Here is a 144,179-nt window from a genome sequence, read left to right as displayed (position 1 = left end):
TAGAAACACTGAAAGTAAAGGAGGAAAACACTACTACATAACTTTTGTAGATAATTATTCAAGATATACAAAATTTTATCTCCTAAGAACTAAAGATGAAGCTGAAAACTTCTTTCTTATTTATAAGGAAGAAGTTGAAAATCAGTTAGATAGGAGAATCAAACGGGTTAGATCTGATAGAGGTGGTGAATATGAATCTAATTTCTTAAAAGATATTTGTGAAAAGAATGGCATAATTCATGAAACATCAGCCCCCTATTTTCCTCAACAAAATGGTATAGCAGAAAGGAAAAATAGAACTTTAAAATAGATGATGAATTCTTTACTAATAAGTTCCGGGTTATCTGATAACATGTGGGGGGAGGCCATTCTATCGGCAACTCATATCCTGAACCGAGTTCCTCATAAGAAATTAGATTCTACTCCATATGAATTATGGAAAGGATACGCTCCTAATTTACAATACCTGAAAGTGTGGGGGTGTCTGGCTAAAGTGGGCTTGCCAGACTTTAAGAAGTCCACCATCGGACCTAAAACCGTTGATGCAGTGTTTATAGGGTATGCTACGAATAGTGCTGCATACAGATTCATGCTTTTACAAGATTATTCTATTTGTGAGTCAAGAGATGTTGTTTTCTTTGAAAATACTTTTCCTTTAAAGGAACCGAGAATAAATATTGAAACACAAATAGAATATATTCCATCAACTTCTTCTAGTAATCCTGCTAGGTCTTCTGAACAAATTGATTTTGAACCTAGAAGAAGTAAAAGGCAAAGAGTTGAAACCTCTTTTGGACCAGACTTTATTACTTCCTTTATTTCTGAGATAAATGATTTAGACTTCATTTCAGATCCTATAGATCAAATTTTTCTATTAGATGAGGATCCTAAAACTTTTGAAGAAGCTATAAGATCTATCGATGCTAGTTTTTGGAAAAGCGCTGTTAATGATGAACTAGAATCGATAATGTCTAATCATACTTGGGAATTAGTTGACTTTCCTAAGGGATTCAAACCAATCTCCAACAAATGGGCCCTCCGGAAGAAACTAAGGCCAGATGGTTCGATTCAGCGATACAAGGCAAGGTTAGTCATCAAAGGGTTCACTCAAAGGTTTGGTTTAGACTACTTTGATACATACTCTCCCGTTACAAAAATCTCAATGATTCGTGCATTATTTGCACTAGCCTCTATTCATAAGTTGCAGGTACATCAAATGGATGTTAAGACTGCTTTCTTGAATGGGGATCTAGATGAGGAGATTTACATGGAGCAGCCACTAGGTTTTGAGGCACCTGTTATGGAAGGCAAAGTCTGTAGACTCAAAAAGTCACTCTATGGACTTAAGCAGGCTCCTAAACAGTGGTATGAGAAATTTCATAAAACTATTCTTAGTTTTGGTTTTGTTGTGAATGGTTCGGATGCTTGTGTGTATTCGAAGATGTTTGAAACTAAATGTGTTATCATAAGCCTTTATGTTGATGACATGTTCATTTTCATTTTTAACATTGAGTCCATTAACAAAGTTAAAAATTTCTTGTCTACTAAGTTTGAGATGACAGATTTGGGAGAAGTAGATGTAATCTTAGGAGTTAAAGTTACCAAAACTGAGAAGGGATTTTCTTTATGTCAAGCACATTATATATAGAAAGTGCTAAAGAAATTTGACAGTTTTGATGTCGTCCATGTTCGAACTCCTTATGACCCTAGCATACAGCTAGTTAAGAATAAAGGAAGTAGTGTTTCCCAAACTGAATATGCTAAATTAATCGGAAGCTTAATGTTCTTAATGAACTATACTCGGCCTGATATTGCTTATGCTGTGAGTAGACTAAGTAGATATACTCATAATCCGAGTGGTGAGCACTGGATTGCACTTAAACGCTTACTGAAGTATCTTAAGGGTACTGTGGATTGGAAACTTGAGTTTGTTGGCTTTCCTGCGGTACTGGAAGGATATTGTGATGCCAACTGGGTTTCTGATAATGATGAGGTAAGCTCTATGAGCGGGTATGTTTTTACTTTGGGTAGAGCAGCAATCTCGTGGAAATCATCAAAGCAGACTTGTATTGCTCGTTCTACCATGGAGTCAGAGTTTATAGCTCTTGACCTAGCTGGGCAAGAAGCCGAGTGGCTCAGAAACTTGTTTGCAGATATTCCGTTGTGGAGAAGACCAACTCCTCCAGTTACATTGTTGTGTGATTCACAAGCTGTGATATGTGTGGCTAAGAACCAAGCTTACAATGGTAAGAAAAGACATATTCGCATAAGACATGAATCAGTTAGACACTTGATAAAGAATGGAGTGCTCTCTTTAGAGTAAGTGAAGTCGGAAAGGAACCTAGCAGATCCATTTACCAAAGGGTTAAGTCGGAAGCTGGTCCTAGATTCGTCGAGAGGGATGGGTCTAAAGCCCATTGGTTGAGGAATTCATGGTGGATACCCAACTTAGTTATCTAAGTTCCATGTGGTCAAACAAAACCATGGAAAGACTCATAGTGCACATTCCTACTGCCTATCCCTATGATGAATAATGTGCATGCCCAGGATGAGCTTAATTGCTCTTAATAAATTCATAGCCCAGGCTTTGGGTGGTCTTAGTGAGAAAGACTTGATGAATTTACCGATTTTGGCTGAATATCTATTCTTAATAAGTTCATAACCCAGAGTAAGTGGGTAGGAAATGATGAACTTACCGACAGAAAGGTTGAGTTTGTTAAACTCTTAATAAATTCAAATCCAAGTATTTGGATGCTTCTAGTGAGAAGGACTTATTGAATTTACCGATAAATGAGGTTGAATATTTATTCTTAATGACTTCTTAGCCCAGTGTTTGGGTGGTTCATTTATAATGAACTTGAAAAAAGTCACCATACCCTTTGTGAGGTTGAGCTATTATAAAAGCTCTTAATTATTTTATATCCCATTTTAAAGGGTGGTTTATGTGGAGATAAACTTGATGAAATAACCTATGTAAGTGAGAAGGTTTAGCCGCCTTCTATGAAAAATGTTGGGCCATTTTTCTAGCACACTTACTAGAATCCTGAGGTAAGATGGCCAAATATATACTTTTGTATATATATATCTTACACATCGAGGACTCAGGTGGATGAAGAGGTTAGTTGTGTGTTATGAGTTTACCCTGATCTTAGAAAGTTCCAGACTAGTTTCACTTATCTAAGAGAAGGATTGCTCATCATCACTATGTACTAGTTCCAGATATTTTCACTAGTGCTTAAGCAACTAATCTCGCTATTGCTCTTCTGGAAAGCTTGTTTTAAAGTTTCAGAAGATTTCTTTCGTATTAGTGGGGGAATGTTGGTAATGCTCAATCCCACATAGTGTTGGAAACACTATTGGGAATGGTATTTAAGGCTTGACATTCCACTTCCTTGTTGAGTGATAGAGAACAAGGGGGCTCTCGCGCACCGCCGTCGCCGTCCGTCCGTCTCGTCTCGGCTCAGCACGGCACGGCTCGGCTTGGCTCGGCTCATGGTCGTGGTTGTGGTCGAGGTCGAGGTCGAGGTCGTGGTCGTGGTCGTGGTCGTGGTAATACGTGTCTTCGACACGTCTGCGCGGATACTATCTTTTTAGAGAAAATTCTTGAGGAATTTCTCTTTGAAAGAAACAAATGGAAAATGTGAAAGATATCAATTGATATTTATAGGCTGCTGAGGACTGTTTGAATTTCAAATAATAACAGTTGAATTATTTTTTATCAAAAATTAAACAGTTTATTCCTAAATTAAATCAGAAACGTTAAGATGTACCTGGACTGATTTACAGCTTTGTACATAGGAGACAAGCTGTTAATATCAGGAGTTACAGGAGTTATTTGATTTAATTCCAGGGGTTACATGATATAATTTCGGGAGTTATAACAGCTGAATAATGATACAATGAACCTGGACTATTTCTTATTCAGGTTCATCTAGACGTTTCAGCTGTTACAAATAAGAATTTAATCCTGAAATTTTATAGACGATTTTAACCCTATTTCTAGCCTATAAATAGAGAGCTATATTCAGCTTCTCAATTCATTCAAAAACATTTACAATTCACTTACAAAGTGTTTTCTAAAGTTCTCTCTGTGAGTTCTCTCTGAGTGCTTTCCGATCAGAAGTACAATACCACCAGCAGTCCACTCCGGTTTTGGGTGTACGGAATTCGGAACGACCGTGTTAACCTCGGGGGACAGTCTGCCTACTGCATCGATTACACACATCGGGGCGAATTCGTTTCTAAGGCAGTGGTTCTTACCACGACACGGTTTACGAATTTGTTCTTCTTTATTACTGTTTATATTTCCAGTCAGTGCTAACGGTGTAGTTTTGCAGTTCATATATCCAATAGGGGGGCCCTTATTCCTGGAACCATTCTGCCTTTTTAGAGTCTCAGCTTCAGGTATATATCTATCTAGGCACTGGTTTTTGGAAAAATTTTCTTTAAAAATGCATTTCCTTTGCCTTGTGTGTGCATATAAATACACTGTGGTTTACAGAAACTAGGTGGTCAAGAGGGACTGGCTGATTATTTCGATGTCATTACTGGTACTAGTACTGGTGGGCTCGTGACTGCCATGTTAACCTCACCAAACCCCAATAAGAGCAATCGTCCTCTTTTTGCTTCCAAAGACATCATGATTTCTATTGAAAAGTCAATTAGGCAGCCGGCGGCTGATTTTGATTTTTCAAAATTTGATTTTTCAAAATTAGAGAAATTGTATAAAGAATATTTTTTAAAATGGATGAAAATGAATAATTGATGTCAATTTATGCTTAAATGGATGAAATTGTATATGTTCAAAATCTTTATTAATTATTGACAATGTATATATACCCTGCAGACGCAAGTGTTTGAACTCGTGACCTATAAGAAGAATAACACTTCTTTTAACTACTGAGTACCTCTTGAATTTAGAAACTATAATTTCTTTTAACAATGGTAATTGGATTTTATTAATAATGGATTGAATTAAAAGTATAACGCATCAAAATATAGAGAAAATTTGGAGACAATAGTCACCAAAATACTCATACAATAAGATTAGTGCCACCACCGACTAAATAAAAATAAAAAAGAAAGACAAAGAACGACAAAAATATTGAAAAAAAGCGACTAGTTTTTTCCCCTTGAAAACTATAATTCTTAAACACTAGTAAAAGAGTATCACCTCATTAAATTTTGAATACATAAATATTACCATATACTCATCAATATCTAACAACCTCCCATTTAAGATAATCTTAATATAAATTAAATTAATAATTAAGAAAATTATGCATTAGTATAACTCAAAGCATAGTTGAAAGCTTCAAACTTGACTAGAGAATTGAAAAGCCTAAAAAATCCATGACATGTATTCCTCAAGAGCATCAAACGTGACAAAAGCTTCTTCGTCATGTTTCCAGTACAACTCTCTTGTGAATTAGTTAATATTCTCAAATCTAACAAAACAAAACTCTCATCTTTCATCAAAATGGAAAGCATCCCACAAGACAACAAAGCTATTTCAAGTCCAAAATCACCCCTTCAGCCTCGCACTTATGGGAACTTAATAACTGTTCTCAGTATTGATGGAGGTGGAGTTGGGGGGCTTATTCCCGGAACCATTCTTGCCTTTTTAGAGTCTCAGCTTCAGGTATATATCTATCTAGGCACTCGTATTTGGAAATTTTTGATTTAAAAATGTATTTCCTTTGCCTTGTGTGTGCATATAAATACACTGCGGTTTACAGAAACTAGATGGTGAAGAAGCTAGACTGGCTGATTATTTCGATGTGATTAGTGGGACTAGTACTGGTGGGCTCGTGACCGCCATGCTAACTTCCCCAAGCCCCAGTGAGGGCAATCGTCCTCTTTTTGCTGCCAAAGACATCAATGATTTCTACCTTCAACACTCCCCCAAAATCTTCCCCCAAGATGAGTAATTTATATCAATGATTTCCTAGTTTCAAATGAAAAATCTTACTGATTCTGATCATGTTTGTGATTATATAACAGCTCACTGTTTGCACCAGTTAAAAAATTGTTTGCACCAGTTACAAAATTGTTCAAATCTCTGTCTGGTCCGAAATATGATGGCGAATATCTTCACAATATTGTGAGGGAAAAGTTGGGAGAGACCAGATTGGACCAAACATTGACGAAGGTCGTCATCCCGACATTTGACATCAAGATACTTCAACCAACAATCTTCTCCTCCTACGATGATTCCCAGAATGTTTTGCTTTCTGATATCTGCATAGGAACTTCGGCTGCGCCAACATATCTACCGGCACATCATTTTGAAACCAAAGATTCAACTGGCCAAGTCAAAGAATTCCATCTTATTGATGGTGGAGTTGCTTCAAATAATCCCGTATGTGTTTATGCTTCTAATTCTTGGTGTTTCAATTCTCTCAAAGAGATGTTTACTTACTAATCAAACGTGTCGTACAGACTTTGGTAGCCATGAGCGAAGTGGCTAAAGCAATCGCTCGCAAGAGCTCCGATTACGACCGTATAGAACCGAACGACTATGCTCGTTTCCAGGTGTTATCTTTGGGGACTGGTTCGCAAAAGTTGGAAGAGAAGTACGAAGCGCACAAGGCAGCAAAATGGGGTCTGTTGTAATGGCTGGACTATGAAAATTCAACTCCATTGATTGATGTGTTCATGCAAGCAAGCAGTGACATGGTTGATTTTCATCTCGCTACCGTTTTCGGAGCGCTTCACTGCGAGGACAGTCATCTCCGTATTCAAGATGATACACTGTCTGGAGAGCTGGCATCCATTGATATTTCTACTGAAGAAAACTTGGAGAATCTTGTGAAAATTGGGGAACAATTGTTGAACAAACCCGTTTCCAGGGTGGATTTGGGGACTGGGAAATTCGAGCCAGCTGATCAGGGTACAAATCAAGAGGCTCTCATCAGGTATTATATATATACATATTCTTCATTCAGGAATATGGTAATTAATGTTTCATATTGAATTTTTTATTACTTTTGCTTCTAAAAATTTGCTGATTAGCTCACTTGCTTTCGGAGGAGAAGCGGCTTCGGGAAATGAGATCACCCAAGGAAGTTTGAAAGAAAAAGAAGATAAATGATAATTTGGATCGAAAGTTTAAAAACCCAGCAATATAGTTGATTTTAGTACATGATAAATTCTAATATTATTATTTATTTTCGAAATTATATTACATTTTTCCTTTGAATAATGTATATGTGGGTACCAGATAATTGCAATACATTTGTTATCCATTAACTTCATTATCTAATTTAGTAAGCAATAAATTGAATAGAGTATGTCAAATAAGTAATTTTATTTTATTAGATTGTCAATTTCTCAGATAATGGTATGGGAAAAAAATTCGTGAGATAATGTTGTTGGGGAATTAATTACTCAGATGGGGTGTTTGCTACAGTTCGGACGTAGGTCGCTAGGTGCTCCAGGCAATCAAGGAGATCGCCAAGCATTTCCTTTGAGCTGTGGTGAGTTGCTGAAACTTTGCATGGGTCATGCACGTAGGGGTAGATCGCCATGCATGCTCAGCGACCTGTAGGTCGCTATGCACGCCCGATGACCAAGCCTTCACGCCTGCTCGCATGCTCCCACTGTCCCCTGCATACAGCTATAATAGCTGCATTATTGCAGCATGATTCACGCCTGTGTCACGCCCCCAGAACTTCGACGCCTCACACCGTCGGAATATCAGAGTCAAGGTCTGACGGGTCGTGTGGCCTTATACGCTTTAGACGCTCCTCGGTCTTCTCGGGGACTAAGTAAGCCTTACCCAAGCTAAGTGAGTGTGCAAACTGACAAAGGTTGGAACCAAGCCCTCAAGGGTTCGGATTGCGAAAGCTTTAAAACACCAACGTGGCTACTCGGAGCCACAAGGTCGGACTATCGTGTGGAAGTGCTAACACGAAGGTGGCTACTCCTGGCCACCAAGATAGGCAACAAGAACAAAGAACTAAAGAACTCAGAAAGATAGAGCAAATGCCTCAGAGCTTTATTACTCTCTCACAAAGAGAAGAATGGAATTGGGTGATTACAAATGAGGAGGAGAGCTCTCTATTTATAGGGGAGCTCCCTCTCAATCGATGGCTAAGATCGTTTTATATGAAGGGCTAGGATTGATTCCCACCTAACCCAATCCCTTAAATCAAGGAAATCCCACCTAACATTATCCCTCTAGAATCCTCCAAGGAACGGGCCAGATCTGATGGTTCTGGGCAAGCCCAATAGTCTGTATAATTCTCTTACAGATATTTGCTCACATGTCTCGGTTCGAATCCACGAGCCTCGACAACACTGCCCCCATCGCCCTCGTCGCTCCTCTCGGACGCCTCGGAATAGATCCTTCACGGACTTGTTAAGCATTCTCCAAGAATTGGCTAAGTCTGGTGGTCACTGTAAGCCCGATTCTCAGTATTGAACCTCTTGGTCGGACGCTTACACCAATGTCTCAGTATTGAACCTCGACGATCCTGGGCAACACCATCTCTGAAACTCTTCAGTGCCTTGGCTTGTCGCGGTTCTCCCATACGAACTGCTTTCCTTGGCTTTTGCCTCATGTAACTTTCCCAATCTTTCACGCCATAGTTCACATCAACTTGGTTGCCTTTCGACGCCTCCGCTTGCTCATGTCCCCCCATAAGGACTCGGCCTCCCATATTGGATGTGCTTGCTTCGGCTCTTGCCACTAAGTGATGAAATAGGCTAACACGCCCACAAGTGCATCTCTTCCGTAGGAACTCTTTCCTACAAGTCTTGATTTGCCTCGGTTTGGACCCTATTGTCCCTTACGGCAAAGTCTTGGATCCCATCCAAACTTTGTTTCATCCGCGTTAAGAGTTAGGTCTTCCCGACCTACACTCACTTAAAATTGCAAATCAAGCTCACAAGAACACAAGAATAGTGTTGAGATGTACCTTTCCCTCTGATTAGTTGGCATTTACTCAAAATTTTTGCATCAGCCCTTCTTGCTCAATGAATTCTGACACTCCCGCATTGAACCCTTGTCATTGGAGTTCTTTGCGCCATCATGCATCGGCACTTTCTCACGGCAAAGTCCGATGCCCCTCCACCCTTCTAACACAAAGATTGGAGTTCGCTTTCCACCTCATAAATGGGTGGTGTCTCCTGCACTTGGCTTCTAATCGCCTTGGCAGAAACATATCGTATTGCGCCAAGTCTTAACGCCCCCTGGATCCTTGGTTCGTCCTCTTCTCTGGACAACTCGATCCTGGGCTCATCCCTTACCTTGGATGACTCGGCTCCCCTCGGGTAATCTTGCAACACCTCGGGCACCTTAAGTTTACGCCCCCTGGTTTGCTCGGCTCTCACCCTCGGCTTAGCATCTTCGGTACTTGAACTTGTGCCAAGACTGCGCACATCATCTCCAGACTCACCGTCTGGTTCATCATTGAGTGGATCTTCTCTACCACTCGAGGAACAACCTTCCTCATCATCCGACTTGCCTTCATTTTGGAATCTCCTGCCGCTACCCTCGGCTTTGGGCTTTGCTTTGAAGTCTTCTTCTTGACTCCAAATTCTTTGATGGACTCGGCGGTTGTCAAGGCTTTAGACAGCCCCTTGACTTCCCTTCGCTCCAATACTTTCTTTGCCCACAGCTTCAATCCGAACATGAAGGTGAAGAACCCTTCTTCGTCAGTCAAATTTGGGACTTTGAGCATGAGTCTTCTGAATCGGCTCACATACTCCTTGAGTGTCCCTTTATGCCTAAGGCACCTCTGCTTGGACCACGCCTCCATCCTGGCATATTGTGAGCGAACCTGCTCACTTTGCACCCTCGGCTTGACGGCTTTATTGGTTGCTATCGCACCGGGTCTTTCCTTGTGCTCGACTACTTTGACACCCGCAGTCTTGTCACGTCGCAATCTTGGGCGGACTACATGACAGCTTGTAGTCGCTCCACGCTTGCCCCTTGATTCAGCTACTTTGGAACATGTAGCCTCATCAAGTCTTGCCCCTGACTTGATCGCTTGAACACTTGCAATCACATTGGGCTTTCGTCTAGGCTTGGCAGTCTCAACATCAATAGCCTTGCCTTGTCTTGCTCCTTGCTTGGCCGCGTTGATCCCATCAATTGGACCAAGTCTTTCCCTTGACTTGGCAGCTTGAACTCTTCTGCCTCCGCCAATGCTTGCTACTCCTCCTTCTCCCATCCTCTCCATGATGGTTGCAAGGCGACGCTTCTCGGGACATCCTCTAATCAAGTGAGGACCATCACAGAAGTAGCACTTGAGCTTTTCCTTGCTCGCCTTCTTCTTTTCCCCAGACTTGACCTTGTCGTTCTTACCCGATGGCTTTCCTTGGCCGCGAACAGTCGATGGCTCAACTTGGCCGCTCGAAGAGCTTTCTCAACCATCTCCCCGCTGTACCATTTCCCGGTCTCCCCCATTGTTGCCACTATTCCTGGGCATGGGCCTGGACGACACATTGCTACTTGGCTTGACATCAGCAAGCTCAGTTAGCATTCTGGCTACAGCTATGGCTCCCCGAAAGTCTCTGGGCATCACCTTGCTCTTCCCCGAGCATCACCCCTGGTCTAAGTCCTTCCAAGAAGGTCTTGAGCGCACCCCATTCACTCATTGCTCCCTTGCATATGAGTAGCTCCCTCTTGAGCTCATCCACCTCGCTTCTCAAACCCGCTACCTCAGCTTCTTGGGCATTTCTCCCTCGAACCATCTCCAACTCGTCGAGAACTCGTTGCGTCTCGACCTTGAATCTCCCTCCATGGACTCTAATCGATCAAGGCGGGACTCCACAACACCCTGGGTAAGCTTGGCCTCATCTTCGGCTTTCTCAAGTCTCTCGACCCTTTGTTCCAACGAAGTTGAAACTTGTTCCATCTTGAAGAGCCTCCTTGCGTGGTCACCAAAACCATCCATCAAGTAAGCCCATTTCTCGTCGATTGTGAGTTCATATCCTTGTTCCTCGTGAAGACTCTCCTCGTCTTCATGAGAGAATGTGTCTCGCTTGGACATGCCTTCGGCGTCACCCTTGAGCCTCTCTACCTCGAGAACCGGCTCCCTTTGGTGTGCTATAATTGCCTCGAGCATTCCTTGCGAACTTGTCACGGCATCCTCATGCTTGGACACCGATGATGCTCTTGAGCCCCTCGGACTCTCGTCTTGTTTCCCACCATGGCACTCTTTGCCTTTGCGTGCGGAAACTCCTCTTTTCTTGTGCCCCATTCAATTATCAAAGTAAATTGATTGAAAGTAAGTAAAACAAACTTACCCGATTCGCACCTTCCACCAAAACACGGTTGAAACGATCGTTGCTTGCCCACAACGACTTGCTCTGATACCACTTGTCACGCCCCTAGAACTTCGACGCCTCACACCGTCGGAATATCAAAGTCAAGGTCTGACGGGTCGTGCGGCCTTAGACGCTCCTCGGTCTTCTTGACGACTAAGTAAGCCTTACCCAAGCTAAGTGAGTGTGCAAACTCACAAAGGTTGGAACCAAGCCCTCAAGGCTTCAGAATGCGGAAGCTTTAAAACACCAACGTGGCTACTCGGAACCACAAGGTCGGACTATCGTGTGGAAGTGCTAACACGAAGGTGGCTACTCCTGGCCACCAAGATAGGTAACAAGAACAAAGAACTAAAGAACTCATAAAGATAGAGCAAATGCCTCAGAGCTTTATTACTCTCTCACAAAGAGAAGAATGGAATTGGGTGATTACAAATGAGGAGGAGCGCTCTCTATTTATAGGGGAGCTCCCTCTCAATCGATGGCTAAGATCGTTTTACATGAAGGGCTAGGATTGATTCCCACCTAACCCAATCCCTTAAATCAAGGAAATCCCACCTAACATTATTCCTCTAGAATCCTCCAAGGAACGGGCCAGATCTGATGGTTTTGGGCAAGCCCAATAGTCTGTATAATTCTCTTACAGATATCTGTTCACATGTCTCGGTTCGAATCCACGAGCCTCGACAACACTGCCCCCATCGCCCTCGTCGCTCCTCTCGGACGCCTCAAAATAGATCCTTCACGGACTTGTTAAGCATTCTCCAAGAATTGGCTAAGTCTGGTGGTCACGGTAAGCCCGATTCTCAGTATTGAACCTCTTGGTCGGACGCTTACACCTCTTGGTCGGACGCTTACACAAAATTCGTGAGATAATGTTGTTGGGGAATTAATTACTCAGATGGGGTGTTTGCTACAGTTCGGACGTAGGTCGCTAGGTGCTCCGGGCGATCAAGGAGATTGCCAAGCATTTCCTTTGAGCTGTGGTGAGTTGCTGAAACTTTGCATGGGTCATGCACGTAGGGGTAGATCGCCATGCATGCTCAGCGACCTGTAGGTCGCTATGCACGCCCGATGACTAAGCCTTCACGCCTGCTCACATGCTCCCACTGTCCCCTGCATGCAGTTATAATAGCTGCATTATTGTAGCATGATTCACGCCTGCATGCAACAATAATTGTTGCATTATTGTAGCCTTCAATGCTCAAATAATTGTTGCAATGAACCGGGTGAGTTATATATTAGATATAGGGGGTTAACTCATGGAGCAGAGATAGAAAGAAAAGGAGAAGATAGAAAGAAAAGGAGAAGATAAAAGGAAATGAAGAAGAAGAAAGACATATAACTTCCTAACCTTCATCGTGAGGTAATTTTTAATATTTAAATTAGTTTATTATATGAAATTATTAGATTGTTAGTTTAGGGTAAAACAAAATTTTAGTTAATTAGTTTGTTAGTATAAATTATTAGTTTGTTAGTATAAATTATTAGTTTGTTAGTTTAAGTTATATTATATTAGTTTGTTAGTTTAAGTTATATATTATATTATATAAAAAATTAGTTAATTAGTTTCTTAGTTTAAGTTATATTATATGTAAAATATTATTTAATTAGTTTGTTAGTGCGTTTAAACGTATATCAGGTTGTTTGTTGAAGTTGAAGTTATATTATAAAAAAGTTAATTAGTGCTTAATTAGTTTGTTAGTTTGTTATTTTAACTAAGTTATATTATAATAAAAAATAGTTTATTAGTTTAAGTTATATTATAATATATTAGATTATATAAAATTAATTTGTTTAATTTATTGTTGTTTAAAGAAATATTTGTTTACACCTATATGGCATTAGTCCACAACTTTTGCCAGCGGGTAATTTGTTCTTTTTTGTTGTTGTGTATGAGTAAATTAGTTAGTTAGTTAGTTTATATTATATTATACAAAATTAATTTGTTTAATTTATTCCCGCTTAATTTTTTTAAAAAAATATTTATTGTTGTTTAAAAAAATAATTTGTTTAATTTATATTAGATTATGTGTAAATTAGTAAGGAGTAAAAATTGAATCGAATAAATTATGTAAAAATTTGTTTGATATTTAAAAAAATCAAAAATATTATCAAACTAATCACTATTATTAGTAATCATTACTCAGTGATTAGTATCAAATCCAAATCATTAAATATTTATAATAAATAATTATTAGTAATCATTACTAAATCATTAAATATCAAATCATTAGATTAATAAAAATAAATATTAAATTATTAGTAGTAATATTAGTATATTATATTTATTTATTTAATGATTTATGAAATTATCTTATCTAATTTTTTAATCTAAATTTATATTTTTTTATTTGTAGAGAAAATGAGCAACAACGTTTTCACGATTGTCCACTATAATGGACATATTATGGAAAATGAGGTCGGAGTTGTTTTTCAGTCTGAAAAACCAACAAATATGATGTTCAAAAGAGACATCACATTTGTAGAAATGAAGCAGAAGATGGAAAGAAAATTTCGAGCTGCAGTTGATGGTTTGAGGTACAGGTTTATGATATGTCCCAACCCGGTCATATATGTTGCAGTACCACTTGAAGAAGATAATGATATTGGAACCACAATTAGATTATATGAGTCAACCATATAGCAGTTAATGAGTTATTTGTTGATGTGCGTAACATATGTGATGTTCCTAGGTCATCAAGAAATGTGTCTCGAAATCCATCTAAAATGGCTTTCGATTGTGAGTTTGAGGACCCGACATACAGGTTCCCAAACAGTTTTATGGCACTATTGGAAAGTGGAAATGAAGTCGGAGGGACATCCGCAGCAGCAGAGTATGAGACGATAAACATACACCATTCAAAATTGACAGTTGATATTGATGTTTAAAATTGATGGGAGAAATTCATGATGATTCAAGCGAAGATGAAGAAACCAAAGAACCCGTTTTGAGCGACGATGATAATTTTTTCGGTGGAGGTGCAATTAAATTGGCTATTGATGAAGTTCCGACACCGTATAAAGCTACTCCTCACATGTACGAGATAGATTATGATGCAATGAGGGCACTTGAATTCCCAGACATGCCACATTTACCTCCGTACCAAATGATTGAATCATTCGAAAATTCTGGTGAATTTTCAGTTGGGGTGCAATTTAGAGGAAAAAATAAAGCTACACTGGCGATTAAAGAGTATTGCATCAAATGCCATATTGATGTCCATGTTGCAGAGTCCAACCAGAAAGCCCTATACGCGAAGTGTGTTAAATATGGCCCAGAGTGCAAGTGGAAGATCAGAGTGTCGAAAATTCAAAGGCACGAGCTTGGGTCATCATAAGTTACAATGGTCCTCACACATGTTTGCGAAACTCCATCGAACAAGACAACAGACTATTGGACTCCGATGTAATATGCGAATACGTGAAAGCAATAGTTGAAAAGGATCCAAGGATCTCTTGTTCAGTGTTAGCTGAATCTATTCAAAGCCAATTTGGATATCAAGTAAAATAAGGCATGGTGTGGAATGTAACGTATAGAGATTGGTATACATCGTACAATAAGCTACCAAATTTGCTACAAGCAATGAAGTGATTTATCCCAGGAACCATAGTGAAGTCTCAAACCATGCTCGCATATGACGAAGAAGGTCAACTTGTGCCAGAGAAGAAAATATTTCATAGACTCTTTTGGGCATTCAAGTTATGTATTGAAGGATTTCCATTTTGCAAACGTATGATCCAAGTAGATGGTACGTGGTTGTATGGTTAATATAGGCATGTACTCTTGCTGGTAGTTGCACAAGATGGTGAGCAAAATATCTTCCCAATTGCATTCGCCATTGTTGAGGGAGAGACAACAGAGGCTTGGGATTTCTTTCTGACCAATCTACGTCAATATGTCGTTCGAGACGACTTGATATCCGATAGAGGAACGGCTATTTTGGCGGCAATTGAACGACAAGAAAGTCGTTGGATACCTCCGCATGTATATCCGGCATTTTGTATCCGTTATATTGGTAAGAATAGTATCGACCAGTTTCATAACGCACACATTTGTAGCGAGATAGTAAGCATGGGTAAGTTTTATTTTCAATATTTGTGCATTTTTTATGTGTTTTTTTAATTGAGGTTTAACACAATATATTATGAAACAAGATACAAACTACGCTGACCAAATTTTCATAAGAGATTGGAGAATTTGAAGATATTTTATGATGATCAGCTTGTTTGGAAGTGGGCTTCAAAAATACCGCGGGAAAAATAGTCTCAATCATACGATGAAGGTCGGCGATACGGACATATGACCAAAAACCTTGCTGAGGCCATTAATTCAGTACTAAAAGGTATACGTCATCTCCCAATAGCGAGTGTGGTGAAAGAGGCATACTTTAGGTTGGCTAAGGGTTGACCGATAAAGGAAAGGAAATTGAGTGTCTCATAAATAGAGGTAAAACTTAGGCTCTTGCAGTGCAGGAAGCAATAGAAGAAAATGAGTGATTGGCAACATCAATGGTTGTTCATAATTTTGACTGAGTTGGTCATACTTTTGTAGAATTCCAAAGGGTCGACTTGAGTCCAGTTGTATTCATACCAGTATGGATTTCCATGCTAGAGTGAGAGAGGTAACCAAAGAGATGCGGATTATGTAGGGGTGAAGGTCATTCAAAAAATAAATGTCCTAATTTACCAAGATATAGGCATTATTAGTAATCATATATGTATTTTTATGTATTTATATATTTGATTTTGTAATAATGAACCTATTTTTGCAAGGAAATTTATGTAATTTTTTTCTTAAATTATTAAATCTTCGAATTGAAGTTGAATTTATGTTTTATAACTAATAATTATTAAATCGAATTTATGTTTTTTAATAATATTTAAGTTCATTTTTAATTGAATTATTTATATTTTATTTATATTTTATCTTATTATTATTTATAAATAGTCGAATTTATTCAATTTAATATAATATGAATCGAATTATTGCACCAAAACATGTGGCTTCATTCAACAATTATTTATGATCTATCACATCCGCCTTCCTAAAATAAAGGGCCACAAACATTGTTTCATTCAGCAATTACTTCTGATCTATCACATCCGACTACTTAAAATAAAGGAAACATTGTTTCATTCAACAATAACAACTTAGAGAGAAAGAAGAAAGAAATCGACAAGAACAACTTAGCTTTCAACAAGAAAAAGAAAGACTTTAACTTCAATTGGAACAACTTAGCTTTCAACTTAGATTTCAACTTAGCTTTCTAGCCGTAGTTGAGCATTAAAGGCTCACATGTAACAAGTACTGGTGGGCTCGTGACCGCCATGCTAACTTCCCCAAGCCCCCGTGAGGGCAATCGTCCTCTTTTTGCTGCTAAATACATCAATGATTTCTACCTTCAACACTGCCCCAAAATCTTCCCCCAAGATGGGTAATTTATATCATTGATTTCCAAGTTTCAAATGAAAAATCTTACTGATTCTGATCCTGTTTGAGATTATATAACAGCTCACTGTTTGCACCAGTTAAAAACTTGTTTGCGCCAGTTACAAAATTGTTCAAATCTCTGTCTGGTCCGAAATATGATGGCGAATATCTTCACAATATCGTGAGGGAAAAGTTGGGAGAGACCAGATTGGACCAAACATTGACGAAGGTCGTCATCCCGACATTTGACATCAAGATACTTCAACCAACAATCTCCTCCTCCTACGATGATTCCCAGAATGTTTTGCTTTCTGATATCTGCATAGGAACTTCGGCTGCGCCAACATATCTACCGGCACATCATTTTGAAACCAAAGATTCAACTGGCCAAGTCAAAGAATTCCATCTTATTGATGGTGGAGGTTCTTCAAATAATCCCGTATGTGTTTATGCTTCTAATTCTTGGTGTTTCAATTCTCACAAAGAGATGTTTACTTACTAATCAAACGTGTCGTACAGACTTTGGTAGCCATGAGCGAAGTGGCTAAAGCAATCGCTCGCAAGAGCTCCGATTACGACCGTATAGAACCGAACGACTACGCTCGTTTCCTGGTGTTATCTTTGGGGACTGGTTCGCAGAAGTTGGAAGAGAAGTACGAAGCGCACAAGGCAGCAAAATGGGGTCTGTTGGCATGGCTGAACTATGAAAATTCAGCTCCATTGATTGATGTGTTCATGCAAGCAAGCAGTGACATGGTTGCTTTTCATCTCGCTACCGTTTTCGGAGCGCTTCACTGCGAGGACAGTTATCTCCGTATTCAAGATGATACACTGTCTGGAAAGCTGGCATCCATTGATATTTTTACTGAAGAAAACTTGGAGAATCTTGTGAAAATTGGGGAACAATTGTTGAACAAACCCGTTTCCAGGGTGGATTTGGGGACTGGGAAATTCTAGCCAGCTGATCAGGGTACAAATCAAGAGGCTCTCATCAGGTATTATATATATACATATTCTTCATTCAGGAATATGGTAATTAATGTTTCATATTGAATTTTTATTATTTTTACTTCTAAAAATATGCAGATTATCTCACGTGCTTTCGGAGGAGAAGGTGCTTCGGGAAATGAGATCACCCAAGGAAGTTTGAAAGAAGAAGAAGATGAATGATAATTTGGATCGAAAGTTTAAAAACCCAGCAATATAGTTGATTTTAGTACATGATAATTTCTAATATTATTATTTATTTTCGAAATTATTTTACATTTTTCCTTTGAATAATGTATATGTGGGTACCAGACATTTGTGATCCGTTAACTTCATTATCTAATTTAGTGAGCAATAAATTGAACACAGTATGTCAAATAAGTAATTTATTTGATTAGATTGTCAAAATTTCTCCAATAATGGTATGGGAAAAATATTTGTGAGATAATGTTGTTGGAGAATTAATGCTTAGATAGGGTGTTTGCTACAGTTCGGACGTAGGTCGCAGGGACTCCGGGCAACCAAGGAGATCGCCAACCAGTCCCTGCGAGCTGTGGTGAGTTGCTGAAGCTTTGCATGAGCCATGCACATAAGGGTAGGTCGCCATGCAAGCCCAACGACCAAGCCTTCACACCTGCTCGCCTACTCCCACTGTCCCCTGCATGTAGCTATAATAGTTGCATTATTACAGAATGATTCACGCCTGCATGCAACAATAATTGCTGCATTATTGCAGCCTTCAACACTCAAATAATTGTTGCAATAAACCAGGTGAGTTATATATTGGATATGGGGGGTTAACGCATGGAGCAGAAGAAAGAAAGAAAGAAAGAAAGAAAGGGAGAAGATAGAAAGGAAAGGATGAAGAAGAAAGGGAGATAAGTTCCAAACCTTCATCATGAGGTAATTTTTAATATTTAAATTAGTTTATTATATGAAATTATTAGTTTGTTAGTTTAGGGTTTAGGATAAACAAAATTTTAGTTAATTAGTTTGTTAGTATAAATTTTTAGTTTTTTAGTTTAAGTTATATTATATTAGTTTGTTAGTTTAAGTTATATATTATATTATATAAAAAATTAGTTAATTAGTTTCTTAGTTTAAGTTATATTATATGTAAAAAAATTATGTAATTAGTTTGTTGGTGTGTTTAAACATATATTAGGTTGTTTGTTGAAGTTGAAGTTATATTATAAAAATGTTAATTAGTGCTTAATTAGTTTGTTATTTTAACTAAGTTATATCATAATAAAGAAATAGTTTATTAGTTTAAGTTATATTATAATATATTAGATTATAAAATAATTTGTTTAATTTATTGTTGTTTAAAGAAATATTTTGTTTATACCTACAGGCATTATTCCACAACTTTTGCCCACATACAAATTGATTCGAAAAAAGAAAAAAGAAAGGAAAAGAAAGGAAAGGAAGAAGGCATAAATACACGAGTACTTTGTTATTTTTTGTTGTTGTATATGTGTAAATTAGTTAGTTAGTTAGTTTATATTAAATTATATAAAATTAATTTGTTTAATTTATTCCCGTTTAAAAATATTTTGTTTAAAAATATTTATTGTTGTTTAAAAAAATATTTTTTTTAATTTATATTAGATTATGTGTAAATTAGTAAGGAGTAAAAATTGAATCGAATATAATCTTAAAATTTATAAAAATTAATTAACAAATTTGTTTGATATTTAAAAAAAATAAAAATATTATCAAACTAATCACTATTATTACTAATCTTTACTAAATGATTAGTACCAAATCCATATCATTAAATATTTATAATAAATAATTATTAATAATAATTACTAAATCATATCATTACTAAATAATTAAATATCAAATCATTAGATTAATAATAATTATTAAATCATTATTAGTAATATTCTTATATAATATATATTTATTTAATGATTTATGAAATTATCTTATCTAATTTTTTAATCTAAATTTCTATATATTTTTATTTGTAGAGAAAATGAGCAACATTTTTTTTACGATTGTCCATTATAATGGACAGATTATGGAAAATGAGGTCGGAGTTGTTTCTCAGTCTGAAAAACTAATAAATATGATGTTCAAAAGAGACATCACATTTGTAGAAATGAAGTAGAAGATTGAAAGAAAAATTCGAGCTGCAGTTGATGGTTTGAGAAAAATTACAATTATGTCACGAAATAAGAAAATAAAAATATTATTTTCACATTTTTAAAATGTTGGAAAATAATATTTAATGGTTTAATTCCATGTTTAATTTGGACCGTTGGATTAAGGTGACTAAATTATAATTTTTGGAAATTGCAAGGGAAAAACGGTAAAGTGGAAAATTATTTGTTCATCTTTGACTATTGAAAGATGATAAGGCTGATATTTCTTTGATTTTGTAAATGATAAGGATAAGTATATAGGTTTTATGGTAATTATGAATTTTCATTAAGGGTAAATTGGTAATTTATCATATAATGAATTTTAAATTCATTATATGATAAAGAAAGATGAAGAATTATCAAGGACATTTCTTCATTTATGCAGATTGGACGTGGGATAGCTTCCAAGGCAAGAAAATATTTTATTTCCAATTTTTGAGCCAATTCATTTGGAATTGGAGTTATGCTGTGAAATAGGAAAGTGATCTACGCAAAAACGCTATTATTTTGTACCAATATTTATTTCTAATCTTGTTGGATTTCAAAAATCCTAAATCTAAGGGTTTATGTTCATGAAAGGGTTCATGAAATTGATGATGAATCTTGATGGTTTTTGAAGTTGTAGATTCATTTTCAAGCTTGATTTATGGTTATAACATGTTTAATATTCCTATAAATAATTCTTTAAAATTCGGTCAAAAGAGGAAATTGTAGAACTTTGTGTTCTGATGAGAGTTGATTAGATATTTATTTTAAAGATGTTAGAAGGTTGATTGAAAGTTGATTTCATGCTTGAATCGAATCAAAATAAAGCAAAATCATGAAAACATAGTTTTAAAGAATAAAGCATTCGAATATAATGTATTTGAGTGAGAAAAATTATGGAAAAATTATATAAGGTCTGGAAATATGTAGAAAGTATTCTACAAGCCTTAGAAAAATTTAGGGACCATTTTGTAATTTTTGAAAAGTTGGGAGACCAATTCGACAACTTTGGAAAAGTTGTGAATAGTTGTATATCTGTTTAATAATTGATGTACTACACTGGAAAATGCTGGAATTTTTTGTATTAAGAATCTAAGTGATAAAATGGTGAATGACCATTTTGAGTAAATTGGAAAAGTTGGTTCCAATGTTAAAAGGAATTATTAAGAGTTATGTATTTTGATAGAAAATGAGTTTCAAGTATATTATGGAGTTATTTCGGGATATGTTTATATTAGTACAATACTAACATATGTATCATTATGAATTTGTGATTTATACAGATCATGGTTGATTTGCGATTGAAACAAGTCAAGTATAGAAAGGGTTTATTGTGGAAAAAGTTAGGCATATATTTTGAAAGATATAAAGTGTCAAGGTGAGTGAAATACATGCATGAAATTATACATGGATGTTTTATACATCATCAGGAAGACTTGCGATAAGTCAACCTTGTTTATTGCAGCATAATATTATGTCATTTTTATAAATTGACATGACATTGATATGTCAAAGTATAATTATAATGCATTTATTATAGAAAATGTGATAATTTACCATGAATATTATTCCGGGTATGAATTGCCCAATGTTAAATGATATTGATATACTTTGCCATGGATGGATCAAATAAAATAAACTACATACCCAAGTAGGTTATTGAGGATCAGTGGTATTAATGGCATGCCATAGAGTCTAGCAGCTGCATATTAGGTAGCACTATAGTGTCTAGAGAAGGCACATAGTGCAGGCCTCAAAGTGTCTAATGAAGAAACAATACAAAACACTACGGTGTACAAGGTGGGTAAAACCCGACCTCAGCACTTTGGTGCAATATTTGACTCATATACTGGGTTCCTCATACAATTATATTTTGGATTATAGTTTATTGGTTAATAAATGGTAATCATGCAAATAAGCTTACGAGCTTATGGAATATGGCAAGTATATTGGTAAAATAAGTTTACGAGCTTATGGAATAAATGATAAGCATATTGGTAAAATAAGCTTACGAGCTTATGGAATAAATGATAAGTATATTGGTAAAATAAGCTTATGAGCTTATGGAGTAAATGATAAGTATATTGGTAAAATAAGCTTACGAGCTTATGGAATAAATGATAAGTATATTGGTAAAATAAGCTTACGAGCTTATGGAATAAATGGTAAGTATATTGGTAAAATAAGTTTACGAGCTTATGGAGTAAATGGTAAGTATATTGGTAAAATAAGCTTATGAGCTTATGGAGTAAATGGTAAAATAAGCTTATGAGCTTATGGAATAAATGGTAAGTATATTGGTAAAATAAGCTTACAAGCTTATGGGATAAATGGTAAGTATAATGGTAAAATATGGGATATGTTGGTAAAATGATCTTATGGCATTTTGAATTTGACATTGAAATTCATGCATGAATTGTATTGCACTGTTTATTGTTTTAATTGCCTCACTAAGTATATACTTAGCGTGTGATGGTTTTCACGCGTAGGTAAAAAGCCAGTAGTGGAATAAAGAGTTCAAAGTGACATCAAGCATCGAGGTGTATATTTTAATATCAGTAAGACATCCTTTGATGGAATTTGACTTAGATAGTGGCATGTAATTAATAATGTTCAATTTGTTTTGTTGAACAAATTTGGAAACAAAATGGTAACTTTATAGTGAAGAAAAGTTAAGTTTTTATATATATTTTGCTAAAATCACTGTAGCCCTTACTGTAGCAAATATTGTAGCAGTAAACAGGACCAACGTTAAAAAATTTCAGAATGCTACAGGGGTACTGATACCCTCACTATTCACTATTCACTATTCATGATACTATTCATAATAAAGAAATCTTTTGAATTAAATTTGTTATAACGAAACATAATTCATATGATATGATATTTTTATAATATCAGTTACTATTTTAAGAAAATAAATTTTAAATCGCTTTTGAATTGGAAAATGGTTTTAGAAATTCAGGTGACATCTATAATCTGTATAAGTATAATTATGCGGCTTATGGGTGTTACAGAGGTCAACCAAAGAGATGCGATTATATAGGGGTGAAGGTCATTCAAAAAACAAATGTCCTAATTTACCAAGATATAGGCCTCATTATTAATCATATATGTATTTCTATGTATTTATATATTTGATTTTGTAATAATGAACCTATTTTTGCAAGGAAATTTATGTAATTTTTGTTCTTAAATTATTAAATCATCGAATTGAAGTTGAATTTATGTTTTATAATTAATAATTATTAAATCGAATTTTGTTTTTTTAATAATATTTAAGTTCATTTTTAATTGAATTATTTATATTTTATTTTTATATTATCTTATTATAATTTTAAATAGTCGAATTTATTCAATTTAATATAATTTAAATCGAATTATTGCATCAAAACATGTGGCTTTCATTCAACAATTGTTTATGATATATTACATCCGACTCCTAAAATAAAGGGCCACAAACATTGTTTCATTCAATAATTATTTCTGATCTATCATATTCGACTACCTAAAATAAAAGAAACATTGTTTCATTCAACAAGAACAACTTAGCGAGAAAGAAGAAAGAAATCGACAATAACAACTTAGCTTTCAACAAGAAAGAAGAAAGACTTTAACTTCAATTGGAACAGCTTAGCTTTCTAGCCGTAGTTGAGCATTAAAGGCTCATATGAGACTAGTACTGGTGGGCTCGTGACCGCCATACTAACTTCCCCAAGCCCCAGCGAGGGAAATCGTCCTCTTTTGCTACCAAAGACATCAATGATTTCTACCTTCAACACTGCCCCAAAATCTTCCCCCAAGATGGGTAATTTATATCAATGATTTCCTAGTTTCAAATGAAAAATGTTACTGATTCTGATCCTATTTGTGATTATATAACAACTCACTGTTTGCACCAATTAAAAATTGTTTGCACCAGTTACAAAATTGTTCAAATCTCTGTCTGGTCCAAAATATGATGGCGAATATCTTCACAATATCGTGAGGGAAAATTTGGGAGAGACCAGATTGGACCAAACATTGACGAAGGTCGTCATCCCGACATTTGACATCAAGATATTTCAACCAACAATCTTCTTCTCCTACGATGATTCCCAGAATGTTTTGCTTTCTGATATCTGCATAGGACTTTGGCTACGCCAACATATCTACCAGCATATCATTTTGAAACCAAAGGTTCAACTGGCCAAGTCAAAAATTCCATCTTATTGATGGTGGAGTTGCTTCAAATAATCCCTTATGTGTTTATGCTTCTAATTCTTGGTGTTTCAATTCTCACAATGAGATGTTTACTTACTAATCAATCGTGTCGTACAGACTTTGGTAGCCATGAGAGAAGTGGCTAAAGCAATCGCTCGCAAGAGCTCCGATTATGACCGTATAGAACCGAATGACTATGCTTGTTTCCAGGTGTTATCTTTGGGGACTGGTTCGCAGAAGTTGGAAGAGAAGTAAGAAGTGCACAAGGCAGCAAAATGGGGTCTGTTGGCATGGCTGAACTATGAAAATTCAACTGCATTGATTAATGTGTTCATGCAAGCAAGCAGTGACATGGTTGATTTTTATCTCGCTATCGTTTTCGGAGTGCTTCACTGCGAGGAAAATTATCTCCGTATTCAAGATGATACACTGTCTGGAGAGCTGGCATTGATTGATATTTCTACTAAAGAAAACTTGGAGAATCTTGTGAAAATTGGGGAACAATTGTTGAACAAACCCGTTTCCAGGGTGGATTTGAGTTTTAAAAAGGAAACCGACGGAAAAGGGTGCTACTTTAATCAGGGTAGAAGTTGTTGAGTTCGCATAACCATCCCAGTCCTCCAAGAGGACGAGAAAGTCTCAGGGGTTTTGTAGGGACTCAGCAGGCCATTATAGTAGATCAATACAGAGTTCGAGCAGGGGTGGGAGTAGGTCCAGTCGCGTAGGATGCCATTGTATCAGTGGCAAGTTTTGGGGGATCATCAAGAGTGCCTTCTCAGCCGATATGTTCCCTTTATGGTAGGAGGCATCAAGGAGTTTACCGCTAAGGAAACAAAGGTTGTTATCATTATGGTTCCTCATAGCACTTTATCTGAGATTGCCTAGAAGCTCAGGGTGTAGACCAAACGTCGACTCGATCAGTTCAGAGGGGAAGAGGATTTGAGAGAGAAGAGAGTTCTTCATCTGGTCAAGCTAGTAGGGATGCAACTCAATCTGGGGCTAGTGTGGAGCCTAAAGTCGCCTCCCGTCTGTATGCGATTGAGCTAAGGATGATTGTGATGCAACCGATGAGATCTCATGTACCCTTACCCTATTTTCCTATTCTTCTAATCGTCATAGTCAACCCAGATCTACCCATTCCTCTATTCATCATGACCTAGTTTAGAAGAGAGAGTTTTAGTAGATGATCTTAAGATAGGGGTTCGAGTGTCTAGCCCTTTAGGATTAGATGTTCAAGTGGACAAGGTCCATCACAGATGCCTAGTAGAGATTCAGGGTGAAATCTTTCTCTAGGTATATTTTGGGACGAAATTTCTTATTAGTAGGGGAGAGTTGTAATACTTTGAATCCCAGGTCAATAATTCAAATTAACTCGAGACCCAGTCGAACCCATTTGATCTTCTAAATCTGTTTGGACCAATTTTTGAGGTATTGGGATCAAATTTGGCCCAAGAGTTAAAGGCAATTGATGTATTTTAACCGAGATAAAAGGAGAAAGACCAAAAGAGCAATTTAACCATTGTTTGTTTTAAAAGATCAAACCTCTTTATTTTATGTGTATTTTGCGTGAACCCAAGCTTACAAAAACACTTATCTTGTTTTCTAATTTTCTCTATTTTTTTTTTCCTTTTCAAGGGTGTGTTAAAGGATCAAGCTTTTTGAATTCTAATCCTAGTTTGAATCAACCAAGGTAAGAACCTTATATCCATCCCTCAAGCTTTTATTCAAGCCCCTAATCTTAAGTTTTGGTTATGTTTTTAAAATGGGGTTTTAAGAGGTTTAAGGGAGTTAAGAGATTTAAGTTTGTTATTAAAAATTTGAGATGGTTAGAGTATTCCTAACTTAGTTTCAAGTCCAATACAAGTTAGTAATCATTTTCTTACCTTTGTTTAGCTTAGGAAGTGAGAGAAAGTTCTAAGGCAAGGAGGAAACTAAAGGTGCCTCCTAGTTGATTTGAGAGAGGTTTAGCAGCAAAAGTAATCAGGTAACACACTCAAAACTTCCTCATAGAAATTGTGGGTCCTTAGAAATGTTTTAAGCTAGAGAGTTGTGTTATGAAGCTTAGGGATGCTTTTCATGGTAGATTTTATCTTTGATGTTATTAGCATGTATTACAACTTTATTTATGACCCCTATGATCACATAAAACATTAATAATCATTGGAAAACCTCAAGGTATATAAATTGGGGAGTTTGAGGGGTAATTTTGTGCCAAAATAGGGCATTGTTAAGAGTGAGTATCGATACTGTAAGAAGTAGTATCAATAATGTTCTTGTTAAGGACATAATATGAGATACCCTTACAGGAGTATAGATACTGAGGGTTCAGTATCGAGAACGGGGTGCTTGGTATCGATACCAGTTTTCTAGAATACCATTTTGATATCGGTACTCTAGGGGAGTATCGATACCTAGGGTTGAATATCGATACTTTCCACAGGAGTATCGATACTTCTCCTTTGTTTTTAAGATGAAATAGATAGAGGGTATCGATACCCTTAAGAGAGTACTGATACTAAAGGGATGGTATCGATACCGAGAGGCTTGTATCGATACCCAGGTATGTTTTTTGGCATGAAATTCAGTGACTTTAAGATGAGATGAGGTTTTCCAAAATCTTTATAATTACTCTCAAATAAAACTACAAGTGAGAACAATAATAATTTTTAATTTAAGGGTGTCAAATGTATAGAATCAGTTCGGGATTGTGCAAGGCACTTTAAGCTGACTAACTCGGGCCAAGGCCTGACACTTGCAAGGGGTGGGTTAGTTGAGGGTATTGACCGATGCAGAGATTCCAGGCACCATCCTCGGTAGACTAGAGGGGTGTGTGAGCTCCGAGATGCGAACCCTCAGCCGCACCATGATGTCTACCATAGAGTAGAGAGTGAGTATAAAATTATTTTCACTAATGCAGTAGACTTGATAGCTTGAGCATTTTAGTGATACTCTTTTAGTATGATCTAGTTATTAGTGTGGTACTGAGCTAGTTAGCTCATCGTTTGGAATTTTTTTACGCATATTAGGTGGAGTGTTAGAGGAGACTTTGAGTGACCAAGGTCCATATCAGGTGCATATCAGAGTACGTCTCAAACTTTTGAAGGGCATGTATATTTAAGACCCATTTGTATTGAGTCTTAACTTTAATGTAAAAGTTGGCCTGTAATTTTTTTTATGTAAATACTTGTTTTGGGTGTTCCCAGATGTAAAGTTCAATTATTTTTATGATTTTTTTCTTAATTAAAATGAATTAAATGGTCGTTTTAACTTAAAAGAAATGATGAATTTTTTATTAATTAAATGGTTTAAATGGTCGTTTCGAGTTAAAAGAAATATTTGACTATGGAGGCGACACCTTCTTTTTCTGTCATGGTGGGTAATGGCGAATGATTGGCTTGCAATGGAATAGTTAAAAAAGTTCCATTGGAAGCTATATGTCGATACGTAAAAGGATCGAGCAGACATATTAGAAAAAAACATAATAAAGTCTATTTCAGTAGGAAGATTTGAGAAAAGAATATCAAGAGCAGGTCCAGAAAAATTCAAGACTGAAAAGATCTTATGAGTATTGGAAAGATGAAACCAACAACCTGAAACTAAATTTGAAGGACATGATGATAGGATAAAGGCTTCCCAAAGGCAGTTATCAGAAAGTCAACACCAGAACAAGTTGGAGACCAAGATAACTGATTTGGAAAGATCCCTTCAAAAACAGTAGGAACATGATGACAAAACTATACCTGAATTGGAGGTCATCGTGGATAAGTTCAAGAAGCAGGCAAATGAGCTCCAAATAGTTCCTTTTGATGGAGGACTTCAATGGCATTTTCATTGGGAACAGGCTCAGCAAAGAGTGAAGGCTAGAGATGCAGTCATTCAAGACTTCTTAGAGCAGGTACAGAAAGTGGCACGCCACTTGCATGGTTTGGCAAGAGAAGTCAGGGTGGTTTGACAAGGTATTCAACAAGTGACAGAAGAAGAAGAAGACTTGTCAACCTATTAAAAGTCATTTGGAGTCTAGAGGATCTAGCTAGAATGTACCTTTGAATTTTTTTGGTCTCTTAGAAGTAACATTTTTGTCCCAATAAAGACTATTTAAAATAACAGACACATTTTGGATCAATGGCTCAAAAATTTCATGCATCATGCATTTTTTCATATTATTTGCATTTTTTTCATTTCTTTAAATTCAAATTAACTAATAGAAAACGTATCAAAAAAAGGAACAAACACTGGACACACCTCATCAAGAACTGACATACCTCATCCCCACAATACCCTACAAAGAAAAAGAAGATGGAAGAAAAGTTTGCTCAACTTGGAGAAAACATGCTGAGACTGCAAAAGGAGCTTAAGGAGAGAATAAGTCAAAATCAATAAAATACCCTGGATTCTATCACTAGGAACCAAGATTCATTGGTTGACCAGATTGTTGCAAGGTTTTCTAGCCTAATTAAATGAATACTCCTAGGACATGGGTTTCTGAAGGGGTGGTTGTACCATCTACTCAATAGTTGGTTATTTCACCTGGAATATTTCTAGGACATCAAGGGGATTCATCTTCTACAAAAGCACATGCCTCTGTAACCAACCCTCAAAATCATCTAGATGATTGCCAGGACTTCAAGGGGATACTAGCAACTGCAGATATCACATCCGGCTAACCTAACCCTCGTAAGTGTTAGCCCTCGCGCCCAAATTAGCCATCAAAGTACCTCGCACACATACTGTGGTGTATCCACATAAGGACATCACCTATGCTAACCCACCCCTCGTAAGTTTTAAGGCCTCAGCACATAGTTAGCTGCAGAAATGTCTTGCACACTTGCTTCAAATGTTCTCGAATATCCTATACCATTAGACGATCATCACTGCCTAAACTGGACTGATGCGACTATACATGTATACCTAAGGCCTAGAGGCCACATGAAACTGACATTGCTAACTGACTACTCGTGAGTGTTCGGGCCTCGTTCCCTCACTAGCTGAAGTGCCTCACACACTGACAATGCCCCACTAAGGAAACTAAGGAAACCTAGGTATACACTAGCATAACTGGATTCATTAAAAGGAGGCTATCCTCTCACGAGATGATACCTTTCTCATTCTTTACCTAGAACGTTACGCGAAGGCTTATAGGTCTGTTACTATTGTTATTTAATACACTGGTCCATTATAGTCACTCACTACTTATGGGTATTTTAATCACTTTCTAGCACTAGCAAAGTCTATGCATTCTTGGGGTTTAACAATTATTTTTATGGTTGTTGTACCATCTGCTAGACTGATATCCGACTCAGGTTCAACACTGGGTAGCAATACTCTGATCGCCCTCTTTGAACTTCCTTTCAATACCCTCAAATTGAAAGGACAATTTACACCTACAAGGTTCACTGACGTTCTCGAAGCCCACGCTTTTTGTTATTTCTGAATCTGATTGGCTCATTGTACCACTGGTCAGTACATTTCCCTGCCATAATCCCTGTTCTCAACTATCCATATACATGCTCGACTAAAAATATTTCAGCTTATTTCACTTAGTATTGTTGCATCCATTGTAACTCACCTTTAAACATATTCATTAACACTTATTCTAGTGTTTTACACATAATTGATCCCATTTATGATCATACTATGGGTCTAGGGCCTCCAGGGAAATATTTTAGGCCTTTTTTGACATTTTGGGCATGGGTTTTGAAACCACTTTAGGGTGCTTTCGTAACTATAGTGAAAATTTGTATGGACAAGGGGTTTCAAAATCAGCTAGGGGGTTTCAAAAATTCTGTAGTAGATTGCCCTATTTCATATGAGAAAGCTTATGTAGGGTATTTAGGGTCATCTAGAACTATAAAAACACTAGTGTTCTTTAACAAAAATATCATCTCTGGCAAGAACAAAGATAAACCCTAATATACACAATTACTCAAATCTTTAACAAGCATTATGGTTTATGAAAATCATGATAGCACAAAGAATTAGAAATACACTACCTTAGTGTTTGAATCCCGAAATGAAGCTTATTTAGTTAGCAAAAACCCTCTCCAGTGTCTTGGATGAAAACCCCCCAATTCTCTTGTAACAAAAGAACCCAAAGCTTAAAATCACTAAAACAATGTTGTTGGAGGGATTAGAAAAAAAATTAAAGCTTAAAAGAAGTAGTAAATGGCTCAAGGGACTTACCTTTGACTTATGGAACTTGGAGACGAAGAAGAGAGGAAAATGAGAAGGAAATAAGAAATAAAGAAAATAAGAAGATGAATAGAAATATAAAGCCTCCATTTTTTTAAATATGTGGTAATAGAACATTTGGTCCTTCGTCATCCCTCTACTATTTTAAAACCTCATTTTTACTACTAATCGGGCCTGATTCAAGCCCAATTAAGCCAAATGACTTAAATTATGAAATAAATTGGGTCCTCTTGCCTCTCGAGCGAACCCGAAACTACTAGCCCATAATTTAGGGTGTTACAACTCTCCCCTTCTTAAAAGAAATTTCGTCCTCAAAATTTACTCAGTCCAAACAAGGACACCTCCCTAGGTCAAGCACTTAGGACCCTCGAAATATCTAACTCATATCAAAGTTGATCCCCGAGAAATAAGTTCTCAAAACTTGGCCTCAAATACTCACAACTGATCTATGACTCTTTTTTTCCTTAGGGTGTTATTTGCTTCGAACCTTAAGTTACAACCTTTGCGAAGTGGAAAACTGTCGAGTCTTACTCTAGTTTTCCTAACACTGAATACTTAGAACATTTAACAAGAAAAACACTACTCCACGACTCGAATACTATCAACAAAAACCTCCTCTGTCTAACCTTTTTTAATCGAGTTAACTCATTGTATAACCTGATAACCTCCATTATCTACAGAACATAGGAAATTTTGAGATCTTACGACACTTGTCAAACTGTTTCAATATCATCTATTGGAGATATGAAAAAAATTCTTTATTTCCTAACATCGATATCTAAATGTCTACTACGTCATTGTGATTTAATACTCATCTATGCCCAAGATTTTTCTCACTTTCCTGGTAGTTTACATAAGCTCTACTCATCTAATCGCACATTTAAGGTACTCACAACTTAAAATTGGTCACTTTCCCCATGAAACAACGACATATTTCTCTCCTGAAAGCACGCCTCACAAACAGAGATCTCTCATAACCATTCTTTGACATAAGGGTTCTGAGGCTCTACGTCTTACATTCACTATCACTTACCACCATTGAGCTGTGCAATAACGACTAATGCTAGTCAAACGATGCTTAATACATTTGATCTCCTTTAGTCTGAAGTACCGAAATCCATGATACTATGCAATGCTACCTACTGTTGTGTGTTGTATATGGCTCATACTCATATATCAACACAAAGACATCACTGACGAGGATTAGCTCACTTAGTGATTCACTTATTATTTGTGCATGAATGCACACTGAAGAAACCAAAGGGTTCTCTGATCCTCGAGACTCGTAACTCAATATCCTAAATGTAGTGCCTTTAGTACTTAGGGTGGAATTTCGAAACTACTGCATCAGAACATACACCCTACTAACTTACTCCTCGTTGGCCATTGCGTCCAGTTAGCACCTGAAGTGCCTTGGCACTAATTGAGATACATCATGATATTTCTGGATAGGAGACTTGGGTATTGTTAATGCTCTTGCGAAGATCCTTATTTTTAATGTTAAACGTGGAATTTATAGCTTGGTATGGGTCGGTTAGACGAACCCTTCCAACTTGTTGCACGAAAATCCTTATGGTTTTATATCTAAATTAGAAAACCCACACATATATCCCCTATATAACACAAAAGGGTGGAAGATTATGCCTCTTTACATTTTCTTAGAGTTGACCTTTCACTCAGCTAGGAACAACCACTCATTCTCCCATCTCTAAACCCTCCATCTAGACACTCACATACTCACGCTCGGATTCTATATATGAATACTCTTCCTACTTATATCACTTAACACCACCAAATATTGTATGCTCTTACGCCTGCTGAAGCCAGATGAAAAACTAAGATAATTGAAAACATACTGACATCAACATCCTGACCCTATAATTTTAAACTGATAGGTAAGATCACGCATTATCAAACTAGGAATGGGTTAATCCGCTCCTCTGCACTCTTACTCGGGCTTCGAACTAACACCTCTGTCGAAAGGTTCTTTTATCTTGACGATCTAATGGGATCACTCCCCTCGATTGAGTTGACATATCACCATCCAAACTATAACATTCTCTATAGAGCCTGTAGCACTTCCTCGATGATATACACCAATAACATTTTCTAGAAAGCCTGTAGCACTTCCTCGATGATATTTGCCACAATGCTCACACTCTAAATACTGCAAGACTCTACCAGAGTCTCCAAATCTCACCACAGACAGAGAAACTGGTTGTCTCCTACGAGACTCTACATCTGACCCAACGGGAGTTACAAAGTTGATGTCACTATTCTTTGCTCTCGTAAAACTCTAGTTCTCTCCACGGTTGATTACGGTAGGTTTACTGGTACACCAATCCTCAAACTTGGGGCGCTGGACTCACCGAACATACAATTCCTCATACTTTTCATTCTTTCTACAATCTTAGCTCATCGTACCAACGCTAAATATACTCTAGGTGGTCTGCCACCAACTACTTAAGGATCTTTATACGAAGTCCCTCAAGAAATCTCTTGCACATTAAGGACTCGGTCAAAACTAACTCTGGAGCGTAGTAACTCAATCGAAGAAATTATCTCTCGTACTCATACACTGAGTGGTATCCCTGAACTAGCTGATAGAACTACCTCCTCAGACCACTCTTGGAACTATCGACCATAGTAAAAATCTACAACATAGATTAAGGAAGGAAACACCATCAAGATTCCAGACTTATACAAGCACTTTCACTACCTAGGGGCATGTATTCATTGACATCTTAGTAAGTCCGACATATAGGTCCTTGGATCGACAAAATTTGATGCTCTAATACCACTAAATGTAATACCCTTAACTCGATTGAGTCTAAAGTGCCACAATGGGCTATCGAGGCAAACACTGAATTTTAAAATATGCTTATTTTCTTTTAAAACATAGTCAATGGTATCATACAACACATAAAATAGTTATTAAAGCATTTTACAAACTAGAGCTCCATGACACATAATTTAAAATAAAAAAATACATCTTGATGTTTATTACTCAAATACATAAGTAAGGTTATATGAATACATGCCCACTAAAGATATAGTACAATACTTTAAAGTATATGCTGGAAGGCCTAATATGACTATGCTCTACAAATTGCTCCAACTACTAACCTACGAACAGAAAACATCTAGAGGCTAGGCATACAAAGCCCAACAATATAATCGATAATTTAGAGTAGCATTAAGAGTCTAATAAAAGTAAGTGTGCTAAAGATTAGGTACTAAGAAGTAGGCACATACATGATCTTGATCAAATGATATTTACTTAAGGTTTAACTGATTTTCACTGAAATAGGGGTCTCACGCTTCCCTTAGTCCTCGGACAAAGGTATCACCATGAGTATGCCTTCATCGGGTCTCCACTTAGACTGACTCAACTTTGAATTATTTGAATGAAACTCTGACTCTCTTGTGAATTATTTATATGCAATATTAACTAGTATTTGGTCTCACAAAGCCATCAGACACTAACAATTACATATATCATGAGTGTTAGGCCTCGCGCCCAAATTAGCCGTCGAAATGCCTACGCACTTACTATGGTGTATTGGGTAAAGACATCACACCTACCAACCCACCCCTCGTGAGTGTTAAGCCCTTAGCACATAGTTAGCCACAGAAGAGCCTTGTGTACTTGCTTCAGGTGTTCTCAGATATCCTATATCACTAGTCGGTCGTCACCACCTAAACTAGACTGATGCAACTATACATGCATACCTAAGGCTCATAGACCATATGAAACTGACATCGCTAATTGAATCCTCGTGATTGGTTGAGCCTTGTGCCCTCTCTATCTCATGAAGTTCCTCGCGAACTAACAATGCCCCACTAGGGAGGCTATCCTCTCACTCGATGTTATCTTTCTCGTTCTCTACCAATAATGTTAAGACAAGGCTTATAGTTATGTTACTAGTTCTTTATTACACTGCTCCATGCTGGTCACTCACAACTTAAGGGTATTTTAATCACTCTCTGCCTCCAGCGAAATCTCTATACATTCTTGGGGTTTTATGATGATTTTCATAGTTTTGTTCACTGGTTGTACCATCCGCTAGCCCGATACTTGACTCAGGTTCAACATTGGATAACAACACTCTTATCACCCTCATTAAACTTTCTTTCAGAACCCCTCAAATTGAAAGGATGACTTACACCTCCTAGGTTCACTAACGTTCTTGAAGCCCACTTTTTTTATGATTTCTGAATTTTACTTTAGGGGGTTTTGAAACCTCAATGAAAATTTGCATTCTAGACAAGGGGTTTTAAAATTAGCTCGGGGGGTTTTGAAACCTCTATAGTAGATTGCCTTGTTAAATAAAGCTTATCGGGTCATCTAAGGTCATCTAGCACTATAAAAACACTAATTTTTAACAAAAAACATCGTCCATGGAAAGAATCAAAGATAAACCCTAATATACCCAATTACTCAAATCTTCAACAAGCATTATGGTTTCTAGAAATCATGACACCACAAAGGATTAGAAATACACTACCTTGGTGTTTAGATATTGAAATGAAGCTCCTTTAGGTAGCAAAAACCCTCTACCAAGTCATGGATGAAACCCCCCAATTCTCTTGCAACCAAAGAACCCAAAGCTTAAAATTACTAAAATGATGATACTGGTGGGATTAGGAACGAAATCGAAGCTAAAAAGTAGGAAATTGTAACACCCATAACCCATATACCCATAACCCATATACGTTTCGAAATATGAGTTAAGATGTTACACTAAACATTCAGATGTTATTTGCATAAAAACCTTTAAAATTTTTGTTCCATTATGAAACTTCCATTTCACAGTTTAAACTATTTTTTAAATAATATATAATCATAAAATAATAATTTATCATCCACATCAAAACCAATCTTAATTAGCAATTAGGCAGTTCAATGTTGTTTCATAAACTATGTAAAACTGCCTAAACACTGCTTAATTTAAAAATTGTTTAAATAACTATTTAAAACATAATATCATATATAATATTCATTCATGGCTTTAGATATATGACAACTGTCATTTTCGATGTCAAAATAAATTCCTTATTCTCGGTTAATAAATAAGGAAATTCTTAGAAAGAAAAGTAAGGGTCGAATCCACAAGGACTTAGAAAATCACAAATGTTTAAATGGTTTTAACCAGGCGAAAAATAGTAAAATGGGGGGTTTGGTAAAATGAAATTAAAATGGTAAAAATAAATAAAACAAATTTAAATAAAAAATAAGAGAATAAAGTTTGTGAATAAATACGGTAAAAATAGCCTCAAGCTTCGCTTTGACTCAATTTCCTTTAGATCATCGAATAAGATTTTCTCTTCGGGATTCACGTCGGTTAATTTGTCTACAAGGGCTATCCCCGTGACTTATCTTGTATACCGAATACCCAAGGCAACCTTTGATTCCGACTTCGAGAATTGATTCTATCAACATCAATTGGCGTAGATCAATTACCGTTTAAGTTCGTGGCGATCAACTCAGATTGTTGCTTCAATAAACGTCAATTCCGATCTCAATTCCTTCTTGGCGAAGCCATCTCGCCAAGTGTGTTCCCAGGAAGTCGAATTTTCTTTCTATAAGCCGAATCTTCCTCCTACACATTTAATCACAACAAACTCTTGACCAAAATCGATCTTTGATTTTGAAAACTGTTTTGATTTTGAAAAATAAGCGTAGAGATTGAGAGAGATATTCTGAAGATGTTAAGGGTCTGTTTCAATTCTCCCGTTGGAATGGAGTCATCGCATCAGCTCTCAGCTTATGAAAAGTTTAGCTAAGCATGAAAAAAGTCATACTTAGCATAAAAAAAACTTGAAAATAAAGAAAAATAAAAACTTGAAAAGTAAAAAGAAAAGGCTTTAATAAAACAAGAGAGAAAAGAAGATTGTAGTTTGAGTGATGAGTTTAGGCTTACCCCAAGTGGGTTTTTAATTTAAATTCAAATTAAACTAGTCTGACAATGCAACTCTGCTCGTCAATCTTCCAGAAGGCGTGCGGAGGAAGTCTTCTAGAAACCGTCGCTGACTGGACCTTCTAGAAACCGTGTCATGCCCAGAGTCGTGCCCATGTCTCTAGCTGTGATCAAATAATAAAAAAATGCAGAATGCACCCGTTTTGTCTTTAATTCTGAAAAGTAATGACCTGCACGAAAACAAACATAACACGACCAATTTAGCAGTAATAATTCCACAAAACCAAAGAAATAACGAGCAAAGATTGAAGATTTTGAAAACTCATCAAATTCCCCCTCACTTATCTCATGCTTGTCCTCAAGTATGATTTAATCAAATAAGTCAAAAACTTCATTAAACGTTCTTTTGTCAGGTTTCACATTCGAGGAAGCAAGGTAGAGACCACAATAACAATTCAGGTCAAAAAATCAATCAATTGGACATAATTAATTAAAACAAGTTAAGTGCAATTGTAATATCCATTCATTCGTCAATCTAAATGCTCATTACTCAATGCCTTATGGGGATTCACTCAAATCACTCAATGTGTTTGGGGTAAAGAAACGCTTAATGTCAGAATCGACATGATATTACCATAGGCCTGCAAATAAATCAAATCTCCACTACTAATAAGAACAAGATGTATAAATCAAATGATCTTTTATTGGTTGTAATGGGGCTTAAATAAAGGTGGGGAAAAAGGCTAAATATATGGCTAAATATTCAAGGCAAGGAACTAACAAATAATAATTTCAACTCCATCAAAACATTAAGCACAACGAGATAAAAAGTCAAATTGTCAAACAACAAAATTCTTTTCGGAATGCATTTGATTTTTTTCTTTTTCACACTTTTGTTGTTTTGTTTTCCATTTTTTTTGTCTTTTATTTCTTTTTCCTTTTTTTAACAACATTTTTTTCTCTTTTCCGAACTGTTGTTTTCTCTCTCTTTTTTTAATGGAGCATACTTCGGATAACTGTTCACTTGTCCTAAAAATGGTAAAAAAAGAGGGATAAAATAAAAAAAAAGTCTCGGGTTTATGAATATGGTGAAAACAAAGAAGCGGAATATGCTCAAAAGTCGTTAACTAAGGGAAAAAATGCATGGGTAGGCAATTTAGTGGGAAACGAATGGTTAATCCTAAAGTGCCAAATCATCTTTAAGCATCATGTTCATGTGTAATCTCGGTAGTATTTAACATGCAAGTTCTAGAATATCAACGCCAAATTCGACACACTCAATCCAATAAAATGAGAGCGAAAATGATATGCTCGTAAAGGCTCAAATCTCACCAAATTGTTTCATGCATTGAGCTAATTACATTTCAACCAACGAAGTCATGGCATATAAAAAAAACACCAACTTATCACAATTCATGTTATTCGCTATCAAGAACATCCTAACCTAAATCATCATCTGTTCCCAAACAAGCTTAGCATTCCAAAAATATTCAACAAGACAAAGAAATTCAACGAAATTTTCGTAAATCCAATCAACACATACTAGAATCAAAACATATAGATAAGCAAAAGGAAAATTCAATCCTACACTCTACTCCCCTCACTTAAAGCGTTTTGCCTCAAAATGTAAAACTAAAGTTTAAGAGAAGGAATAGAGTACTCCACAGATTATGCTACCGACCACGACCATGGTGAGAGGCGAAGAAGTGGGTGGCTCGGGTTTGATGTCGTGAACTATAAGCATGTCAGGTTATGTCGTTGGTGGAAAATCGGCTTTGAAATCCTCTGTAAAACCATAAACTGGATGGTACATTAGTAATAGTTGAATGCAAATATGATCAGAATTTACCTCCAGAGTATTTTAAGATGTTGTCGAATGCATGGAGCACGACAGAAAATCTGACGGGTATGGACGAGAGAAAGAGGATCAGGTGGTGGCGGAAGGGAGTCGAAATCGCTCGGGATGGCAACAGAAGCCGGAACATTGAGGCGGCGACGTCCACCAAGGACGGCGGGCGAATGAGTTGTGGCATCGCCCGACTGGTTTCCTGTGCACACCATTGTGGATGGAGAGGAGTAGACGGGTTGAAGCACGTTAGCACGAATGGAATAGTTTGGGAAAATCGACGAGGCGAAGAAGGGATGATATGTATTTTTTTATGATCGTTTTAGAGAAGATGAAAAGAAGTTGGGGTTTAATTTGGTTCTACTGTGCATGGGGGGTGTTTGGGTTTGAATAAAATTTTGTTTTGATGAGAATAAAAGGGATTTTAAAATTAAAAGGTGAAGTGATAGAAAAAGAGGTTGGTTCCACGATCAAAGAGAAAATAAAGATAACAGATAGGGCGGTAAAATGTCTCAAAAAGAGGGGGAAATGTGATTTGGGTTTTGCTAATGTGCGTCAGACTCCATAGAGGTGTGCTAACGTGCGTCGTTTTTAATGAAACGGTGTGCACGGTCTTGAACGAATTCTGCCAGAGTTTTGCACAATTTTTACTGCTTCTCGAGTAAGATTTTTGCACTGTTCGAATATAATTTACGCGAACCTTCTTCGTTTAAGCTTGAATAAAATTATTTGGATCTTGCAAAATAAAATTAAAAATTAAACAAGGCATGCTTAATCGAAATAAAAATTTTACAGAATTAAAAACAATGGGTTGCCTCCCATAAAGCGCTTTATTTAATGTCATTATCTCGATGACCTGGTTCAGACTACACGTTCCGTGACAGACACTTCCACTTCATTCACTTTTTCCAACTAAGAAGTTTCTTATGAGAAATTCAAAAATTCCCATAAAGATTTCTTCAAATATTTCCCAAATTAAAAATCCTGTCGAAAAGAATGGCCGACAAAACATCTTTTTTACCAAAAAATGATTTCTTCAAATGATTCCTCGATGATTTTGACTTAATTTTTGGTGTCTGCAAAAGGGAAGGTAAATCTTTAGTTTTTAAAGGAGTTAAGATCAAATCTGAATCAACAACTGAAATATTTTTCAAGTCCCTTATGTAATCTTTTTTATCATCCGATTTCCTATATAAATTATCAACAAAATTATATTCAACATCAACAAGCTCAGTAACGCCAACAAAATCAATACTATGCACGTTATCCAGATATCTCATTGCTTTATAAACATTAAATTTTACGATCTCACCGTCGAACTCCATAGTAAGAATACCGTTTTGAACATCAATTTTTGTATTTGCCGTGCTCAGAAAGGGACGACCGAGGAGGATTTCAGAACCATTGTGGCTACGATCATTTTTCATATCAATCACATAAAAATCAGCAGGGAAAATTAAGTCTCCTACCTCTACTAGAATATTTTCTATGAGTGCTTCAGGATGAATAATTGATTTGTCGGCGAGCTGAAGTGTAACTCTCATCTCCTTCAAAGGCACGATGGAAATTAAATTATAGACGGAGAGAGGGATTACATTGATAGAAGTACCTAGATTGCACATGGCTCATTTAATCCTAACTTTACCAATTTTACAGGGTATTACAACATACCTTGGTCTTTCAGTTTCGGTGGTAACTTTCATTGAAAAATAGCTGAGACATGCTCTCCCAAATTTACCTTCTCGTTTCCAGTCAGTCGCCTTTTATTACTGCATAGATCTTTAAGGTATCTGGCATACCTCGGTACTCTCTGGATTTTATCAAGAAGTGGAATATTTATTTCCACTTTCCGTAATACATCCAAGATTTCTCTCTCCTCTGATTGCTTGAATCTTTCAGGAAACTGAGGCGGAATGTCATAGGGAGATGGCGTAGAATTAATTTTCGATTCATCTTCATTCTTTTCTCGGGATTCTGTGTCAACTGATTCTTCTTTCTACTTGGAGTTCAAATTTTCTTCTTTCTTCCGAGATCTTGTGCTTACTTCCTTTGGGTATGGTTGTTCAACAATTATACCACTTCGGAGGATGATGGCGCTAACATTCTCTATATGATTCGGCTCATTTTGTGATGATAGCCTCCTTTGTGACTCTAATCTCCTCACAGTTTGAGTCAGTTGGCTCATCTGCTTGTCTATCTCTTGGAAGTGGGCTTCAGTACGAATCTGAAATTTTTCCTGGGAAAGTGCTAACCTCTCGACAATTGATTCTAATGATGTCTTATGCGGCTGTTGTGGTGGTGGAGGTGGTCTCGCTTGATAACCTTGATTCGGTCTTGAGTTATGAGCATAACTGAAGTTCGGATGATCCCTCCATCCTGGGTTGTATGCATTACCGTAGGGATTCTAAGCTCTTTGGGGAGGAGACCATATGAAATTCCTTGAGATGTTTGTGTGGATCCTCGTTCGATAATCCGCGAAATGTAGGGAGGAGATGAATAAGGCCAGCTTTCAGCTGGTACAAAGTTTTGCCTTGGGGAAAATCAATGCTCAGAGGTACTTGTTCAGTAGGTGTTGCGGCTAACTCCCGGATAGTAAGATCGACCATCGAATTTATATTACTTGAATTTGAATCTTCTTCTAGATTTGTTTGTTGTCTCTTTCTTTCCCGAAGCATCTGTGTCACGAGTATCCTAACTTTGTCTTCAATCTCTGGGTCATACTCCACTAATGCTCCCGGATTAAACCATGGTCATAAATCAGAAGCAAATAAAATTAGTAACTTTGGCGAAGTCCCCGTCAACGACGCCAATTTGACAACTGTCGTTTTCGATGTCAAAATAAATTACTTTTTCTCGGTTAATAAATAAGAAATTCGTAGTAAAGAGAAGTAAGGGTCGAATCCACAGGACTTAGAAAATCACAAATTAATGTTTGAATGGTTTTAACTAGGCGAAAAAATAGTAAAATGGGGGGTTTGGTAAAATGAAATTAAAATGGTAAAAATAAATAAAAGCAATTTAAATAAAAAATAAGAGAATAAAGTTTGTGAATAAATACGTAAAAATAGCCTCAAGCTTCGCTTTGACTCAATTTCCTTTAGATCATTGAATAAGATTTTCTCTTCGGGATTCACGTCGGTTACTTTGTCTACAAGGGTTATTCCCGTGACTCTATCTTTTATACCAAATACCAAAGGCAACCTTTGATTCTGCTTCGGGAATTGATTCTATCAACATCAATTGTCGTAATCAATTACCATTTAAGTTCGTGGTGTTCGATTCGGATTGTTGCTTCAATAAACATCAATTTCGATCTCAATTCCCTCTTAGCGAAGCCATCTCGCCAAGTGTGTTCCCAGGAAGTTGAATTTGCTTTCTATAAGCCGAATCTTCCTCCCACACATTTAATCGCAATAACCTCTTGACCAAAGTCGATCTTTGATTTTGATAACTATTTTGATTTTGAAAAAATAAGCGTATAGATTGAGAGAGATATTCCGAAGATGTTAAGGGTCTGTTTCAATTCTCTCGTTGGAATTGAGTCATCGCATCAGCTCTCGGCTTATGAAAAGTTTAGCTAAGCATGACAAAAGTCATACTTAGCATAAAAACAAAACATGAAAATAAATAAGAAATAAAAACTTGAAAAGTTAAAAGAAAAAGCTTTAATAAAACAAGAGATAAAAGAATATTGTAGTTTAAGTGATGAGTTTACGCTTACCCCAAGTGGGTATTTATAGCCTCTCAAAGCCTAAAGGATAAACAAGAAAATAAAATAAAATAATCCTAAGATAATTGTTTTTAATTTAAATTCAAACTTAAACTAGTCTCCTAGTGCAACTCTGCTCGTCAATTTTCCAGAAGGCATGCGGAGGAAGTCTTCTAGAAACCGTCGTTGACTAGACTTTCTAAAAACCACCACGTCAGACCACATCGTGCCCAGAGTCATGCCCTTGTCTCCAGCTGTGATCAAATAATAAAAAAATGAGAATACACCCTTTTTTCACTAATTCTGGAAAGTAATGACCTGTACGAAAATAAACATAACACGACCAATTTAGCAGTAATAATTCCACAAAACCGAAGAAATAACAAGCAAAGATTGACGATTCTGAACACTCATCAAATTCCCCCTCACTTATCTCATGCTTGTCCTCAAGTATGATATAATCAAATAAGTCAAAAACTTCATTAAACATTCTTTTGTCAAGTTTCACATTAGATAAAGCAAGGTAGAGACCACAATAACAATTCAGGTCAAGAAATCAATCAATTGAATATCATTAATTGAAACAAGTTAAGTGCAATTGTAATATCCATTCGTTCGTCAATCTCAATGCTCATTACTCAACGTCGTACGGGGATTCACTCAAATCACTCAATGTGTTCGGGTTAAAGAAATGCCACGTAAGATCGCATCGTACCCAGAGTCGTGCCCATGTCTCCAACCGTGATCAAATAATAAAAAAATGAAGAATGCGCCCGTTTTGTCACTAATTCTGGAAAATAATGACCTGCACGAAAACAAACATAACACGACCAATTTAGCAGTAATAATTCAACAAAACTAAAGAAATAACGAGCAAAGATTAACGATTATGAACACTCATCAATATAGCTAATGCTATCCAAAATAGCAGGTGTCCACAATTTGTGACTACTATATATGGGTGCGAGATATGTGCAAGTATTCATAATCCCACAGGGATTGGAGAGATCTTGAGTAAAGTTTATGCACTATTCTAAATTAACTAAGTATAGCTAATGATATTCACAAATGAGAATGACATGGAAAAATAGATGGAGATGTCGTGACAAATTAAATTGTGTTTAGTGAAAACAAATGGAAATGCAAAGGCAATATAAAATGTAAATACTGGATTTGATTATTAGGACTTTAGACTTCCTCACACGAAAGATACTATGGGAATGAGTGATAGAAGTCACTTAGGAAAATCTAAGTCTACTTCTCAGAATGATCTTACTTCTATACCTAATTTACCCGACAAAGTCTACTAGGGTGCCTATGCTATCACTAGTAAGGTACTTGACAGAGTGAAGATGCCTTGACAAAACCGGTTGGCGTAAACCCCTGCAGTCATCCTATTGGTCCAGATAACAGATATTTCTCAGCAATACCTTTTTGTGGCAGCATTAACATCTAACTAATTGCTCATGCACAACTTCTTTTAGTCGAATGAAATCCTAACCTTATCTCTAAGGTGGATTAGGCCTAATTACTATATAGAACCCTTTGTTTATGTGGTTCTCCCTAGTTTCTCTCGATCAATAAGGATATGCTACCTATACATTCTCTCGAACACTAAGTAATCTTATAAGGAACGACTACTCTCGTAGCTCCTACAACCTTAAGGCACTAAGCTTCATAAACAAAATAGAATATAACATAGAAAAATAATCATTCATTAAAGCAAAACTTAAATATCCAAAATAAACTCCCACCAAATAGGATTAGTTCATGGTAGGGGTTTGAAATAAGCAAGCACAAAGCAAGTTAATCCGTTCCTTACAACCCAAACGATAAAATATGAAAGCAAAGATCAAAGGGAATGAGGAAAAGCCTTCGACGTGCACTGCCAGAGCTTCCCTCGACCACCACGGACAGTCCCACCAAATTAGCTCCTCTCGGATGCCTAGAACGTCACTCCCTCTAGCTTGTCAACGGAGGAATTCCATGGTAAAAATGCTTGACGAAAAAGGAGAGATCTTTTATTCTAAATATTTAGGCTCTTGGCGGCTGTGTAAAAGTCTATAAGTCTCCTCCAAAAAGTCAGTCTTCATCTGTTATTTATAGGGCAGAATGAACCTAGGGTTTTATGTTAAAATTACACTAGTACCCTAAAGTTCATTCCTTTTATGTGAGAGTCGGTGCAAAGATGGTAATTGGCTCCTCTTTTATGACTAATTGCAAAAATCATGCTTTATGCCATGACAGCTAGCTCTTACTAAAAATATTTTCTTTGACTTTTTCTACCCAGAAATGTCGTCCGAGTTGTCACGACAATCACATTTTTCTCAGTAGTCTCATCATGTCATAGCAATTTCCTTTTGCTTATCATTTCTCCCAAATCCTGCACATCATCAAACAAAACACCTTCCCCATAAAGCACCACTGATTACAAAATAAAAATGTCTCGGCAAACAGAATTCCACCACATGCAACTATATGCTCTTAAATGCATCTATATTATCCTATATGAGCTTTTAGACAGTCAATAACTTAAGTGAAAAGGTCCCAAATATGACCTTTTTACGGAGTTATCACACCCCCAAACTTAAGCTATTGCTTGTCCTCAAGAAATGGATAGTATTAAGTAAAATAAAAATACCATGGCAAGTTCAGAAGCAGAATAGTTATATGGGATAGAATTTCAACCCTCAGAACATTTGGCTTCAACATGCTAGACTAGTTTAAGAAATCAAGTATTGTTCCCTAGGGCAAGATTCTTTGTGTGGGTGTGTGTGTTTGTATCCAGTCCATACTTAACAAACCTACAAATGTTCTACGCAAGTTTTCTTGTTTTGCCACGACATTTACAATTTTTACTCCCACATTGTTTTCTTTTCCTTTTTTCTTTTTTTAACACTGCTACGAGGGGAGTCAGCCCATCACACCTACCATCCCACACTCTAGGTGAAAGGGAGTATACCTTCCACCCTGAGCTAGTAAGGTAAAGTCATCCTGTGACTACTTTCATTCACTCATATACCATAGCTGCAATTTATTTATTTGTAGTTTCCAGGAAATGCTATGGCATAGTGGAGTATCCATCTACAGATATGCTGAAGCATTTATTCACAACTTCATTTTTTCTTTCTTTCTTTTTTTTACAAAGTGGGGTTTTCATCGTTTATGCCAAGACATGCAAGAGTTCTCTTATAAAAAATTTCTAAGTTCCTTAAGCATGAAAAACATACAATTGTGTATTCAAAGGTTTTAAAGAAGCAAGTCAAAGAAGCAAGTCCTAGAGTTGGTTCTATCATCCTCAACAGTCATGTACATTCAATCCTAGCCATCAAGAATTCATCATCATCGGGCATCCTTAATTTATTCCAGAAAATCAATTCAACCACTTACTAATGTCATGGCATATTAATTATACTAATACTATCATGCAATGATTTAAGAACCCTACTCCCCCAAACTTGAGAGAAGCATTGTCCTCAATGCTAAATAAAAACTAAGGAAAATCTAAACTACATGCTATGAAATTCAATGCAATGCAAGGTAACTTGACTTCATGCTTGTGGTAGTGCGGCGGTCGTGCGACGTGTGCACTTTTGAAATTATGCGGGGCTGGATTATTCAGAATCTGATGCTGGTAAGGTTGAAATTTGGATGGACCCTAACCTTGCAAAGAAAAATAAAATATTCAATTAAAAGGAAATTGAATAAAAATAGTAACAAAAAAAACATTTATTTATGCACAGGAGTAAATCCAAAATGTAACGGCATCTTCAAGATGCTTGGCAAGTCTCGATATAGTGCAAGAGGAGTGCAGATTTGTAGCGTTCGATTGGAGCACCAGTATAGACCAAAAAGCCCCACACATATAATAGTTTCGCCTTCAAAATATTTTGCCCTGACATTTCGCGTCTTTCACATCTGAATTGTAGGGCCTTTGCAGTAGTCATCTCTTTTTCAAAGTGCTCTCCGCATTAAGCTGAATGGTAGTAGAATGAGATCTCTTTTCGCTTCTTTTTGCTGTGGCAACTTGAAATCATTTGGGCAGCAAACTCGTTGAAGAGGTCGGGGTCATCCCTATACCAGTAGCCACCATCGTGTATGACCTTGTTCTTTCCTAGGTTAGTTAAGTAAGGAAGCAAAACAACACTAACGAGAAAATTGACAATGTTAGGATACCGCAAAATTACCACGGCAAATAATAATTTTTCATCAGTGAATTTTTCCTTAATCTCCATTCCATTCCTTAATTCTTTTATAACTTTTAGTCTAGACATATGGGCATTTACTTGGGGTTTGGGATGAGTAAATTCAATAGAATCCAAAGGTTCAAATTTCATACCTAGTATAGATATTGGTGAGCTAGAGTGACTCATCTCCTTTGGAATATCCTTGAGCTCCTCTTCGTCTTCTTCATCAAGCTTCAAGTGATTATCAGTGCATAAAAATTTGTTGCGGTAAAATTCTGCAACTTTCCTTTGGTCATCAACTCCTACTGATGGGGGATTTTCTTTTGCCGTGGCAAAACTTTTCTTGTCTTCATTGGCTGCACTCTTCAAACCCTCATCATTATTTTCCAATGAATGTGAACCTTCTTACACTTTCAAATCTTCGTGCACAATCTCATGATCGGGCTCTTCGAGTGTCTCCCCCCAAACTTAATATCTTTGTCAATTTTAGTGCTACTCCTTAAGGTGAATGTACCACAATGTTCTATTTCTTGAGCCTTAGTGACTTCAGTATCACTAGGTAGACTGCCATGTGGGCGAGACTGTAATGTCGAGGCAATTTGGCCAACCTGACCCTCTAAGGCTCTCAAAGATGAGTTGTGGCTTTGAAGCAAAACTTCTTGGCTTTTTATAGAGGTCGCATGGTCATGCAGCATGGTCTTTGTGGTTACTATAAAATCTTGCATTGTGGCCCCAAAGAACTTGTGTTGGATGAAGATGGCACTCCGTCGTTAGAATTATTCCATGGCATATTCGTTTGAAAACCCTAGGAGTCATTGAAGTTCTGCTGCCTAGTGGGCTGACTAGCATTATTGGTTCCTTGATTTCCCCAAGAGAAGTTTGGACGCTGACACCATCCAATATTTTTACAATAGGGGTTGTTGTTGCCTCGATTGTAGTTCTCTACATAGTTTATAGACTCGTGATTAGTCGGACACTCGCTCTCATGGTGATTGCCATGGTATAATAGACATGGTGAGTTGGATGCATTTGTCGAGGCATCTAGCATCTAGCATCATCCTTGACCTTGAATAGGGAAATTGATAATCATGGTTAGCAATTTGATCAAGAACTTTAAAAGCCTCTTCAAGTGATTTGTCGAGCAATGTCCCATTTGTCAATACATCTAGCATCATCCTCCTGGGTGCATTGACTCCATTGTAGAACATCACAACTTGAGTCCAGTCGTGGAATCCATGATTGGGGCACTTGCGAGGCAAACTTTTTTATTGATCCCAACACTCATACATATACTCTTCATCGCCTTGGTGAAAAGATGCTATGGCATTTCTAAGATAGTTGTTCATATTGGGTTGATTATGCCGTAGCAAAAATATTTTGCACAAGTCAGTCCAAGACCTTATCGAGCTGAAGGTAATCCATTGAGCCATGTCCTGGCGTGATCTTTCAAACAATATGGAAATAACTTCAATTTAGCACATCTTCATGCACACCTTGTTGTCGAATTGAGTCACATACCTCTAAAAATGCCCAAACATGTTGCCTTGCATCCTCATGAGGAGCACCACCAAATTGTCCAATCAACTCCAACATGTCGAACATAATCGGTTTGAGCTCGAATTGGGTTGCTTGAATCTTGGGAGGTACAATAGCAGGTTTTAGGTCGTCCATGGTGGGAGCTAAGTGATCTCTAATAGTGCGTGGTCGAGAAGCATTCCCAACATTTGGAATTGTCGTGACATTTAGAACTGCAGGATCCTTCACCAGATTTTGAACAACATGAGCCTCATGTTCAATAGGAAATAATGATTCTTTGGGTCTTTTACGGGTCATGCGACAACATAACACCTGATAAAGGTAAACACAAAAACAAGTAACTATGTATAAAGAAAAAAAAATAAAACGATACAAAAACTAAACTCAACATCTTCAATTGCCAATCCCCAGCAACGGCGCCAAAAACTTGTCCGCAATTTGTGACTACTATATATGGGTTCGGGATATGTGCAAGTATACACAATCGAACAAGTAATACAGTGATGAGTGGGTATCGTATCCACAAGGATTGGAGAGATCTTGAGTAAAGTTTATGCACTATTCTAAAGTAACTAAGTATAGCTAATGATATTAACAAATGAGAATGTTGTGGCAAAATAGATGGAGATGTCGTGACTAATTAAATTGTGTTTAGTGCAAACAAATGGAAATGCAAAGGCAATATAAAATGTAAATACTGGATTTGATTATAAGGACTTTAGACTTCCTCACACGACAAGCTACTATGGGAATGAGTGATAGGAGTCACTTAGGAAAATATAAGTCTACTTCTAAGAATGATCTTACTTCTATATCTAATCTACCCGACAGAGTCTACTAGGGTGCCCTATGCTATCTAGTAAAGGACTCGACAGAGTGAAGATGTCTTGGCAAAACCAGTTGGCGTAAACCCCTGCAGTGATCCTATTGGTCCAGATAACAGGATATGTCTCGGTAATACCTTTTTGCGGCAGCATTAACATCTAACCTATCGCTCATGCACAACTCCTTTTAGTCGAATGAAATCCTAACCTTATCTCTAAGGTGGATTGGGCCTAATTATTATCTAGAACCCCTTGCTTATGTGGTTCCTCCCTAGTTTCTCTCGAACACTAAGGATGTGCTTCCTAGACATTCTCTTGAACACTAAGTAATCTCCTAAGGAACGACTACTCTCGTAGCTCCTACAACCTTAAGGCACTAAGCTTCATAAACAAAACATAATATAACATACAAAAAATAATCATTCATTAAAGCAAAACTTAAATATCCAAAATAAACTCCCACCAAATAGGATTAGTTCATGGTGGGGGTTCGAAATAAGCAAGCACAAAGCAAGTTAATCCGTTCCTTACAACCCAAGTGATAAAATATGAAAGTAAAGAGCAAAGGAATGAGGAAAAGCCTTCGACATGCACTGTCGGAGCTTCCTCGGCCACCACAGACAGTCCCAGCAAAGTAGCTCCTCTCGGAAGCCTAGAACGCCATTCCCTCTAGCTTGTCAAAGGAGGAATACCCGTCAAAATCGATAGACGGAAAAAGGAGAGATCTTTTTCTCTGAATTTTTAGGCTCTTGGCGTCTGTGTAAAAGTCTCTAAGTCTCCTCCAAAAAGTCAGGCTTCATCTCTTATTTATAGGAGAGAATGAACCTAGGGTTTTGTGTTAAAATTACACTAGTACCCTATAGTTCATTCCTTTTATATGAGAGTCGGTGCAAAGATGGTAACTCCTTTATGGCTAATTGCAGAAATCACGCTTTATGCCATGGCAGCTGGCTCTAACTAAAAATATTTTCTTTGACTTTTTCTGCCCAGAAATGCCGTCCGAGTTGTCGTGGCAATCACATTTTGCTCAGTAGTTTCATCATGTGATGGCAATTCCCTTTTGCTTATCATTGCTTCCAAATCTTGCACATCATTAAACAAAACACCTTCCCCATAACGCATCACTGATTACAAAATAAAATGTTGTGGCAAACAAAATTTCACCACATGCAACTATATGCTCCTAAATGCATCTATATGATCCTATATGAGCTCTTAGACAATCAATAACTTAAGTGAAAAGGTCCCAAATATGACCTTTTTATAGAGTTATTAACAGGCCATTCTAAATAAATCCATTAAAGCAAACATATAAATATAATATACATGCCACTAAAAAGCCAAAAGAACATCAGAGATATTTTATTGATATTGATACCTATGCATAAAAAATATCATTTGCTATGTAAAACTTAGTGAGACACTTATAACTCATGATGATATAGAACATAAAAATATTGTAAATACAACAAAACAATAAAATATAATTCAAATAAAAACATTGGACTTTCAAATTAATTTTATAAGCTCTTTTCCTCATCAGAAACCTAAAAATCATCATCTCATGATTCTATCAAAATCATGATAATCATTATCATACATAATAATCATTTCATATTCTTTCCATTCATGCATATTTCAGAACTTTCATATTTCATTTTTATAGCCCAATGTATATTTAAGAGAATGCAAGGTACATAGTCAGACAAATATGCGCGCTAAGCACTCTAGTTGTTATCATCAGAATCAGAATATGCACTCCAAGTGCAATCATATCATTGCACCAATGGTGCAACACGTAATGTACACGAATGTACTAGTTAAGAATCAGAAATATACCTACGAATCTCAATGCAACATATAATGGGCTTTCAGATCATATCATATTAATTTAAACAAAACATTTCCAAAACAGAATCATTTCCAAGTCATCACTATCAAAACCATTTACTTGGGTAGTTCATACCCTAAAATAATTCATAAAACCTTTATATAAGAATTATGGAAATATTCCATAATTAAAATAAAATTATACTTTAAAATAATATGAGGTTGACATATTGCAAGTCTTTCTCGATTAGAATAAATAAATAAACAAACTACACTCACCTTCGCCTCACTACCGAACCTTTTATATAATATGCTTTTAATCCTATGATTTTTCCTTCCCTTTCTTGTCACTGAGATCGTTAGGTTTATCGTAGTCTGAAGATCATCATACAATAACACAATATCTAACATATATTTTAGTATTATACTAACATAATTTAATTTCGATAATATAAATTATATAAAATATAATCGATATAAAATCCAAATCACAATTCCATTATAACTTCAACATTTCCAAAATAGCAATTCAATTCCATAAACGTTCATTTTCGTAATCAATTCTTTAAATTTCATAAACTTTGCATTTAAATCACAATTTATGAATTCTCTTTAGAATTCACATCATCTTTTACATTTAATTCAGAATGGTCCTTTACCATTTTACTTCAAATCAAATCCTAAAATTTCCAGCATTGTAGTAACATACTCAAATAGTGCTTTCACATTTGTAAACTTACAATTAAGTCCTTAAATTCCATGACTATTCGAATTCCACTATGGAATTTCACAAAATTCACATTTTGGTCCCAAATTAGCATTCTAACTTAAAATTCAGCCTTTAATAATTAATTAATAACATTGAGTACTATACTTTCATAATTTCTCATTAATGTCTCATAATTTCCAAAAGTTGCAAAATAGTCCTTTTACTATCTCAATATTCCAAATTGATCCAATTCAATATCCAAAGCTTATAGAACACGCCTAATATCAATTCTAGACCATAGGAAATTTTCAACATTTTCCCTAATATTTTTCCCTGTGGCTAAATTTCCCAAAGTAACTAGGTAAACTTTTCATATAATTTCAAGCATGAATTCAACTTCCTAACATCAAATTCAAGCTATTCTAATCTTGATAACATCAAATTCAATAAAAATCCAACCAATATATACAAACCCTAGTATGGCTGAAAATCTAACCAATATCCACAAACCACTCATGCCTTAGACTTAATCTACAACATCAATAACATAAAAATTATCCATCAACTCTTCAAAATCAAATATGTTCTTTAACTACCCAATTCATGAAACTCAACTCTAAACATGATTTCCATGCAATATTTTATACCAAATGATAGAGAATTTCATGGGGATTAATTCTATATCTAATAGCTTAATCCAAAAATCAATCATGTAGCTTTAAAAATCAAAATAAAATCCTCACCTTGGTGGCTATGGAGTTCCAACCAAGTGAAGAAGATGAGCTGAAAATTTCATTTCTCTAGAGTATTCTAGTATTATTTCATCATACACTTGGCTTAAAACTAATTTAATTAAATTTAAAATTCAATTAATGGGAAATTCCACTTTTACAACTTGCCATTGGAATATCTCCCATTTTAATATTCCAAAGTAAAAGATGAACCAAATTTAATTTGACTTTCTACTTTGGCCATGCAATTTTCAAAATTTCTAATTTAGTCACTAAATTTTCCCAATTTCGGCTAAATATGGAAAATCAACTTTAATTCCACTGATTCACATTAAATTACATTTTTCTAAAATATGGAAATAATATTTACAACCTTTATCTACCATCCTTCAAATTTTTGTGAAATTTCGGTTGAATCTGATTATCCGATTTCTTATCGGACTTTATTACTTTTTAGCTTTTAATAGAAACCCTTAATCAAAATTCTAATTCAAGAGAAAACGTTAATTTCATGACAAACTATTTATTTACGGACCAAAATATATAACTTTTGAAAATTATATTTTTGGTCCTTGACTTTTACAAAGTTTATACTTTAGCCTCTAAACTTTTAAAACTTATATTTTGGTCACTAACCAAAACTTGAGGTATTACAGAAATGGGTCAATGTACTTACCTTAAACTTATGGAACTTGTAGAGGAAGAAGAGAGGAAGATGAGAAGGAAAGAAGAAATGAAGAAAATAAGAATATGAATATGAAGATAAATATAAAGCCTCCATATTTTTAAAATGGGGTAATAGCACTTTTGGTCCTTCCTCCTCCTTCTACTATTTTAAAATCTCTTTTTATGACTAATTGGGCCCGATTCAAGCCTAATTAAGCCAAACGACTTAAATTATGAAATCCACGGGGTCCACTTACCTCTCGAGTGAACGCAAAACTACTAGCCCAAAAGTTGGGGTGTTACAAGATCCTTGTTGCCTTCCTAGATCGAAACAATGAAAAGGAAGCCTTATCCTGAACAACCACATCTGTTAAAGCTAGGGTAACCTGCATCATGTGATAATCGAGCTAATGTGGAATTCAATAAGTGCAAGCAAAAGCAAAAGCAACCTAAGGAATCATCTAGCCATTCAAAAAAAATACAAAAAGATGCATCAAAATAAATGCAAAGAAAGGTGAAGAAAAATCAGCAAGCAATCCCATACATCATAAGGGATTCAAAGTGAAGAAAAGAAAGGAAACAAAGAAAGAAAATTGCAAAAATGTAGAAAATATTAAACCAAGATTGAATAATCCTTCAAGACCTTTGATTGTTTCTTTTAGGAAGGTGGTGAGAATCTTAGCTAATTAAGTAACCTTATTTCTTTTCTTCATTTTCTAAGCTTACACTTCATCATTATTTTCATTGTACTTCATCTACACTGACAAACTTTTCTGACGATGTCCATAGCACTTGATAAAAACTCCAGTTAGTTCTTTTAAGAACTTTACAAGAGAGGAACGAGTGGAAAAAGACAAAAGAGTGTGTGAGATCAGAAGGGTGATTGAAAAAGCCAAAATTATATTCCCAAGTGCAAACATGAGTTTTGAGTCAAGTGTCATCAATTTTTTCTTTGGAGTGAACATGAGGTTTTGTTGTGTTAATTTGGTAAGGTCCTTTTCACATTTTCATTTCTTTTAATCACTAATTTTGTCACTTGATGTTTTATATTTTCAATCAATGGAGTACGAGAAAAAAGGGAACGTGCATTTCACACCATATGCCATATATATGGTAAAGTTTGCCATGTGATCATTGATAGTGAAAGTTGTACCAACCTTGCAAGTACACTCATGGGGCACAAATTGGGCTTAAAAATGATGCAACATCCATACCCATATGAAGTGAAATGGTTTAATGATGATGAGATTACCATCACTTAACAAGTGCTAGTTTCTTTTTCCATTGGCAAGTATGAGGACGAGGTTCTTTGTGATGTAGTCCCGATGAAGATAACTCATTTGCTGCTTGAAGGATCATGGCAATTCAATAAAAGGGCTTGGTTTTTAAATCGTTATTCATTCTTCTATGGGAGAAGAAGAGTCACGTTAGCACCATTACCATCACACCAAGTGCTTTGAGATCAACAACACCTTAAGAAGAGTTTAGATGCTATGCAAGAAGAACATCGTGAGAAAATAAAAGCTTTTGGAGTTTAAAATGAGAATGTGATTTTGTGTGATAAAATCATCGGAGTAGTTGAAAATGAGAGCATTAAGAGTGAAGATGAGTTTGTTGCAAAACATGAGTGTGAGGTTGAAGAAAGTATTCGAGCAAAACAAAAGAGTGAAGAGAAAATTCGAGAAGAGTGTGAGGAGAGCATTCAAGAAGAATGTGAGAATGAAATGAAAATTCAACAAGAAAATGAGCATGAGAGAAAAGAATTTGAGGAGGATGAAGTTTTACTTTCTACTAATCAAACTTTTCCTTCTATTCGTTCTTTGAGTTTACAAGTTATTCAAGAGACATACAAGATGATATAAGCATCATACCTTTTGAAATTCCAAAAGATGTGACACTTGAAATTCCAAGGGGCATGTCCATTAACCTTCCAAATACATTCACCTCATATTCCAGATTCAATGAACTTTGTGAAAGAGAAGCTTCAAGTAACCTAACCAAGGAGAACATCAAGGGTCAAATTTCATTTATTCATGAATCTAATCCTTTCATTTTTTTTAATTTTGAGTTATCAACTTCTGACTTTGCTTTATTTTTCAGATTGATGATTCAAAGGAAAATGATAGAACGTGTGAAGCATTTCGAGCATAAAAATAGAGCAAAACATTCCCAACCCAAATAAGATCAAAGTTGCCCTTATGTACCAAGCATCAATTTGGGGACAAATCGCCTTAAAGAATGAAGGATGATATGATCCTACCGAGCACCAAATTCAAGCTGAACAAGCTCCCAACTTTGAAATTCTTCCAAGGTGATTTTAAGGGAGTTCTTCCTTACTTCATTGCTTACTTACTCATTTATGCATTATGTGTGACATAAGTATGATTTAAACACATTATACTATGTTGAATATTAATATGTTATCAATTGCTTACATACTTTATGATATTCATGCATTTTATCTTTACTTAACATATGTCATGGTTATGTTAGTTCATGCATTCATACATAGGTTATCTTATCTCGTAGCATGTGTGAATGCATTTCTAGCTCGCATCTCATGTTAGCTCACTTAGCTTGAGTGAGCTCAAAGGTTAGCTGGAGAAGCTAAAGGGGAACTGAACTTAGCTGGAGAGTAGCTGAAAGGACTAAAGGTAACTGAAGTGTTGGCCAGGTAGCTGAAGTGACACTAGCTAGCTAAACTCACCTAGCTAGCTCACTAAGTTCTCACCGTAGTGCCATGAGCAAATCACATACCTAGAAAGACCATTCACCACCTTTTGAGTAATAGAAGCTAATGTGAACAAATTAAAGTGGTAGCAACCAAGTGAAGCATCACATGTACATTCATTCAAAGCAATTCACATCAGTCAGATTGTTCGCCATTTTTGAACAGGTTCCAAGCATCTTTGGGTTATTAAGTCTTCTTGACATTCAATCCCCTATCTCTTCTCTTTCCAACGCAGTTTGAATCACATCAATTTGACATCGAAAGATCTAGAAATGCCCAGATTACTAAAGACAGTGCATGCTGGAAATTCATACGAGATTTACACCCTTCATCACCTTCCTTTAATTCATGAATGGATGGCATTGATGAAGAGATGCATGGAACATAAATGACTACTCAAATGATTCAGAACATTTATTAAAAGATTAATGAATCATTCATTAACCAAGTGCATGAAAAGAATCGATGAGTCATGTTCAGACATGGTGCATGCATTCGAATGGGGCTGAACCAACATGGATACGTTTCTCCAAATTTATGCAAGGAAATGAACTAACATGTTCAAACTGGTGAGGATGAATTCCTCCATGACGAGATTCAATTCATATAAGGATTATACATATTCATCCATTGAATTAAAATTGTTCACACTAGGCGTGCAATGTACCTACCTACTTAGGGAATGAACATTCATCCATGGATGTTCAATCATTAAAGCCTTTTATTAACACCATGCACAAATTGTATCCTAGGCATCCTTAGGCTTATAAATAACTTTAGCATTTCATTTTGTAATCAACCAATTCAACTTTATTCAATCAAATATTGTGAGAGTTTATCTATTTAGTTCTTAACTGAACTTTATCGACTTATTGAGCGTATGCTTGCGGCATCCCCCCAATCTATTTCCACTATGATACTTGTGGTTCCTATCTCCATTATAAATAGTAGGTCCAAGCCCGTTTATACCATCCTTTAAAGAAGCATGTAAAGTTTGGGTCTTTGTTCTTTAATATTGGTTCTTCTTTGAGTCTTCTTTGAGATACCACCTTCAAAATTCCATCACCATCACACTTTTACTTCTTCATCTATACCTTCCACAACCATCTCTATTAATCCTTTATTTTTTTATTAACCATTGTATTTGAGCTTTCTTGCTTGTGCAGGATCCTTGTTGTCTTCCTAGATGGAAACAAGCAAAGGGCATTCTTATCTTTAACAACAACATTCGTTGAAGCTAGGGTGACCTACATCAGAGTTACCAAAGATTTGTACGATCAACAGAAATTACATGATGACAAAATCATAAGTCAAGGCAATCAATATAATGAAGGGACAAACCAGTTTTGAGGCAATTCCAAGATCACTAACTCCAACTCCATTCTAGAAATACGATGAGGTAGAATGTCATCAATGATGCATAAAATCATGAACCCATAACATCCCAAAAGGTTCATTTGAGCATATTAGACTCAACAAGTCCATTAGAATTGGTCCGGTCCTTAAAGCATTCAATAAGGACTTATTACAAGAAACCTTGTTGACCTGACGGGAATACTGCTGGCAATGGAAAAGTGATTTTTCACCCCATAAGCAATACCAAACATTCAAACTTTGATTTAAAATCATGATTGAAAAAGTAATTTTCAAATTTCTAGCTTTTGATGTGGAAAATCACTTTTTGGGTGAAATTATATTTTTATCCTCAATTATTTAATTTTAATTTACAACATAATACTTAAAATTGTCATTTTTTCTAAAATTACTTTTTTATCAGTAATTTCAAACAACTAAATTTTATATTGCACTTTTTAAAAGTACTTTTTAGAGCACTTTTTAAAATCATTTTTCAAAAATAATACCAAACATAACACCGAACTTTGTAATTATTAGATAACTTGAGGAATACTTTTCAAAAAAAAAACTTAGGACTTAAAAGTGTTTTTAAAACTGGAAGCAACGCAAATAATAACATTTTAGGCCAAAAATCCTTTTTCACCTTGGTTTAAAAAGTGCTTTTAAAAACCTAAAAAAATTCTAGCTTTTAGGCTTTCAAAATCACTCTTGAGTAAAATTATTAATTTATCCTCATTTATTTCGCTAGTTCTTTTTTATTTTCAAAAGTAATGTTTAATATATATTTTATCTACTCAAAATCATTTTTTAACACAACTCTAAACACTTAAATTTTAAACAAAACAACCATAAAACATTTTTTTTAAATCTCTTTTCCACCACTCTTTAAAAGTATTACCAAATAGTTTAGCATCTACCAAAAGAAATAAGAATGAGATTTAATTTCCTTAGGTTCCGATCTTAAATGCTGGTTATATTGTTAATTGTAAAAAGAGTCGAGTATAAATAAAGATATTCCTTGAACTTCTGCCGATGGCTTGGAAAATTTTGAAAATCTTGCAAAATATAAGAAATGAAGCAAAAGCTTAGATGCAGATCAGATTTTCATGTAGATCTCTACCTTTCTTCTTTTTACCTTTTTTTTTCCTCCTAAATTGATTTTCCTAAATGAAAGAATCGAAATGATGTTACCACCACGTTCAGTGACAAACTGAACCATTACTTGTTACAGAATCAGGTTTCTCTGTTTTAATAACAAATTGGTCAACAATCCTTAGTGTTCACCGTTTTATTAACAATGGCTCTACAAACATCAACAACACATAGTTCGGTGGCCTAGTGTACTGACTCCCAGCTATATCTATGGGAACGTTCTTTCTTCCTCAAGCATGAGCTAATGGCATGCATATATAAATGCAAAACGCGACGAGAAACCTAAAGAGAAACACATCAGGAAGTTAATACAAACTGGTTTCTCACCTTATCGACTACAAGAGTGAAAACTTCAAGATAACCATCACGGTTTATGTGAAATCGAGTGAACGACTTGTAGCTAGCGATTCAGAGAGAAGAGAAAGCCTCATCAAAGTGTACGTGAAGCCAGTTAATGCAGATATATAAGTAGCTTCCAAACACCAAAGAAACAACAGGGGTGGAGAAAACCCAGATGTACAGGAAGACTGAAGAATAATATATGACAGCACCTCCGCTGCAGATGTCGCTTCGAGTGACGGCCATAACCTGGCAAGGTTTCCTCCATCAATACAGAAAAAAGTATATCTCCCCAACATGGATAGGCTTCTTACCTCTGGAACATCAAATGCAGACAGAGATACTTGATGGGTAGAGGCCAAATGTCCATTGCTCAATACGAGAGCAGAGACCTGTAGGATCTGGAAAATGCTCAATTTCCACTGATTGGTACCACTGGTATAAAGTGTGATAACCTGAACACAGCAATTAACCATCATTAACTTCCACCAAAAAGAATACTCTGGATATCAAATGAAATTAAAAGGCCAATGTTGGTGTTGATTATATTGAAATTTTTTATATCATTCAAATAAAATTGACACGAAAATAGTAGTCCTGAAAACCTCTATTCATGGAGGTTAGAACAACTTTAAATTGCTTGGAGCATATTATAATGCAAGGCATTAATGTTGAGGTGATCACTGCAACAATGTTAACCATCTTAATATTACACAAAAGTTTATTAGAATGTAAACCACCCGAAGTTGATAAAAATTTATGCCGGATACACGTCTCCAGACCTATTTCCAAGAGCAGCATATGAATAAGGGCTGCAGTCAGATGTGAAGATACATGAAGAATTCCAATTATTGCACGTTTCTTCCGCGCTAATTTGGAAGGAACAAATGCAATTGCTGCAATCAGCAAACCAGCCAATGATACAAAAGAATGTCCCAGCACATATACAAAAGCGCTCCATACTGTGCCAAAGAAACTCCTCAAATGACCAGAAAATGAATCGTCTTGTAAAATGTGGTCGAGCTTACACTATGAAAAGGCAGGAAAGAAATCAGTCACTTCGGTATCAGAGTTATCCTACCTGACACAGTAAAACAATATCATACTGCATATAAGCTTTCCAATTAGAGAGCGAGTCAACGGCCAACAAAGCCATAATTTGAGTGACAAGGTTATTGTATGTTGGCATGAAAGAATAGGGCTCAAGCCCATGTAACCCCATTCCCTTCACCCAAATTTGTAATGATAAATAAGTAAATAAATAAACAGAACAAGAGAGTCAGTGAAGGATGGGATCCTAATAATCAGGTCATTTTAGGTCCAGTGAAAGCTGAAGCTAGAATAATCAAGTCAAATATAACCAAATTCAATGAATTTCAAAAGAAATTTACATGTGGAAACGTAGAGAAAACCAATATAAAGTATATAATGCCACCAATGAAATCAAACTGCCAGTTCTAAATTCAAAACTTCAAGATATTTCCCAATGCAATCTACATCACAACCCCAGGAGGAATGAGAATTCAGAGGAAACTAGGCAAATTAAATCTATGAAATGGTAAAGAAAGGAAGTGTACTCTGCTTGAATCATCAAAAGAAGGATAAGCTGCTTTACACTCGTATGTTTTCCCATAAAATTTGCTAAAATTATTAAACACGTAAGTGGGGTGTAAAAATGCCCCTCCACATCCATTTACGAGAAGATGCTGCACATGAACCGGGCCTTCTGATGAAACACATGAATGGCGCATATAATGATGCAGGTCTCCGGCAATTTGAAGCTTACACCTTCCTTTTAAGTAATCAAGTATCAGGTGTGAAATATTCTCACCGGAAGCACCATTCCAGTACCAATCAAGAAGCCAGTGTGGTTCATGTGTCATAATGATCACAGAATCATTTTCTCAAACCTGAAAAGGAAAATGGTGGAGATGAAATTTTTCTCAACCAGAAAACATTTAGCAGATAAAGCTGAACCTAGCAACAGTCGATACTATTGTCTAATAGTTTATGCCACTAACTGTAATATGAATTAGTATCAGATTTGAAAGCATAAATATCTGCTAGCTCAAAAACTTCTTCCACAACTAAGTGTATACATATAACAGTGAACATTCCAAGTGAGAATACTTATTAAGGTATGCACTGTGTTGAGAAATCAAAATTTGTGATATATTCACAGCGTATAATATGAATTATAATGTTATGTGAACCAAAGCCAGTACACCTTGCGCATCAAATGTAGCATAGATGACTCAAGAAATGAGTATCAGCATTATTGCAATGTCTCAGGAACACATTAATGCAAGACCATTCATATGACATCACAAAAAAGTAAAGGAGTTCTCCTTTAAGTTACAAATATATCCCCCTCCTTAAATTAGTTGCATTTTCTCATCATAGACAAATCAAAATGTAAAATTAGAAGCAAACATAACAGAGGACAGATCTTAGGATTAAATATTACCTTGTCTTTACTAATTCAGAAAAGAACTTGAACTGGTACACATCAATGTCAGAATGAAGTGATAAATCAAGACCAAATACCCACCATCTTTTTGGGAGCTGCAAAGCAAAATAACTCTTCCTTTGAGGCATAAACCACCCACCCAACCAGCTCCTGTGGCATATATACCTCATAACAGTATTAAGCCCATCAAACCAATCTGTAAAGTTAAAGCATAATTCTATTAGAGATGGAGGAGCTTTTTAATAGGAATACTAGTAGAAGCCTTCTTTGAAACAAAATAAACTTCTACTTTTCTAGTTCTAGTTCTGCCAAGGAAAAATGTAACAAGTGTTCAGACCATGATAAAATTAGTGCAACGTATAATAAGATCACATAGAAATTGTTGCCAACTTAAAAAAATAAAAATAAAAAACGACTATTACCCAAGATAGAATTTGGGCTAAACATGTAAGACCTATCATGATTTCCAGGAATGAGAAAACACTGAGGTCCTTTGTATTCCTTGAGTTCAGGTATCCCTTCGGGTAACTCAGGCTTGTTTACTGCTATGTGATTCGGTATGTACCATGCTGGAGGCTGAAGAGCATATTCAAAAGGACAAAAGAAACGCCTTTCATAAGTAAATCCTGATGGATTAGGATACCTACAAACAAACAAGTTGCGAGTATAAACCAACAACACATTTTGCTGACCAAATCATCAATCAAACATTCAGTGCAACGTAGAGGCTCTGGCTTCATAAATAATAAACCATCAATGTTAAAATTTGATTTTATAGAGACAACTACAATTATATCCAAGACATTGCAGCAACTTACGCAAGATCTCCTCCGATGAGTAGCAGGTCCCCACGTGGCAGTGTAATCACAGAATCATCTCTAGTAAGCTGAAGCAAAGGTTGAGCAAGCAGCCGAGCCACAGCATATGATGAGTTTCCACCATCACCAGTATCAGCCATGAAATCAAACCATAGATTTCTTTTTCACTCAAGTGATCATAAAAAAGATCATGTTCATGAGCTCCTTCGTGAACCTTGCTCATTGCAGCCTGAGAAACACAGAAAGGAAGTGATAGAAAGTGAATCCTTGATGGAAAATATTTTAGGACTTTTTGCCTAATAATACAAAAAGAAACTATATTGAATGCATACAAAAATCAAGATTCAGAACTATACTTGCATCATGCACAAGTAAAACTGGCCGACAAACAGTGTTACAGATACCAGGAGGTCAAAAACAGTATTGAACAAGTCGGCTGAGGTTCTGCAAAATTGGGGACAAGCATACTAAGGTCAAAAGATTGAAATATTTTTGCTCCCACCACATAGTATGGAAAAGAAGTGATAAGAAAAGGGTAAATGAAAAAGAAATAATAAATATTTACCCTGAATACCAAGGAACCATATCCAAGAAATCTGGTTTCATTTGAATCTTTTTCAGTTTCTCGTATTCTTCAACAGGCAAAGGATGCGTAAGAGCCCACCTAAACTTGACGTAAGAGGTGCAGCAAAAGAATTAAGATAAATTGTACAAACCAAGGTATTTAGGAGTAGCTCAATCCCATAAAAGAAACCAATCTTAGACCCATAAACTGATAAAGAAAAAGAGTCATCTACATGATAGATAATCAAGAAGCTAGGAAATGGTATCCATAGGATATTCATGCATATAAAATGCAATTGCAATTTAAAATGAAGCGCAATGCAAGAATATATAGCAAACTGAAAAATGGATACGACTGAAGCTCACTGCTAGAATATTAGCAACCCAGACAGAGGAGAGGATCATGTGCAAGGTATGGTACAGTTCACATTCAAACATGTAACATACAGATATATTTCAAACATTTCCAAACAAGCTAAAGATCACTACTCACCCTGTTGTCCTTTCCACTACATAATTTGCAATGTAAAGGCCTATAAATGTAGCCCACAATGAGTATATGGGAGAAATTTCATCAGAGGAACCCGGACAAGAACCATTGCAAGCTAACTGCCAATGAGATATCAAGAAAAAACAGGATGATATAAATGATACAAAATAAGATGAAAAGATATTAAAATCAAGATAAACACCAAAAGATGGTTCTCATAGGATGAGATAAATTATATAAAAGCTTATGGTGGATCAGAGGTTTACCTCACCATAAATGACCCACTTCGACAAAAGTGGAGAATCACTTGTAGAGCCAACTGGAGCAAATCAAGATGAGCAAACCTGGTCTTTCAACTCATTAATGTGAAGAAATTTTGCAAGCCATGTGTTTCTCTCTTTCCAAAAGGAAAGCCAATTCGAAGCTTTTCGGTCAAAAGTTCTCTTCCCTATCATAGCACGGTTGCCACAATGACTATAGAATTAACAGCAGGCTACACTAATAACCTACAAAGGAAGAGAAAAGAAAATACACATAAGGACCAGCATCAACAGAAAATCTAAAACCTGGAGTGTAAAGAAGAAATCATCAGTTTCATCTTCAAAACTTACAGCACAATTCGGGAGAATGGTCAAGATTTCTGGCCTTCTTCCAGCCACACAAGAAATAAGACCAAGATACCACAGGCCAAGGAACACAATGTGAAAGAAAAGAAGAAAGAGAATAGAAGAGATATATATTGACAGAAACAAAGACAAATTCATCCTCATATCCACTCCCATTGACAAAAAACTAGGAAGATGATACACAGATGAAACTAAAATCCACGCTATGTACCTGCAGTTTAAGTTATAATTCATGAATAAGTTGTGAACCATTCTTAGTTTCCTACTTATATTGATAGTTCATAGTTATTTGAATGCATTTATTTCAAGGGAGTCCACAGTATGATGAATAAAGGCATCAGGTTAGAACATTTACCATCGACTGAAATTTGAATAGCTTGGTTTGATATTCTTCCCTATAAATGGAAATGAAAAGAAATAAAAGAATCCAAGCAGACAAGCATACATAGACCACCATTTGATATTATTATCCAACTTTTCTATCAAGGTATGCATGTTATCTGAAGAAATAAAGAACAGACACCCCACAACAACAGCAATTACAGCATGGCGCGAGTGTTCATGAGGATAAGGGTATGTATCAGTCAGAATCGTTCGAACCCACTCCACTTTGAAGGTTGATAATAATCCTCACAAATCACCCCACAGTTCACCTGCACGAAAAGTCAAAAATCACCAAGGCCAACTCCAAGGTACTGATAACAATATTGGAAAGCCATAAAATTAATGGAAGACAAAAAAACCAGTAACTTCTATATTAGAGAACGTATAAAACCCAAAACACTATAACATTTTTATCAGGCAATATTAGATCCCAAAGTAATCAATAATCCAATATAACCAAGCTAATAATGGCCCATATACAAGCTAACTAAAAATACAACTCAATGAATCAAAAACCACATTAATTTACTAGAAAAACCGCAAGCACAAAGATAAATAAACAATAACAAAACTTGTACTTTCCTAATCATTTAATTCCAAAATCAAACAAAAAACTAGGGTTTAAGTTCAAATTTTTTTCTTCCTTCTTTTTAAAGACAAAGAAGTTAAAACCCAATAACGGACGCAAAATAAAACCCCATTATTACAAAATCTTTAAAACAAATAATGATCATAACGAAAACCATTACACAGATAATCAGAAAAACAAGGAACGATGAAGACATAAACAAGGAAAACAGGGGAAAGCAGCGACTTTGACGATTCGTAAAAGAATAAAAGTAAAAAAAAAATCAAGAAAGAGTACCTGAAGAGCGAATGTGGGAGCAATAAGAGGGGAAAGAAAAGGGGAATGGGATATATTTATATAATGGTTTTGAAGAGTTTCTTCAAAATCAAAAAACTATGGCATCTAAGACTGTCTGCGACGAACATAATAACGGCAGATTCTCTTTTTCTTCTTATAACTTTGCAGCGGTTTATGAATTTTCATTTTTTTTCCTGCTTTAAAATCAAATTTTGTTATCATACGGGAAATGAGAAACAAGGCCGTTGAAAAATTAGGGAAGAAAGGACTCCGATAAATTGAGGAGCGTTGGATTTGGGCTTGATGTGATTAGAAAATGACACTTTGAAGGGTGACGATGAACTTTCTTCGAAATGTACATTTAAATAATGGTGACGAGGGAGAGGATCCCCGTTCCTGATTTTGTTCTGATATTTGGCCCAACCAACCTCGTATGATTTATGATAATACTATGGTACAAATACAAATGTAACCCTCAATTTTCACAATATTTTTTTTTATCAAATTAGCCCTTAAAAAATTAAAAAAATGATAATTTTGAATTGGCAAATCACGCGATAATCTACATGTATTTCATGCTAACGTGAGACTATTTATGTTATGTCAATCTGGCTTAAATGCTAAACTAATATTAATTATTTTGTCCTTTTCTATCCCATCATTAGAAAATAACCATTTTATCTTTATTCAAATATTAACGTTAGAAATTTATTGAGCAACCTTAGTGATAGAATATAGTATTATTCACCTTATTAAAAAGCTTAAAGGATTATGAGTAGATATTATTTTCTAATCACTGTTAAAAAAATACTCATATTGATTGTTTTCTTTTTACAATTTTTTAATGATATGATAGAAAATAATAATAATAATTGACGTCAACTTAACGACCTATTATTGTTCTATACTCTTGTATAAATTCAATAAAAGAAAAAATGTATGAGGATTGAAAGAGATGAATAAATGTATAAGATTTAAAATGACTAAAATGATAAAGTTGAAGGTTTAAAAAACCTAAAGTGACAAAAATATAATCATGGGAGAAGATTTACGTGGATCATTATTCGATTGCGGTTGATTATTATTAGTGGTTCAATATGAACGGGATGTCATTCCTACTTTTCAAAAAGCACGAGACATAAGCATTCATCGGCGTTAAGAAAAGCATCCATTGTCACAGCATCATCATCCCCCTACTTATGGACAGATAGCGGGCGCTTAAGGCTCGTCCTCAGTTGCAGCACCATAACCATCATAGCATCCACCGTCAACACTGATTTACATTCGCAACTTGGCAAAATACATTGGTACACCGTCAATTCAGATGGCACCGCAATCGGTTTAGATGCCACCTCCGCATGGTTATGTACAGTCGTAGCAGGGTTTTATGATACCTCTTGTTAGATATTATACTGCCATGCATATAGATCTAGCGTGGGCTTCATATGCTACTTATCTGACGAGTAGTGCTCCACCATAGACACAGACACCTCCGAGCAGTATGGATCACATACATCGATGTCGATGTTTTCATAGTTTTCATAGTTCTTTATGAGCAGTGGGATGGTTAGTCATACACCTCTATGGTCCTTATTCTATAGAGGTACTACATCGTCTTTCGTCCCTCATGAACAAAATGTATCTGTTGTCGCTGATGATGTTAAAGATGACGAGAGTAAGGAGGAAGAGCAACTTATACGAAGAAACCTCATCGAAATAGATAGTCATCGCCCTGTGGAACACATTCAAGAAGCAAACATCCGATAAACTTGTAAAGTTTGTAATGTTTTTATTTAAATTTTCCTTGTAACACTTGTATTTAATGTTTCTATTTAATTGTTTTAATTGATTTTATTATTTAGTTTGTAATGTTTTTATTTAAGTTTCTTTATTTCTTAATATTTTTTATTATTTAATTGTTTCATTTGTAATGTTTGTATTATTTAATTGTTTTAGGGTTTATTTTAATGGTTTATGGGTTAGATAAAAAGTAAAATCATGATTATGAGAAATAAACCTTAAATAAAAAATAAAGAAATTTCAGCATTAAATTGCAAAAATATGTATATTGCAGGCACTCATTTTCGTTCGAGACTTTGTTATGAGTTTTATTTTATATATGTGCATAAGTGTGATATATATATATATATAGTATATTTTTTAAAATACGATTTTTGAAATATATATGGTATATATATTATATATAGATTTTAAAAAAACTATATATATATATATATATACAATATATTAGATATTTTTTAAAATATATAATTTTTGAAAACATATTTAATATATATAGTTTTTTAAACATATTGTTTTTGAAAATATAATATATATTATAGTTTTTGAATATATATATATATATATTATTGTTATTTTCTTTATTTTTTACTTTTACCTTTACTTTTATTTTATTTTATTTTATCTTTTTTTTTATTTTTCTTTCAGGTTCACAAGGGTCCAATAAGTCTCAGTCCAGCCAAATCAAGGTCCGAATCCAACAAAGGCCCAAGGAAGAAAGCCTATCAGATCCAACAAACTGATCCACCAAACCCAATAGAAGGTCTAAGGCACATTAGGGTTTTATATTTAAGTATCAGCGTGTCACGACTCACAACCGTTAGATCAGGCCACAATCCGACGGTTCCGGTCAAAGTAAAATAAGAGTTTAAAACCCTAGCAGATCACGTCACAGAGCGGCACATCAAGTGCCTTTGGATCTTGACCTTGATCCGACGGTCCACAAGGCACCAGGAGATCCCAAACGACACCGGCCAATTGATCATCGGTGTGTGAAGACCACATGCCGGCGAAGTCAACAAGTTGCGCGCAAAACAAAAAAGTATGTGGTTAATTTTTTATGATTTTGGCAACCAAAGCAAAACAAATCGAAGCAAAAGGAAACATATCCTCTCCTAAATCATAATAATAACCAAAACGACAACAAATCGCCATGCATGAGAACGAGATTAAAAGAGCATCAAATTGAGAAGAAAAAAATAAATGTTTCTCCTTTTTCACCGAATCCCATTGATTTCGGGATTGCTCAGCCACCAGATTGAAGAGATGTGTCTCCCCATGTCCACTATAAAAGGCGCTGCAAAAAGAGAGAATGGGGGAAGAGCGAATTAGAGAGAGAGCATTCGAGACAAAAAACCACACAAAAAAAGAAGGAGGCTTAGCTTTCTTAACCTTGCTACCGAGGGGGAGGAGTCACTGTCTAAGAAATCGAACGATCACCAGAGGATTCAAAGGTCACCAGAAAAGGTAGAGCCCGAGGGATTTTATTTTTAAATATATGCTAAGGGGGTTCATTTTTGGTGATTTGAGGCTAATATTCATGTTTAACAAAAAGAGGGGGAATTTCTAGGTAATTTTAGGGTCTTCGACCATTGCGGGTGGTGGCCAGAGTGACGGCGCGACAACAGGGACAAGTCGAGGAAAAAGGTCGGAGCTTGGTTGAGAGAATAGGGAGTTGAGAGAGTTTAGGGGTGGGTTGTTTTAGGTGAAAGGGTGAATGAAATAAAAGTGATATTTTGAGGCATTTATATACCGAGTACCTTAGTGCAAATAGGAAATAATTAAATTATTTCTACAGTCCCTAGTATTATGATGCGTAATTTGTTTCGGTCCCCACTTGTAATTTAGCCTTTGAATATTTAATTTTAATTCAATTGGTTCTTTTCTTTTTCTTTTTCCTTTTTATTTAAAGTAATTTATTAACTTTTTTTATTTTTCAGCATTCTTATTTTTTATTATAATTTTCTTTGGTATTAACTTTTATTTTCGAGGAATTCCTTTTTTTGAAGTTATAAAATTAAATCAAAGGTATGAAAATCATATCGAACTTAAATGTTATTTAAAATTATAATTTTTTCAATTAGGACGACCCAATAATTGATTGGTATCGAAAGGACGATTCAAGGGTGCCCATCATTCCTCGATCGTAAATGACTCTTGAACCCAAATTCTTTGGTATGACGCAGATCCGGTAAATGGACAAAATCAAGGTGTCTGATCTACCTCATTCAAAATGATCAGTGGTGACTCCATCATGATTCCAAGTCGAAACGCGAACCCAGGACCACCCGAGTGGCTGTTGCGACATCTTGACGACTTTGCTAGGGACTTTAAGAGTCAGGCCAAAATTAATTACTCAGTGATATTTTTCAGTAAAATTTGTAAGTTTAAATTTTAAATTTATTTTTGATCCATTTTTACCATTGATTATTATTATTTTCAAATATATAGTTGTATTGACGTGTGCTCTCAGTGTATTCATGTTTTTCCTAAAAACAAATCAATTCAAGCTCTATACTCGAGCTATATCCATTTAATTAGGGGTGAAAAGGAGATTTAGGAGCATGGGCCTAGCAATTAGCTTTCGAGGTTCATATACTATATGTTTTCGTATGAATTTACTCTAGGCATGGACATTGAGGAATATGCCCCCTCGAGTTTAACTCAGTCCACATAATCTTGTGATGGGTTTAGGATTGAGGGCTGGTTGGCCCAAAGGGCACCAACAAGGAGAACTCAGGTACCTTTTTAGAACCTAAACCATGTCCCTGTGGGAGATTAGAGCCTACTCCTAAACCTTATGCAAACCCTACAATGCTTGTTCCTTTATTTCATACTTTATGTTACTGTTCGAAGCAAGCGAACTAGAGATATATACGGTCAGAATTTTATTTCAAACAAAAAGCATGTGGGATTAGAAATCATGATCGGGTAGGAACAGAAGTATGTAGGGTAGATATCATGCTGGAAGGAATGATTATAATTTTGCTTTTACTATTAATTTACCTTACTAACTTTGTTTCTTTTGTTTATTTATTTCATCTACATCATTGCATGAAGGTGTTGATTCGCTAAGTGTTCATCAAACTCTGAATATCTTCATTAATGGAAAAAAGGGGTTGTGAAACATGAGGCTAAAAATGTAGGGGCACGGTTGTGATATAAGAAAACTCGAAAAATAGACAAACTACGAGACAACTACATTAATTGGCTTCACATCAACCGAGCGTAATAACGTCCAGAAGCTGTGCAACATGTGGGGAAAACATCAGCACGATAGGACGTGTTAATATCATTTTACAACCCTGACATAGTTCCAAAATACACGAAGATTTGTTTCACTTTCAAACCTCATGAAGATTGCGAGAATGGATCGAGTAAAAAAGCAATGAGGATAAAGAAGCACACATTGAACTTGAAATATTGGAAAAAAAAAATCGGGAAATGAGTAAGCTTCAAATAGTCTTTACGATGGAGGACCTCAGTAGGGAACAGACCTAACGAAAGTGAAGCGGTCATCTAGTAGTTCATGGGACAAATCAACAAAATGACTCACTACTACAAAATTTGATGAGAGACACTAGGGCAGTAAGATATGACATCCAACCAATGGCTAGTGAAGCACGAGACTTGTCAACATACTAGTAGTTGCTTAGAGTTCAAAGGATCTAGCTCAAGTGTACCTTTAAATGTTTTGGTCTCATTGTAATTACACTTTTTCCCCAATGAAGGTTATTCAATATGACAGGCACTTTTGGGATCAACACCTCGCCTTTTGCATCTTGCATATTTGCATTTTTATTTATGAATCGCATTAGTCATTTTACATGCATTTATCATAAATTTCATGGATCCCATGAATGAGACAATATCGTGCATTAATAAATTAGAAAGGCTTCAAGAATATCTAGCCAAAGCTTAGCGAGAAATGAACGAAACAAGTTCCAAGATGAATCAATGGGGCAAATCTCTAAGATAACAAGCGTGATGGCTAAACAAACCGAAGGAAAGATTTTGATTAAGTAAGATAAGGATTTGGGGCTAGTTCATGAGATGTTGTTACGTGCTCAAAAGATTAGTGAAGACCACAACATTCTAGGGCAAAGATAGATGTCAATCCTAGAGGATGTTGTGGGAATAATATAAGACAACAACATGGCACACTCAAAGAAGTCAAAATGTCAGCCAAAGGGTTAGAAAAAAGAAGAAGATGCAAATGGTTCCAATCCTATGGTCATATTCTGACTTGCTACCCCATCTCATTCAGAATCACCTTCTAATGCCGATCCCACCAACGCCTAATAGTTACTTATGGTCAAACTGGAAGGGTACCAAAAAATATTCTTGCAAATACCATGCCAGAATTCAAGGACACTCCATCGAGAATGTGTTAACTTTAAGTGTCGAATCCATAACCTTTTGAATCATAGAGTTGTAGAATTTGAGGCCAAGGGTCAGCTCATCATGACGCATGAGTTGAAAATCAATTGTTCAGATGGTTACATTCTAAACAGTATGAAGGAGACAAAAACAACAAAAAAATGACTCTTTGCTTGTATCCCCATAGAAGTCGTCTTGGTAAACACGACTATAGTTATGTTCCAAGTGCCTAGTCTCTGACCATTCACCTTGAAAATGGATCCATAATCTCAGTTCTTGATTTCTATTACTCTGTTACTATGAACTTGGTGTACGATAAAAGGTCCTGACTATCTTGATTTTATCTTGCCTAGAAATAATTTAAGTTGTGAATTATAGAGAAACACTTGTTGTCCAGAAAAAAATTGCCTTGGCAAAATTTTTCTATCATGCCATTTTTTTGTTTTTTCTTTATATAAGCGGGCATTTTTGTATGCTTGAGCTCTGAATTCATTAATTTCTTTCAGTTCCAATAGTCTTCTTTCTCCAGCAAACTGGGCATCCATGTTCAATTTCTTGATGGCCCAATAAGCTTTATGTTCAAGCTCCACAGGAAGATGGCACTCCTGACCATAAACGAGTTTGAATGGGGACTTTCCTAGCGGTGTGTTGAATGCTGTGCGACATGGCCACAGTGCTCCATCTAGCCTTGGCAACCAGTTCTTTCGGTTTCGGTTGATCGCTTTCTTAAGAATCTATTTGATTTCTCGATTAGAAACTTCGGCTTATCCATTGGTCTAGGGGTGATATGCTTGGCTATCCGATGTCGTACTCCATATCTTTTCAGTGCCTTGGTAATTAATTTGTTGTCAAAGTGTGTGCCTTCATCACTGATGATAGCTCACGATGTTCCAAAATGTGTAAATATATTCTTGTGCAAGAATGTTAGGACGATCTTGGAATCATTTTTAGGTGTTGCGATGGTTTTCACCCATTTGGACACATAGTCTACTGTCAAGAGAATCTATAGATCACCAAAAGATGTGGAAAAGGGTCCAATGAAAACTATCCACCATACGTCGAAAAGTTCAACCTCCGAAATGTTTTACCATGGCATATCATGTCTTTTTGATATGTTCCCTGTTCACTAGGACCTATTAAACGACTTGAAGAATTCGTGTGCATCTTTTTTATATGTCCTCCATACGGTTATGAGTGGCAATGAAGTAGAATTTCTTTGTGTTTTTATTATGGGACATATCTTCTGATTATTTGGTCACCACATTGCTTGAATAGGAATGGTTCAACCTAGTAATAGTGTCGTACATCATGTCTAAATTTTTTCTACATTGGCTAGATAAATCTGGAGGTGTAATACCACTAACAAGAAAGTTGACTATGTCAGTATACCACGACACAGCCGTGAGAAATAAAATTTTCTCATCAGGGAAATCCTCCTGGATATCTTTCATGTCATGACAACTAATTTTGTTTTATAGTCTAGACAAGTGATCTACTAGTTGGTTTTCCGTACCCTTTCTATCATTTACTTCTAAATCGAATTCCTTTAGTAATAATATTCATCTGATTAGCCTAGGCTTTGTATCTTTCTTATTGATCTAATATTTAATAGGAGAGTGATCCGTATGCACAATTACTTTAGTTCGTATAAGATATGGCCTAAACTTATCGAATGCAAATACTACTGCAAGAAGTTCTTTTTCAGTTGTAGTATAGTTTACTTGTGCATCATTAAGAGTACAACTAGCATAGTAGATAACATGAAAGAGTTTACTTGTCCTAACACTGCCCCAACTGTATAATCACTAGCATCGCACATGAGCTAGAAATGTTCATTCTAGTTTGGTGGAACAACGATTGGTGCTGATGAAAGCTTTTTCTTCAAATCTGTAAAAGCATTTAAACAGTCATCATTAAATAGAAATGGTTGATTATGTTGAAGTAAAATAAACAAAGGTTTTGATATTTGAGAAAAATCTTTTGAGCCGTCTATAGAAGGCTGCATGTCCAAGGAAACTGTGTATGCCTTTTACATTGGTGGGTGGAGGTAGGTTTACAAACACTTCCACCTTGGATCTATCGACTTCAATGCCTTGACAAGAAATTTTGTGTCCAAACACTATTCCCTTAGTTACCATAAAATAGCATTTTTCCCAATTCAGTACTAGGTTGGCTTCTTCACATCGTTTTAGTACTTTAGATAAGTTTTCAAGGCATCTATTGAAATCGTTGCCTGAGACGAAAAATTCATCCATAAATATTTATATGCAATCTTCCACCAAATATGAAAAAATGGCCATCATACATATCTGAAAGGTAGCTGGAGCGTTACATAGTCCGAACGACATTCGTCTAAATGTATAGGTACCACATGGACATGTGAAAGTAGTATTCTCTTGATCCTCCGGTGCTATGGCTATTTGATTGTATCCCGAATATCCTTCAAGGAAGAAGTAAAATGCTTTTCCTGTTAGCCTATCAAGCATTTAGTCAATAAAGAGAAGAGGAAAGTGGTCTTTCTTTGTGGCTTTATTGAGCTTCCTATAGTTCATACATATTCGCCAACTCGTGACTGTTATGGTAGTTAAAAGCTCATCATTTTCGTTTTTGACCACGGTCACACCACATTTCTTTTCCAAGCATTGTACTAGACTGAACCATGAGCTATTAGATATTGGATAAATTTCTCCCGCATCCAGCTATTTTATTATTTCCTTCATGACTACCTTCTTTATGATCGGGTTGAGTCTTCTTTATGGTTCCACTGAATTGCTATGTATGTCTTCTAAGTTGATTTTGTGCATGCATATGGTAGGGCTGATTCCCTTCAAATCTACCATGGTCCACTCGAGAGCTTTTATGTGTTGTGATAAAATATTTAACAAACTGTTCTCCTGTTTAGAGGTTACACTTGCAGAAATTATCACTGGTAAAGTCTCATTACTACCTAGGTAGGCGTATTTCAAATGCGATGGCAATGTTTAAGTTCCAATGTGGGTGCATGTTGTAATGATGATTTTGGGGGGTTAACTGATTGTTCATCTAATTCTCCTTCATAATCTGCTTTGGTGTCGTTGGCAGGGAATCTGTTTAGTGTTTTATTCAAACAACTGTTGCTAAGGCAACAGTTATCAAAATCGTGTTCTGAAAGTTTTTTGCATGGGCCATAAATTTCATTTTCATACGTCATAGACATCAAGTCGAGGAACAAAGTGTTGTATTCATCGATTTTACAAATTCATCTTGGCCAAGAATTGTCATCTCCTCTTCTCCATTGAGTCCATGTCTCTAATGAACTGGCATTCTTTTGAATCATCCACGTATCTCATAGAGTTCAAGACATTGATTATAACACTTTATTCTCCTACCCACATTATGAATTCTCCCTTCTCGCAATCTATTAAGATTCGTCCAATGGCAAAAAAGGGTTGTCCAATGATGATGGGTGCATTTCATTGGCTTCGTAGTCTAATATTAGGAAATCATCTGGAAATACAATTTGTCCACCTTTACAATGGCATCTTCTATTCTACCATCAGGACAGACATAGGATCTGTCAGCTAACTGTAGGATAATTGTGGTTGGGATGGCGTTATAGCTTTCTAGTTTCAGAAATATCGACTTTGGTATCAAATTTACGCTCAACCCTAGGTCAACAAGAGCTCGTCCTATAAAGTTGTTACCAATTGAGTAGGGTATAACAAAACTACTAGGGTCATTACGCTTTGGTGGGAGTTTGCTTACTGGAGAGCATTTCTGCTGCCGCGGCAACATTTTCTACCTTCCTCTTTTTTGTGACAATGCCTTTTAGAAACTTAGCATAGGAAGGCATCTGCTCGATGGCTTCAAGTAAAGGTACATTGATATACAACTAATCCAGAAGATTAATAAATTTCTTGAGCTGGATGTCGTCATTATGTTTCTTTAATCGTTGAGGAAAGGGTGGTGGATGTCTCGCGTCGTTTCTTGTCGGTGTTGAGGAAATGTTGGCCTTGGCCATAAGTTTCCCATTATATGTTTGACGATTTTCTGAACCTTCATCCTTTTTCTTTTCTTCGGACAATCCATCCTGTTCTAAGCTCTAGCTTGATCCTCTGGTTATGTAATGCCTTGGCTAGAATCTTCCATTTGTTTTCCCACAAACTTGTCATTCTAGTTAATTTATGCTCCACTACTTAGTGTAAGTACACTGTATTGCTCTTTTCCATGATATTTAGTGATTTTAGTATCACTAGGGAGACTTCCTTATGGGCGAGAATGTAATGCCGTGGTGATTTGACCCATTGGTTCTCCAATGCTCTCAGGGATGAACTATGGCTTTGCAAAAGAGCAACTTGGCTTTGCAATAAATTCCTTGGTTTTTTATTGTTAATGAGTGCTCGTGCATCAAAGATTTTTGTTGAAGCCATGAAATCTTTCGTCAAGGCCATGAATTCTGTAGTGAAGCTTCCAAGGTTTTAGATTAGAGTTGGTATCAGAGGAAGAAGTTGTACCTTTAGTGTTTTGCCAGGGCATCTGATAATGATGATTTTGAAAATATTGATATTCTGAGTTACTTGTTGTGGCCTATTATAATTTGCTACCTATTGTTGTTGTTGGTCCCTTGATTACCCCATGAAATATTCGTATGTTGTCACCATCTAGGATTATATGTATTCGAGTAGGGGTTATTATTGCTTCGGTTGTAGTTGCCCACAAAATTAATGGACTCCTGGTTTTCTGGACATTCACTCTCATGATGGTTGCCGTGATAAAATATGCATGCATTACTGGTTACTTTGACTTCTCTCACCTCATTAGGACGCTGCCAATTTTTCAACATATTAGTTTTGGAAGAAAGTTGAGCAACTATCGAATCCTTACCCTCAATTTCATATGCTCCTGACACTTTTCTACTGGTTCCCAGCCTTCTAGTCAGGAATTGATGGTAATTATTTCCTATCCTATCAAGGATATCGAAGGCTTCCTCGGTGATTTTCAAGTAAAGTACCATTTGTTGAGGCATCCAACATCATTCGAGTAGGTGCATTAACTCCATTGTAAAAATCACGACTTGAGTCCAGTCATGAAATCCGTGTTTCACACACTTACAAAGTAGACTTTTAATACCAATCCCAACACTCGTACATTAACACATCATCACCTTGGTGAAAACTTGCAATGTCAATGCGTAGCTATGTTTTCATATTGGGTGAATTGTATCGAAGTAGGAAACTCTTACATAAATCTGCCCAAGATTCCATTGAGCCTGAAGGAACTCCACCGAGCCAAGCTTTTGCTATATCGCATAGGGAATAAGGGAAAAGTTTAAGCTTAAGCATATATTCATGCACTCCTTTTTGTCGGAATGAATCACATACTTCAAGAAAGCACAATATGTTGTCTAGCATCCCCATTAGGTGAGCCACCAAATTGACCTATGGATTTTAGCATGTTAAAAATCACCAGTTTAAGCTCAAAATGGGTTACTTGTATTACTCATGATCTTACAACTTCTCTCTGAAAAATTATTTGCTGCTACACCAAGATCTGTCTGATCTCCCATATTGTTGTTGCTTTGAACTTGTAGTTGGTTCATACACTCTTTGGCTCATTGGTTACGTCGCCTTTGTCTGAACGATTGTTTAATTTCAGGATCGAATGGCTCTAATGGTTTACCAGTAGATCTCAGGGTCATAAAATAACCTTCAAAAGAAAATTAAAAAAATAGAGTTAAACTAACTAAGAAAATGTGACAAGAAAAATTTGTTATGGCGAAAAATAAAAATTTCGTCAGTTGCCAATCCCCGGCAACGACGGAAAAAACTTGATCGCTTGGAAAGTTATATGCTAAGGAAAGCAATTTAGTGCAAGTATACACAATTGAATCAAGTAATAAAGGGTAAGTGAGTTATCATCTCCTCACGGATTGGTCGGCTCTTTTAAGTTTCACCTCAACAGAACTAGTTGTCACAAGATAATTCCTGAAGTCTTATTAAACTAGAAAACTATTAGTAAAAAAATAAAGAAAGAAAATATTGTAAAGTATGGTTGTAAACAAGTTTGGTCGAGGAAAAATAAATATGTAAAGCTATCAAATTAAAATAAACAAGGCAAAGACAGACGTTGATTAAAATATATTCAAAACAACCTCACATATTCATAATTTTCACAGAGTACTTATGCTAATCTTTTGTAATGAAAAGCAATTATTCTAAGTCTAGAATGAATTGTTATGATATGCTTAAACTGCATGACAGGATTAGTGAGTATTCTTAGACAATTGTTATGTCAGTACTACTCAGTGTTAACTACAACCCTCGGTTTGTCAGACTGTTGTTGTAGCAATACCTCTCAATATGAACTATAATCGTTGTCTATCCTACTCTAGCGTCTATCCCTCTTAGTCGATTGAAATCCTCCCCTTATCTCTAAGGTAGGTAGGTTAGAACATCACCATCCCGGATCCATTCCATTGTTCACATAGATCTATCTTAATTCTCTCGAATCTAAGAATCAATATCTAGACAAACGATAATCTCTCAAAGCTCTTGCAGTGTCAAGGAAAAATATTTAAACAATGAATAAAATAGACATAAGAAAAATCATAATTCATCATTATAAAACAGAAAATAATTGTTTCGACAAAAGAAAGACTAACACCAAGTAAAGCAGTTCATAGTGTTGTCAAAAAGTAAACCAAAGTATCATCATTTTAATACAACCCCAAGCAAAGTAAAGAAATTAAGAACAAATGAAGAACGACTCCAAAAACTGGGGGCTCTATCATGACATTTCTGATCAACACCACGCCTACCTTGGCGGCCAGCCTCTCTGGAGGTGTGATCGCCGCTATGCTATAGCCTAGCTATAGAGGACACCAAGGACGATCGGGTTAGAAATCGATGGGGAAGACTGCAGTTGCTCACTCACGCTTTAGTTAAAGCTCTTATTACTTCCTTGCCCCTTCTTTTTTGTGGCTATGGCTGGGTATTTATATAGGGAAATCTCTAGGGTTTCACTTAAGTGAAGATTCCCTAAATACCCATTATTTTCTTATCTAGGGTGAAAAGGAAAGGTGGTTAGCTGTTGTCAGAATCTTAAGGGCTTGCTTGCACGTGATGGTAGTCGTACAACTGGCATGTGACATAAGAATTTCGTCATATCCACTTCAGACTCATAAGAAAAATATTGCCTTGGCGAGATAAATTTGCTCCTTATGTTCTCTATCTTCTCTATTCCACTGGCCCTTGCGAAATACTTTGTCGCGACTAAAATGTTCTTCCTTAGTTAATTTCCTGCACATACACAATCCACACATGCCCTTTCTCCTCGATAGCATCAGTCAAACTAAATAAAATTTGCCTAAGCAAAACTTATCCACCACATGTAGTTATAACCGAAATGCAACTAAATGCAGCTATTATGCTGTAAACACTTAGTTTAGACGAGTAACACTTTAGTAAAAAGACTAGAAATAGAGTCTTTTTATAGAGTTATCATTTGTCCTGAGGGAAGAATTGAAGATGTCATTATAAAATTATATAAATTTGTATTTCCAGTTGATTTCCTCATATTAGATTGTGAGGTCGTTAAAAATGCACCCATCATTCTTGGGCGACCCTTTTTGGCCACTAGGTGAATCTTAATAGATTCCAAGAAGGGATAGTTCACGATGCGGGTATGAGATCAAAGCATTAGAATCAATGTCTTCAACTCCATGAAATATGTTTACGATTCAAATGAATGTCAATGCATTAGAGATATGGAATCAATGGAGGAAGAGGCAGTAGAAAATCTTAGCCAAGACAAATTTTTACATATCAATAAATATGACACTTTGTGCCAAGGCTTGATTTTCCTGGCGCATAAACAAGAAAACTTCGGCCAGGGTGAAAAATTGTTAGAAGAGGATTTTGATAATTTGTGCCTCGACAACAGTCTTTTGAATAAAACAATTGACGGATTTCCTGATGATGGAACCCAAGCAGACTATGAAGGTAAATTAGAGGAACATTCAAGCTTTCTTCAAACAGACCAGGTATGAAATTCGAACCATTAGATTTCAATGAAGTTAGCCCCCCAAAATCATCGTTACAATATGCACCCATATTGGAGCTTAAAACTTTTCCATCACATTTGAAATATGCTTATTTAGGTATTAATGAGACTTTACCGATGATAATTTCTGCTAGTCTAACCTCCGAGCATGAGAGTAGTTTGTTAAATGTTTTGTCACAACATAAAAAATCTCTCAGGCGGACCATGGAAGATTTGAAGGGAATCAACCCTACCATATGCATGCGCAAGATCAACTTAGAAGACAGGGCATAGCAATTTTGTGGAACCTCAAAGAAGACTCAACCCGATCATGAAGAAATTAGTAATGAATGAAATCATAAAGTGGTTGGATGCGGGAGTAATTTATCCAATATCTGATAGCTCATGGGTCAGTCCGGTGTAGTGCATGCCAAAGAAGGGCGGTGTGACTGCAGTCAAGAATGAAATGATTAGCTTTTAACAATGAGAACAGTCATGGGCTGGCGAATATGTATGGACTGTAAGAAGCTAAATAAAGTAACAAAGAAAGACCACTTTCCCCTGCCTTTCATTGATCAAATGCCTTATAGGTTAGCAGGAAAAGCATTTTATTGCTTCCTTGATGGACATTCTGGATACAATCAGGTAGTCATGTCATAGGAGGATAAAGAGAGACTACTTTCACATGCCCATATGATACATATGCATTTAGAAGAATGTCGTTTGGACTATGTAACTCTCCAGCAACCTTTCAAAGGTGTATGATTGCAATTTTTTCAGACATGGTGGAAGACTGTATGAAAATATTTATGGACAACTTCTCCGTTTTGGGCGACAACTTTAACCGATGCCTCGACAACTTATCTAAAATGATGAAGCGATGTGAATAAGCCAATCTAGTGTTGAATGATGAGAAATGTCATTTTATGGTAACTGAAGGAATAATGTTGGGACATAAGATTTCTTGTCAATGCATTGAAGTAGATAGAGCCAAGGTGGAAGTAATCGAGAATCTACCGCCACCCACCAATGTAAAAGACATACGCAGTTTCCTTGGACATGCAAGATTTATAGGCGATTCATAAAGGATTTTTCTCAAATATCAAAGCCTTTGTGTCTTTTGCTTCAACAAAATCAACCTTTTATGTTTAATGATGAATGTTTAAATGCTTTTACAGATTTGAAGAAAAAAATTTCCTCGGTGCCAATTGTTGTTCTCTCAGACTGTAACGTTCATTTTAAGTGCATGTGTGACACTAATGACTATGCAGTTGGGGCAGTGCTTGGATAACGAAAAAGTAAACTCTTTCATGTTATCTACTATGCTAGCATTACTTTTAATGATACACAGATGAACTATACCGCAACTGAAAAATAACTTCTTACAGTAGTATTTGCATTCGATAAGTTTAGGCCATATCTAATAGGAACTAAAGTTATTGTGCATACTGATCACTCTACCATTAAATATTTAATTAATAAAAAAAGATTCAAAGCCTAGGCTCATCAGATGGATATTACTACTACAAGAGTTTAATTTAGAGGTAAAGGATAGAAAGGGTACTGAAAACCAAGTAGCATATCACTTATCTAGGCTTGAAAAAAAATCAATTGTCATGATATGAAGGACATCCAAGAGGATTTCCCTGATGAGAAAATTTTATTTGTCACGGCTATGCCATGGTATGCTGACATAGTAAATTTTCTTGTTAGTGGTATTTTACCGCCAGATTATCTAGCCAGTGCCGCAAAAAAATCAAACATGATGTGCGATAATATTACTGGGATGAACCATTCCTATTCAAGCAATATGGCGACCTAATAATCAGGAGATGTGTCCTAGAAGAAGAATACAAAAAAATTCTACTTGATTGCCACTCATCATCATACGGAGGACATTTTGGTGGAATGAGGAAATCATCGAGGTTCTTCAATTTGGTTTTTATTGGCCCACCTTAATCAAAGATGCACACGAATTCTATAAGTCATGAGAAAGATACCAGCGCACGGGGAGCATATCGATGAGACATGAAATGTCATGGCAAAACATTTTGGAGGTTGAACTTTTTGATGTGTGGGGGATATACTTTATAGGACCATTTCCCTCATCTTTTGGAAACCTATACATTCTTTTGGGAGTGGACTATGTGTCCAAGTGGTTAGAAGCCATTGCAACACCTAAGAATGATTCTAAGACCGTGCTGAAATTCTTACACAAATATATTTACACATTTTGGAACACAACGATCTATTATCAGTGATGAAGACACATACTTTGACAACAAATTAATTGACAGGACGCTGAAAATATACGGAGTGCATCATCAAATTGCCATGGCATATCACCCCCAAACTAATGGCCAGGCTAAAGTCTCTAACCGGGAAATCAAACAAATCCTCGAGAAAGTGGTTAACCCAAACAGCAAAGACTGGTCACCAAAGTTAGATGAAGCACTATGGGGCTATCGTACATTATTCAAGATACCGCTAGGAATGTCCCCATTCAAACTAGTCTATAGAAAAGAGTGCCATTTGCCTGTTGAACTTGAACATAGAGCATATGGGGTCATTAAGAAATTGAACATGGATGCTCAGCTTGCTGGAGAAAGAAGGCTTCTAGAACCGAACGAAATGGATGAGTTTAGAGCTCACGCTTACAAAAATGCCGCATATACAAAGAAAAAATGAAACGATGGCATGATAAAAAGTTTTTCCACGATAATTTTATTCTGGACAACAATTGTTGCTCTACAATTCAAGATTCAAATTATTTCCAGGCAAGCTAAAATCTAGATGGTCAAGATCGTTCATCGTACACGAAGTCCATAGCAACAGAGCAATAGAAATTAAGAGCTGAGATGATGAATCCATCTTTAAGGTGAATGGTCAAAGACTGAAGGAATACAAAGGAGCACCAGTCATGCGCAATAAACTGACATCTACAACACACGATGCCCAAGAGTTTGCTTTACTTTCCTGAACAATTTTGGTTACCTAGGCAAAAAAAATCTAAATTATGTACATAAATAGATTAAGTTATTTTATTATGCACGAGTTATTTAGTTTTATTTTACTTTTGTTTCTTTTCAGCATGCAAGGTACACGTGGTAGCATGGGGGGAAACTCAAGCATGGGAGGAAGATAAACCCTAACCTAAGTTATTTTGGCGACAATTATGAAAAGGGAAAGTGTTGAAAACATTTTTGATATTTCGATATAACAAAATTAAGTTAAATGAATTTTAAGATTTCACAAATGATTTTACAAATTTATATTCAATTAACCGAATATCAAATTATTACTCCAAGTTTTTCAAGATCAATTTTAATCCTTACTAAATGTGTAAAATTGTGATTTGTACATAAACTATTTTTGAAACAAATTTTCACATAGTATTTTGAACCAAAAACAAGCCTTAAATCAATTATTCAAAGGCATGCACCGATGCATCAGTCCATGCATCGATGCATCGATGAATTAATTGAACATCGAATGCATTCCATGCACCGATGCACTCTCCATGCATCGATGCACTCTGAATATTTTCAAAACATCGAATGCATTTGATGCATCGATGCACAAGCCATGCATCGATGCACCAGGCTATTTTTCAAACATCGAATGCATTTAATCCATCGATGCACACTTGGTGCACCGATGCATCAAGTGTTCCAACGGTCAAAATATTTGAATTTTACACGAATGCACCGATGCATACTTGATCATGCATCGATGCATGAGACGCTCCACCTAGAAAAATTAATTGTTTTCACACTTAAACGGCTCTATTATCCCCACTAATTATCGCCAACGTTCAGAATTGATTCAAGGGGTATTTAAACAAGTTCTGGAGCCATTGATCAATAACAAGAAACATCAAGCAACTAGAATCAAGAGAGTATCAAAGAGAAAGTATCAAACCTCAAGTTTGAGCATTTCAAGTCTATTTTTTTATCCAATATTCATTTGCTTTCAAGAACACTTTTGTACTCAATTGTATTTATCTTTGAGTGTTCTTTTCTTTGTTCTATAATTGTGCAAACATCTTACCTTGTGAGGTTTTCTTGTAAGTTTGCAAATTTGTAATCTTCTCTTTGGGAAAAAGAGTGTTCTCAAGAGTTGGGGTATACTCTTGAGGGATTTTGTAAGGTTATCTCTTTGGCCTCAAAAGAAAGAACAAATTAGTGAATTTGTTGGAAAATCCTTAGTGTGGATAGCTAAGGTAGTGGACGTAGACTTTGTTTGAGAAAGTCGAACCACTGTAAATCGCTGTGCAATTACTTTCAATTTTTCTGCAAAAGCTTCCACGAAATTTTTAATTGCCAATTCACCCCCCTCTTGGCCGATTCCGTCGATCGATTAACTCAACAATTGGTATCAGAGCCTAACTCATTTGAAGGTTTAATCGCATCTTGAGTCGATTCGGGAAGAGTTATATCGATTATTAAAGTCATCAATGGCCTCCGCTTCAAACTTCGACTCCGGTCTCGATTCGATGCCCGTCAACAAGCCTCCTTTCTTCAATGGAGCTAACTATGCCTATTAGAAGAATAGAATGATGTACTTCATTCAAGCAAGTGACATGGGAGCATGGAATGCTGTAGAAGAAGGATACATCAAACCTCTCACTCATCCAAGGTTGTTGAGTGAAGGAGAGACAAGAATGTTCCAGCTCAACTCCAAAGCTATCCATATTATTTTTTGTGCTCTTGGACCAGATGAATACGGAAGAGTTTCATCGTGTACAACCGCCAAAGAAATATGGGACAAGCTTCAAGTCACACATGAAGGTACAGATGAGGTAAAGAAATCAAAAATTAGTATTCTAACGCATAGCTATGAAAATTTCAAGATGAAACCAAATGAAGACATCAAAGCTATGACGGATATATTTTCAACGATTGTCAATGGTCTTAAATCATATGGAGATATCATCTTAAATGAAAAGCTTGTGAGGAAGTTAGTCTACTCCCTCCCAAAATCATGGCAATCAAAGAAGACGACAATCATCGAGTCTAAGGACCTATCGTCCTTAACTCTTGAAGAACTTATCGGTTCACTCCTCACTCATGAGATGATGCTTGAAGATGAGGTGGACCTTGATAAAGTTGAAGAGACACCAAAGGAAAAGGAGAAGAAGAAAAATATTGGAGTTGCTCTCAAATCCACAAAAGATGAGAGTGATTCTAATAATGATGATGATGACGAGGAAATGGCATTGTTTGCCAAACGGTTCAGAAAAATGATGAGACCTTACCAAGAAAGAAAATTCAAACGAAACGAAGGCCTCAAAAATGAACCAAAAGAGAAAGACCCAATCATTTTCTATGAATGCAAAAAGCCGGGGCATGTCAAATATGATTGCCCACAATTGAAGAAAAAGGGTCAATCAAAGAATAAGCACAAGGCTCATGTGGCTACATGGAGCGATGAAGAAAGTTTCGATGAAGAGGGACAAGAAGTAGCAAACTTGTGCTTGATGGCATTCGGGGAAGATTCTAAGGTAACCTCTAACTCATCCGATTTTGATGATTTATCTTATGATGAGTTATTTGAGGAGTACAATGGGTTGGCTTCGGATTATGAGAAATTGTGTTTAAAATATAAAAATGATGTTTCAAAATTGAAAAATGAAAACAAACTCATATCCAAAACCAACAACGATCTTGAAAGTAAAATCAAAGATTTGCAAATCAAACTAGAAGAGTTTGAAAAGAAAAATTTAGATTTGAAAATTTACTTTCAAAGATCAATGATGATCATCAAACGAAAATTGATGATCTTAAAACTTCTTTTAATAAAGTTGGAACAAAACATTTTGAAAAAGGTGGAAATTCAAAATCCAACTTTGTTAGAAAAAGTTTTAGAAACTATAATCATAGAGGTCCCCAAAGAACCTCTAATGGAAAAATCATTAGAAGTATGTGGGTTCCTAAAGAACTCATTACTACTAAAGATAAAAATATCCTACACAAATGGATACCTAAGGGGACTAGGATTTTGGAAACAAATGAATATGGACCCAAAAGAATTTGGGTACCAAAAATCAAAAATTAATCTATGTTTGTAGGGAAAGGAGCATTGCTACAAGGCATGGGAAACAAATTCAAATTCATGGTACCTTGATAGTGGATGCTCAAGACATATGACCGGAGACAAAAGCCGGTTCATTGAGCTTAACGCCAAAAATGGAGGAGAAGTGAGTTTTGGAGACAATTCAAAAGGTCACATTGAAGGTATTGGTACAATAGGTAATACCTCTTCCATACAAATTAAGAATGTTTTATATGTGAATGGATTAAAGCATAATCTATTGAGTATTAGTCAATTATGCGATAAAGGATTCAATGTCTTATTTGAAATTAATGGTTGTAAAGTCATTGACATTGCATCTAATCGGATTATGCTTGTTGGTCATAGAATATGAAACATTTACATGGTGCATTTAGATTCTATTGATATGACTAATTTATGCCTAGTTGCTAAGGATGAGCATGATAGTTGGTTATGGCATAGGAGACTAGGTCATGCTAGTATGAGTGTTTTGCAACAGTTAATTCAAGGAGACTTAGTAAGAGGGTTGCCTAAGCTTAAATTTGATAATGATAAAATCTGTGATGCTTGTGCTAAAGGAAAACAAAGCGAGTTTCTTTTAAATCTATTAATGATGTATCAACTAGTAGAGTATTACAATTGATCCATTTAGATCTTTTTGGGCCAACTAGAACTACTAGCTTGGGAGGAAAACAATATGCATTTGTCTTGGTAGATGACTATTCTAGATACACTTGGGTTCTATTCTTAAGTACTAAAGATGAAGCATTAGAAAATTTCATCACATTTTCAAAAATAATCCAAAATGAAAAAGGTTACTCTATCACTAGTGTTAGAAGTGATCATGGAACTGAGTTTGAAAATCTTGGATTTATTGAGTTTTGTAATTCTAATGGTATTAGCCATAATTTTTCAGCACCTAGAACCCCTCAACAAAATGGAGTTGTTGAGAGGAAAAATCGAACTTTAGAAGAAATGGCTAGAACCATGCTTTGTGAAAATAATTTGCCAAAATATTTTTGGGCGGAAGCCACAAATACCGCCTGTTATGTTGTAAATCGAGTAATGATTAGGCCAATTTTAAAGAAAACTCCATATGAAATTCTCAAAAATAAAAAGCCTAACATTAGCTATTTTCATCCTTTTGGATGTAAATGTTTTGTTTTAAACAACGGTAAAGAAAACCTTGGCAAATTTGATGCTAAAAGTGATGAAGGAATTTTTCTGGGTTATTCCTTAAATTCTAAAGCTTATCGTGTATTTAATAAAAGAACTTTAGTTGTAGAAGAGTCTATATATGTTGTTTTCGATGATAATCCCCTTCCGAGAAAGGATTCTTCTGTTAATGATGATGTAGGTATTGTACAAGCAAATGACGTTAGACATGACGTTGGAGAATCATCATCAAAGGAAGAAACAAAAGATGAGGAAACTCATGATCCCCTCGAGAATCCAACCATGAAGAAAGGGAAGTATCTTTTCCAAGAGAGTACAACTATGTCAAGGATGGTGAAATTATAGGTGATCCATCAAAAGGGGTAACTACTCGATCTTCTGTTAGAACTATCTGTAATTATGTTGCATTTATTTCATGCATAGAGCCTAAGAACATCAAAGAAGCATTAAAAGATGAACATTGTATTATGGCTATGCAAGAAGAATTAAATCAATTTGAGAGAAGTAAAGTATGGACATTAGTTGAAAGGCCTAGTAATAAATCTACTGTAGGTACTAGATGGGTTTTTAGAAATAAACTTGATGAAAGTGGTAATATAGTGAGGAACAAGGCTAGACTTGTTGCTCAAGGCTATACTCAAAAAGAGGGCATAGACTATGATGAAACATACGCTCCCGTAGCTAGGATGGAAGCAATTAGAATGTTATTAGCATTTGCATGTTTCAATGAATTTAAATTATATCAAATGGATGTTAAAAGTGCATTTTTAAATGGTTTTATAAAAGAAGAAGTGTACGTGGAACAACCTCCAGGTTTTGAAGATTCAAATTTTCCGGATCATGTTTTAAAATTGACAAAAGCTCTTCATGGTTTAAAACAAGCTCCTAGAGCTTGGTATGAAAGATTGTCAATTTTTTAATTGAAAAAGGTTTTTTAAAAGGAAAGGTTGACACTACATTGTTTTTAAAGAGAAAAGGTAAAGATCTATTAGTAGTTCAAATTTATGTTGATGATATAATATTTGGTTCTACTAATGATGTTCTTTGCCAAGAATTTTCTAAGCTAATGCAAAGTGAGTTTGAGATGAGCATGATGGGGGAGCTCTCATTTTTCTTGGGACTCCAAATCAAGCAAAGAAAAGATGGCATCTTCATTAATCAAGCTAAGTACATCAAAGATATGCTCAAGAAGTTTGGACTGAAAAATGGGAAACCTCATAACACTCCAATGAGCTCTTCAACAAAGCTTGACTTAGATGAAGGAGGTAAATGTGTAGATGTTAAATTATATAGGTCAATGATTGGCTCTTTGCTTTATCTAACTGCAAGTAGACCGGACATTATGTTTAGTGTTTGCTTATGTGCTAGATTTCAATAATGTCCTAAGGAATCACATTTACTAGCTGTTAAGAGAATCTTTAGATACCTTAAGGACACTCCTAGTTTAGGACTTTGGTATCCTAGAGACTCTAGCTTTAGCTTGCATGCCTTTTCTGATGCGGATTATGGAGGATGCAAATTAGATAGGAAAAGCACCTCCGGTACTTGCCAATTCCTTGGAAATATGTTGATTTATTGGTTTTCAAAGAAACAAAATTGTGTTGCATTATCTACCACTGAAGCGGAATACATTTCAGCCGGTAGTTGTTGTGCACAAGTTTTATGGATGAAACAACAACTTTTTGATTATGGAATTGAAGTAGGTACCATTCCTATCAAGTGTGACAATACTAGTTCTATTTGTCTCACTAAAAATCCCATCCAACACTCTAGAACTAAGCATATTGAAATAAGACATCACTTCATTAGGAACCATGTCACTAAGGAAGATGTAGTTCTAGAATTTGTTGATACTTTGCACCAATTAGCGGATATTTTTACAAAACCCTTAGATAAAGAAAGATTTTGGACACTTAGAAGAGAATTAGGTTTAACTGACCTATCTTCACTTAGTGTTTAAAATAATTTAACACCTTTAATAAATACTGAAAAATGCTTATAATAATATTTTTTGATTGTATTCTTGCTATTAGTTAGGGGGAGTTTATGATTCTTAATAAAAATTAATTTTATGTTCAAATAAAGTTTGAAGATTAATTTGATTGATTGAACATAATTAATTTTTGATATATGAGTTGCCATTACCATTAGAGCCAAATTATTTAGCATTTTAAGTGTTTAAAATGGATTTTTGACATTTTTGTGCTTCATGCACCGATGCATTTAACAATGCATCGATGCATCCTTGAATATGCATCGATGTATAAGACCATGCACCGATGCATCCGTCGGGTTTTAGGTTTTAAAGGCTTCATCTTCTTTATTTTTCAAAACCTAAACTCTAAACTTTTCACGGCCGTTCATCCCCTTCTCACCCTAAATCTCCATTTTGCTCAAAACCTTCAGGAAATCATCGGATTCTTCAAGATTTTTATCCTACAAACCTGCTACAATCATTAAATCGCTCAAAACATCTCTATATTCCCCTCAATCCGAATTTTTCAAGGTAATTTTTCAAAAACTCTATTTTATTAATTTTTGAACTTAGGACTCGTTTAGATTAGTTCTAGTTTGAAATAATTATCGGGCATTGGTTATATGATGATTCTAAACTAGTTTCTACAATGAATTTCATCAAAAACGCATAATTTTTCAAAATTGTTTTTGAAATTTCGAATTAAAAAAAAAATCGAAAAATACTGATAGTTTTGATTTAATTGTGTTGTTTTCATGAAAACTATACATATTATGATATTATTTTAAAATAATTTTCAAAACTTTGCCCATTAGGATTATGTTATAGAACCTTGAATTATTGAGGACTCATTTGAGTTTTGGGATTGAATTTTGTGCATACATGTGTTTTTAAATTGCAGGTGATATTTCTTTTCCGATTTCCCTAACCATGTCTAATCCCAAACGCCCTAGGTCATCCTCGAGTCGGTGTCGCCAAAACCGTCCTCCCACTCCTAGACCTCAAAATCCATCCAATATTCCTTCATCCCTCATTAGTACTTGTTTTAACATGCCTGAAAACCGTATGGATGAATTGTACTCTAGGTACATGAACTCCTTCCAATCCTATCGTATTAGGGAAGAGCGTATTCCTTCTCTACAAGCTATGATAAAACTTGAATTTGAATACCTCTCAATTCTTCGCCGATGGAAGCTTGATAAACTCTTTTCTCTTCAACCCATCGTCTTTCACCAACTTGTCCGCATCTTTTATTCCAATGCGGTTTGTATTCAGAACACAACTCAGTGCGGTACTATAGCGATTAGATCCTATCTTTTAGGACAATATATCACTATTACTTCTGAATCTATCGCATCTCATTTTGGTTTAGATGACGAGGGTTTATTTAATGAGAAGGAAGATGTGGAATATCCATATCTCCCTAATGCTAGTGTCAGTACCTTTAGGTCTCACCACGATCGATTTCTTCACTTAATGATCTCTTGGTGGTTTAGACCATCCGCAGGTCGGTACTCCACACTACGTACTATAGACTTATGGTGGATGCACTGTATAAAGAACAAAAAGAAAATTAATTTTCCACATATTGTGTTTAGCGCGCTTGTCGATATCATAAACATCATTCCCTCAAAACATGTAGAAACCCTACCTTATGGTTGTCTACTAAGCAATTTGTTTATCAAACTCAGCCTAGATGTCTCCCTTGACAATCCTATTCCGCTCCAAAACCCAATCAATATCACATCCTTAAAGAAATCGGATTGGAAATTGGATGAGAACACCGGACTATGGTCTTTTCGACCCGGTAAGCAAACCCCGGGAGCTAGTTCTTCACGAGCTGCTCCTAGTTCTTCTCGTGCTCCTCCTCCTCCTCCAGCTCCTGACGCTGATAATGATCCAGAGCTTCAAAGGCTTATGAGAGATATTGACGAGGAAGTACCAGCTCGGCAAGATGATCAAACGCCACCTTATTTCCGATCTTTTCTAGAGTCGTTTGATCTGCGTTTTGCTTCCATGGAGTCTACGATTACTGAGTTTAAGAGGGAGATGCGTGATCGTATGGATGCTCTAACTCTTGAAGTTCGAGCTCATTATCCTCCTCCTCATGATCTTCCGACGAAGTAGACTTGCTTGTCATGCTTTCTTGTTTTTAAAACATGGATTGTTAAACTTTTTGATTTGGATGTTTATGTTTGTTTAGATGTTTCTGATATTTGGATGCTTGACTATTTGAACTTAAATATATATATTTGGTTTGACATTATATATTTTTGCATCATTAGAAATTTATGACCAATTATGCCATTTCACATTTTATTATGAATATTGTTTATGAAAACTAATGGCTAATCTCTCTTTTGATTGTGATCTTAGCAGCTTATTATTAATAAATCAATTGGCTAATTTTTTTATATTCTTGTTTAAAACGTTTTTATAGAGTCTTTTTGATTTAACAAAAAGGGGGAGAAAATTTAAGATGTGCTATAGTAAGGGGGAGTATGTTTTTCAAAATCGATTTTCAAAAATAATTTCTTAAACAAATATTAAAATTATTCAAATGTTTTTTTATATCAAAAAGGGTGATATTGTTGAAAACATTTTTGATATTTCGATATAACAAAATTAAGTTAAATGAATTTTAAGATTTCACAAATGATTTTACAAATTTATATTCAATTAACCGAATATCAAATTATCACTCCAAGTTTTTCAAGATCAATTTTAATCCTTACTAAATGTGTAAAATTGTGATTTGTACTTAAACTATTTTTGAAACAAATTTTCACAAAGTATTTTGAACCAAAAACAAGCCTTAAATCAATTATTCAAAGGCATGCACCGATGCATCAGTCCATGCATCGATCCATCGATGAATTAATTGAACATCGAATGCATTCCATGCACCGATGCACTCTCCATACATCGATGCACTCTGAATATTTTCAAAACATCGAATGCATTTGATGCATCGATGCACCAGGCTATTTTTCAAACATCGAATGCATTTAATGCATCGATGCACACTTGGTGCACCGATGCATCAAGTGTTCCAACGGTCAAAATATTTGAATTTTACACGAATGCACCGATTCATACTTGATCATGCATCGATGCATGAGACGCTCCACCTAGAAAAATTAATTGTTTTCACACTTAAACGGCTCTATTATCCCCACTAATTATAACCAACGTTCAGAATTGATTCAAGGGGTATTTAAACAAGTTCTGGAGCCATTGATCAATAACAAGAAACATCAAGCAACTAGAATCAAGAGAGAATCAAAGAGAAAGCATCAAACCTCAAGTTTGAGCATTTCAAGTCTATTTTTTATCCAATATTCATTTTCTTTCAAGAACACTTTTGTACTCAATTGTATTTATCTTTGAGTGTTCTTTTCTTTGTTCTAGAATTGTGCAAACATCTTACCTTGTGAGGTTTTCTTGTAAGTTTGCAAATTTGTAATCTTCTCTTTGGGAAAAAGAGTGTTCTCAAGAGTTGGGGTATACTCTTGAGGGATTTTGAAAGGTTATCTCTTTGGCCTCAAAAGAAAGAACAAATTAGTGAATTTGTTGGAAAATCCTTAGTGTGGATAGCTAAGGTAGTGGACGTAGACTTTGTTTGAGAAAGTCGAACCACTGTAAATCGCTGTGCAATTACTTTCAATTTTTCTGCAAAAGCTTCCACGAAATTTTTAATTGCCAATTCACCCCCCTCTTGGCCGATTCCGTCGATCGATTAACTCAACAATTGGTATCAGAGCCTAACTCATTTGAAGGTTTAATCTCCTCTTGAGTCGATTCGGGAAGAGTTATATCGATTATTAAAGTCATCAATGGCCTCCGCTTCAAACTTCGACTCCGGTCTCGATTCGATGCCCGTCAACAAGCCTCATTTCTTCAATGGAGCTAACTATGCCTATTGGAAGAATAGAATGATGTACTTCATTCAAGTAAGTGACATGGGAGCATGGAATGCTGTAGAAGAAGGATACATCAAACCTCTCACTCATCCAAGGTTGTAGAGTGAAGGAGAGACAAGAATGTTCCAGCTCAACTCCAAAGCTATCCATATTATTTTTTGTACTCTTGGACCAGATGAATACGGAAGAGTTTCATCGTGTAAAACTGCCAAAGAAACACATGAAGGTACAGATGAGGTAAAGAAATCAAAAATTAGTATTCTAACACATAGCTATGAAAATTTCAGGATGAAACCAAATGAAGACATCAAAGCTATGACGGATAGATTTTCAACGATTGTCAATGGTCTTAAATCATATGGAGAGATCATCTCAAATGTAAAGCTTGTGAGGAAGTTAGTCTACTCCCTCCCAAAATCATGGCAATCAAAGAAGACGGCAATCATCGAGTCTAAGGACCTATCGTCCTTAACTCTTAAAGAACTTATCGGTTCACTCCTCACTCATGAGATGATGCTTGAAGATGAGGTGGACCTTGATAAAGTTGAAGAGACACCAAAGGAAAAGGAGAAGAAGAAAAATATTGGAGTTACTCTCAAATCCACAAAAGATGAGAGTGATTCTAATAATGATGATGATGACGAGGAAATGACATTGTTTGCCAAACGGTTCAAAAAAATGATGAGACCTTACCAAGGAAGAAAATTCAAACAAAACGAAGGCCTCAAAAATGAACCAAAGAGAAAGGCCCAATCATTTGCTATGAATGCAAAAAGCCGGGGCATGTCAAATATGATTGCCCATAATTGAAGAAAAAGGGTCAATCAAAGAATAAGAACAAGGCTCATGTGGCTACATGGAGCGATGAAGAAAGTTCCGATGAAGAGGAACAAGAAGTAGCAAACTTGTGCTTGATGGCATTCGGGGAAGATTCTAAGGTAACCTCTAACTCATCCGATTTTGATGATTTATCTTATGATGAGTTATTTGAGGAGTACAATGGTTGGCTTCGGATTATGAGAAATTGTTTTTAAAATATAAAAATGATGTTTCAAAATTGAAAAATGAAAACAAACTCATATCCAAACCAACAACGATCTTGAAAGTAAAATCAAAGATTTGCAAATCAAACTAGAAGAGTTTGAAAAGAAAAATTTAGATTTGCAAAATTTACTTTCAAAGATCAATGATGATCATCAAACGAAAATTGATGATCTTAAAACTTCTTTTAATAAAGTTGGAACAAAACATTTTGAAAAAGGTGGAAATTCAAAATCCAACTTTGTTAGAAAAAGTTTTAGAAACTACAATCATAGAGGTCCCCAAAGAACCTCTAACGGAAAAATCATTAGAAGTATGTGGGTTCCTAAAGAACTCATTACTACTAAAGATAAAAATATCCTACACAAATGGATACCTAAGGGGACTAGGATTTTGGAAACTAATGAATATGGACCCAAAAGAATTTGGGTACCAAAATCAAAAATTAATCTATGTTTGTAGGGAAAGGAGCATTACTACAAGGCACGAGAAACAAATTCAAATTCATGGTACCTTGATAGTGGATGCTCAAGACATATGACCGGAGACAAAAGCCGGTTCATTGAGCTTAACGCCAAAAATGGAGGAGAAGTGAGTTTTGGAGACAATTCAAAAGGTCACATTGAAGGTATTGGTACAATAGGTAATACCTCTTCCATACAAATTAAGAATGTTTTATATGTGAATGGATTAAAGCATAATCTATTGAGTATTAGTCAATTATGCGATAAAGGATTCAATGTCTTATTTGAAATTAATGGTTGTAAAGTCATTGACATTGCATCTAATCGGATTATGCTTGTTGGTCATAGAATATGAAACATTTACATGGTGCATTTAGATTCTATTGATATGACTAATTTATGCCTAGTTGCTAAGGATGAGCATGATAGTTGGTTATGGCATAGGAGACTAGGTCATGCTAGTATGAGTTTTTTGCAACGGTTAATTCAAGGAGACTTAGTAAGAGGGTTGCCTAAGCTTAAATTTGATAATGATAAAATCTGTGATGCTTGTGCTAAAGGAAAACAAAAGCGAGTTTCTTTTAAATCTATTAATGATGTATCAACTAGTAGAGTATTACAATTGATCCATTTAGATCTTTTTGGGCCAACTAGAACTACTAGCTTGGGAGGAAAACAATATGCATTTGTCTTGGTAGATGACTATTCTAGATACACTTGGGTTCTATTCTTAAGTACTAAGATGAAGCATTAGAAATTTCATCACATTTTCAAAAATAATCCAAAATGAAAAAGGTTACTCTATCACTAGTGTTAGAAGTGATCATGGAACTGAGTTTGAAAATCTTGGATTTATTGAGATTTGTAATTCTAATGGTATTAGCCATAATTTTCAGCACCTAGAACCCCTCAACAAATGGAGTTGTTGAGAGGAAAAATCGAACTTTAGAAGAAATGGATAGAACCATGCTTTGTGAAAATAATTTGCCAAATATTTTTGAGCGGAAGCCACAAATACCGCTTGTTATATTGTAATCGAGTAATGATTAGGCCAATTTTAAAGAAAACTCCATATGAAATTCTCAAAAATAAAAGCCTAACATTAGCTATTTTCATCTTTTTGGATGTAAATGTTTTGTTTTAAACAACGGTAAAGAAAACCTTGGCAAATTTGATGCTAAAAGTGATGAAGGAATTTTTCTGGGTTATTCCTTAAATTCTAAAGCTTATCGTGTATTTAATAAAAGAACTTTAGTTGTAGAAGAGTCTATATGTTGTTTTCGATGATAATCCCCTTCCGAGAAAGGATTCTTCTGTTAATGATGATGTAGGTATTGTACAAGCAAATGACGTTAGACATGACGTTGGAGAATCATCATCAAAGGAAGAAACAAAAGATGAGGAAACTCATGATCCCCTCGAGAATCAAACCAGTGAAGAAAGGGAAGTATCTTTTCCAAGAGAGTACAGCTATGTCAAGGATGGTGAAATTATAGGTGATCCATCAAAAGGGGTAACTACTCGATCTTCTGTTAGAAATATATGTAATTATGTTGCATTTATTCATGCATAGAGCCTAAGAACATCAAAAAGCATTAAAATATGAACATTGGATTATGGCTATGCAAGAAGAATTAAATCATTTGAGAGAAGTAAAGTATGGACATTAGTTGAAAGGCCTAGTAATAAATACTGTAGGTACTAGATGGGTTTTTAGAAATAAACTTGATGAAAGTGGTATATAGTGAGGAACAAGGCTAGACTTGTTGCTCAAGGCTATACTCAAGAAGAGGGCATAGACTATGATGAAACATACGCTCCCGTAGCTAGGATGGAAGCAATTAGAATGTTATTAGCATTTGCATGTTTCAATGAATTTAAATTATATCAAATGGATGTTAAAAGTGCATTTTTAAATGGTTTTATAAAAGAATAAGTGTACGTGGAACAACCTCCAGGTTTTGAAGATTCAAATTTTCCGATCATGTTTTAAAATTGACAAAAGCTCTTTATGGTTTAAAACAAGCTCCTAGAGCTTGGTATGAAAGATTGTCAATTTTTTTAATTGAAAAAGGTTTTTTAAAAGGAAAGGTTGACACTACATTGTTTTTAAAGAGAAAAGGTAAAGATTTATTAGTAGTTCAAATTTATGTTGATGATATAATATTTGGTTCTACTAATGATGTTCTTTGCCAAGAATTTTCTAAGCTAATGCAAAGTGAGTTTGAGATGAGCATGATGGGGGAGCTCTCATTTTTCTTGGGACTCCAAATCAAGCAAAGAAAAGATGGCATCTTCATTAATCAAGCTAAGTACATTAAAGATATGCTCAAGAAGTTTGGACTGGAAAATGGGAAACCTCATAACACTCCAATGAGCTCTTCAACAAAGCTTGACTTAGATGGAGGTAAATGTGTAGATGTTAAATTATATAGGTCAATGATTGGCTCTTTGCTTTATCTAACTGCAAGTACCGGACATTATGTTTAGTGTTTGCTTATGTGCTAGATTTCAATCATGTCCTAAGGAATCACATTTACTAGCTGTTAAGAGAATTTTAGATACCTTAAGGACACTCCTAGTTTAGGACTTTGGTATCCTAGAGACTCTAGCTTTAGCTTGCATGCCTTTTCTGATGCGGATTATGGAGGATGCAAATTAGATAGGAAAAGCACCTCCGATACTTGCCAATTCCTTGGAAATATGTTGATTTCTTGGTTTTCAAAGAAACAAAATTGTGTTGCATTATCTACCACTGAAGCGGAATACATTTCAGCCGGTAGTTGTTGTGCACAAGTTTTATGGATGAAACAACAACTTTTTGATTATGGAATTGAAGTAGGTACCATTCCTATCAAGTGTGACAATACTAGTGCTATTGTCTCACTAAAAATCCCATCCACACTCTAGAACTAAGCATATTGAAATAAGACATCACTTCATTAGGAACCATGTCACTTAGGAAGATGTAGTTCTAGAATTTCTTGATACTTTGCACCAATTAGCGGATATTTTTACAAAACCCTTAGATAAAGAAAGATTTTGGACACTTAGAAGAGAATTAGTTTAACTGACCTATCTTCACTTAGTGTTTAAAATAATTTAGCACTTTTAATAAATACTGAAAAATGCTTATAATAATATTTTTGATTGTATTCTTGCTATTAGTTAGGGGGAGTTTATGATTCTTAATAAAAATTAATTTTATGTTCAAATAAAGTTTGAAGATTAATTTGATTGATTGAACATAATTAATTTTTGATATATGAGTTGCCATTACCATTAGAGCCAAATTATTTAGCATTTTAAGTGTTTAAAATGGATTTTTGACATTTTTGTGCTTCATGCACCGATGCATTTAACAATGCATCGATGCATCCTTGAATATGCATCGATGCATAAGACCATGCACCGATGCATCCGTCGGGTTTTAGGTTTTAAAGGCTTCATCTTCTTTATTTTTCAAAACCTAAACTCTAAACTTTTCATGGCCGTTCGTCCCATTCTCACCATAAATCTCCATTTTGCTCAAAACCTTCGGGAAATCATCGGATTCTTCAAGATTTTTATCCTACAAACCTGCTACAATCATTAAATCGCTCAAAACATCTCTACATTCCCCTCAATCCGAATTTTTCAAGGTAATTTTTCAAAAACTCTATTTTATTAATTTTTGAACTTAGGACTCGTTTAGATTAGTTCTAGTTTGAAATAATTATCGGGCATTGGTTATATGATGATTCTAAACTAGTTTCTACAATGAATTTCATCAAAAACGCATAATTTTTCAAAATTGTTTTTGAAATTTCGAATTTAAAAAAAAATCGAAAATTACTGATAGTTTTGATTTAATTGTGTTGTTTTCATGAAAACTATACATATTATGATATTATTTTAAAATAATTTTCAAAACTTTGCCCATTAGGATTATGTTAGAGAACCTTGAATTATTGAGGACTCATTTGAGTTTTGGGATTGAATTTTGTGCATACATGTGTTTTTAAATTGCAGGTGATATTTCTTTTCCGATTTCCCTAACCATGTCTAATCCCAAACGCCCTAGGTCATCCTCGAGTCGGTCTCACCAAAACCGTCCTCCCGCTCCTAGACCTTAAAATCCATCCAATATTCCTTCATCCCTCATTAGTACTTGTTTTAACATGCCTGAAAACCGTAGGGATGAATTGTACTCTAGGTACATGAACTCCTTCCAATCCTATCGTATTAGGGAAGAGCGTATTCCTTCTTTACAAGCTATGATAAAACTTGAATTTGAATACCTCTCAATTCTTCGCCGATGGAAGCTTGATAAACTCTTTTCTCTTCAACCCATCGTCTTTCACTAACTTGTCCGCATCTTTTATTCCAATACGGTTTGTATTCAAAACAAAACTCAGTGCGGTACTATAGCGATTAGATCCTATCTTTTAGGACAATATATCATTATTACTTCTTAATCTATCGCATCTCATTTTGGTTTAGATGAAGAGGGTTTATTTAATGAGAATTAAGATGTGGAATATCCATATCTCCCTAATGCTAGTGTCAGTACCTTTAGGTCTCACCACGATCAATTTCTTCACTTAATGATCTCTTGGTGGTTTAGACCATCCGCAGGTCGGTACTCCACACTACGTACTACAGACTTAGGTGGATGCACTGTAAAAGAACAAAAGAAAATCAATTTTCCACATATTGTCTTTAGCGCGCTTTCCAATATCATAAACATCATTCCCTCAAAGCATGTAGAAACCCTACCTTATGGTTGTCTACTAAGCAATTTGTTTATCAAACTCGGCCTAGATGTCTCCCTTGACAATCCTATTCCGCTCCAAAACCCAATCAATATCACATCCTTAAAGAAATCGGATTGGAAATTGGATGAGAACACCGGACTATGGTCTTTTCGACCCGGTACGCAAACCCCGGGAGCTAGTTCTTCACGAGCTGCTCCTAGTTCTTCTCGTGCTCCTCCTCCTCCTCCAGCTCCTGACGCTGATAATGATATAGAGCTTCAAAGGCTTATGAGAGATATTGACGAGGAAGTACCAGCTCGGCAAGATGATCAAACGCCACCTTATTTCTGATCTTTTCTAGAGTCGTTTGATCTGCGTTTTGCTTCCATGGAGTCTACGATTACTGAGTTTCAGAGGGAGATGCGTGATCGTATGGATGCTCTAACTCCTGAAGTTCGAGCTCATTATCCTCCTCCTCATGATCATCCGACGAGTAGACTTGCTTGTCATGCTTTCTTGTTTTTAAAACATAGATTGTTAAACTTTTTGATTTGGATGTTTATGTTTGTTTGGATGTTTCTGATATTTGGATGCTTGACTATTTGAACTTAAATATATATATTTGGTTTGACATTATATATTTTTGCATCATTAGAAATTTATGACCAATTATGCCATTTCACATTTTATTATGAATATTGTTTATGAAAACTAATGGCTAATCTCTCTTTTGATTGTGATCTTAGCAGCTTATTATTAATAAATCAATTGGCTAATCTCTCTTTTGATTGTGGTCTTTTTGATTTAACAAAAAGGGGGAGAAAATTTAAGATGTGCTATAGTAAGGGGAGTATGTTTTTCAAAATCGATTTTCAAAAATAATTTCTTAAACAAATCTTAAAATTATTCAAATGTTTTTTTATATCAAAAAGGGTGAGATTGTTGAAAACATTTTTGATATTTCGATATAACAAAATTAAGTTAAATGAATTTTAAGATTTCACAAATGATTTTACAAATTTATATTCAATTAACCGAATATCAAATTATTACTCCAAGTTTTTCAAGATCAATTTTAATCCTTACTAAATGTGTAAAATTGTGATTTGTACTTAAACTATTTTTGAAACAAATTTTCACAAAGTATTTTGAACCAAAAACAAGCCTTAAATCAATTATTCAAAGGCATGCACCGATGCATCAGTCCATGCATCGATGCATCGATGAATTAATTGAACATCAAATGCATTCCATTCACCGATGCACTCTCCATGCATCGATGCACTCTGAATATTTTCAAAACACCGAATGCATTTGATGCATCGATGCACAAGCCATGCATCGATGCACCAGGCTATTTTTCAAACATCGAATGCATTTAATGCATCGATGCACACTTGGTGCACCGATGCATCAAGTGTTCCAACGGTCAAAATATTGAATTTTACACGAATGCACCGATTCATACTTGATCATGCATCGATGCATGAGACGCTCCACCTAGAAAAATTAATTGTTTTCACACTTAAACGGCTCTATTATCCCCACTAATTATCACCAACGTTCAGAATTTATTCAAGGGGTATTTAAACAAGTTCTGGAGCCATTGATCAATAACAAGAAACATCAAGCAACTAGAATCAAGAGAGAATCAAAGAGAAAGCATCAAACCTCAAGTTTGAGCATTTCAAGTCTATTTTTTTATCCAATATTCATTTGCTTTCAAGAACACTTTTGTACTCAATTATATTTATCTTTGAGTGTTCTTTTCTTTGTTCTAGAATTGTGCAAACATCTTACCTTGTGAGGTTTTCTTGTAAGTTTGCAAATTTGTAATCTTCTCTTTGGGAAAAAGAGTGTTCTCAAGAGTTGGGGTATACTCTTGAGGGATTTTGTAAGGTTATCTCTTTGGCCTCAAAAGAAAGAACAAATTAGTGAATTTGTTGGAAAATCCTTAGTGTGGATAGCTAAGGTAGTGGACGTAGACTTTGTTTGAGAAAGTCGAACCACTGTAAATCGCTGTGCAATTACTTTCAATTTTTCTGCAAAAGCTTCCACGAAATTTTTAATTGCCAATTCACCCCCTCTTGGCCGATTCCGTCGATCGATTAACTCAACAATTGGTATCAGAGCCTAACTCATTTGAAGGTTTAATCGCCTCTTGAGTCGATTCAGGAAGAGTTATATCGATTATTAAAGTCATCAATGGCCTCCGCTTCAAACTTCGACTCCGGTCTCGATTCGATGCCCGTCAACAAGCCTCCTTTCTTCAATGGAGCTAACTATGCCTATTGGAAGAATAGAATGATGTACTTCATTCAAGCAAGTGACATGGGAGCATGGAATGCTGTAGAAGAAGGATACATCAAACCTCTCACTCATCCAAGGTTGTAGAGTGAAGGAGAGACAAGAATGTTCCAGCTCAACACCAAAGCTATCCATATTATTTTTTGTGCTCTTGAACCAGATGAATACGGAAGAGTTTCATCGTGTACAACCGCCAAAGAAATATGGGACAAGCTTCAAGTCACACATGAAGGTACAGATGAGGTAAAGAAATCAAAAATTAGTATTCTAACGCATAGCTATGAAAATTTCAGGATGAAACCAAATGAAGACATCAAAGCTATGACAGATAGATTTTCAACGATTGTCAATGGTCTTAAATCATATGGAGAGATCATCTCAAATGAAAAGATTGTGAGGAAGTTAGTCTACTCCCTCCCAAAATCATGGCAATCAAAGAAGACGGCAATCATCGAGTCTAAGGACCTATCGTCCTTAACTCTTGAAGAAATTATCGGTTCACTCCTCACTCATGAGATGATGCTTGAAGATGAGGTGGACCTTGATAAAGTTGAAGAGACACCAAAGGAAAAGGAGAAGAAGAAAAATATTGGAGTTGCTCTCAAATCCACAAAAGATGAGAGTGATTCTAATAATGATGATGACGAGGAAATGGCATTGTTTGCCAAACGGTTCAGAAAAATGATGAGACCTTACCAAGGAAGAAAATTCAAACGAAACGAAGGCCTAAAAAATGAACCAAAAGAGAAAGACCCAATCATTTGCTATGAATGCAAAAAGCCGGGGCATGTCAAATATGATTACCCACAATTGAAGAAAAAGGGTCAATCAAAGAATAAGAACAAGGCTCATGTGGCTACATGGAGCGATGAAGAAAGTTCCGATGAAGAGGAACAAGAAGTAGCAAACTTGTGCTTGATGGCATTCGGGGAAGATTCTAAGGTAACCTCTAACTCATCCGATTTTGATGATTTATCTTATGATGAGTTATTTGAGGAGTACAATGGGTTGGCTTCGGATTATGAGAAATTGTTTTTAAAATATAAAAATGATGTTTCAAAATTGAAAAATGAAAACAAACTCATATCCAAAACCAACAACGATCTTGAAAGTAAAATCAAAGATTTGCAAATCAAACTAGAAGAGTTTGAAAAGAAAAATTTAGATTTGCAAAATTTACTTTCAAAGATCAATGATGATCATCAAACGAAAATTGATGATCTTAAAACTTCTTTTAATAAAGTTGGAACAAAACATTTTGAAAAAGGTGGAAATTCAAAATCCAACTTTGTTAGAAAAAGTTTTAGAAACTACAATCATAGAGGTCCCCAAAGAACCTCTAATGGAAAAATCATTAGAAGTATGTGGGTTCCTAAAAAACTCATTACTACTAAAGATAAAAATATCCTACACAAATGGATACCTAAGGGGACTAGGATTTTGGAAACTAATGAATATGGACCCAAAAGAATTTGGGTACCAAAAATCAAAAATTAATCTATGTTTGTAGGGAAAGGAGCATTGCTACAAGGCACGAGAAACAAATTCAAATTCGTGGTACCTTGATAGTGGATGCTCAAGACATATGACCGGAGACAAAAGCCAGTTCATTGAGCTTAACGCCAAAAATGGAGGAGAAGTGAGTTTTGGAGACAATTCAAAAGGTCACATTGAAGGTATTGGTACAATAGGTAATACCTCTTCCATACAAATAAGAATGTTTTATATGTGAATGGATTAAAGCATAATCTATTGAGTATTAGTCAATTATGCGATAAAGGATTCAATGTCTTATTTGAAATTAATGGTTGTAAAGTCATTGACATTGCATCTAATCGGATTATGCTTGTTGGTCATAGAATATGAAACATTTACATGGTGCATTTAGATTCTATTGATATGACTAATTTATGCCTAGTGCTAAGGATGAGCATGATAGTTGGTTATGGCATAGGAGACTAGGTCATGCTAGTATGAGTGTTTTGCAACGGTTAATTCAAGGAGACTTAGTAAGAGGGTTGCCTAAGCTTAAATTTGATAATGATAAAATCTGTGATGCTTGTGCTAAAGGAAAACAAAAGCGAGTTTCTTTTTAAATCTATTAATGATGTATCAATAGTAGAGTATTACAATTGATCCATTTAGATCTTTTTGGGCCAACTAGAACTACTAGCTTGGGAGGAAAACAATATGCATTTGTCTTGGTAGATGACTATTCTAGATACACTTGGGTTCTATTCTTAAGTACTAAAGATGAAGCATTAGAAAATTTCATCACATTTTCAAAAATAATCCAAAATGAAAAGGTTACTCTATCACTAGTGTTAGAAGTGATCATGGAACTGAGTTTGAAAATCTTGGATTTATTGAGTTTTGTAATTCTAATAGTATTAGCCATAATTTTTCAGCACCTAGAACCCCTCAACAAAATGGAGTTGTTGAGAGGAAAAATCGAACTTTAGAAGAAATGGCTAGAACCATGTTTGTGAAAATAATTTGCCAAAATATTTTGGGCGGAAGCCACAAATACCGCTTGTTATGTGTAAATCGAGTAATGATTAGGCCAATTTTAAAGAAAACTCCATATGAAATTCTCAAAAATAAAAAGCCTAACATTAGCTATTTTCATCCTTTTGGATGTAAATGTTTTGTTTTAAACAACGGTAAAGAAAACCTTGGCAAATTTGATGCTAAAAGTGATGAAGGAATTTTTCTGGGTTATTCCTTAAATTCTAAAGCTTATCGTGTATTTAATAAAAGAACTTTAGTTGTAGAAGAGTCTATACATGTTGTTTTCGATGATAATCCCCTTCCGAGAAAGGATTCTTCTGTTAATGATGATGTAGGTATTGTATTAGAAAATGACGTTAGACATGACGTTGGAGAATCATCATCAAAGGAAGAAACAAAAGATGAGGAAACTCATGATCCCCTCGAGAATCCAACCAGTGAAGAAAGGGAAGTATCTTTTCCAAGAGAGTACAACTATGTCAAGGATGGTGAAATTATAGGTGATCCATCAAAAGGGGTAACTACTCGATCTTCTGTTAGAAATATCTGTAATTATGTTGCATTTATTTCATGCATAGAGCCTAAGAACATCAAAGAAGCATTAAAAGATGAACATTGGATTATGGCTATGCAAGAAGAATTAAATCAATTTGAGAGAAGTAAAGTATGGACATTAGTTGAAAGGCCTAGTAATAAATCTACTGTAGGTACTAGATGGGTTTTTAGAAATAAACTTGATGAAAGTGGTAATATAGTGAGGAACAAGGCTAGACTTGTTGCTCAAGGCTATACTCAAGAAGAGGGCATAGACTATGATGAAACATACGCTCCCGTAGCTAGGATGGAAGCAATTAGAATGTTATTAGCATTTGCATGTTTCAATGAATTTAAATTATATCAAATGGATGTTAAAAGTGCATTTTTAAATGGTTTTATAAAAGAAGAAGTGTACGTGTAACAACCTCCAGGTTTTGAAGATTCAAATTTTTCGGATCATGTTTTAAAATTGAAAAAAGCTCTTTATGGTTTAAAACAAGCTCCTAGAGCTTGGTATGAAAGATTGTCAAATTTTTTAATTGAAAAAGGTTTTTTAAAAGGAAAGGTTGACACTACATTGTTTTTAAAGAGAAAGGTAAAGATTATTAGTAGTTCAAATTTATGTTGATGATATAATATTTGGTTCTACTAATGATGTTCTTTGCCAAGAATTTTCTAAGCTAATGCAAAGTGAGTTTGAGATGAGCATGATGGGGGAGCTCTCATTTTTCTTGGGACTCCAAATCAAGCAAAGAAAATATGGCATCTTCATTAATCAAGCTAAGTACATCAAAGATATGCTCAAGAAGTTTGGACTAGAAAATGGGAAACCTCATAACACTCCAATGAGCTCTTCAACAAAGCTTGACTTAGATGAAGGAGGTAAATGTGTAGATGTTAAATTATATAGGTCAATGATTGGCTCTTTGCTTTATCTAACTGCAAGTAGACCGGACATTATGTTTAGTGTTTGCTTATGTGCTAGATTTCAATCATGTCCTAAGGAATCACATTTACTAGCTGTTAAGAGAATCTTTAGATACCTTAAGGACACTCCTAGTTTAGGACTTTGGTATCCTAGAGACTCTAGCTTTAGCTTGCATGCCTTTTCTGATGCGGATTATGGAGGATACAAATTAGATAGGAAAAGCACCTCCGGTACTTGCCAATTCCTTGGAAATATGTTGATTTCATGGTTTTCAAAGAAACAAAATTGTGTTGCATTATCTACCACTGAAGCGGAATACATTTCAGCCGGTAGTTGTTGTGCACAAGTTTTATGGATGAAACAACAACTTTTTGATTATGGAATTGAAGTAGGTACCATTCCTATCAAGTGTGACAATACTAGTGCTATTTGTCTCACTAAAAATCCCATCCAGCACTCTAGAACTAAGCATATTGAAATAAGACATCACTTCATTAGGAACCATGTCACTAAGGAAGATGTAGTTCTAGAATTTGTTGATACTTTGCACCAATTAGCGGATATTTTTACAAAACCCTTAAATAAAGAAAGATTTTGGACACTTAGAAGAGAATTAGGTTTAACTGACCTATCTTCACTTAGTGTTTAAAATAATTTAGCACTTTTAATAAATACTGAAAAATGCTTATAATAATATTTTTTGATTGTATTCTTGCTATTAGTTAGGGGGAGTTTATGATTCTTAATAAAAATTAATTTTATGTTGAAATAAAGTTTGAAGATTAATTTGATTGATTGAACATAATTAATTTTTGATATATGAGTTGCCATTACCATTAGAGCCAAATTATTTAGCATTTTAAGTGTTTAAAACAGATTTTTGACATTTTTGTGCTTCATGCACCGATGCATTTAACAATGCATCGATGCATCCTTGAATATGCATCGATGCATAAGACCATGCACCGATGCATCCGTCGGGTTTTAGGTTTTAAAGGCTTCATCTTCTTTATTTTTCAAAACCTAAACTCTAAACTTTTCACGGCCGTTCGTCCCCTTCTCACCTTAAATCTCCATTTTGCTCAAAACCTTCGGAAATCATCAGATTCTTCAAGATTTTTATCCTACAAACCTGCTACAATCATTAAATCGCTCAAAACATCTCTACATTCCCCTCAATCCAAATTTTCAAGGTAATTTTTCAAAAACTCTATTTATTAATTTTTGAACTTAGGACTCGTTTAGATTAGTTCTAGTTTGAAATAATTATCGGGCATTGGTTATATGATGATTCTAAACTAGTTTCTACAATGAATTTCATCAAAAACGCATAATTTTCAAAATTGTTTTTGAAATTTTGAATTTAAAAAAAAATCGAAAATTACTGATAGTTTTGATTTAATTGTGTTGTTTTCATGAAAACTATACATATTATGATATTATTTTAAAATAATTTTCAAAACTTTGCCCATTAGGATTATGTTAGAGAACCTTGAATTATTGAGGACTCATTTGAGTTTTGGGATTGAATTTTGTGCATACATGTGTTTTTAAATTGCACGTGATATTCTTTTCGATTTCCCTAACCATGTCTATCCCAACGCCTAGGTCATCCTCAAGTCGGTCTCACCAAAACCTCCTCCCGCTCCTAGACCTCAAAATCCATCCAATATTCCTTCATCCCTCATTAGTACTTGTTTTAACATGCCTGAAAACCGTAGGGATGAATTGTACTCTAGGTACATGAACTCCTTCCAATCCTATCGTATTAGGGAAGAGCGTATTCCTTCTCTACAAGCTATGATAAAACTTGAATTTGAATACCTCTCAATTCTTCGCCGATGGAAGCTTGATAAACTCTTTCTCTTCAACCCATCGTCTTTCACCAACTTGTCCGCATCTTTTATTCCAATGCGGTTTGTATTCAAACAACTCAGTGCGGTACTATAGCGATTAGATCCTATCTTTTAGGACAATATATCACTATTACTTCTGAATCTATCGCATCTCATTTTGGTTTAGATGACGAGGGTTTATTTAATGAGAAGGAAGATGTGGAATATCCATATCTCCCTAATGCTAGTGTCAGTACCTTTAGGTCTCACCACAATCGATTTCTTCACTTAATGATCTCTTGGTGGTTTAGACTATCCACAGGTCGGTACTCCACACTACATACTACAGACTTATGGTGGATGCACTGTATAAAGAACAAAAAGAAAATCAATTTTCCACATATTGTCTTTAGCGCGCTTGTCGATATCATAAACATCATTCCCTCAAAGCATGTAGAAACCCTACCTTATGGTTGTCTACTAAGCAATTTGTTTATCAACCTCGGCCTAGATGTCTCCCTTGACAATCCTATTCCGCTCCAAAACCCAATCAATATCACATCCTTAAAGAAATCGGATTGGAAATTGGATGAGAACACCGGACTATGGTCTTTTCGACCCGGTAAGCAAACCCCGGGAGCTAGTTCTTCACGAGCTGCTCCTAGTTCTTCTCGTGCTCCTCCTCCTCCTCCAGCTCCTGACGCTGATAATGATCCAGAGCTTCAAAGGCTTATGAGAGATATTGACGAGGAAGTACCAGCTCGGCAAGATGATCAAACGCCACCTTATTTTCGATCTTTTCTAGAGTCGTTTGATCTGCGTTTTGCTTCCATGGAGTCTACGATTATTGAATTTCAGAGGGAGATGCGTGATCGTATAGATGCTCTAACTCTTGAAGTTTGAGCTCATTATCCTCCTCCTCATGATCATCCGACGAAGTAGACTTGCTTGTCATGCTTTCTTGTTTTTAAAACATGGATTGCTAAACTTTTTGATTTGGATGTTTATGTTTGTTTGGATGTTTCTGATATTTGGATGCTTGACTATTTGAACTTAAATATATATATTTGGTTTGACATTATATATTTTTGCATCATTAGAAATTTATGACCAATTATGCCATTTCACATTTTATTATGAATATTGTTTATGAAAACTAATGGCTAATCTCTCTTTTGATTGTGATCTTAGCAACTTATTATTAATAAATCAATTGGCTAATTTTTTTTATATTCTTGTTTAAAACGTTTTTATAGAGTCTTTTTGATTTAACAAAAAGGGGGAGAAAATTTAAGATGTGCTATAGTAAGGGGGAGTAAGTTTTTCAAAATCGATTTTCAAAAATAATTTCTTAAACGAATCTTAAAATTATTCAAATGTTTTGTTATATCAAAAAGGGGGAGATTGTTGAAAACATTTTTGATATTTCGATATAACAAAATTAAGTTAAATGAATTTTAAGATTTCACAAATGATTTTACAAATTTATATTCAATTAACCGAATATGAAATTATTACTCCAAGTTTTTCAAGATCAATTTTAATCCTTACTAAATGTGTAAAATTGTGATTTGTACTTAAACTATTTTTGAAACAAATTTTCACAAAGTATTTTGAACCAAAAACAAGCCTTAAATCAATTATTCAAAGGCATGGACCGATGCATCAGTCCATGCATCGATGCATCGATGAATTAATTGAACATCGAATGCATTCCATGCACCGATGCACTCTCCATGCATCGATGCACTCTGAATATTTTCAAAACATCGAATGCATTTGATGCATCGATGCACAAGCCATGCATCGATGCACCAGGCTATTTTTCAAACATCGAATGCATTTAATGCATCGATGCACACTTGGTGCACCGATGCATCAAGTGTTCCAACGGTCAAAATATTTGAATTTTACACGAATGCACCGATGCATACTTGATCATGCATCGATGCATGAGACGCTCCACCTAGAAAAATTAATTGTTTTCACACTTAAACGGCTCTATTATCCCCACTAATTATCACCAATGTTCAGAATTGATTCAAGGGGTATTTAAACAAGTTCTGGAGCCATTGATCAATAACAAGAAACATCAAGCAACTAGAATCAAGAGAGAATCAAAGAGAAAGCATCAAACCTCAAGTTTGAGCATTTCAAGTCTATTTTTTTATCCAATATTCATTTGCTTTCAAGAACACTTTTGTACTCAATTGTATTTATCTTTGAGTGTTCTTTTCTTTGTTCTAGAATTGTGCAAACATCTTACCTTGTGAGGTTTTCTTGTAAGTTTGCAAATTTGTAATCTTCTCTTTGGGAAAAAGAGTGTTCTCAAGAGTTGGGGTATACTCTTGAGGGATTTTGTAAGGTTATCTCTTTGGCCTCAAAAGAAAGAACAAATTAGTGAATTTGTTGGAAAATCCTTAGTGTGGATAGCTAAGGTAGTGGACGTAGACTTTGTTTGAGAAAGTCGAACCACTGTAAATCGCTGTGATATTACTTTCAATTTTTCTGCAAAAGCTTCCACGAAATTTTTAATTGCCAATTCATCCCCCTCTTGGCCGATTCTGTCGATCGATTAACTCAACAGAAAGCTATCACTCCCTTGCTTTATGTCAAATCAAAATATTTGGTCATTAATATCAGATCTTTTTCCCTCCTCATTTTGATAGTTTTTCTCCAAATAAACCACCCATGTCTTTCCTAAAAACCCAACAATCACTCATTCTTCCTCGCCATTTCCATATTCTATATTCCTTCAACCTTTTCCTTTAAATCTTTTCTCCACATCGCTGCCACGATACACCATGTGCCAGCAAAAACCATGGCTAGATCCAAGAAAAATCCAGCCCCATCCTCAGGATTTGAGCAATTAAACTGCTTTGAAGGTAACGCACCAACGTATAAGTGGGTAGATCGTTGAACCCTTAAGTAAATTGTAAAGCTATGGAATCCTTTCCTCAAGGGCAAGTTGATGCCGACCTCACACAACACAACCATATTAGTGACGAGTTTGATGTTGTTGCACTCGATTATTTATGGATGAGCAATCGATGTAGGAGAAATCATTTTTGAGAAAATTCATGATTATGCAAAGAGGAACCAAGGTAACCTTTTTTTCTAACCTGATAACTATGTTGTGTAAAGAAGAAAGTCCTTGAGGAACCGTTCGAGGACTTCATCAAGTCAAATGAGGGAATAACCAAAAAAAAGGTGTCAGAACTTATGAGGTTCGATGATAATGCCCCTCATAAGGGCTTGGAGAGAGAGCCAATCAGTTGTTGTGGCTAGAATGACAGTTGTGGTCACATCTATGTGAGAGGATCGAGCGCCTGGAAAGTCACATACATAGTTTCTTTGACTTTGTCAAGGCGAGGGATGCACAACTCAATGCTTTCATCAAAGAATTGCTTCCAATTACCAAGTGAAGATCTGCCGCCACTTCTTAATGAAATTCTAAAACACACAGCATACAATAGTACATTTCATGCCTCGGTGCGAAATGTTCCCCCCAACTTCCTTGCAGATATACCTCTGCCACGCATGTCTCGCATGTACCTGAAGAAGGCCACGGCGAAACATATGAATATTTGAGCTCCTCATTCTCTTCCTCCAAGAGCACCCAGGAAATTCCACCTGAATTCTTTGCAGATGATGATTTTATTCTAGTCCCTGATTCGCCCATAGCCGAACAAGCAACTGAACAGTCCCCAAATCATCACACAACACAATTCCCGAACCAGACTAAAGTCAGTCTCAAGCAACACTTGTACAACCCACCCACACTAAGGAAAAGTAATCGCCAGCAACTGCCCCGAGCACTAAGCGACACATTAAGTGAACAACAGACCGTGTCCTTTTTCCCTCTCCCTCTAAGAGTGCATCGAAAGATACGGGGTCTGAGAGCCCCTCCTCCAAAACAACGTAGAACACGCTCGTCTAGTCAAGCTGCCCCACCACAATAAGTTCACAGTTTTTTTTCTTTTTCTTCTGCATTTGCATTTGCATTTAGTTTATTTTTTATGCATTGAGGATAATGCATCCCTCAAGTTTGGGAGAGGTGTTGTATCTCACACTTAGTTAATAGCAATTGATGACAATTGATTAAAAATTATGGTTGTCATGGTATGAGTATGTTGAGTATATTGTTTGGAATAATTCAGGATGCCCTATGATGAATGCATAATTTTATTTTCTAGGCCATAATTATTTTACAGGACTGTCGAAAGGATAGAATCGACCTTCGAATTAATTTGTTGTAAAATTATAGACACAATTGCATGATGTCTTTGCCTAAGGTGCTTAATAATCTTTTAGGAAAGAACTCTCTACATTTTCCGACATCGAAGAATTGTAAAGCTTAAAGTTGAACTTCTTAGTGTTTAAACTTTGTGAAAGAAAAGGGACACTACTCTATATAATGGCATAACCAGGAAACTCTATAAATATTAAAGGTTGCCTAGGCATATGAATGAATGAAAGAAGACACATGATAACTCTACCTAACTAGCTCGGGGGTGGAAGGTATGCTCCCTTTAATATAGAGTGTGGAAGGGTAGGTGTGATGAGCTGACTCCCCGTTTAAAAAAATGCATAAATAGAAGTGGAAATTATGCTTGGCAAATAATTTGATGCCTTGGCAAAACAAAAGTACATACTTAAAATTTTCTGATAGACTTATTACAATCACGTGCACACATTAGCAAAAAATCCTGACTCAAGAAGGTACTTGAATTATATGAAAGTCTAGTATGTTGAGGCCAACTTTTTGTTGAATGATGAAATTTTAAAACCATAAGATTATCTTAATATCACTTTACCATGACAATTTTAAATTTTCTACTAACCATTATCCGTTGCTTGAGGACAAGCAATAGCTTAAGTTTGGGGGTATGATAACTCCATAAATAAACTCTATTTTTAGTCTTTTTACATAAGTTATTGCTCATCTAAACAAAGTGTTCATAGCATATTAGTTGTATTTAGTTTATAATTGCATGTTATGGATAAGTTTTGCCTAGGCAAGATTTATTTGGTTTTACTGAATCTGCTAAGGAGAAAGGGTTTGTGTGGATTGTGTGTGTGCAGGGATAAACTTAGGAGGAACATTTCAGCCGTGATAATATATTTCGCAAGGGCAGTGGAACACATAAGACAAAGACAGTGAGGAACATATTTATCTTGACAATGCAAGATTTATCTTGTATGTCTAAAGCGGAGCTAACAAATTGCTTATGTCACCAGTGAGCTATACGATTGACCTCACGTGCAATCAAGCCTTCTGACAATATTCAGTCGCCTTTCCATCTATAGCTTGGACAATGGGTATTTAGGGAATATTTAATTATACGAAACCCTCAGAAAATTCCCTTAATAAATACCCAGTCACAACCACCAAAAAGGGGAGGCAATAAAAAAGAAAATGTACCTGAAGCGTGGAGTAAGCAGCTACAGTGTCTACCTTCCATGTTCTCTAACCTGACCGTCCTAGATATCCTCCATAGCAATGCTATAGCAGTTAGAGATGTCATGTCAGAGCCCCCTGTTTGAGGGTCATTCTTCCTTTGTTTTTAATTTTTTATTTATTTTGGTGTTTGTATTAAATGATGATATTCTTGGATGACGCTTTGGGAACACCATGAACTATTTTACTTGGTGTTGGTTTGTTTTCCTAAGATAATTATTTAATGGTTTATGAATGACGTATTATGATTTTGCTTTGTTTTGTTCATTGTTTTAACATTTTTCCTTGACACTGTAAGAGCTTTCGAGAGATTTCTGGGGCCTAGGTAAAATACGTCTGGACATTGTAAGAGCATTGAGAGATTTTTGTTTGTCTAGAAATTGATTCTTTGGTTCGAGAGAATTAAGATAGATCTATGTGAAAAATGGAATGGATCTAGGATGGTGATGTTCTAACCTGCCTACCTTAGAGAAAAGGAGAGGGTTTCAATCGACTAAAACGGATAGACACTTGAGTAGGAAAGATAACGATTATAGTTCACACTGAGGGGTATTGCTACAACAACCGTCTGACAAACCAAGGGTTGTAGTTAACGCTGAGTAGTATTGCAATAAAAACCGCCTAAAATACTCTGTAATCATGTTAGACATCCTAAGCATATCATAAAAATCCTTCCAGACTTAGAATAATTTCTTGTCATAGTAAAGGGTTAACCTGAGGGCTTTGTGAAAAGTCTAAATAGATGAGGTTATTTTGAATATATTTGAATCAAAGCTTTTTCTTTGCCTTGTTTGTTTTAATTTGTTACTGTTGCATATTTACTTTGCTTCGACCAATTTTTATACAACCATACTTTAAAATATTTTCTTACTTTGACACTGGCATACTATATTGCTAATTGTTATCTATTTTGACAAGAATTCAGGAACTATCTCGTGACACCTAGTTCTAGTTGTGGTGAAACCTCAAAATCCCTACCAATCCTTGAGGAGACGATAACTCACTTACCCTTTCTTACTTGTTTCGACCATGTATACTTGCACATATTTGCTTGCCTTAGCATATACATTTATGAGCGATCAATGCCCACTCCACCTCCTGCTGTAGCTACGCCATTGGCTATGTCACCGTGGAGAAAGTCACACGATTCATGGATGACAAACACATACGACGTTTTAGGAGGAATTTGAGGGTCAAGATTTTGTTATGAGTAGGGCTTTGATTTATCTACAGATGATGAAAACCTTGGCGACATAAACCATCATATCATTTGGGAATTTTACAGCAATGTCCTCAACCAAACTAAGCGTCTAATCTTTGCTCGAGATAATTTTTATAATTTTTAGTTCATCATAAGGAATTTTGGTCAAAATTGGTTTTAAATGCAAATGATCTCTCTAACAATTGCTATCAATTTTTCAAATGTTTTGTTTTTATAGCTTTTAATTTTTGACCTAAATTTAAATGATTATGCATGTGTTTTAAATGAAAAAGATATCTCTCTAACAATTGATATCAAATTTTCAAATGTATAACATTTTTGGAAAGCTTTAAACATATGTACTTAATTTCAACAATTGGTATTGCATAAAGTATTTTAGACTTGATACATTGAATTTCGTGTGCTACTAACATGTTTGTTATTCTTTGTTGAAATTCAATTTTGTTTAAGTGTAAAGATTTTACAGCTAAATTTTGTTTGGAATGCACTTATTGAGGGGGATCTTTGATTTTTTCAAATGATTTTTAAATGTCAAATTTATCACTTACTCTACAAAGTTATTTTATAACTTTAAAGATTAAATTATTTTTTATATAATAGAAAGGGGAGATGCATGGTTTGAAAAATTCAATTTCTTAATGAAAAAGGGGAGCTTAACATTTTCATATATTTTCCAACAATTGGTAACAATTGATATCTTTTTAACAATTGGTATCCCTTTGTAAACAATTATTATCTTTTTCATTAAATAATTTATTAAGGGGGAGTTTTGCCAAAAACAATTTTTCAAATGTTTTGTTATATAAAAAAGGGGGAGATTGTAGAACTATGTTTTGATATAACAATTTATGGCAAAATGTTTTGGGACTTGAATTGAATTTATTCAAAGCTTTAAAGTTTAACTTGAATTGAATTTATTCAAAGTTTTCAAAGTTTACAAAAATAATTCAAAGTCCATTTAATTTGGAATTGAGCACAAAAATGTTTTTATGAATAGTATTGTACTGTATGAATAGTACCGATACTTTATAAAATAGTATTGATATTGTGTGAACAGTAATGAACAGTACTGATGCTAAAAAATTCCAGAATCCAAAATGGGTATCGATACTGCTATAGTAATTTCAAGCCTAACGGTCATAAAATTCAAATATTACAAAAGGGGTATCGGTACCCATTGAAGGGGTACTGATACTACTTGATATGTGCAGTTTTATTTTGCAGAAAATGAATCCCCAATGGCTATATACGACTTCAAACGCATTCCAACTTATAAATACATGTTCAAGACACTTGAAGAACATAGAGAACACCTATCCAAGTATTCAAACATAGGAGAAGAGTTTTACAATCTTATTTTTCTATTCTCTTGTAAATATTGTGCTCTTGTGAGCTTAAATTTTGTAAACATCCTACCTTTGAGAGGTTTTCTTGTTTACTTATTTTATCCTTTTGTAAAAGGAAATGTTATAGCTGAGCCCTTAAAAAGCTAGCGATAAGGTTCTAGTTTAGCCCCGTTAAAAACTAGGGAGTTGTAAAGGATATCTCTTTGTCCTTTAAAAAAAACAACAAATTAGTGAATTTGTTGGAAAATCCTTGGTGGGGAGCTAAGGTAGTGGATGTAGACTTGGTTGAGAAGTCGAACCACTATAAATCGCTGTGTAAATTCTCTATCTTTCAATATCCTTACTCCCTAAACACAAGAACCGTCTTGACCCCTCTTGGTGAACTCTTTAAGTTGTCGATTCGAGCTTTCACAAAATCCCAACAATTGGCATCAGAGATTAACTTGTTAGAAGGCTTAGCATCCTTGAGACGATCTTAGAAAACGCTCTACCAATTCCTGACACAACCGTGAAGATGGCTTCCACCTCTGACTCGTTCCACATGGAATACTCCTAATTGATCGACAAGCCTCCATACTTAAATGGAGCAAACTATAGTCATTGGAATAAATTAATGAAGTTATTCATACAATCCAATGATCTTAATTCATGGGAGATGATCAAGAACTGCTACTCTTTTCCAAAGAAGAAGGAGAACAAGTGGAGTGATAAAGAATTGAAGAAAGCTCAACTTAATGCCAAGGCCATGCACATGTTGTTTTGTCCATTTGGTCCAGATATATATGAAGGAGTTTCATCTTGTTCAAGTGCCAAGGAGCTTTGGAACAAGCTCAAAAAGCTTTATGGAAACAAGAAAGAATAACCAACAAAGGTTGTGTCTCTAATGGCTTGTGAAGAGCCCGAGGTATCTTCTAACTCAAATAAATTAAAATTCTTATTTTTTAATGAGTTACAAGATGCATTCGATGAATTATTTTTGAAGTTTGAGACCATGAACTCCAAATATAAGAAAATGATTTCAAAATTAAAAACTGAAAACGCTTTTCTTTTGAAAGCTAAAATTGATTTTGAAAATCAAAATAAAAATTTGAAAAATGATTATAGCTTTCAAAAATGAAAATTGAAAGTTTTGAAAAAGAATGTTTTGATTTAAAAGCTAAGCTTGAATTCTTAAGAATAGAAAAAGAAATCATTTTAAATAATTCATCTAGTTTCATAATGGAAAAAAGCTCACATTTCGATTCGCATGGTTATAAGGAACATACTTGTCCTTTGAATAAAGGAAAACAATTTAAAATTAGACTCTATGGGAACAAGGGGCATTGAAACTAACGTCCAAGGATCCAAAGAAATTTGGATACCAAAATCGAAATAAATGTCTCTTGTAGGTGTATGGGAGCAATGTTGATGAAGATGAAGAAATCAAGATGCTCCAGCCACACTTTTGAAAATGAATGGGTAACCTCTAAGCTTAATGCTTTAGATTTTTGTTATTTGGTTGCTCATTTAAGTTTAAGCATGCATGAGTTTTTATTTTAAATGATTATGCATTGTTTTTAATCTCTTGAATGTTGAAAAATGTTTTATGATGAACATTTTAAAATTTTAATGATTTTTTTATAATTTTTAGTTCATCATAAGGAATTTTGGTCAAAATTGGTTTTAAATGCAAATGATATCTCTCTAACAATTGCTATCAATTTTTCAAATGTTTTGTTTTTATAACTTTAAATTTTTGACCTAATTTAAATGATTATGCATGTGTTTTAAATGAAAAAGATATCTCTCTAACAATTGATATCAATTTTTTTCAAATGCATAACATTTTTTGAAAGCTTTATGCATATGTACTTAATTTCAACAATTGGTATTGAATAAAGTATTTTAGACTTGGATACATTGAATTTCGTGTGCTACTAACATGTTTGTTATTATTTGCTGAAATTCAATTTTGTTTAAGTGTTAAGATTTTAAAGCTAAATTTTGTCTGGAATGCACTTATTGAGGGGGAGCTTTGATTTTTTCAAATGATTTTTAAATATCAAATTTATCACTTACTCTCCAAATTTATTTTAGAACTTTAAAGATTACATTTTTGATATAACAAATAGGGGGAGAAGTATGGTTTGAAAAATTCAATTTCTTAAAGAAAAAGGGGGAGCTTAACATTTTCATATATTTTCCAACAATTGGTATCTTTTTAACAATTAGTATCCTTTTGTAAACAATTGTTATCTTTTTCATTAAATATTTATTAAGGGGGAGTTTTGCCAAAAATAATTTTTCAAATGTTTTGTTATATCAAAAAGAGGGAGATTGTAGAACTATGTTTTGATATAACAATTTATGGCGAAATGTTTTGGATCTTGAATTGAATTTATTCAAAGCATTCAAAGTTTAATTTGAATTGAATTTATTCAAAGTTTTCAAAGTTTACAAAAATAATTTAAAGTCCATTTAATTTGGAATTGAGCACAAAAATGTTTTTATGAATAGTACTTTATTGTATGAATAGTACCGATACTGTGTGCACAGTAATGAACAGTGTCAATGCTAAAAAATTCCAGAATGCAAATGGGTATCGATTCTGCTACAGGGGTACCGATATTGCTACAGTAATTTCAAGCCCGATGGTCATAAAATTCAAATATTACAAAGGGGGTACTGATACCCATTGAAGGGGTACGATACTACTTGTTCTGAGTAGTTTTATTTTACAAAAAATGAATCCCAACGACTCCAAAACATCCCCAATGACTATATACGACTTCAAACTCATTCAAACTTATAAATACATGTTCAAGACACTTGAAGAACATAGAGAACACCTATCCAAGTATTCAAACACAAGAGAAGAGTTTTTCAATCTTATTTTTTCTATTATCTTGTAAATATTTTGTTCTTTTGAGCTTAAATTTTGTAAACACCCTACCTTTGAGAGGTTTTCTTATCTACTTCTTTTATCCTTTTGTGAAAGGAAAGGTTCTAGTTGAGCCCTTGAAAAGCTAGGGATAAGATTCTAGTTTCGCTCGTTAAAAACTTGGGAGTTGTAAAGGTTATCTCTTTGTCTTGAAAAAAGAAAGAACAAATTAGTGAATTTGTGGGAAAATCCTTGGTGAGGAGCTAAGGTAGTGTATGTAGACTTGGTTGAGAAGTCGAACCACTATAAATCACTGTGCAAATTCTCTATATTTCAATCTCCTTACTCCCTAAACATAAAAACTGTACCGACCCCTCTTGGCGAACTCTTTCTATTGTCGATTCAAGCTTCCGCAAAATCCCAACACATTCGATATTTTGGGCCTTCATGGTAGTATCGGTACCACCTTGATGGTATCGATACTACCTTTGCCTAAGGTATTGATACTACATGTAGGGTATCGATACCCATTAATGTGGTATCGATACTACTTGTAATTTTTGCTCAATTAATCTTTTAAATGGACTTTAAATTATTTTTGAAATCTTTTAAAATTTGAATAAATTCAATTCAAGTTCAAAAACATTTTTCCATAAATTGTTATATCAAAATATAGTTCAACAAGAAATAATAGAACAATAGCGATAATATGTGCTAAAATGGGATGAATTAGCTGGGTAGTATTGATACTGATTCAATTAGTATCGATACCGACAATGTAGTATCGATACCATGGTAAGGGTATCGATACCAAGCAACATCGAATCTAAAACTGGTATCAATACCGGAAGAGGGTATCGGTACCATAGTATGGTAGTATTGATACATTGGTAAGGGTATCGATACCATGCAACATCGAACCTAATATTGATATTGTTACTGAAAGGGGGTATCGATACCATAATATAGAAGTATCGGTACCAGGGTAGTAGTATTGATACTTTAGAGCCAGAAATGTTAAAAATAGGTTGATATTGATATAGAAAGTTAATAATATATCTTTTTGAATATTGTTTAAGTATAATGGTTAGGAAAATACTAACATTGGGTACGGTACATGTTTTAATAGATGATTGAGTAGATCATAACCAAGCTCCTGAGACAAGCAAAACTAAGGGAAAAGGCAAAGTACCATAGTAATCAGCCTTACGTTTTGGATACTTAGCGAGGAAAGTCAGGTGAGTACATTTATTGTATGCAATAAATATAATTAGAATGTTTCAACTTTAAAGTATATTTACAGTAATTACTAAGTTTTATTTAATCTATGGAAAGAAATTTATGAATGATTTTAGAGTATGAACTGCTCTAGAACAAATGATTAAAAGAATAATATATGGGTGCATTATTGGCATGAAAGAATGCCTTAGCTGAAATGCATATGGGTGCATTATCGGTATAAAAGAATAATACATATGGGTGCATTATTGGCATGAAAGGATGCCTTATCTGAAATACATATGGGTGCATTATCAGCATAAAAGAATAATGCATATGGGTGCATTATTGGCATGAAAAGATGCCGAAGTTGAAATGCATATGGATGCATTATCAACATAAAAGTATGATATAATTAGAAAGGTATAATGGTGTATGATAAACGTGAATGGATATTATTAATGAAACTAAGGAATAACGCCAATGATTTTAGCAATTTCAAATGTAATATAGTTTAACTAAAAAGGATCATGAATCCTTAAAGAACATACAAATTCGATGTGAATAAAATAATATTACATACTTATGTGTACATAAAAGTTTGTTTGCACTATTGTATTTCACTAAGTTTATACTTAACATGTGTTGTTTTCACGCGTACGTAAAAGAGAAGACTAATCCAGTAAGGAATATATGTATTAGAATATACCATCCATTAAGGTTGACTCACCAGTAACATTAGGACAATATTAATCATTTTGGAACTGTTTGGTATGTAATTAAATTTAACAAAATATTATGTAATATAACTTAATGAGTACTACTTATTATGTTAACTTATGTGGAGTTAAGTTTTGAAACAAATTTTCAAATTTTTCTTTAATACGAGTATACAAATATAAAGTGATGTGACATCTGTATTCGTATGTGAAAATGTATACGGTATATGAGTGTTATATTTATTGGTATCAGAGCTATAGGTTTAGCCTATTCTCGACCAAATCTAGTTATATTTTAAAATAGGAAAAATGATTACAAGCTCAGATCAGGAGTTAAAGAGTTTAGGAGCTCCAGAGTTCCGAGGAGATGAGGGTGAGGGTCACATGGAGGTCGATATGTGGTTAAATGATGTGATGTTAATGTTTGAAAGCCTGCAATGCTCAGATCAGGAAAAGTTAGGAGGAGTTGTATATTTATTTAGAGGATTAGCTAGAGTATGGTGGTCCAACACTACGATGTATGCACCATCAGAGCAAGTCACCTAGCAATTTTTCCAGGAAGAATTCAAAAACAAGTATGTGGGTGAACAATTCAAACGAGCAATGTTGTTGAAGTTCCTTAATTTAAAGCAAGATGATCGAGCTGTACATGAATTTAAGGTTGAGTACAACAAGTTGAGTTGTTTTTCCACTGAAGTTGTGCCAAACGAAAAGGCAAGATGTGATTGGTTCATAGATGGTTTGAGGCCGAGGCTGAAAGAGATAATGTTGGCCTTAAACTTACCGAGTCTACAAGAAGTTATAAACAGAGCCAAAGCTATTGAAAGAGCTCGGGAGGAAACATTAACAGTGGATCAGAGTTTTCAAATAGGGAAAAGAGTGGGAATAGCTTTCACTCCCCATTATGCTAAAAGAGGTAATGACTCAAGTTCTAGATTCTCTGAGAGATAGAGTTTTGTAGCAGCTTCAACGAAAAGTAGACCATCTAAGTATTTTGTTATTAGCTCAGGTAGAGCTTCTAGGTAAAGGAATCCATGTCAAACCTGTGGCAAATTGCACCAAGGATTATGTAGATTTATCAGTGGAGCTTGTTTTCTATGTGGCGATATGGGTCACTTTGCCGAGAACTGCCCTAAGAAATATGGTGTTAATTCAACACAGTCTGAAAGATCAGTGGCAACATCAAATAGGATCAGAGGAAGGGGTAGATTCAGGGGACAAACAGATTCAATGCAGAGACAAGAGACTCAGTGAGTCTCTATAATTTATAACATTAAAACCAATGAGGATGGGGATGACCCCGAGATCTAAATAGGTATATTCCATGTTTTCGATGAACCTGTATTTATTTTAGTTAACCCTGGTTCTACACATTCATAAATTAGTATAAAGTTGATTAGAGTTAGAAGAATTCCTTTAGAACCAACTGTGAGTGAGATGATAGAGCTAAATCCTATGGGCCACAGTGTGAGAATATCCAAAGTATGTAGAAAATGCCTTATAAAGATCCAGGGGATTATGGTTTTGGCCAACTTAATGGAATTGCCCTTCGATGAATTTGAAATTATTCTACGCATGGATTGGTTGTCTTCACATTATGGATGGGTCGATTATCGTAAGAAACGTTTGTTTTTAACGAATGTCAAAGGTTCAGAAATTATAGTAATCGGTGAAAGATCGAAATCAACCTCAAATGTGATATCGACTATGACTGTGAAAAAGATTATGTCAAAAGGATGTATAATTTTTCTAGCCAATGTGATAGATACTAGAATTCCAGAAGTTAGAATAAATGATATTCCCATGGTTAATGAATTTTTGGATGTATTTCCTGAGGATTTATAGGGATTACCTCCAGATCGTGCGGTAAAATTTAGGATTGAGATTTATCCAGGTACCGAACCTGTTTCTATGGCTCCGTATAGAATGGCTCTAACTGAACTATGAGAATTGAAAGCCCAACTGTAGGAATTACTCGATAAGGGGTTTATAAGACCTAGTGTTTCTACTTGGGGAGCACCTAGTTTTTTGTGAAAAAGAATAACGAGTCCATGTAGTTATGTATCGATTTTCGTTAGCTAAATAAAGTCACAATAAAGAAGAAATATACTCTTCCAAGGATTGACGATTTGTTTGATCAATTGAAAGGAGCATCGGTGTTTTCTAAGATAGACTTAAGGTCAAGGTACCATCAGTTGAAGATCAAAGACGATGGTATTTCAAAGACAGTTTTCGATCTCAGTATGGGCATTATGAATTTGTAGTGATGTCATTTGGTTTAACTAATGCACCAACGACATTCATGGATTGGATGAACTAAGTATTCCAATCTTATATGGATCAATTCGTGGTGATATTTATAGATGATATCTTGGTATATTCCAAGTCAAGAGACGAACATGATGTTCATGTTCGAGTAGTTCTTCAGATGCTACGCGAGAAGAAGTTGTATGATAAATTGTCAAAGTGTCAATTTTGGTTAGCCGATGTTACTTTTCTTGGTCACATAGTTTCCACAGAAAGCATACGAGTAGATCCAAGAAAGATCCAAGTTATAGTGGATTGGCAATCTTTAAAGAATGTTTCTGAGGTTCGGAGTTTCTTGGGACTTATCGATTATAATAGACGGTTTGTGAAGAACTTCTCAATGTTAGCTTTGTCGCTAACTAAACTATTGCGGAAGGATGTGCCTTTTTTTGGACGGAAAAGTGATAAGAAAGTTTTGAATGGATCAAGAGGATATTAACAGAGGCCATTGTACTTGTATAACCTGAGTCCGAAAAAGACTATGTTGTGTTTAGTTATGCATCCCATAATGGACTGGGTTGTGTGTTGATGAAAGATGTAAAGGTTGTGGCTTATGCTTCAAGATAGTTGAAGAATTATGAGAAAAATTATCTGACGCAAGATTTGGAATTGGCAGTAGTTGTGTTTGCATTGAAAATTTGGCGTCATTATTTGTATGGGGAATGATGCTTATCTATACTGATCAGAAGAGTTTGAAGTATTTATTGACTCAAAGAGAATTGAACTTTAGAAAGAAAGTGGATTGAGCATCTAAAGGAATATGATATAATTATTGATTATCATCCTGGAAAGGCGAATGTGGTAGCAGATGCGCTAAGCCGAGAGATTTTTGCATCTTTTCTGGCTTTGGATGCCCAAATGTCATTAAAGGAAGATGGTTTCTTAATTGCGGAGCTTAAGTTAAATATAATGTTCTTTGATCGGATTAAATATCTACAAAGTCAAGATGATAAATGCTTGTTGAGAGTGACACAAGTCGAAAAAAAGAGACTAAAGACTTTGAAGTAAGATATGATGGATGTCTATATTATAGGGGAAGACTTTGCATTCCAGATAATAATGATTTGATGAAAGATATTCTTTATGAAGCATATTATAGTCCTTTGACGATGCATCCCGGAGGTAATAAGTTGTATCAGGATTTAAAAAGTCGTTATTGGTGGCCTGGTATAAAAAGAGCTATATCGGAGTTTGTGGCTAGATGTTTAACATGTCAGCAAGTGAAAGTTGAATATCAAGTACCCTCTAGATTACTTCAACCGATATCCATTCCGGAGTGCAAGTGGGAGCGAGTTACCATGGACTTTGTTTTAGGGCTACCTTTATCGCCTGGTAAAAAGGATTCCATATGGGTTATTATAGACCAATTAACCAAGACAACTTATTTTATTCCAGTACGGGTAGATTACTCGATGGATAAGTATGCGGAATTGTACATTAAAGAAATAGTTAGACTACATGAAGTGCCGACATCAATACTGTCCGACCGAGACCCAAGGTTTACATCAAGGTTCTGGAAGTCGTTACATGAGACATTAGGTACTTGATTAAATTTTAGCACTGCTTTTCATCCACATATAGATGGGCAGTTAGAGCGAGTCATCCAAATACTGGAGGATATGCTAAAGGCATTTGTGATTGAGTATTGAGGATCATGGGAAAGGTACTTACCTTTTACCAAATTTGTGTATAATAATAGTTACCAGTCAAGTATTAAGATGACCCCGTATGAAGCATTATATGGGAGAAAGAGCCGTACATCATTAAATTGGTTTGAATTAAAGGATCGAGACATAATTGGCCGGAGTTGATTAAAGTGATGGAGTAGAAAGTAAAGATTATTCAAGGGAATCTCAAGATAGCATCTTATCGGCAAAAATCATATTTTGATTTGAAAAGAAGAGAAATCAAATTTCAAGAAGGAGATAAAGTGTTCTTAAAGGTGTCACCTTAGAAGAAAGTCTTGAGAATTTGGTGTAAAGGAAAGCTGAGTCCGAGATTTATTGGACCTTATAAAATTTTGAAAATAGTTGGACCAGTAGCATATTAGCTAGCCTTGCCTCCAGATATGGACAAATTCACAATGTTTTCCATGTATTGATGCTCAGAAGATATCGATCAGATCCATCCCACATTATTAAGCTGGAGGAAATAGAGGTCTGAATGGATTTAGCTTATGAAGAAGAACCAGTGCAGATCTTGCCTCGAGAAATCAAAGAATTGTGCAACAAACAAATTCCTTTAGTTAAGTTACTCTGGAAAAATCATAAGGTGGAATAGGCTACTTGGGAAACAGAAGAGGACATGAGAATGTAGTTTCTCTACTTTTTTGCTTCAGGTATTTATCTAAATTCGAGGATGAATTTTCTTAAGGGGGTAGAATTATAATATCCCAAATATCAGACCAGAGACTATATCGAAAAGATTTGAAAATTTAATATTTAAATTGAATAAGTGGTAAAAGATGAGAAAAGGATTCAGAATAGTGTTTAGACTAAATTGTATCAATAGATTAGTTAAGAGGGCATTTTGGTCTTTTAAGAGGATAATGAAATTTAAAATAAATAGGGATTTTAAATAGGAAGAAAGAGGAAAGTAAAGTATTTTCCACACTTCTTCTTCTTTTTCACATTGGTGTTCTCTCCTTCCTAACATAAGGTAAATTCCCATTAGCTAGTGTTTTCTTTAAATTATGGGTTGCTTTGGTAACATTAAGTGATATATATACATAAGGAAGGATTAGATTGGATTAAAATAAGGAGATAAGGGAAATAATGGGGATTTTATAAAATGGGTTTTGAAGGGATACATTAATATAAGAGTGTTTATGGATGTTTTATGGTAGATTTGACTTGTCATAGAGGTAAATGAGAGATTAGAAGCATTGGATAGGATTATAAACACATTAGAAAAAGTGGTGTGATTCTTAAAATTTAATGTTCTTGGTAGATGTTTGATGTTTTATGAAACAATATGAAGGAAAATTAATATGGATAAGTAGAGAAAAGTTAAATAGCATTGTTGGGTGTAAATATAAAGAAATTTGGCCCCATTTGGCAAATAATCGGGTTAGAAATTGGAAAATATGGGCAAGGGTATCGGTACTGATAGAATAGTACCGATACTATAGGCTAAAATGGGATGAATTAGTTAGGTAGTATTGATACTGATTGAATCAGTATCAATATCGGTGATGTAGTATCGATACCATGGTAATGGTATCGATACTAAGCAACATCGAATCTAAAATTGGTATCGATACCAGAAGAGGGTATCGGTACCATAGTATGGTAGTATCGATACCATGATAAGGGTATCAATACCGGACAACATCAAACCTAATATTGGTATCGATACCGAAAGGGGGTATCAGTAGCATAGTGTAGATCTATCGGTACCAGGGTAGTGGTATCGATACTTTGGAGCCATAAATGTTAAAAATAAGTTGATGTTGATATAGAAAGTTAATAATATATCCTTTTGATATGGTTTAAGTATAATGGTTAGGAAATATACTAAGATTGGCTATGGTACATGTTTTAATGGTTGCTTGAGTAGATCGGAACCAAGCTCCTGAGACAAGCAAAACTAAGGGAAAAGGCAAAGTACCAGAGTAATCAGCCTTACGTTTTGGATTCTTAGTGAGGAAACTCAGGTGAGTACATTTATTGTATGCAATAAATATAATTAGAATATTTAAACTTTAAAGTATGCTTACAATAATTACTAAGTTTTATTTAATGTATGGAAAGAAATTTATGAATTAGTTTTAGAGTATGAACTGCTCTAAAACAACATCGGCATAAAATAATAATGCATATGGGTGCATTATTGGCATGAAAGGATGCCTTAGCTGAAATGCATATGGGTGCATTATCGACATAAAAGAATAATGCATATGGGTGCATTATTGGCATGAAAGGATGCCAAAGTTGAAATGCATATGGGTGTATTATCAACCTAAAAGTATGATATAATTAAAAATGTATAATGGTGTATGATAAACGTGAATGGATATTATTAATGAAAATAATGAATAACGACCAATGATTATGACAATTTCAAATGTAATATAGTCTAACAAAAAATGATCAAGAATCCTTAAAGAACATACAAATTCGATGTAAATCAAATATTACGACATACTTATGTGTACATAAAGGTTCTTTACAATATTGTATTTCACTAAGTTGATACTTAACGTGTGTTGTTTTCACGCGTAGGTAAAAGCGAAGACTAATCTAGTAAGGAGTGCAGCTATATCAAAAGATACAATCCATTAAGGTTGACTCACCAGTAATATTAGGACAATAGTAATCATTTTGGAACTTATTTTGGCATGTAATTAAATTTTAAAAAATATTATGTAATATAACTTAATGAGTACTACTTATTATGTTAAATTATGTGGAGTTAAGTTTTGAAACAAATTTTTTAAAGTTTTCTCTAATATGAGTATACAAATCTAAAGTGATGTAACATATGTATTCATATGCATAAACATATACGGTGTATGAGTGTTAAACATAGTCAAAGGAATATAATGAGCTTCAGAGAAAGAAGGTTATTCTCCAATTATTCATCATCGAGTATACAAAGACGACTCCGATAATATAAACATATGTCAGACTTAACTTCAATGTCTTTGGTTTCACTTTTTCTTCACTTGTTCAGTCTTTTACGATCACTTATCTTTAATTTGATCTAACAATGCAGAACTCAACATTAATTCTTCAATAAGCACATCATCATCTTCATTGACAATCAAGTATCCAAAGCTCTTCAAGCAAAAAATGTCTTTTAGCTAAGTATGCCAGTTACTACATTATCCTTTCCCGGATAATAATTAACAATTACATCACAGTCTTCTGAAAGCTCGATCCATGTCTTTTGTCTTAGACTATATTCTTTTTGAGTTAGAAGATACTTCAAACTTTCATGATCTATATTCATATAACATCGTTCACTATTCAAATAATAGAAATTGCTTTTTAAAACAATATCATAGCTACCAACTCTAAGTCATGAGTCGAATAATTTCTTTTGTGCATTTTTTATTGTTTCGAAACATAAGTCATAACTTTGTGTTCTTACGTAATTACACATCCTAATCATTATGAGATACATTATGGTAAGTAATATAGTTTTTTACATGATTCTAGTTGCACTCAAATTAATGCTTCTGTCAAAATCTTCTTTAAACGTATTAAAACTTTCTTGATATCTTTTAGTCCAAATAAATTGTATATTTTTCTAAGCAACTTAGTAAATATAAAAATAAATCATCGAGAAATTCTTCACAAATATCCACTAATAGCTTGCTAATCCCAAGAGATTTTAAACTTCAGATATATTTTTAGAATTTTCTACTCCACTATTATTTGTAATTATTAGGATCAACCCTATTTTCTCTACTAAAATCACATGGAAAAAGAAGGCAACATCTAGTAACCATAATTCATAATTTTATAACTTAGTACATAGCTTTTTATTCCACTGTATCTGAAGTATAATACGAAGATATACATCTTATTCTTCTTTAATCTTGACATAAACCAAAACATCTTCAATAAATTCTATAGGGCATTAATCAATCCCATTGACATTCGTATAAACTCATAGTAACCGTATCAAGTTCTGAAAGTTGTCTTCAAAACATTTTCTTCTTTAATCTTTAGATGATGTTATCATGATAAAAAATCAATATTTGAAAATATTAAAGCAACTTTAAGTTAATTCAGTAAATCATTGATCCCCAGAGAGGGTATTTGTTCTTTACTATCACTGTTCACTATTTATAATCGATACATAATTACCTATATTCATCTTTCTTTTCAATAATTAATACCGATGCACTCCATAGAGACACACTCGGTCTAATAAAGCCCCGATTAAAAACCTCTTGTAATTGTGCCTTTAACTTTCTAAATTTTATTGAAACCATTCGATACAAAACTATCAGTATAATCACACTATCCAGAAAAGTATCCATGTTAAACCTTATTTCTTGGTTAGGAGGTAATCCGTTAATTCATCAGAACATATATATATATATTCCTGAACTGTCGGAACATCATCAAATCTAACTTTAGATATTTAAGTGTTTATCACATTTGCCAAATAAACATAATAATATTTTAACATAAATTCTTTGTAGTTATTGCTATTATCATATTGAACAATGATCTAAATGATTTAACTTTTTTTCAATCACTATTAATTTAAAACCTTTCATATCTTTCAAAAATAGTCGCTTCATGTGACAATCTACCGAATTATAATCTTGAAGTCCTTAAATATTAATTTCATAAGATTTACCAAAACACAATCTTTTTTAACTTTTTATCAAACAATTTCTCTTTATATGCTATACTCTTTACTATAACTTAGTGAATTTGTCACTATCATTATTGTCAACGAATTCTAGCAAAATATTTTTTCTCAAACACTGAATATTAACTCAAATCAAATATTTCTTTATGTAACTTAATACTTTACTTATATGCCTTTCAAAAATTTAAACTTACTTTTAGAAACTCCATAATCATCAGTAAATTTAATAATCTCTTGATATTCTTCAGTCTCAATTTCTTTTGTATATCGTTTAAACTTGCTGATAGATTCCTCTAATTCACTAACTGCATTAAAAGGTGGGGCATTTATTCTATAAAATGGAGGATAATCCCTTACAGCTCCAACTCGCTAAAGCCAAGATACTAAAGTCCTCTCAAATTTGTTTGAAACAATTTTATTCTCAATTTTTCTTTTAACATTTTATACTTTCCTACCTTATTCTTAGCTTCTTACATCTAACACATACATTTCAAAATTATGTTAGTAAGGAGTAGCATTGTCTATAAAATTCACCTTACCAAACCAGATCAGTAATGCCGACATCCTAGTGGCATGTACATCTTCAACATAAAATATGCCCAGTTTAGGCTGATTATGGGTTAAACCTGTAGCTTTGATACTAATAAATGTAACACTCATAACCCGTATACGTCTCGAAATATGAGTTAAAGATGTTACCTTTACATTTCAAACATTTACTATACAAAAATCTTTAAAATTTTGTTTCTTATAAAACATTTCCCTTTTCAACTTTAAAGCTATTTATTTAATCACAAAAAATCATAAAATAAAAATTTATTTTTCAAAACAATCCAGTTTTAGGCAGCAATTAGGCAGTTCAGTGTTGTTTCATAAACTATATAAAATTGCCTAAACAATGCTTAACTTAAAACTCATTTAAAATATGGTATTATATATATATATATATATCATTCACTCATTCATACTTTTAGATATACTTAAATTAGCCAAAATAAGATGGTCCTAATTTACTATTATAGACAATAAATAAGTTCGATAAAGCAAGCTGATTGATATAATGTTCATGCCACTATTTAGTCAAACGTAATATGTCTTACTTATACTGATAATTGGTACGAAATTTTGGAGACATGCTCAAAAGGCTCCTCACTTCACGTTCCTTTTTTTCTGAACCTACGCATGAAAATCACCACGCGCTAAGCAAAACTTAGTAAGGAAGTAATACAAGTAAGGTGAGATAAAACATAAAATATCATAAATACTTTAAAACATAAAATAATTTAAATAAAATTGTTGAACTTTCAAACTGAACTATTCAAGCCATTTATCCTCTTCGGAAACCTGAAAATCGTCATCTCATGATTTTATCAAAATCGTAATAAATAATATCAAACATAAAAAGCATTTCATGTTCTTTATCATTAAGACATATTTTAGAACTTCCATTTCCATATCCTTTTCTTTCAGATACTTTTCATAACTTTTATAATTATTTTCATAGCCCAATGTATATTTGAGAGAATGTAAGGTATGTGAGTCAGACAGAATGTGTGGGCTAAGCACTTCACAGTGTTATCATCAGAATCAAAATATGCACTAATATACCAGATTCGAATCAAAATTACTCAACACAATGGCAAGCCAAGTATGCATACAACTCTCTATCCAACATACAATGGGCTTTTCAGATAATATTATAATCGTTTAATAATTAACAATTCAATATAGGAATCATTTTCAATTCATCATCATAAAAGACATAAACTTGGGTAGTTCATACCTGAAATCATCCATAATTTAAAATACATATATCATATAAATTACTTTAGGCAGTTCATGCCTTAGAAACCATTTTATGGAAGTTGTTTAATCATTCTTTCAGAAAACATCATGTAAAAACGTATTGGGTAAATTAATGCCTAAAATAATCATAAATCCTTTCTTTAACCATTATGAAAGTATTCCATAATTTAAAATAAAATCATTCTTTAAAAATAATGTGAGACTGACTTATCGCAAGTCTTCCTCGATCAGAAAAAGTAAATAAATAACTACACTTGCAATGCCCTAAATATCAAATTAGGGACTTTATTGGAAGGATTTAAAATTTGAGGATTTATTTGTTTAATTGATAAAAGATGAGAATGTTTTAGAATATTGGATTAGACTAAATTCAAGTAATGGATTATTAAGAGGGCATTTTGGTCTTTTATGAGAAAAAAAATTAAAACACATGGTTATCAAGGTATTTAAAGAAGGAGAAAAGGGGAAAAAGATAAGTTAGTAAAAAATTATCTTTTTCTTCTTTTTTCCCCGTGTATAGCTCTCCTCCATAGCTCAAACGCGAGTTTTAAAATTTGCTAGCTATCACTATCGTTATTGGTTGGTTATTGAAGCCATGAGTATAATAGAAGCTTAAGGAATGATTAGATATGATTAAAACTATGAGATAGAGAAAATAATGGAGATTTTAGAAAATGGGTTTTGAAATGATATGCTAATATATGAGTGTTTATTGATGTTTACTGGTAGATTTGACTTGTAAAAGAGGTAAATGAGAGATTAGAATCATTTGATAAGATTAAGAACATATTAGAAAAATGATTTGATTCTTAGAATTGAATATTCTTGGGAGATTTTAGATGTTTTAAGAAGTTAAATGAAGGAAAGTTAGTATGGATAGATAAAGAAGAGTTTAATAGTATCATTGGGTGTAAACCTAACGAAATTTGACCCCATTTTGGTAATAATTGGGGTGAAAACTAGTAAATATTGGCACGGGTATTGGTACTGATAGAAAAGTACCGATACTATAGCTTAAAATGGGAAGAACAGTGGGGGAGTATCGATACTGATTCAAGAGGTATCTATACCGAAGGGGTAACGATACTATGAGGAAGATATCGATACCATTGATAACAGAATGTAAAAATGGTATCAATGCCATTGATAATAGAATGTAAAAATGGTATCGATACCGTATAAGAGTATCGGCACCATAGTATAGTAGTATCGATACCATGGTGGGGGTATCGATACTATTGAGCCAGAATTGTTTAAAATAGGCTGATAATGTTATAGAAAGTTAATAATTTTACTTTTGAGTATAGTTTAAGTATAATTGTTAGGAAATATACTTACAATTGACATTGTACTTATCTTTAATGGATGCTTAAGTAGATCGAAATCAAGATCCTGAGACAAGCAAAACGAAGGGCAAAGGCAAAGTACCTGAGTAATCAGCTTTACATTTTGGATACTATAACGAGGAAAGCCATGTGAGTGCATTCAATTGTGTAACTATATGTTATACTAGTCATATATATATGATTGCTTAATATGTGTGTGGTGATTGCCAAATAGGCACAAAGTGTGCAAATCACGGAACTCATCATATGTTGATGAATCATTGTTTCGGCACTAAGTGTGCAATTCACGGAATTCATCATTTATTGATGAATAACTATTTCTATGTTAAGTTTGCAATTCACGAAATTCATCATATGTTGATGAATAACCGTTTCGGCACTATGTGTGCAATTCACGGAATTCATCATATGTTGATGAATTACTGTTTCGACACTAAGTGTGAAATTCACAGAATTCATCACATGTTGATGAATCACCGTTTCGACACTAAGTGTGCAATTCATGAAATTTATCATATGTCGATGAATAACTATTTTGGTACTCATGAAATTCATCATATGTTGATGAATCACCGTTTCTGCACTAAGTGTGCAATTCACGGAATTCATCGTATGTTGATGAATCATCGTTTTATCACTAAGTGTGCAATTCACAGAATTCATCATATGTTGATGAATAATCGTTTCGACACTAAATGTGCAATTCACGAAATTCATCATATGTTGATGAATAATCATTTCGGCACTAAGTGTGCAATTCACAGAATTCATCATTTGTAGATGAACAACCGTACAAACACTATATGTGAAACTCACAAGCATTTATCATGTGTTGATGAATGACTGTGTAGGCACTACGTGTGCATATTAATGAAAGGGTGCCATAAATGAAATGTATAATAATGTATAAAAGGCATGAAAGGATGTCATAAATGAAATGTATAACAGTATATAAAAGACATGAAATGATGTCATAAATGAAATGAATAATAATGTATAAAAGACATGAAAGGATGTATAAATGTAATTAATAAATAATTACTAAAGAATAATAGGAAAAATTTACATAAAGAAAGGTATGTTGGACATAATAAGAATGGTTACTATGATAGTATGAAAGAAATTTGGTTTAAATAATAAGGACTTATCTAATCCTTATGGATGATATGAAGTAGTTCGAAACCAAATAAGCATGATATACTTATGTATATAGAAATGTTTCTTTACAATATTATGTCTCACTAAATAAGTATTTAACGTGTGTTGTTTCACTTGTAGGTAAAAGCAGAGACTAGCCAAGTAAGGGGTGCAACAGTAACATCAGATATCATCAAGTAAGGTTAACTCTCGTCAGTAACGGTAGGACAATCATGTTTATTTTGAACATTTACTGGCATGTAATCGAATTTAAAGAAAAATGCTCTGGAATGTATATAAAGTGGAATTTTGGTAGTATAATTAGATGACTGTTTTATGATTGTAATAAAATGTTTTAATTTAAAATTTTGAAACAAACTCTTTTCAAAAGAAAAATTGTTTTAAAAGTTATGTGACATCCATATCTCGTATACGAAAAGGTATGCGGAGATGGGTGTTATAACACTCACCTTTACCTCACTACTGAACCTTTTCTACGATACGCTTTTCAATCCGTAATTTTTCCTTCCCTTTCGAATCACTCAGATCGCTATGTTTTTCGTGGTCTGAACATCACCATAAAATAATACAATATCCAATAAAATGAATTATATAAAACATAATGGATATTAAATCGATATAACCTAAATCATACTTCCTTAATAACTTCAAAATTTTACAAAAATAGCCATTCAATTCCATAAATATTCACTTCCACCATTAACCTTTACACTTTTCAAACTTTGAATTCAAGTCACTATTTATGAATTATTTTTAGAATTCATATCAACTTTCCCACTTTACTCATAATGGCCCTTCACCATTATGATCACTTTAAATTAATTACTAAAATTTCCAATAAACAAATAACATACTCAATTCAATACTTTAACAATCAAAAATTTTAATTTCATCCTAAATTTTCTTAGCCTTTTCGAACTCAACCATCAACTTTAGCAAACTTGCAATTTGATCCCAATCAAGTATTTAAACTTAAAATTCAGCATATTAATATAATTTCCAGCATTTTATTTTCATAATCAACTAATGCTTTCACGTTTTAAAACTTATATTCAAATCCTTAAACTTCAAGAGCTTTCGATTTATATTACCCAACATGTCAATCTTACACTTTGATCCTCAACTCAACATTCCAACTTAAAATTCAGAATTCAATAATTATATTTCAGCCTTGAATTCCCTAAATTACACCATTTCAATTGTCACTAACTTTACCCATAATTTTTATTTGGTCTTCAAACTTTACGAACTTTAAAAATGGTCAAATTTCACCTTCGAACACCAAATTCAACATTATAAAATTAAATTCCAGTATAGTACATCTATTGAACAATTACACAACAACTTCATAATATTTTCATAATTGTCGAATAAGTCCCCTAACAGTCATAAAATTACAAATTGGTCCAGATAACATTCTAAAGCTTGTAGGATCTTCCGAACATCATTCCAAGCATAGGGAAATTTTTCATAATTTTCCCTAATAATTTCCTTTAGGTCGAATACCTTTAAGTAGGATTTTAATGGTTTCCACTTGATTCAAGCATGAAATCAACCTCTAATCAACAATTCAAAGGCTCTACAATTAAACCCCTAACATTATTTAATCAAATCAAAAACTTCCAAAACCCTATGTCATGGTCGAACCTAATACATAGCTTTATACTTAATTTTAATAATCACACATCCTATAGAATTAATCTTCAACATTAATAAGATAAAACTCAAGCCTTAAATCCTTAAAATCAAACTTGTTCTTCATGAACCCTAATCACAAATCTCATCTTCCAAGCATAATTTCCATGTAATTTTTACACCAAATGATAAAGAATTTCATGTATATTAATTATTTATCTAATAGCTTAACCCAAAAATAATAAAAAAAAGATTAAAAATCAAATTGAAAAACTTACCTTTATAACCATGGTGGCTCACAGTTTTGGAGAAGATGAGGGCTGATTTCATTTTTTAACAATAATTATCAATACACATGACTTTATAAAATTAAATGAATTTAAAATTCATTTAATTTTAGTTTACCATTTTTACAATAATGAAATTAGATAATTACCTTATTCCATTACAATATCTTCTATTAAAATATTCCTTAGTCAAAAATCAACCAATTTAGCTTTGACTTTCCACATTGATCGTGGAATTTTTTAAAATTGCATTTTAGTCACTAAATTCTCATTGCTCGGCCAAATCTTAAAAATTAACTTCGATTTCATTGATCCATGTTAAATTTCACTAATCTAAAACATGAAAATAATATTTCCAACCTTTATCTTACATCAATCAATTTTTCGTGATATTTTGGTTCGATCTGATAATTCGATTTCTATACTTAACTTTATTGCTTTATAGTTTTTAATACAAATCCCATAACAAAAATATGATTATCACGAAAAATATTGGTTTAGGACAATTGTTCATTTTCGGGCAAAAATATATAACTTTTCAAAATTACATTTATGGTCTCTAAACTTTTACAATGTTTATACTATAGCCACCAAACTTTCAGAACTTATATTTTAGTCACTAATCAAATTTTGGGGTATTACATACCACGTCAGATGGTCAATAGGAATGTTGCTCACTACAGACTCCCACCAGGTGTCGAAATTGTCATCAAGCATCGACACAACTCCCAAATAGTTTTTTGATGGATCTTAAACCAGCTAATCCACACATCTTTAACTAACGCAAATCCAATCCTAAACTTCATTGGGAGCTCCACCAATCAAGCCTATGAACATTCTAACCCCATTAACGATCAACGTCTTAATTTGGGAACATTAAGTAATATGCCTACTGCTTTGATTATACCCTGAATCAACTAGAGAAACTGTCTACCAAGAGACTCTAGTAGACTCAATCCCTACAATTGGCGCTCCTCTAACTGGTATTGTCATATCGATCAAAGGGTGAATATTTCAGAACTAAAAGACATATAGGGGAGAGGATCTAATGAAAGTACCTGTTCTACAGTTGGATTGATGAATCTAGAATCTCAACCTCACCCACAGGATGGTCGATATCCTCGTATAGCGCTCATAACTACAGATCCTGAGGCTCACTACACAAACGAAACTTCTTAATATTAGATTTGGCACTGGAGCACTTACACATTTTAACTTATAAAAATTGGTGACAAGGCCTTTGTTGCAAATTTTTAAAAATCTTTTAAACTAATATTTTTATTTAGTACTCTTCCAGAGCCCGAGGTTTTAAAAAACAAAAGCTTTGATACCAACCAAATGTAGCCCCCCTCTAGACACAACCTATGCGTTACGACTATAACTAGTGGATTAAATTAAAAAAATGTTCTTTAATAATTTAAAATCATAATATATCCAAACAAAAATAAAACTATAAAAATATCATGCGAAAATATAAAACACTATATAACCAGTATCAAAAAAATGCACATTGGTAATAAAACAATATGTGATAAAATAAGAATATCCAATTATAGGCACTTGTCAACCAAAATAAAGATAGACTAGAAGATATAAACATTACAAATAAATATTGTATGTGATGTATCGATCCTCCAAGTGCCAAGTCTGGGTGCCTAACCAAAAGTATCTAAAGAGAAAAGTTGAGGGAGTGAGCTAGGGAGCTCAGTATGTTCCAATAATTGTATAATAAAATATACTAATAATTTTATAAAATAGTTCAGTAAAACATAATAAAAGTGACATTCATAGTTTTTAAAAATATATAACAACCTTCCACTCGTACACCAAAATGCAATCTCCTAGAATTGCATCCAAAAGAACTTACCCTGTATTCATTGGGAATATGAGCCAACCTAAGTGAATACCTTGCAGCATATGAGCTTACCCAAGGGTGACCTTATGTCTATGAGGAATTACCAACTTGATCGAATCTTAACCTACAGAATTCTAGAATACATCCCAAATAGTACCCAAATAATACAGTTTCAAATCGTAACTAGTAAAATCAGAATTTCATAAATCAAACATATTTATATTTTTCAGTAAAACTGGAAACTAGATAACATGTATCGAGTAAACATAGTTTATAAACAATAAATGAGGAAATTAGAATATCGATTAGATAAAATACTCATAAATCAAATCAAATAAGCAATCATATTTTAGAACAAATAAAACAATCATGGAGCACACAAGGAACACACCTCAAAAGGATCAGTCCGAGTGGTTTACTGAGAGCTCGCCTCACTATGCTCTACAGCAGTGTCTAGAACTAAACCAAAACAAATCTAGGTTACTATTGAAGTAATATTCTAAACTAATTAATAACTTATATTTACAATACCATACAGGTAATCATAGGCTCACACGAATGAACAGATCAGGAGGAGCTACGTCGACCTGATGAACGGTCGTGAGAATATCGAGTACCTTCAATAATTAACATCATAAAAAAGTCCTTAACCATAATTTAAATGGAATTAAATAAAACAATTAAATAAATATATAATAAATATAAATGATTTTGATATAACATAATATATATTAATTTTTGTAAAATCAATTTTAAGTCCCTAAAATTTGTCAAAAATTTAAAATAAGTCTTTTAAGGTAAAATTATACTAAAAATATCATTCAAATACTCTAGAAAGTTTTTCAAAGTCATATATTTCTCAAAATGTTAAAAACTATATTTTTAAGCAAGGCTTGACAAGAAGTTTCAAAACTTTTACAAGAGTTTCGAAACTTTCCAGTACATTAAGATTTAAAGTTTTGAAACTTTACAAGAGTTTTGAAACTTTCCTATAGTTTCGAAACTTCTTATGCAAGTAGCCTTAAAGGCACGAATGTAATGCTTCAAACAACTCCAAACTCGCTCTAACAACCATAAACGGCTACAAATCAATGAGAGCATGTAAAAAGGGTCTTCAAACAATCAAGAAAAGACAAAAAATCTATTCCAACAATCAAATATCAAAATGATCCAAATTTATAGTCCATTATGTCTTTCTTCATATAACACTTTTCAATTCATTGTATTTTTCATTGTAGTGTTCTTGAGTGTGTGTGAGCTTCAAGTTGAAAATAATATATCATTGTGAGGATTTTCATAGTTTATTTATTTGTAATTTATTATTAGGAAGGGTTGTACACTTGATACTTTTGGGTATAAATCTAAATGTGTTGTAAGGTTACACATTTTCCTAAAAGGTTTGAAAAAATTAGTGAATTTGTTGAAATCCTTAGAGTGAAAGCTAAGGTGGTTGATGTAAACTTTATTGAAGAAGTTGAACTACTCTGAAATTGTTTGCGTCAAGTCTTTCAATAATTTACAAAAAGCTTCTATCATTCTTTCAATTTCCAATTCACCCCTTTTTTTGTCTTTCCATTGATTCGATTGACCCAACAATTAGTAATTCAATTACACTCATTAGAAGGTTTTACCACCACACGAGAAGATCCTAGAAGACTCAATTCATCAATCAAGTCATCCATGGCCTCTATACCAAGCTTCAATGGTATCAATGATTCTCAACTTATCAACAAGCCTCTTTTCTTTAATGGAGCCAACTATGCCTATTAGAAGAATATGATGATGTTTTTCATCAAAGCTAGTGATTTGGAAGCTTGGAGCATCATTTTGAGTGGACATTATACTACAATTAGATTGATTAAATGAGGAAATAATGAGATTGTTCCAAATCAATGCAAAGGCAATGCACATTCTATTTTGTTAACATGACCCCAATGAATATGGGAGAGTTTCATCTTGTTCTTATGCCAATGAGATTTATGACAAACTTGAAGTTACTCATGAAGGAACTAATGAGGTAAGATAAACTAATATCAATCTTTTAATTATAATTGTGAAAACTTCAAGATTAGACTGGATGAGGATATTAAAGCATGGTCGATCGATTTTTGGTTATTGCAAATGGTCTAAAAGGCTTTGGAGAAGTCATTCCTAATAAGATGCTTGTTAGAAATATGATATACAGTCTCCCCATGTTATGGCAATCTAAAAAGACCGCCATTGTTGAAGCAAAGAATCTAAAGACTCTCAATCTAGATGAGCTCATTGGGTCTTTGCTCACTCATAAAATGATGGTGAAGGAAGAAGAAGAATAAGAGAATAAAGATAAGGAAAATAAGTAAATGAAAAAGAATAAAAAGGTTGGTGTTGCTCTCAAGTCTATAATAGAAGAGAGTGACTCAAACAAACATGATGAAGATGAATAAATAACAATGTTTTCCAAAAGATTCAAGAGGTTCATGAGGTCTAACAAAGGAAGGAGGGCTTCAAAAATGAATCCAAGGAGAATGATCATATTATTTGCTATGAGTGCAAAAAGCCTGGGCATGTCAAGTTTGAATGCCTACAACTGAACAAGGGATCCTCTAAGAAGAAACACAAGGCTTATGTAGCTACATGGAGTGATGATGAGTCCTCCAATGATAAAGAGGAAAAAGTATCCAAATTGTGCCATATCTCCATAAAGTATGATTCAACTGTAACCTCTACTTCATGTATTTCAAATGATTATTCTTTTGATGAATTACATGAGGTTTATGATGAATTAGTCTTAGAAATTGATAACTTAATTTATAAGCATAAGAAAAATATTTCAAAATTGAAAGATGAAAATGTTCTCCTTTCAAAGACTAATCTTGAAATTGAAAGTCAATTCAAATATATGCTAGTCAAACTTGAAGAGTTTGAAAAGAAAAATCAAGACTTGCATAACTTACTTTCAAAGGTTCATGATAATCATCAAAAGAAGCTTGATGACCTTAAAGCTTCTTTTAACCATGTTGGGACAAAAGGATTTGAAAAAGGTGAACATTTAAAACCTAATTATGTCAAAAATAATTTTAGTTATTATAAGCATAGAGATCCCCAAAGAACATCTTATAAAAATTTATTAGAAGCGTATGGGACCCTAAGGGAGTCATTTCCACTAATGATAAGGATATCCTTGAAAATGGATACCTAAGGGGACAAGGTTATTAGGAACGAATGGAAATGGACCCAAAAGTTTTTGGGTACCAATAATAAAAAGTTACTCTATATTTCTAGGTCGAGCATTGCAATAAAGCACAAAGAAAAAGTTCAAATTCATGGTACCTTGATAGTGGATGCTCAAGACACATGACCGATGATAAGAGCCGGTTCTTGGATTTTAAAGCTAAAAGTGAAGGAGTAGTAACCTTTGGTGACAACTCTAAAGGTCACATTGAAGGAATTAGTTTTATTGGTAACAACTTTTCCATAATCATTGAAAAAGTTTTGTATGTTAATTGGTTGAAGCATAATATACTTAGTATTAATAAATTACATGATAAGGGTTATGATGTCTTATTTGAGTCTAATGGTTGCAAAAATGTTTACATTGCATCTAATGTGATTATGGTTATTGGTCATAGGATATGAAATATCTACAGAGTGCATTTAGATAATATTTATATTTCAAATGTTTGTTTGGTTTCTAAAGATGAGGATGATTGGTTGTTATTGAAACATGCTAACATGAGTGTTTTACAAAACCTTATAAAAGGTAATCTAGTAACAAGTTTTCCTAAGATAAAATTTGTGATGCATGTGATAAGGGAAAACACAAAAAAACTTCTTTTAAACCTATTAATGATGTATCATCTAGTAGAGTATTACAATTGACACATATAGATCTTTTTGGGCCTATTATAACTACTAGATTGGGTGGAAAACAATATACATTTGTCTTGGTATATGACTATTCTGGATTTACTAGGGTTCTTTTCTTAAGTACAAAAGATGAAGCTTTGGAAAATTTCATCACTTTCTCTAAAATAAACCAAAATGAAAAGGGTTACTCAATTTCAAGTATCGAAATGACACTGAAACTGAATTTGAAAATCTTGGTTTTGTTGAATTTTGTAATTCTAATGGAATTACACAATATTTTCAGCCCTAGAACCCCCTCAACAAAATAGAGTTGTTGAGAGGAAATATATAACGTTAGATAAAATGATTAGGACCTGCTTTGTGAAAACAATTTACCAAAGTAATTTTGGGCGAAAGCCAATATTGCTTGTTATATGATTAATAGACTAATGATTAGGCTTATTTTAAAGAAAACTCCATATGAACGTTTCCAAAATAAAAAGCCTAACATTAATTATTTTCATCCTTTTGGATGTATGTGTTTTGTTTTAAATAATGGAAAAGATGATCTTGGCAAATTTGATTCAAAAAGTGATGAAGGCTTTTTTTTCTTGATTATTATTCAAATTCTAAATCTTATGGAGTCTTGAATAAAAGAATTTTATTGGTAGAAGAGTCAATACATGTTGTTTTCAATGATAATCCCCTTCCGAAGAATGATTCTTGTGTTGATGATGATGTAGGTATCTTAAATCCAAATGGAGATGGTGAATCATCATTGAAAGAAACAATGAATAATGATACTAAAAATGCCCTCAAGAATCTAACTCTATAGGAAAGGGAGGTCTCATACCTATGGGAGTACAACTATGTCAAAGATGGTGAAATTTTGGGTGATCCATCCAATGGGGTAACCACTAGATCTTCCCTTAAGAATGCTTGTAATTATGTTTCATTTATCTCATTCATAGAGCCTAAGAATTTAAAAGAAACATTAAATTATGAACATTGGATTATGCCTATGCAAGAAAATTTAAAACAATTTGAGAGAAGTAAATGGACATTAGTTGAAAAGCCTGTAATAAGTCTACTATAGGTACTAAATGGGTTAATAGATACAAACTAGATGAGAGTGGTAACATAGTGTGAAATAAAGATAAACAAGTTGCTCGAGGTTACACTCAAGAAGAGGGAATTGATTTTGATGAGACATATGTTTTCGTAGCTAGAATGGAAGCCATTAGATTATTACTTGCTTTTGAATGTTTTAATAATTTTAAACTTTATCAAATGGATGTTAAAAGTTCTTTTATAAATGACTTTATTAATGAAGAAGTATATGTTGAACAACCTCACGGTTTAAAGATTCAAAATTTCCAAACCATGTTTTCAAACTTTCAAAGGCTTTATATGGTTTAAAACAAGCTCCTACAGCTTGGTATGAAAGATTATCAAATTTTTTAATTAAAAAGGTTTTTCTAAAGGGAAGGTTGATACTACACTTTTCATTAAAAAAGATAATAAAATGTTAGTAGTACAAATTTATGTTGATGATAATATATTTGGTGCTACTAATGATACTTTTTGCTGAAAATTCTTTAAGTAGATTCAAGGTGAATTTGAGATGACCATGATGGGGGAACTCTCATTTTTCTTTGTTTCCAAATTAAGCAAATGAAGGATGACATCTTCATCAATCAAGCTAAATACATAAGGGGCTTGCTTAAAAAGCTTGGCTTTGAGAATGTGAAACCTCAAGCCACTCCTATAAGAACTTCAAAAAATCTTCACAAAGATAAGGAAGGTAAATATGTAGATGTTAAATTATATAGGTCAATGATTGGTTCTTTACTTTATCTTACTGCAATATATCAAATATTATGTTTAGTGTTTGTTTGTGTGCTAGATATCAATCATATCCTAAAGAATCTCATTTACATGTCATTAAGAAAATCTTTAGATACTTTAGAGATACTACTAGTTTAGGACTTTGGTATCCTAGAAACTCAAACTTTAGCTTGTATCCCTTTTCGAATGTAGATTTTGGAATATGCAAATTGGAAAAAAATGCACCTTCGATTTATGTTAACTGCTAGGAAATATACTAATTTCATGGTTTTCTAAGAAACAAAATAGTGTTGCAATACATTTCGGCCGGTAGTTGTTGTGTACAAGTTTTGTGGATGAAACAACAAATTTTAGCTCATGGAATTTATGTTGGTACCATTCCAATTAAGTGTGACAATATTAGTGCAATTTTTCTCACTAAGAATCTGATCCAACACTCTAGTACTAAACACATTAAAATTAGGCATCATTTCATTAAGGATCATGTCCTTAAGGAAGATGTAGTTCTAGAATATGTTGATAATTTACGTCAAATAGCTGATTTTTCACCAACCCTTTAGATAAAGAAAGATTTTGGACACTTAAGGGAAAGTTAGGACTATCTAGCATTCCCTGGGCCTTTTTCCAAAATTTTGAATTTTTATGCTTTTAATTGAAATTTTGGCTTAAAATTGACTTTTATACATACTTTAGTGATTCTCTATGGTTATCCAATGCAAAAATTAAGGGGGAGATATGTATGTCATTTCATGACCTTTTAGACTTGTTTTTGCACTCCTTAAATGTCTAAGTATGCATAAATGTAATGTCGTGTGTTTATTTATATAAAAAATATGCTTAAGTCTATGCCATATAGCTTTAACTTTGTTCATATATGTTGTTTCAATTATACAATGCTTCCATATATGTTAGAATTCTATTTTGAGTGATTTTAGGACTTTAAATTATTAAAATTGTATTTTTCTGCATCAATAGTTTCCACATTTTTTTTAAAGTATCGATAATCCATAGAAGTATCAAAAAATGTCCAAAAGAAATTACTAAAATGTATCGGAACTTTTCCAAAGTTTCAAAACTATGCTAAAACTTTAAAAAACTCTTGGAAAAGTTTCAAAACTTGTCACGCGGCCCTGTTTTAAAATAGGTTTTAATCCTATTTTTCCAAATCCCCTCTCTTATATTTTCACCAAGCCATTTAAATTCCTCTCTCAAATATTCCAAATTCCATTTATCTCTGCCATTCGTCCGCCGTTTCAAGGAGTCATTGTTCGTCCACCAATCACTATAGTGTCTCCAGTAATCAATTATTGACTTTCTTACATCTTTCTTGTCCTCAAAAATATAAATTTTGCAAGAACCCTAATGTTTCAAATTTTGCAAATAATTTAATTTTTGTTATTTTAACCTCTATTTTAAGGTAAATTTTATTCTTTACATGATTTGCACTTACATTTCCATAACCTTTTTATTTTATTTTCACAAATTTTGAAAAATAGTGTTTGTCTTAGGGTTTGAAAATTTAAATTAATTTATGTGAAATATGATTGAAATTGTTGCAATTGGGTTGTTAATTGGTGTTATATGCTTTTGCTGCAGGAAAGATACCCTTTCATTAAATTTCATTAGAACTTTGTTTTTAGGATTGCCTTCTATGTGTTCGATCAAATTACCCAACAAAAATTCCTTATCCTAGCCAATATTTTTGTCACCCATGTAACAACTCGACTATTTACAAAATAATATTAATTGAAATTGGAGGTAAATTGTGAAAATGGGTGAAATTAAGTGACTAAAGTATAATTTATGAAAACTTGTATGCCATTTTTGAAGTAAAGCAAATTCAGGGATCAAGCCCTGAATTTCCCCTAAAAGTGTCGACAGGTTTGGTTATAACTTAACGTGTTTTCTGATTTCAATCAGAAAACACAAAAGCTTTTCTTAAACTTTCACTCCTCCCGCACCTCGACTTTCAAGTCCGATTCCAACGCCGTTCGACATCCGATCATCAAATTGAAACCACCATCGTGTTCGTTATCGAGTCAGGAACAATCCCCTTAAATTAATTGAAGCGAAATGCTGCTAAACGTCGGGAATTTCAAGTCAAAGCATTGACGTTTTTTTTAGCTCTATCGCCGAGAAAATCTCAAATTCACCGCCGATCGTTGCTCAGTTTACGACACCTCCTGCACCATCGTGTTCCTTGTGTCGTTTCGAGTTCACCGGTGTCAACCTTGTCCGCCGTCGACGGCGGTGCAGTCAAAGATTCAGCCGATTTGAAATCGAGCTCTTCGCCGTTCAAAAATTTGAACCGATCATTGTAATTATCTCAAAATCGCTCAAAATAATTTTTAGAAATTTTTCTGGGATTTTTATGGCCCCGGAGGACGCCTCACGCGCCACCGCAGGGAGAGTGGCTGCTGGAAACCGGTTTGACCAGTCTGACCCGACCGACCGACCCAAACGTTGACCCGACCCGACCGTTGACCGTTGACCGTTGACTTTCTTTGACCAAAACTTAAAATGGCTTTGACCGAGCATTAAACGACCGTTAATCTTTTCCGAGTATACCTATCCTGATAGTTTTCGACGTGCCGAATCCGTTTCCTTTGTCCGTTTTGTCAAATTCGAACCCGAAGGCCTCCAAATCGACGGTCAAAGTGGTTGACTTTGACTTTGACCAAGAATATGAATTTTCGAAAAGTCATACTTTATGTTTTTCGACGTCCTGATTCCGATTCCGCAATCCGTTTGGCCAAATTCAGACTCGAAATACCCCAAATTGATAGTCAAACCTGAAAATGCTTATATACTTAAGAAGTCTAGTTTTGAACAATTAAATAGGATTTGGGACTGATAGATTATTATTGTTTGAAGGTAAAAGAGGCTCTCCGGATCGTTCGACAGCTCGACCCAGCTCTTCTAGATCAGTTAAACCACGTGTGCCATTATTCACGCGTTCGAAAACTGTAGCAGAGCGTGGTAAAACCAGCAATCAGTAGATTTGCTATTTGAACCTATTGTCGAGGTGTGTTCCCCACTATTACTGAACTGTTTTATTGGTTTTAATATGTGGTACACCGAATTCATTGGTTATTGTTTTATGGATGCACCAATTTTATGTGACAATTTATGGAATATGGTTGCTATCTAATTTTTGTTTTGAAATGGTATATGATTACCATGTTTTTGGATTTATGGAATTTATGTCACGGTGCAATTGAATTTTGGAATTGTATTACGATGGAATAGCTCTGATGAAGCTAAATGGGCCTAATGTGACTCTTG

At 34.7% G+C, this 144,179-nt stretch overlaps 4 pseudogenes; 3 read left to right on the top strand and 1 right to left on the bottom strand.

Annotated features, from left to right (window-relative positions):
- Positions 1-5,425: 5,425 nt before the first annotated feature.
- Positions 5,426-7,549, top strand: LOC120155979 (annotated as a pseudogene).
- Positions 7,550-16,605: 9,056 nt separating this feature from the next.
- LOC120155978 lies at positions 16,606-17,858 on the top strand (annotated as a pseudogene).
- A 130-nt stretch (positions 17,859-17,988) lies between these two features.
- Positions 17,989-28,700, top strand: LOC120155977 (annotated as a pseudogene).
- A 28,675-nt stretch (positions 28,701-57,375) lies between these two features.
- LOC120155976 lies at positions 57,376-109,347 on the bottom strand (annotated as a pseudogene).
- Between the last annotated feature and the right edge of the window lie 34,832 nt (positions 109,348-144,179).

The sequence above is a fragment of the Hibiscus syriacus genome, unplaced genomic scaffold (assembly GCF_006381635.1).
Source record: "Hibiscus syriacus cultivar Baekdansim isolate YM2019G1 unplaced genomic scaffold, ASM638163v2 tig00111210_pilon, whole genome shotgun sequence".
NCBI classification, from domain to species: domain Eukaryota; kingdom Viridiplantae; phylum Streptophyta; class Magnoliopsida; order Malvales; family Malvaceae; genus Hibiscus; species Hibiscus syriacus.
Note: the sequence above shows the minus strand (reverse complement) of the source record. Positions and strands in the feature narration are given on the sequence as shown.